The sequence below is a fragment of the Pelophylax lessonae genome (assembly GCF_965119305.1).
Source record: "Pelophylax lessonae genome assembly, chromosome: 1".
NCBI lineage: Eukaryota > Metazoa > Chordata > Amphibia > Anura > Ranidae > Pelophylax > Pelophylax lessonae.
In genome coordinates, this window is record NC_138768.1 from 451,424,161 (window position 1) to 451,568,339 (window position 144,179).

Below are 144,179 nucleotides of genomic sequence, written 5' to 3' on the forward strand. Positions count from 1 at the left end.
ACGCTTGGTTTTGGGAACACTATACTAAACTATTGGGGATGCTAGGATAGTTCTGATCAGATCAAAGATATTGATCTGTTCAGACACTATACTAGTAATGGAGGTGTTTAGAGTGTGTGTCGCTTGCAATCAAAAGGTAAAACGTATTACTAAATATGCGGGGGACAATCTGACGCTATCCTGTATTGACGCTAACTAACGTTAACGCTAACTGATGTCAAATATGACACTAATACAATGATCAGAAAAAAGATCTGTACACTATAATAGTGACACTATGACAGGGCAATACAGGGGTTAACTGGGGGTGATCAGGGGGTTAAATCTTTATTAGGGGATGTATGGCGGGTACCCTAAACCTATCTGGGACTGCCTCTAACTACCACTAACTGAAGTCACAAGTGACACTAATACAGTGATCAGTAAATTATCTGTATAATGTATATAGTGTACACTGTGACAGGAAGTGAAAGGGTTAACTGGGGGTGATCAGGGGGTTAAATGTGTACTGGTGTTCAGTGTAGTGCTTGTGTACTCACTATCTGATACTCTCTCTCTCTCACGCTGGTACGGAAAAGGGCTCCAGGAGAGAAGATTGCATAATTTGTTGTCCCTGTGTTTACATTACACAGGTACAGGACACTCTGCAATTGGTCAGAACTGATCACCAGCACATCGTGAGAACAGCGAGCGCACATGCTCCCTAACCCCATGCACGACCGACGTACAGTTACGTCGGTTCGCGCAGCCAATCTACCTTGCAGCAGTGAATCTGCCGCAGGGTGGTCGGCAACTGGTTAAACCAGCCAAGGCTGGTTCCATGACTACTTCTACATCTGTTGGCCTTCTGGTCCAGGAAATCTCAGATGTAGCCCCTGGAAATCATGCAATGGACCAAGACAACTAGTTCACCACACTTCATGGTTTCAAACCTTCCTATCTCCATTATTGCGAGCAGATTTTCTTGCTGCTTTCCAGCACCTCCCATCTCAATTCAATATTATCCTGGTACCAAAGGAGGACTGCAAACCAAATGGAGGAGTCTGACCCATTCTGAATCTAAAGACCCCCAACTTGTTCCTATTGGTTCAGAAGTACTTAATGGAAACTGCTATATTGGTTAATGCCTCCTTCCTGCCAGGGGATTTTCTGGCTTCAATGGACATTTCAGATGACTACTTTCACATTATCACCTTTCCTCATTAATGCTACTTGTGTTTTGCAGTGGCGATCAGCATTACCAATTTGTTGCCCTTCTTTCTGGCCTTTCTACAGCCCCCAGGTTTTTAAGTAGTTGCTTGTCTACATTTTGGCTTTGGTCCATGCTAAAATTCAGAGGACTGTGCAGACTTTTCTAAAGTGTTGGTTGGATACTCAACTTAAATAAGTTATGGCTGGACTCTTCTCATAAATTAGAATGCCTAGGCCAGACATTGGACATGGCCCTATCCAGGATCTTTCTGTTTCAGGACAAACTTCTGTTTTTTCGCTTTCATGCCCAGGCCTAAAGGAAACCTGTACTTTAGGCCTTCAGGGGGGTCTTGGGCTTAAATATAAAAAAAAAAAGAGAAAAAGTTGGGACTTTGAGTGAGGAGTAATGAATGAATTGGGTCACAAGTAGCAAAGAAACCTATAAGAATTTTGACAAAAATGTATTCCGGCTAACACAGCATATAACGTCTTGGATAATGAGTAATGCAAGAACATGTTGAAAATGATTGTCAATAGGAAGGTCACAAATCATTCACATGCAATACATGGTTACATATAAATAGCATAGAAACTAATACATGTGAAGGTAATTAAATCATAATGTTTTTGTTAGCTAGGAGATATTCTTTCATCAATATTTGTTTCTACAACAATTTGCATTTTTTGTTCTTTAGGTAGGGCTGTATGCTTCGGGTTATCACATCCACCGTTCACCTTGGGAACTGCAATGCGTTCCGGATGCCCTCCCCTTTCTTCTCTTGGAGGAGGAGGTAGGCTGTACCCGCAGCGCATCGGCGCCACGTCTCCCACGCCTAGGTGTGACGTCATACCCTGGCGTCCTTAGATCGGCATGTGGTTTTCCAGCTGGCGTCTCAACCTACGCGGGGTTTGGCGCCATCTACTTGAGCGGCGTTGGCTCCGCCACTCTCTTGGTGATGCCTTCCTTTTGTGCAGAGCGCCTTACGTGACGCTGGGAGCAATCAGGACTTGATCTGTGAGGGGGTGTGTATACATATACTCCCATTACTTTATTCATGGACATTTTGGACTATAGACACATATAGCGGTGATGGGTAATCCTGGCGGTTATGCAGTCACTTCACTGTTCTATCTTCCAGCATCCATCCTTTTTGGTAATCCACTTGTGGTTTGGGTACGTTCTGTCTACATTGGTGTACACCTTTTTCACTATGCACTCCTATTTCATATTATTTTTTGAGGTGTTTCATTGGTATACCTTTGCTCCAATCATTTTTACTTTAATTTGAATGCACATTGGGGTGGCACACCCGTGCTCCACCTTTTATTTAAAATTTTTTTTTCTTTTTTTCATTTTCCTTCTTTCCATCACTCCTGGGTTTGCTCACCAATAGTCACTTCCTTATACCTTGTGGCACACTACAATGTATATACACCCTAATTACGTGTACCCCTTCTTATTACTTGTTTTTTTACCCTCAGGATTCGCACTGCCATGTCCATTTACTATCTCAATCATCTCCATGGATATCTGTACTCCCTTCGGTTCTTATTCATGTTTCTTGGTTTTCAGCATTCACATACCACTCCGTGTTGGTTTTAAGGTAATTCCTAGAGTGGATTACATACTCCATACAGATTGAGTTTCACATACCTTTCTGTAAACTATTTAATCACTTGATTATTTATACTCCTTTTAGATATTCCCTTGTGCATTTGTTCTACGAAACGCATTGAGCAATTTCTGATGCCATTTGTATGTTGAATGTTTCCAGATTCATTTAGACAGGATTTACCATTTATGATTTAATTACCTTCACATGTATTCGTTTCTATGCTATTTATATGTAACCATGTATTGCATGTGAATGATTTGTGACCTTCCTATTGACAATCATTTTTACCATGTTCTTGCATTACTCATTATCCAAGATGTTATATGCTGTGTTAGCTGGAATACATTTTTGTCAAAATTCTTATATGTTTCTTTGCTGCTTGTGGCCCGATTCATTCATTACTCCTCACTCAAAGTCCCAACTGCTTCTCTTTTTTTATTTAATTAGGGATGGAGACACTATATATGTCTCATTCAAAGTCCCATGCCCCTGCTCCGGCACCTCCCCCTCTTATTGGGCTTCAATATTTGCCCCCTTTCAAGTCAGTGCTGTACACCCAGTTTCACTCCAGTTAATTGCAACTCAACATTTTGGCAGTGTAGGACAAAAAGACTCAGTCCTTGTATTGCTCCATCCATCTGACCCCCAAGACTAGACTATCCCTAATATGGTGGACTTCCAACCCAGCCCTGGAGTCAGGGAAGTCTTTTCCCCCAAAAATGTGGAAAGTTCTCACTGCAGTTGCAAGCTTGTTGGACTGGAAAGCAATCCTGGATGCCCTCTTGGTGCAGGGGGGGGACATGGTGGTCAGAGGAAGCCTGTCTTCCCATTAACATTGTAGAGCTTAGAGCAAGGGCATCCAACAAGAATCCAGTCAGATAATGCCATGATCATGGCCTACATCAATCATGAGAGAAGCACCAGAAGATATGCTGCTGAATGGGAAGTCAACTGCACGATGATTGGGCCGTTCATCTAAAGGTGTTTCCATCCTTTTGCCACAGATAGGGGGAGGCCAGACGTGGATCCCTTGGCATCCAGATTCATCACCAAACTTTGAAGGTTTGTCACAAAGTCCAGTGAAACTCGACGATTTGCAGTGGATGCTTTGATGATGCCATGGGATTGGTTAAATCTGATCTATGCCTTTATGCCCATGGGTGGGCGACATTCCAGTGATTCTCATGTTTTGAAAAGTCTACCACCACACCTGGAAGGCCTATTTTGCTTGGACTAAGTTATGGAAGTTTCATCCTAATAAATACTCCATTGGATGTTTGTATTGTCCTTTCTCCAGTCTGGATTAGCATCTGGCTTTACCACCAAAGGGCATTTATTTCTTGCATAATCCTGGCCCTAAAACCCAGAGGAGTGAAACCAGGTGAGGAGGAATCTAACCTGCACCCCACTAGGAGCGGCACAGGGAACCCCTTATCACTGGCCTGGAAGGCCTTCAAGCGTGTCTGGTCTTAGTGCTATACAGCACATAAGACCCACTACCTCTGGTAAGTGACCCACTTTTTACCATACGCCACTGGAAAAAGGAACCCACGCCACAAAAGTCACGAACTGTTGGAATATTGAGCACGAAGCACCCGCACTTTGATTTAGATCCTGGCAAAGACTGTTTTACTTGTCACATTTTTGGACTATTTTTTGCACCATTAATTGCTCTATTTGTCATATATTATATATTATTATTTACCACCATTACAAGTTATTTATTTATTTAATATTTACTATTTATTATTTTTATCATATATGCAAAATATATGCAATTGTATTCACTGATTCTTATCTATATTTATCTATATCTATCTATATTTAATATTTATACACTCATATATTATATTAGGCTATTGGCAAGCGCTGCAGATAGTCTTTGGCTATTTTCTGATATACCTTTTACTGTCATTTTTTTTTTTTTTAATTGAGTGTAATGTATTTTTTCCAAACAAATTGCGTTTGAAAGACCACTGCGCAAATACAGCGTGGCAAAAAATATTGCAACGACTGCCATTTTATTCTCCAGAGTCTTTGCTAAAAAAATATTTATAATGTTTAGGGTAAGTAATTTTCTAGCACAAAATACTGATTTTAACTCGTAAACAACGTGTCAGAAATAGGCTTGTTTTTTTTTTTTTTTTCTCTTCATTAAATACCTTTTGCTTTCTTTCTGGTCTTTTAATATTTTACCTTTACTGCTAAATCTGTTTCTTTTCTATCTGTTCCTTTTCTGAAGGACAAGGGCCCTACTGAATTCTAGTTATGAGATATTATCCCTTTATTTTTGTAGTTAGAATGTTTCCTTCAATTGAGCAATGTAACTAAGGCGCCTTGACATATTGATATGGTAAAATTTGCTCTCCCATATATATTGGGCCGAGCATTAGGTCTTTGGACCATATCTATGGTATGAGCTCGCCTTACTATTGATATATTAATGATATGCAATTTGAAACTATTCCATACTATGCAGTTAAAATGTTGTTTGCCTGATATTTGAATGTTTGGTGCCTATATTCCCGTCACAGTATGTTTTGTATTATTTAGGATGTTTTTTGGAGAAGTCTTTGTCTCTTTTGGTATACCTTTTATTTCTCTCAATAAAATAAGATTGTAAAGAAATAGGCTTGGTCCTTAGGTGGTTAAAGAATTTGAAGGAACATAATGAATTTACTCCATTTTAGAATGAGGCTGTAACATAACAAAATGTGGAAATAGTAAAGTGCTGTGAATACTTTCTAGATGCACTGTACAGTTTTTGTAGCTGCTGACTTTTAACTTTCATGCCAGAGACTGGAGCTTCGCTTTCATCACCTCCCACACAGCCACTGCACATATACGGCCTGGTGGGAGCTTCCTGCTGAGTGGATGTTCCTGAACGTCCTTCAAAAGGAAGGAGATTTTTTTGCGGCCGCGTGCCCGCACAGCTGAGTGATCCCGGTGTGCCTGTGTCCCCCAGACACAGCGCAACACCGCTTGGCAGTACTTTCCAGATGCACTGTACAGTTTTTTTAGCTGCTGACTTTTAACTTTAATGCCAGAGACTGGAGCTTTGCTTTCATCACCTCCCACCCAGCCACTGCACATATACGGCTGGGTGGGAGCTTCCTGCTGAGTGGATGTTCCTGAACGTCCTTCAAAAGGAGGAGATTGTGTGACTGTGCGCCCGCGCAGCTGCGTGATCCCCGTGTGCCTGTGTCCCCCAGGCACAGCACAACACCGTTTGGCAGGAGGGCTCTGTGATTGGCACTCCTGATCACATGATGGCTGTGTTCAATCACTGTTGTCATGTAATGTAAACACAGCCATTGTCACGGCGATCGGCTCTGCTTTTCCTCACACAGAGCCTGTCAGTGAGGAGAAGGAGAGTGGATCTGTGCTGCCAGCTGGGGATCAGTGAGTTTACAGCACTTTTACTGCTTTTTACTCACTGATCATCCAGCTAGTGTCCCCAATACAGTAAAAACACCTGTCACACATCTGTCCCAGTAATCTGGCACATCTGTGAAAAAATGGTGTCGCGCTAATCACAGCATAAGCATAATTCAGCTGACAGCCTGAGTCCAATGAGCAATGAAAGTCCAAGTCTATCCAAAAGAGTGCAGAGAGAAGAGGGTCCACCACCAAATAGAGCCACTAAACACTCTTACCAGCTGCTTAGACCCAACAGGGTCACACAACGCCCAATATGCTGATGTATTCACAACAAGTGGGATCCAATAACCTCAAAGACACTTCTGCTGCTACGGACTGGAATCACTTCCAATAGACTTTAGCTGCACTTAGAGGACACAAACAAAGAATCCCCTCATGGTGTAGTAACTCATAACAGTTTATTTGAATAAAAAGAGAGCAGCTTACATTAAGGAGGTCAGTTGTCAGCGTTCAGTGTTACAGCAAGATGCGATCGTTGGTTTGCGACCAACAAGATGGCTGCCGTGTCCCTCGTCTGCGCATGCGTCAGCCAATCCCGACGCGTTTTGTCATACAGTTACGTCATCAGGGGTGTGGCTAGACGGGGACGCCATACCAATATATAGCCGAGGAAGGCGGGGCAGTCAAACGAAACCCGGAAGTGAACGCTCATCACAAGCATTCCACCAACCGGAAGCCCCCAATGTCTTACGCAGGAAATCATTGCGAGGCAACAAATAAATAATATACTAAAACCCAATTCATATTCAAATGAGCAGTGGGCCGCAATACATATATATTAAGCTCATCTTAATAATATCATTATAACATAGCTCAGACCGGGAAGCGGCTCCATCTGGTGGCGGGAAAACAGTACTGCACAACCAATTGATAAAATGACAATGCATATACACATAAAAGATGCTGAAACCATCAACAACAAAAATACATAAAAGTACATATATAAAAAGCTAATAATAATACTGCTATATTATACTAAAAATTAATTAAAACATATTTAAAAGGTGCTACTAGTAAGTCTAAAAAGCTGGATAATCAAAACAGAGAGATTTCAGGAGGAAATAAATAGTAAAATACTCTGAGGGAATACAGGATCTGGGAGGGAGCAAGGCGTTTAAGAATTGCTAATGAATGCATTTATGTCCCAGTCGATATTCAAGCTGAAAGGGGCATAAGATTTTATTTTATATATCCAGGATGTCTCCAACCTGGATACGCCTCTGGCACATCTGTCTGCGATCATTTGGCACACATCATCTGCTACGTCTGTCTGTGATCATCTGCCACATCTGTCTGTAATCATCTGGCGCACATTATCTGCCACATCTGTCTGTGATCTGCCACATCTGTCCCAGTGAAAATCTGCCACATCCCAGTGATCAACATTTTTCACATCTGTCCCAGGAATCATCTGCGCATATTTGTCCACATGGCTAAAAAATTATCCAAGGCCTTGTGATAGGTACTCAAGAAATTAAATGTGTAATTCATGCTTCTAGAACTCTTGACGGTGCTACTTGGATGTTGGGCCTCTGTATGTGGCCAGGCTGTGGAAAAGTCTCACACATGTGGTATCGCCATACTCCGGACGAGTAGCAGAATGTATTTTGGGGTGTAATTTCTAACACATGCTATGTGTTAGAAATATCTTATAAATTACCAACTTTGTGTAAAAAAAAAAAACGCTTTCATTTTCTTTCCACATTTTCGAAAAACTTGTGGAAAAAACTACATGTTCAAAAGACTCATTATGCCTCCAAGAATGTACATTGGGATGTTTTCTTTCCAAAATGGGGTCGTTTTGTGGATAATTCTATTGTCCTGGTGCTCCAAGGCCTTAAAAAATGTGATAGCTACTCAGGAATCGAAATGTGCAATTTATGCCTTCAGAAAGCCTGACGGTGCTACATGGATGTTGAGCCTCTGTATGTGGCCAGGCTGGGGAAACACGTGATATTTCCATACTCAGGAGGAGTAGCAGAATATATTTTGGGGTGTAATTGCAAGTTTATCTATGTCATGTGTAAGAAATAACTTGTTAATATGACAATTTTGTTGAAAAAAAAATTCTTCATTACCCAAACTATTGTGGGCAAAAAATTGCAACTTCAAAAAACTCACTATGCCTCTTACTAAATACCTTGGACTGTCATCTTTAAAAAAGGAGTCATTTGGGGGGTATTTATACTGTCCTGACAGTTTAGGGCCTCAAGAAATTAGATAGGTACTCAGTACATCAGGATTAATAGTTCTTTTTTTTTTTTCAAAATTTTCACTCTTTTATGGCTTACAGTGGGTACGGAAAGTATTCAGACCCCCTTAAATTTTTCACTCTTTGTTATATTGCAGCCATTTGCTAAAATCATTTAAGTTCATTCTTCTTTCTCATGAATGTACACACAGCTCCTCATATTGATGGAAAAACACAGAATTGTTGACATTGTTGCAGATTTATTAAAAAAGAAAAACTGAAATATCACATGGTCCTAAGCATTCAGACCCTTTGCTGTGACACTCATATATTTAACTCAGGTGCTTTCCATTTCTTCTGATCATCCTTGAGATGGTTCTACACCTTCATTTGAGTCCAGCTGTGTTTGATTATACTGATTGGACTTGATTAGGAAAGCCACACACCTGTCTATATAAGACCTTCCAGATCACCATGCATGTCAGAGCAAATGAGAATCATGAGGTCAAAGGAACTGCCTGAAGAGCTCAGAGACAGAACTGTGGCAAGGCACAGATCTGGCCAAGGTTACAAAAAGATTTCTGCTGCACTTAAGGTTCCTAAGAGCACAGTGGCCTCCATAATCCTCAAATGGAAGACGTTTGGGACGACCATAACCCTTCCTAGAGCTGGCCGTCCAGCCAAACTGAGCAATCGGGGTAGAAGAGCCTTGGTGAGAGAGGTAAAGAAGAACCCAAAGATCACTGTGGCTGAGCTCCAGAGATGCAGTCAGGAGATGGGAGAAAGTTGTAGAAAGTCAACCATCACTGCAGCCCTCCACCAGTCGGGGCTTTATGGCAGAGTGGCCCGACGGAAGCCTCTCCTCAGTGTAAGACACATGAAAGCCCGCATGGAGTTTGCTAAAAAACACCTGAAGGACTCCAAGATGGTGAGAAATAAGATTCTCTGGTCTGATGAGACCAAAATAGAACTTTTTGGCCTTAATTATAAGCGGTATGTGTGGAGAAAACCAGGCACTGCTCATCACCTGTCCAATACAGTCCCAACAGTGAAGCATGGTGGTGGCAGCATCATGCTGTGGGGGTGTTTTTCAGCTGCAGGGACAGGACGACTGGTTGCAATCGAGGGAAAGATGAATGCAGCCAAGTACAGGGATATCCTTGGCAAAAACCTTCTCCAGAGTGCTCTGGACCTCAGACTGGGCCGAAGGTTTACCTTCCAACAAGACAATGACCCTAAGCACACAGCTAAAATAACGAAGGAGTGGCTTCACAACAACTCCGTGACTGTTCTTGAATGGCCCAGCCAGAGCCCTGACTTAAACCCAATTGAGCATCTCTGGAGAGACCTAAAAATGGCTGTCCACCATCGTTTACCATCCAACCTGACAGAACTGGAGAGGATCTGCAAGGAGGAATGGCAGAGGATCCCCAAATCCAGGTGTGAAAGACTTGTTGCATCTTTCCCAAAAAGACTCCTGGCTGTATTAGATCAAAAGGGGGCTTCTACTAAATACTGAGCAAAGGGTCTGAATACTTAGGACCATGTGATATTTCAGTTTTTCTTTTTTAATAAAGCTGCAACAATGTCAACAATTCTGTGTTTTTCTGTCAGTATGGAGTGCTATGTGTACATTCATGAGGAAGAAGAATGAACTTAAATGATTTTAGCAAATGGCTGCAATATAACAAAGAGTGAAAAATTTAAGGGGGTCTGAATACTTTCCGTACCCACTGTATATCGAAAAAAAAAAATAAAAAACTCAGGGGTGAATAAATACCACCAAATGAAACATCTATTTGTGTGAACAAAATGATTAAAATTTAATTTGGGTACAGTGAAGCATGACTGAGTAATTGTTATTCAAAGTGTGAGATCACTGAAAGCTGAAAATTGGTCTGGGAAGGAAGGGGTGAAAGTGGCCAGTATTGAGGTGGTTAAAGTGCTACAAGTTGCTCTCTGAGTTCTGTTGAGCCTTTCCTGACCCATTGAGTGGGCCTGTTAGATTTTGTTTCCCTTATGCCTCGTACACACGTGCAGATTGTCGGCCGAAAAGATTCGGCCGATTGTAGGCTTGTTAGTATGATACTTCCGACAGCCGACAGCGCACTTTCGGCCGAACAGAATCAATCTGTCGTGCAAGCATTAAAATTTTTGTATGCCGACACCAGAACGGCCGATTGTTCGCCAGTCAGTACAGATTTTGGCCGACAGACAGCAGGTTTGCAAGACTGGGCATGCTCAGAAAAGAAAAAACACAGGGAAAGTTAACCATCACATGACATCACTTCTGCAGTCGGATGTTGTTGGCCGACAAAATTCGTGTGCAGTCTTTTGCAGTTTTCAACAGACACGACAGACCTTGGACAAAAGACGGCCGATCGTTCGGCCGACGATCGGTATGTGTGTACGAGGCTTTAGTAATGACTTGGAAAACAGGATTTTTGATTTAGCAGTATAATCAATTTCCAGGAAACACAGGTCCATCCCCTCTGTTCTTGTGATTTCCTTAATGCTTGCTACAAAACTGAAGTTAACTAAGAGTGGGAGCGGTATCCCTAAGGCCTTCCCTCTTTTACAGTGTCCAATTACCTTAAGACAGCTGCATTTATCCATGGTAAAGACTAAAATTCCCGCACTCTAAGAAATGGATTTTACTGGTATCCTATTTTTGCTTTTTTTTATAGAATTTAAGTGATGCAAATAGCAATAAATGCTTGTCAGAGGTTTTCTGTCCCTTACTCATTCTTTTGGAGAAATAAAAAAAAATAATTGCTGTCTGTTTCCATGGGGAGGATTTCTTCTCACCTCTTTAAGTCTGACAGCTGTCAAATCGGAATTGAGCAGAACTCTTCCCAAACAGACAAATTGTCAGTGGCTCCAACTTTCCTCTGTATATCCATAACCTAAAAAAAAAAAAAAAATAGAAATTAAGAGCTGCCTGTATTTACTTTTCTTCCTGTCACTACAGAACACATTGGGAGCTCACAAACTCAGAATATGAAAATGCAAACAGCCGCTTTAGCTTGAGCTATGTTTAGTAGGCTATTTTGTGTATTCAGCCAATCGGATATGAGAGACAAGAATGTGTTCATAAATCCACTAAATGTTTGCAAGGATGAAGGAAGCTAAAGAGCTAAATCTCCAAGGCAGGATCTGGCCAGGTCAAGAGTCCTGTGTATGTGTGTGTCTGCAGTATATGTGATAAGGAAAAGGCCATAGTCCATGCACAACTCATCATTCGCTGGTCTGTAGTAACACGTCTCACAACAGGATGCTCTAACAGCAGAGGGTTACATTGCCTTTAATTACTTTTCTTACTCAGCGTGCTGGATGACATCATTCAAATTTCTTTGCAAGGTCTTACTTTGCCCTTTCCCTTTTCAACAGATATTTTATCTATGTATCCTAAAATGCCTGTCATTGCTTGTTCTGCTTGTTTGTCGTTTTGATTTACCCAGGATTCCATTATGAAAAAGTTACAAACACGTACAAAACATCTATAATTTTACAGAACTAAGCAGAAGCAAACTCCTTTGTGATTGGTGGAGGTTTTGGCATTCTGCTAAACACGCATTTATACTGTCCAGTGCAGGCATTTCTGATCCTAATAACCAAACATGCATTAAAGCTGAACACTAGGCAGATTTATTAAATAATTAAAGAGAAATTTCGGGAATTATTTTTGGAAAGGAGAGTGGAAGTGTAATGTATTTAAAGCATATTGAAACCCAAGGGCAAAAATAGAATATGTTGTAGCTGATTAGGCCTTCGATAGGGAGGCAGCTGTCCTGTGACTGTAGGGAAGCAGCCTTGTCACCATTGGGCAGGACAACAGAAGACCTCTCCACCAACAGAAAATTGTCAGCTCACAAGATTTCTGGCTAGATCAATGGGTATTTTATTTTATTTTTCGCACCTACTGAACAGATATACCTAAATGTTTTCCATGATATATTTAACAGACCAAGACTGAACACATAAGAGAAGGTAATTATTAAGGTTTATATACGCTTTAATCTATACACTTACCTCAATGCTGTCCTTTCCGAGTTATGGCTCTCTGAAAACTGTACCTAAAGTGAAACAGTGCTGTTATCCCAATGCTTCTGATCTGTATGCTTTTTATTGTATGTAGCACTGCCCCCTAGAGGGCTGCTGAGAATTGCAGTTTCTGGATTCCCCTGGGTTACCCGTAGCAACAGTCTGTAGAAACTGATCACTTTAGACACTTGGCTCAAACAATGAACAGTTCAGGGGATTTGGTTTTTGTCTTTTATTTTATAACTGGGGTGGGAGAAGGGATGAGTGGGATACTCCAACTATGAACTATGCACAAATCTTGAGGACAACTGACTAGTGGGTGCGGCAAGGCCGCTGCTTTACCTTGCCACTGAATTGAAGTAAAAGAATATGATCCTGATTTAGTTCCTCTTCAGGGTCCTAACTTGGCACCCCCTTTCTCACTTGCTTTGTGTTCTAGCCCCTGTCCACTGACTCTCCACCGGAGTGGTCCCCTTCCAGGGTAGACCCCTGGCAAGCTTCCCGGTACTCACGGACACTGTTTTTCCCAAGGTTGCTCTGCCTTCAGCTTCACTTGTCAGTATCCACTGGACCTCCTGGCTCAGCACCACACTTCTGGCTCACTAGGCTGACCGCCTGTGACCACCTTCCATACAGACAGGAGAGACAGCCGTCACCCTCCTCCTGGGACCTGGCTTCCCACCCAAAGACACCTTGTCACATGTGCCCTTGGCTTTTATAACATATCCCAGGATGCACCACTGGAGTTCCAACCCACTGGGATAGTCATAAAAGCCTGTGTGTCACTGGCTGGGTTTCCTCCACTGTCCAACAGGCTCCCCTATTGGATACAGTGGGGACACTCCCTCAGACCAGATGAATCGCACATGGACACATGCAACAGGTCTAACTACTGATCAGGCTCCCCTGATAAGCAGATGGAGCAGACTATGGTTAAGGATGCGGCTGACAGGAAGGCAGAGGCTGTGGCCCGCAATATGTACACCATAGCTGGTTCGGCACTGAGGCCGATATTCACCATTGCCCTTGTGTCGCAGACTCTGACCGAATGGACTAGGCTTTTGCACTGTGCCCTGGAGAGGGAGCAGCTCCCCCCTGCCTCTGCTGAGCTGGTGGACCAGCTGGTCAAGGGGCTGCAGTGTATCTGTGATGTCTCTTTGGATGCAGCTCCTCTAGTGGCTCTGCTCTCTGTTTCGTCAGTGGTTCTTCGGCGTGTCTTTTGGCTCAAATGTTGGTCTGCCATGACTGATCTTTCCATTCAAGGAGATCGCCTGTTTAGTGCTACCCTGGATTACTTCATAAAACATCATTAAAGTTCTTACAGGGGGGAAGAGTACATTTCTTCCGCAGGCTAAGGGCAAGGACCCTCGTCATAGATGTGGGCCCTCCTCGGCTCATAAGAAGTTTTTTCATCCCTCAGGGTCCACTGACAAGGGATCGAAGCCCTTCAGGGCCTCCTCTGGAGGATCCAAGCGAACTGGCAAGTCAAGAGCAGGCTTTTCCAGACCCACGGACAAAGCCCTTTCAGCATGAAGGTGCCACCCTCACTCGTATCTGATTTGGGGGGATGTCTTCGCTGGTTCCTGGACCCGTGGACTCCCCTGGTACGCAGTGGCTTTTTGATCATTGGCAGATTTTTGTGTAGCTGTAGAGAACGCTGGAAAAGATCAGCATAAAAAGCAAGACCCATGTACTATTTAGTTGCCATCAGAGTGTCAAGTGGCCTGCATCAGCTTTTCTTTCACTTAGAGATACATTGGTATGCATTCATTTTTATCAAATACTTTTGTCAGGTAGATGTGGTGTTTTGGGCAAGAATCAGCTTTGCAGTGGGCAAATCGGGTACAATATCTGTGGGCAATTTTAGTTACGTATTCTCTTGGATTTGCTGGTTTTACAGTTTTGGGCATACTGCATTCTTTAGAGTGATTGTAAACCCTTACACATACCCATCGAAGTGACTAATTTCAGGCGATACATTGAGATTAAACAAATCCTACTAAGTGAGTTCTATCTGTCTGTCTTCATCCCTCTCCTCTCTACATCCATTCAAAGTCCAGAATTTATAAGTTTGTCTGATAGTTCAGGAAAAAAAGGGGGTGGAGAGCGGAAGTTACACTCTACAGAGCTCAGGAGAGATCTAAGTGTTGATTGGAGGGAAGGGACACACCCTCTTCACAACAACACACAAGAACAGAGCTGAGACTGTCAATCTGCTGGAGGTCCCTCCCCTTTACCTCTTGGTGCCAGGTAAAATTGTCAGAAGTAAATCATGTTCATAGCAGAGGAATGAATGTGATATAGCTGTGAATATCTGTAGGTGGGAAGTCTAATTCAAAGCAATAGGAGGCTGATAGCGCCTGCTGTCCTGTTTGCATGTAAATGTTCATACAACAATTTCCTGTGAATGTCCAGGGCCGATCATTCGCAGGTAATCGTTTCATGACAAATTACTTGGGACACCAGCAAATAGCTGCAGGCGCTGTCAGCCTCTCATTGCTTTGAGTGGGGCTTCCCACTCCCAGCTATTCAGAATTGTGAATGGGGCCCTATTTGGCACTATATCATCGTCTTGACAAAATAAGCAAAATTCTATCCAGAGGGGAAGAAACAATGAGCAAAGTGGGAGAAAGTGAGAGATGTACAAGGAAACTAAAGATTGTCACATGGGGAAAAAGTGTCCCCTTTCCAATGTACACATTTAATATTTTATGCTTCAATAAATAAATGTCGCATGGCCATTCAATAATTTGTTGTGTGATAGTGATTTGCTGTCCATCCACACATTCAGCTGTCCTCTCCCTCCTGCAGTGCTGCTCCTGTGCCTCCTCACTACAGTATTTACGCCACTGCAGTAACTATGTCAATTTTAGAAAATTAACGTACAGCATTGCTGCAAGTGTTTATTTTGATGCATTACTGACTCGAAAGCTGATCCCTAGCTTTTAATGAAATGTAAATAGTTTGTTTGGACCAAGCTGGTTCAAACCAGCTATTTCCTTCTCTAACAGATACAGTGGCTGGGAGCACTATATAAACTGTATGTAGCCTCAGATACATACAAAATACAGCTCTGTGTGTTGGCAGTGGGATGGGAACTTACCTTGCAGCTCGTGCAACAAAATTGACTGCTGCTTAGCCAATCACATGGAGCTTTGTATTGTAAGAATGAATACAAAGCTTCATCTGCATCGCTTAGGTAATAGTTCATTTGGACCAGCTCGGTCCAAACACACAAATTAAACTTCACAAAAAGCTGGAGATCAGCTTTAAGGGGTTCTTTACACTGGAGGCAGGCTTCAGTGTGATTTTATTGTCAAATGATCGGGAGCCAGGAAAATTTTAAGGTGAACCCCACGCCAACATTTTTCTAAAAACGGTGTGGGTTTTCCCCTGGGATCCTTACCAGATTCTTGTCCAAGCATGAAGCCCGGGAAGGCCAGGAAATGGAGGGTATGAGCGGGCGCCCCCTCTCTTGAACCATAACAGGTCACATGGCCTCAATATGGCGGATGCTCAGGACAAGGGTCTCTTCCCCACAAACCTTTGCACGGTGGTCATGGGGGTCTAAGGGCAGAGGGCATATCAGAATCTGGAAGCCCCCTTTAACAAGGGGGCCCCCAGATCCTGCACACCCCCCCATGTGAATGTGTGTGAATTCACCAAAAAAGTGTCAAAAGAAAAACAACTGCACACAGCTTTTGACAAGTCCTTTAAAAAAAAAAAAAAACTCAAAAAGTCAATGTCCCTTGAAGTAGATCCAATGTAAATCACGATGAGCGCCGGCCACTGACCGGCACAGAAAAAAAAAAGCCTGCCGAACGCGTCTGCTCACGTGACTCGTCACACGCCAAATGACAAATAAATATGGGGTGGGGGTCATTCGTTGATGTTACTGGATGACCCTGCCCCCATATTTACCTGTCATGCGGTGTGTGACAGGACACTCCCCAAATAACAGGTAATTTGGGGGGGGGGGGGGGCTTTCCTGGCCTGCATGCTTGGATAAGGGTCTGGTATGGATTTTGGGGATGACCCTAAGCCTTTTTTTTTTGCATAGGGTTCCTGTCCCAAAGGGCCTGGTATGAATTGATGGGGACCCCATGCTGTTTTTTTTTAAACTGCCATTTGTTTTGTTTAAATTCTGCTGATAGAAGGGAATCCTGCTGTGAGGAGATGAGTCATGGTTGTTAGGGACATGGCAGCTGGCCAACCACTCCCTAACAACCAGCACTATTCCGAATAAAACAAAATGAATGTCAAAAATAAGAAACAAATTCTAAAAAAGAATCGGTCCATTAACTAATACATCTGAAAACAAATTCTTCACCTAACGAATGGATCTGAAAACTACTCAAAACTTTCTGGCTTGCACAAGTCTGCTATCAACCAACCAACCAACCAACCAACCAACAAACAACTCTGTGTAGTGTGAGCCACCAGTGTCCTAGCAACCGATAATGCTGTGCATCCTGGATGATGCAGGTATGTTGTAAAAAGTGGCTGCCTCAGATGACATCTGCCCCTGCATATGGCTGATGGCAACAGGTAAAAAAACATTTAAATTTGGATAGAGTGGAGAGGGATTAGAACACCTGTCATTTTTAATTAATATCTGTGCCCCCGTTAGGGGGATTCACCTTCTTTATTTGTCCTGTTTACTGTATTTACTGAGAGTGAAAGTAAATTCCAAATTTTGGGTTGTCACCAGAACAGTAATAGAGGGTAAAACTGCCCAATTCTAGTGCAAGTGACATCCAGAGATTCCCTCTCACTTTCTGTTTAGGCTATGGAACAGAAAGTGAAGGGAAATCTCCCCAACAGCACACAGATGGCAAAAACCTTACAGTGGTTATTATTCCCCCATCCTTAATCTATTTGACATTTTTTTAAAACAGTTATGCCTGTAGTTCTGTTAAAGCGTTTGTTACCCTAAAAAAAAAAAATTATCCTGTTCCCTTAAAGCATGTTATACAGCACAGTGAGTGCTTGTGCTGTGTCATTTGGCCCCCTATATCACCTAAAAAACCTGGCTGACCCTGTCAGTTTCTACCCTCCCCTCTGTAAACTGACCACAGTGTATTATGGCTGCTGAGCCCTGACACTGTGGTCAGTTTACGTGCCTCCACACAGTCTCCTGTGTCCTCCTCCCCCCTCCCTTTCCTGCCTTTCAGCTCTATGTCATGGCCCGCCCACCCCTCCTGCTGCTGAAATAACTGTTAATGTATTCTATAATCCTCTTTGTTTCCTAGTCCTGTGTGCCTCTGTCTGTGTTTTATTAAAAAAAATGCTGTGAATACCTGATTTCAGTGTGTTGCTCAGTGATCACGTGACCGGCCAGCTCTTTCTCTCTCTCTCTCTCTCTCTCTCTTTCTCCCCTCCTCTCCTCCCGAGTGACATCAGCAGGGGAATCTCGGCCCCGCCCACTGCAGCTGTCAGACGTGGAGATGAGAGAGCCGGCCGGTCACGTAATTGCCGAGCAGCACACTGAAATCAGGTATTCACAGCATTATTTTTAATAAAACACAGAGACAGAGGCACACAGGCTCAGGAAACAAAGAAGATTATAAAAAATCATGCACATGGCTTAACAGCCACTTTAAGCACTTGCTGACTGCCCTCTAGCAGTTTTACTACTACAGGACGGCCGCTGTGCACAGAATCACAAATATATACGTGATCCTGCATTTCTAACTAGGGGTGGGAATGAACGCCGCCGGTTGCTTGTAATTATACACAGTGGGAGCCGATCAGCAAGTACAGTGGACTCTCTGTCTGCCGGCACCTGCCGTTCATCCTACAGAGAGGTAGAACTGAACTCTGCCTATGTAAACAAGGCAGATTGCCTATCCGGACAGGAGGGAAGGCTTGGGTCATGTGTCTCTGCAAAGCAGGGAATAAATTCCATGTCTTCCCCTAGTAAAAGCACCTCCCACACTGTACTTAAACACAGGCTAGACACACAGTTAACACTTTGATTGCCCCTGATGTTTACCCCTTCTCAGCCAGTGTCAGTACAGTGACTGCATATTTATGGCACAGATCACTGTATTAGTGTCACTGGTTCCCAAAAAAAGTGCCAGGCCCCTTTAACACTTGTGCGACTTGTCCTGTGACTTGGGACTGCAAAGTCGCATGACAAGTTGTACCCCATGATTTCCAATCAGTACAATTAATATCTGTGCGACTTCAAGTGGCAGCAAGTTCAAAGTCCCTGCACTACTTTGGTCCGACTTTGATGTGACTTGAGGTCCATAGACCTCAAGATTACACAGGCATTGCTTCACGTCTAAGTCGTCCTACTTTCAGGTCCTACAAGTGTGAAAGGGGCCCTAGTGTCAGTGACCAATTTTTCGCCGCAATATAGCAGTCCCGCTATAAGTCGCTGATCGCCACCATTACTATTAAAAATAAATAATTAAATAAAAATTCTATAAATACAGTATATCCCACAGTTTTAGATGCTAAATTTTGCACAAAATCAATCAATATAAGCCTATTGGGATTTTTTATTTTACCGAAAATAAGTAGCAGAGTACTTATTGGCCTAAATTGATGAAGAAATTAGATTTTTACATTTTTTTTTTTATTATTGGATATGTTTTATAGCAGAAAGTAAAAAATGTTTTTTGTTTCAGAATTGCCGGTCTCTTTTTGTTTAGAGTGCAAAAAATAAAGAATGCAGAGATGATCAAATACCACCATCTATTTGTTGGGAAAAAATGACATAAATATTATCTGGGTACAGTGTCACATGACTGCGCAATTGTCAGTTAAAATAACACAGCGCTGTATGGCAAAAAATAGGCTGGTCATGAAACTGTTGCAAAACTGTGTTTTAGCATGTTGGACGCAGCAACGCATAGCACTTGGGTACTGGCATTGTTGCTGATATTTACATTACATATTTCCCTTGGTTACTGCTCTCCATAGAAGGGAGTTTATGGAGCAGACAGAACTGGAGTGTCTGTGCAGCAGGGCCGTGTAGAGACCTTTGAAGGGGCAGGTGCTCAAAGTGCGGGGGGTGATCAGTGGCTGTGGACATGGCGTGGGGGGTGATCAGTGGCTGCGGACATGGTGCGGGGGGGGGTGATCAGTGGCTGCGGACATGGTGCGGGGGTGATCAGTGGCTGCGGACATGGTGCGGGGGGTGATCAGTGGCTGCGGACATGGTGCAGGGGGTGATCTGTGACTGCAGACATGGCGAGGGGGGTGTTGTTCAGTGGCTGCGGACATTGTGCTGAGGGTGATCAGCGGCTGCGGACATTGTGCAGGCTGTGATCAGCGGCTGAAGACATGTTTCGGGTAGTGGTCAGCGGCTGCGGATATAATGCAGGTGGTGGTCAGTGGCTGCGGACATGGTGCAGGGGGTGATCTGTGACTGCAGACATGGCGAGGGGGGTGTTGTTCAGTGGCTGCGGACATTGTGCTGAGGGTGATCAGCGGCTGCGGACATTGTGCAGGCTGTGATCAGCGGCTGCAGACATGTTTCGGGTAGTGGTCAGCGGCTGCGGATATAATGCAGGTGGTGGTCAGTGGCTGCGGACATGGTGCCGGTGGTGGTCTGGTCAGAGGCTGTGGACATGGTGCGGGGGGGGGGGGGTCAGAGGCTGCGGACATGGTGCAGGGGGTGGTAAGAGACTGCGAACATGGTGCAGGTGGTGGTCAGGTCAGAGGCTGTGGACATGGTGCAGGGGGTGGTCTGATCAGAGGCTGTGGACATGGCGCAGGGGGTAGTCAGAGGCTGTGGAGTCAAGTACATGGAACATAGGGCGCTTCTGTTAGGGAGATCAATCCTCAATGATATAGGGGTAGGGTTACTTGGCCTCCATGGTCGTGCAGGGAGTGCCACGCTGACACTGGGGCAGCTCTTTTGGAAAGTAGTAGCAACTCCAACTGATAGGACAAGAAAGGGACGGAAAGCACTTCCATCCAAGGCCGCGGTGGAACGCACGCCTCGCTCGTGGACCGCATGGGTCGAAGTGACATAGTGCGGTCCACAAGCGAGGCGTGCATTCCACTGCGGCCTCAGACAGAAGTACTGTCTCTGGCCTGACTCCCCTATTCTACCACCCTCCTTGCTTCTGGACAGCTGAGGAGGACCAAGCCACAGGTTCAGAAATGGACCACAAGTGATGCTGTCATATGCCTGTTTAGTCGTCTATCCTGTAAGTTTTAATTCTTTGTGTGCCAATAAAGGTAGTCTATGCTGCACTTAGAGGCGCCTTCCCCTTTTCTTGTCCTATTAGAGGCTGTGGACATGGTGCGGGGGGGTAGTCAGAGTCTGTGAAGTCAAGTACATGGAACATAGGGTGCTTCTGTTAGGGAGATCAATCCTCAATGATGGAAGGGGAGGGGGGAGGGTTACTTGGCCTCCATGGTCATGCAGGGAGTGCCACGCTGACACTGTGGCAGCTCTTCTGGAAAGTAGAAGCAACTCCAACTGATAGGACAAGAAAGGGACAGAAAGCACTTCCATCCAAGGCCGTGGTGGAATGCACGCCTCGCTCGTGGACCGCATGGGGCGTAGTGACATAGTGCGGTCCACGAGCGAAGACGTGCGTTCCACTGCAGCCTCAGGCGGAAGTACTGTCTCTTGCCTTACTCCCCTATTCTACCACCCCCCCTTGCTTCTGGACAGCTGAGGAGGACCAAGCCACAGGGTCATGAATGGACCACAAGTGATGCTGTCATATGCCTGTTTAGTCGTCTATCCTGTAAGTTTTAATTCTTTGTGTGCCAATAAAGGTAATCTATGCTGCACTTAGAGGCGCCTTCTCCCTTTCTTGTCCTATCAGAGGCTGTGGACATGGTGCGGGGGGTAGTCAGAGTCTGTGAAGTCAAGTACATGGAACATAGGGTGCTTCTGTTAGGGAGATCAATCCTCAATGATGGCCTCCATGGTCATGCAGGGAGTGCCACGCTGACACTGGGGCAGCTCTTCTGGAAAGTAGAAGCAACTCCAACTGATAGGACAACTAAGGGACAGAAAGCACTTCCATCCAAGGCCGTGGTGGAACGCACGCCTCGCTCGTGGACCGCATGGGGCATAGTGCGGTCCATGAGCAAGGCGTGCTTTCCACTGCGGCCTCAGACAGGAAGTACTGTCCCTGGCCGGGCTCCCCTATTCTACCACCCCCCTTGCTTCTGGACAGCTGAGGAGGACCAAGCCACAGGGTCATGAATGGACCACAAGTGATGCTGTCATATGCCTGTTTAGTCGTCTATCCTGTAAGTTTTAATTCTTCGTGTGCCAATAAAGGTAGTCTATGCTGCACTTAGAGGCGCCTTCTCCCTTTCTTGTCCTATCAGAGGCTGTGGAGTGCTCCGGGGTCTGGTCTTACCTGCTGATGTGGCAACAAGGCGCCTTCGCTGCGCCGAGACCAAGTGCTTCACTTATGTCACTGCGCCCACTATGCTGAGCATGTATGAGCTTTTTGAGCCCAGCAGGCTTCGGGAATGGCACATGGGCAGTTGCACTGTCGGCCCGCAGCCATACTGTTTATGAGCGCCGCTGCGGAAATTTTGCCTTGACAAAAGGGCACTTTGGGCATCAAGGGACAGGTGCCAGCCTCCGCCCCTCCCCCTCTGCATGTGCCTGCTGTGCAGGCCAACTAATCATCTTCTATCTTTCATTTTCAAAGTTTAACTGTACAAGTTGATTGATTGCAATGCACATTTAAAGTCCAATTTTGATACATTCCCCCCACCCCACAGTGTTGCTACTTCTGGGCTATATGTTCGCTCCAGTCATGCTATGGTTAACATTCCTATTATCAGTACTCAGCTATGTCGCAATTCCAGTCAGCAGTGAAGACAGAGAGTGAACTTTGAATAGATAGAGAAAACGTGCTGAGTGCTGGTCTCCCCCACCCTGCCCGAGACACAACTCCTCACACCGGCTCCTGTACACTTGTCTGCCGGAAGACAGTGTGAGCCATGGGTCTCCCGGAGGCAGCTGGGCCCTTCCTGCTCTCCCTCACAGCTATCCCCGTGTCCTATGTGGTGAACTCCATGAGTGCGGCCTCTGAGTGAGTACAGAGCTTCTATCACCTTGTCTGCAACAAAGCTGACTGACCTGTGCTACAGGCATACACCTACACCTGTGTGCTGTGTGCAGCTCTGACCTTCTACCTGGATTAATACACTCTATGGGCTGCGTTTAGGAGAACTAGTAAGGGCTTATTCACACCACAACACATCTAATAATGCATGTATGAAAATGTGTTACTATGCATTTTACACACGTTACTTTTATTTTGCGGTGTTGCACCTTTATGCGCTTTTGCGTGCACTTTAACGGGTTGCGCTGAAAAAAAGTAATGCATGCCGTACTTTTTTTTTTTTTTCAGTGAAGAACAAATACAACGCAATGCGCTAGTGTTCAGTGCATTCATAGGGAACCATTATATTTGGTTGTCGTGCATTGGGAATGTGTCTACAAACACAGTGCATCTGGTGTGGATATACCCCAAACTAATGCCCCATACACACATGCAGATTATCTGCAGACTTACCAAAACCATATAATATGAGGTCAAACCTAAACACTTTCAATTTGTATGCAATCCGGCAGGCCCTTGCACTACATAGAAAAGGTAAGTCTGCAGACAAAAGTCTGCAGATAATCTGCACGTGTGTATGGGACATAATGCTGGCCATACACTATACAAAAAATCATTCAAACTCATTTTCGAAACGCGAACACTCGGGCGTGAGAGCAGACGATCGTGCCATCATGTAATGACTGATAAATCGTTCAATGGACGTAAATGAATCCAGTTTTGTCACATATGCCTAGTGCAAACAGTTTGGACGAGAAACACATTAACCTTTCAATTTATCGTTCGGCAGAAAATTTCCAAACTTGTCCTTCGTTTTCTTTGGCTCAAAAACGTCACAGCCGTTTACCGATTTGTGCCCATTAACTGGCTGAAAAACAAACGAACTGTCCAAGTAACCTAATTTTGGCTAGCATAAGACCGGGATGCCATTAAAGTTCACGTACGTCTAAAGGCAGGTGCCCCAATACTTATGTATATAAAAGTATATAGTACTGTGCAGACTACTGTCGAGAGTACTACTAAGGTCTCTACTCCATTGATTTACATAGTACTCCATGGGCTACTATCAGAAGCAATAGTGAGAGCTTCTCCATTGATTTAAATAGTACTATGCAGACTACTGTCCATTAATAGTAAGATCTACTCCATTGATTTACACCGTACTCTATGGGATACTATCAAGGAGAACTAGTCAGAGCTGCTCCATTGATTTAGATAGTACAGTATGGACTACTATCAGGGTACTAGCAATTTTGCTATATATATATATATATATATATATATATATATAGCAAAATTGCTAGTGCATAGTATTGTATGGACTTCTTTCAGGAGTACTTTAAGGTCTACTCTATTGCTATGTGCAATACATTATGGGCAACTGGCAGGAGTACTAGTACGATCTACTTTATTGCTATTCATAGTACAATATGGACTACTGTTAGGAGTACTAGTAAGATCTGCTCCATTGCTATGTATGGTATTGTATGGACTACTGTCAGAAGTACTAGTAATATCTACTCCACTGATTTATATACTGTATTACTGTATGGAGTACTAGTAAGATCTGACCGCTTGCTGTTTATAGTACTATATGAACTACTGTCAGGGGTACAAGTAAGATCAGCTCCATTGCTGTGTATTGTACTATATGGACTGCTGCAAAGAGTACTACTAAGATGTGTGCAATTGATTTATAAAATACTGTGTGGACTACTGTCAGGAGTAATGAGATCTGATCTGGTGAATTATATAGTACAGTATGGGCTACTGTCAGGAGTATAAGATCTGCTGCATTTATTTATATAGTAGCGTATGGGCTACTGTCAGGAGTACTAATAGGATCTGCTCCATTGCCATGTATATTATTGTTTGGACTACTGTAAGAAGTACTAGTAAGTTCTACTCCATTGCTATGTATAGTACAGTATGGGCTACTGTCAGAAGTACTAGTAGGATCTGTTCCACTCACTGCTGTATTTAGGCCTAGGCCGACACTTTGCGGGGGGGGGCAAAAAAGCCGCCCCCCGCATGAAAAAAAAAAAAACCCTAGATCCGTTGCACTGGCTAATACTTGAAAAAAAAAAAACACGTTCTGTTATTCCCGGGCAGGCGGCGCATGCGCAGTGACGTAATGGTGCCGGTTGGCGCCATTTTTTAAATGTAAGTCGCCTCAAGGCAAGTGAGACTCCTCCGCAGCAGATGCAGGTGCTGCGGGCATGGTACAGGAGATTCTCCTGTACCATGCCCGCAGCACTGCATCTCCTGTACCATGCTGTCCACAGCCCTGCATCTCCTGTACCATGCTGTCCACAGCCCTGCATCTCCTGTACCATGCTGTCCGCAGCCCTGCATCTCCTGTACCATGCTGTCCACAGCCCTGCATCTCCTGTACCATGCTGTCCACAGCCCTGCATCTCCTGTACCATGCTGTCCACAGCCCTGCATCTCCTGTACCATGCTGTCCACAGCCCTGCATCTCCTGTACCATGCTGTCCACAGCACTGCATCTCCTGTACCATGTCCGCAGCACTGCATCTCCTGTACCATGTCCGCAGCACTGCATCTCCTGTACCATGCCCACAGCCCTGCATCTCCTGTACCATGTCCGCAGCCCCTGCACCATTCCTGCAACCACTGCATCTCCTGTACTATGTCCGCATCCCTGCATCTTCTGCACCATGCCCGCAGCCCCTGCATCTCCTGCACCATGCCCGCAGCCCCTGCATCTTCTGCACCATGCCCGCAGCCCCTGCACCATGCCCGCAGCCCCTGCATCTCCTGCACCATGCCCGCAGCCCCTGCATCTCCTGCACCATGCCCGCAGCCCCTGCATCTTCTGCACCATGCCCGCGGCCCCTGCATCTTCTGCACCATGCCCGCAGCCCCTGCATCTTCTGCACCATGCCCGCAGCTCCTGCATCTCCTGCACCATGCCCGCAGCCCTGGAAGATTTTCCCCCAGGCCATTTTTCCCTAAAACGTCTTTCAGGACAGCACCTTAGAGAGATGGCTCCTCCCTCTCCTCATCAGGAAACACCCCATCCACCAGATTTTAAAAGGAGGCTTCTCCCACCATTCATCAGTTTTTGTGTTTCCTCCGGCCGAGGAACACCTCTGTGGGGAGCTGGGCTCTTAAGGTGCTATCCTGAGAGACCGGGCTTCCTACGTCCACCTACCCTTTTTTGGAGACGATTGCTTCTCCCATTCACGCGACCGACTGCAGTGCATGGGCTCCTTCTTCCTCTTCAGTGCTCTAGGCCAGGACCCCGCAGAGCACAGCCCTGGGAAGGCATCTTGGAGGAGCGGAACAATTTTCCTTAGACTTCCGCCGCTTTTTTTTTTTTTCAAATTTGCCGCCATTTCTCCGGATCGAGTGACGCTCGTCCGGACCGGAAGTGAGGTTCCGGAAAGGGCAGCGTTCTGCAGGGGGCATATGTCGTCATTTCCGCCAGACGCAGAGGAAGAAGGGAGGAGCAAGCTGGTGCCTTATTCCGGATCCGGTCCAGTGCAGGTGCGCTTTGGTCTCCGGAACCGGTACCGAAGCCACGGGTGATACCGCTGCCAAGCGATGGAAGCTTCTTCAGCGAGTGGGACAGGCACAGGCACCAGTAAGGCCCAGGTAAGGGGTATCTTTATATGGCCTATCTTACTGTGGGGTCTCTCTCCAACCCTTTTATCTTTCCCCCCGGTGGCTGGGGGCCTGTCAGGGCACATGGGACTTCCCTTAAAATGTCTTTCTGTGCACCTTGGTGACCCTGAGAATCAGGCTGACTCTTAAGAAGCATGTGTATGTTTTCCCATTCATGTCTTCCAGGCTAAAAGCTCGGAAATTGTTTCCAAGAGAAAGTGTCCTTCATGCAAAGCAAAGTTGTCGGAAAGCTGGAAAAAGACACTTTGCCAGGGATGTATTGATGCACTAGTAAAGGAAGAAGCATCTGCAGTTTGTGGCGATCTAGTCGCATCTGTGAGGAAGGAATTGGATGCTACCATCCAATCTTTTCGGTCATCCCTACAGGATCCTGCCCTGAGTCAGCCATCAGCCTCACTGTCCTCTCAGGGTTCACAAATGGTTCCTTCGGTGGGGACAGAAGGGGTTCCTTCCACCCAAGGAGATAATTCCCCCTCACATTCCAAAGAGGATTCAGAAGAAGAAGAGGAGGGAGGGGCACAAAGTAGGCCCACTAAATACAAACTATCCTTAGAGCAAGTGGATGGTCTCCTGAGGGCAGTTTACATCACCCTGGGTCTAGAGGAGGAAAAGAAGGAACTGTCCCTACATGACAAAATGTATGCAGGCTTGGAAGAGCCTAAGGGCCGTATCTTCCCAGTGCATCAGACCATCTCAAGTTCAATAAAACATGAGTGGGCTGATCCGGAAAAGAAAACCTTCTTCCCTAAAGCCTTTAAAAGGCGATTTCCTTTTGATGAGGACCCAGGAGCTCCCTGGAATAAGATGCCAAAGATTGACGCAGCCTTCTCCCAGGTTTCTAGGTCAACAGACCTAGCATTTGAAGACATGGGAGTCCTGAGGGATCCCATGGATAAGAAGATGGACCAGCAACTTAAGAGATCCTGGCAATCCATCATGGGGAGTCTAAAGCCTGCCATGGCAGTAACCTGTGTGTCCAGGAATCTGGAATACTGGCTTAGCCAGCTAAAAGCACACATCACAGCAGACTCACCTAAACAGGAAATTTTGGATTCCTTTTCCACGCTCTCCACAGCCATAGCCTTCATTGCTGACGCTTCAGCAGAGTCAGTGAAGATGACAGCAAGATCTGCAGCTTTATCCAACTCAGCCAGAAGGGCTCTTTGGTTAAAGACATGGCCTGGAGATACAGCTTCTAAAAATAAGCTGTGTGGACTTCCTTTTCAAGGGGATCTACTATTCGGGCCTGGGCTAGACTCTGTTCTAGATAGAACAGCAGACAAAAAGAAGTCTTTTCCTGTGAAGAAGAAACAGGCAGCAAAGAAGCTTTTTCGACCTCAAAAAGCTCAGCAAAATAGCAGACCCCAGGAGAAGAGAAGAAACTGGTCGACACAAAAACCCAAAGGGAAAGGAGGTGTTCTCTTCCATCCTCCTGTGTCAACCAACATAACACAATGACAAGACATTGCCGGTGGGAGGAAGATTGAGGGAATTCCTCCCCTATTGGGCAGCCATAACAGAAAATCAATACATTCTGGATATGCTGTTCCAAGGCTACAACATAGAGTTTTCAGAGACGCCACCCGAAAGGTTCTTTGTCACAAACCTCCCAAGAGATGCAGAAAAAGCCCTGGCTATGATGGACCTGAGGCGACAGGGAGTTGTCTGTCCAGTTCCAGTGGAGGAACAACATCAGGGATTCTATTCCCACATATTTTTGATAAAGAAACCATCGGGGGATTTTCGTCTTATACTGAATCTGAAACCATTAAACAGGTCAGTTCTGTACAAAAAGTTTCGAATGGACTCAATTCTTACAGTCAGAACCCTGTTAACAAAAGGATGCTTCATGGCATCAATCGACTTACCTGCATATCCCTATTGCCCCTCGCTCACAGAGATTCCTAAGGTTGGCAGTAAATCTGGGAAAGGAAATGCTCCATATCCAATTCAAAGCACTCCCTTTCGGGCTATCATCCTCCCCTCGTATTTTTACGAAGGTAATGGCAGAGTGTTTAGCTCCCCTCCGCCTTCAGGGAATCTCTGTGGTGCCTTACCTGGACGACCTGCTTTTCTTTGCCCCGTCAAAGGAAAAACTTCAAGAGGACCTGCACAAGGCAAGAGGTCATCTAGAAGCTCTGGGATGGATAGTGAACATCAAGAAATCGAATCTCACACCGGCTCAGCGGGTTCAGTTCCTAGGGTTTCAGTTATGCTCTGTGGAACAAAGAATCTTCCTACCAGAAGACAAACAGGTCAAAATACAGAATTTGGTAGCAAGGCTACAAACAAATCAGTGGTGGTCGATCAGAGAGATCATGTCAGTCCTGGGAAACCTGACTGCATCAATTCCAGCTGTCCAATGGGCAAGGCTGCATTTTCGGCCACTCAAATATTTCCTCCTCAGAATCTGGGATCACAATCCAGAGACTTTGGACTTAAAGGTAAAAATCCCCACCAAGGTCAAGAGGTCCCTTTGGTGATGGAGAAATCAGATAACCTTGTCCCAGGGTTTGGCCTGGTCCTTCCCAGCAGACCAGAGGTTAACAACGGATGCCAGCAGTTGGGGGTGGGGAGCCCACTGGAACCAAAACCTGGCACAGGGGGTTTGGTCTCAGACCGAGACAAGGAAATCCTCAAATTGGAAGGAGTTAAAGGCAGTCGGCCTAGCCCTAGCTGCCTTCTCTCAAAATCTTCAGAGGACTCATGTTCAAGTCCTTTCAGACAATGCCACTACGGTGGCATATCTAAACAAGCAAGGGGGTACAAGAAGCAAAACCCTACAGCTGTTGGCAACGGAAATTCTGCAATGGGCGGAAAGGCAGTTACTTTCCTTGTCAGCAATCCACCTAAAAGGTACACTAAACAGTGTGGCGGATTATTTAAGCAGGCAGAAGATCCGAGAAGCAGAATGGAGCTTGAACCCAGAAGCCTTTATGTTGATAACCAAGACTTGGGGAAAGCCAGAGGTGGATCTGTTTGCAACGAAAGAAAACGCAAAACTTCCACTTTACTTCTCACTCCACAGAAACGACAACTCTCTGGGAGTAGATTCCCTGGCACATCCCTGGAGGTTCAGGTTGGGGTATGCCTTCCCCCCCTTCCAGCTCATTCCGTTGGTATTGAGAAAAATCCAAATGGAAAGAGCCTCAGTGATCCTGATCACTCCTTATTGGCCCAAAAGGGTTTGGTTTTCGACTGTCCTTCAACTATCAGTCAAACCTGCTTTTCAGCTCCCTCTTCGTCAAGACCTACTGCTTCAAGGTCCAGTCTATCATCCAGAAGTGGAAAAGCTAAAGCTCACCGCCTGGTATCTAAGGAGCAACTGCTGAAAAGGAAAGGATTTTCAGACGCATTAATTGCTACTCTACTTTCCAGTAGGAAAAAAGTCACAAGGAATATATATGCAAAAGTTTGGAAGACATATAATACCTGGTGTGAATCGAAAGATCAAAAATTGGACAGTATTACTTCAATTTTGGAGTTCCTACAGGAGGGCGCAGGAAAAGGTTTGGCAGTAAGTACCCTCAAGGTACAAGTTACACCCCAGGGGGTATTCTTGGAAAGGCCCATTTCTTCAGAATCTTTAATCATCAGATTCTTCAGGGCCCTTACCCGCTCCAGACCAGTGCCTATCAGAAGCTTCCCCAAATGGGACTTGTCGGTGGTCCTTCAGGCCTTCACAAAGGAACCTTTTGAACCACTAGAAACGGTTACACTAAAAAACCTTACCCTCAAGACGGTCTTCTTGGTGGCAATAACATCAGCAAGAAGAATCCGTGAATTACATGCTTTATCAGCTATCGAACCTTTCTTGTCCATATATCCAGATAGGATAATTCTCAAGACGGATCCAGGGTTTCTCCCAAAAGTAGCTTCAACGAGAAACCGCTCACAAGAAATTGTGTTACCTACCTTCTGTCCTAATCCATCAGGAGATAAGGAAAAAAGCTTTCACTACCTAGATGTAAGAAGGGTCCTTATACATTACTTGGAGGTTACTAAAGAGTTTAGATCATCAAACTCTTTTTGTTCTTTTCTCTGGCAACAAAAAAGGTCACCAGGCATCAAAAGGATCAATAGCCAGATGGCTCAGATCCGCTATTTCAGAGGCTTACTCCCAAATTAAATTGTCTCCCCCACAGGGGATCAGAGCTCACTCTACTAGAGCGTTAGCCACTACATGGGCAGAGAAAGCTGGTGCCACTCCAGATCATATCTGCAAAGCGGCTATGTGGTCAAGCTACTTTACATTTGCAAGACACTATAGGTTGGACCTTTTGGCAGCTGAAGATCAGGCTTTTGGCAGAAAGGTCCTGCAAGCTGTGGTCCCTCCCTAAATTGAGTAAGTCTCGATAATCCTCTCTAAGGTGCTGTCCTGAAAGACGTTTTAGGGAAAATTCAAGTTAGACTTACCTGTAACTTGTTTTCCAATAGTCTTTCAGGACAGCAGGAGGATCCCGCCCTATTGTATGAAATGTATTGCTGTAATTAACCATATCTGTTTATGTGTTCCAGCATGGGCCGGAGGTACTCTTCTACAAATTGATGAATGGTGGGAGAAGCCTCCTTTTAAAATCTGGTTGATGGGGTGTTTCCTGATGAGGAGAGGGAGGAGCCATCTCTCTAAGGTGCTGTCCTGAAAGACTATTGGAAAACAAGTTACATTTGGAAATACAAGGGTTTGTTGGTGGACGCGGGCCCCTCTCTGGGATGGTCGGACACTCGGTTTTCTGGGTCTCCCCTCTATCCTATAACAGGTCACAGATCCCCCAATTTGAGTGTGATTTTTGTGAATAGAAACCAGGAGGCTTGGTTTGGGAGCTGACTATCTAAAGTCACTATATGACTGTAAGGGTGACTGAAGTCAGTGGCAGACTACTAAAAGGCATTACTATTGAGGTATAGAGGTATCCAACCTGTCTAGTGTGTACACAGGCCGATGCCTATGCCTGAGTTACTGCAGCCACAGATCGCCATCCCTCCAGAAAGCCGGTCACTTCCACAGGCCACACAGCCTCCCGCAGACCGAGGACACCTCCCGCAGGCCGCACAGGCCGAATGCACACATCCCGCAGGCCGCTGCTAGCTTGCAAGCAGCCGCTATCCTACACAGGCCGCCGCCATTTTCCTGCAGATCGCATGAGGCCGCCATATTGGCGTAGCCTCGTGTCTCCAGCATGGGGGCGGCCATGTTTGAGGTGACCAAACACCCAGGGAAAGCAAGCCAAAGACTTCCTGTCTGTAATAGACAGTGCTGGAAGCAGGTTGATAAGAAACTTCTGTGCATCAGGTGAGCCTTTGGGTCTCTCTCTTTCTGAGGGGTCCAAGCAGGTAGACTGAGGGGCGCTACTGCGCTGGGGGACTAAGTTTAAAAAAAAAAAAAAAAAAAATGTTTTTTTCTTGCAATTAATTTTTTTGTGTTTGCTGGCAAGTGTCTTGTTACATGAACCCTGCCACACATGTATCCCCACCTGATCCCCTCAGGGTGGCCGCAGGACCCTCCAGTACCCCACTTGTGAGGATGCATTATCAGCAGTTTTGGAGTCTTTGGTATCCCGGGTGGAGGTAGCCTGTCAGGGATGGGGGTCAAGAAGAGCGACCCCCGCCTACCCCTATGTCATCTGATACTTCAGATACGGATTCTGAGCTTGTCATTGCCGGGAAACTTTGAATCTTGAGGTTACACCGGCAGAGGTAGCTGAGACTCCTATTCCTTTTTTGGTACTAGCAAGCCTACCAAAATGGTGAAGGGTTTCCCTTGCCCAAATGGGGTCTTCCGTAAACGAGCCCCTGCTATTTCCAAACGCATTGCTAGGCGCTATCATTTTGAGGAATCCCTCATTACAAAGATGGACGGTCCACCAATAGTTGACTCACCGATTTCCAGACTAAATAAAGCCACTGTTATCTCGTTGGATTGACAGAATGGGCCCCACCCATCTCTAGGGTGGGGGGACGTCTTCACCGGTTTCCGGATCCAGGGCTTTCCAGAATCCCGGATAAAGGGGTTCGCAAGGTCATATGGTCGGGATACAAGATCGAGTTTCGATCACTTCCACCGGTGCGATTCTTCCCTTCCAATATTCGACATCCCCGGGTCGCTTAAAAAGCTTTGCGGGGAACAGCTTGATGCAACAAGCAGTGGTAGTTCCCATTCCTTGGAAGAGTTCTAGTCGTCGAACCTGTTCACAATGCCCAGGAAAAAGGGCTAGGTGCGTCCAATTCTGGTCTTGGAAGCGATGGAGTCCATCCATACAGTGGTGGCCTCCCTGCATCAGGGGGATTTCCTGGCGTCCATAGACATTTAGGATGCCTATCGTCATATCCCCATCTTCGCAGGACATCAGCGTTTTCTTTGCTTTTCCCAAAGATCATCCCTGGTTCCCACCAGGAGACTGAACTATCTGGGCCTAATTTTGGATACATCCTTGGCAAGAGTGTTTCTCCAGGCGGAGAAACTCCAGAAGATTCAGTCAATGATTCGGATGTTGCTGTCCGTCAACTGGCTGGGATTGATGGTCGCCTCCATAGAGGCAGTACCGTTTGCCCAGTCTCATACCCAAATCCTCCAAAGAGGAGATTCTTCTCATATGAAATTGGAATCCCAATTCCCTGGACAATTGGATCCGATTGAGCGAGCAGACCAGGGAGGCTCTGGTCTGGTGGCTTCGGTCTCCAATGCTCAGCCAGGGGAAGTAATTTCTTCTGATAAATTCCAGGTTACCGATAAAGGTGTTGGAACAGAGAGCGATCAGACTTTGTCTGATTTACTGGACCGAGCAGCTCCAGGGCAGTCCGGTTCGGATCCAATCGGACTATGCCACGGTCATGACTTATGTCAATCACCAAGGGGCACCAAGAGTGCCCTGGCGGCCGTAGAAGTGGCCAACATTCTTTATTGGGGGAACAGTTGTTCCAGTTCTCTCCGCGATATTTATCACGGGGGTGGACATACAGATTATTTTAGCCGTCAGATTCTGGATCAAGAGGAATAGTCTCTTCATCCAGAGGTATTTCACCAGCTGTCCCTTCATTGGGGCACCCCGGATATGGATCTGTTGGCAGGTTGGCTCAACAGGGCTCGCGCCCGCGATCCTCTAGCGGACGCAGCAGACGCGCTGAGTGCCCCGTAGGGGAAGTATCAGCTACTGTATGTCTTCCCCCCTCTCAAGTTACTGCTGAGATTTCTCCGCAGGATAGAGGTGGAGGGAACTCCAGTTATCCTGGTAATTCTGGGCTGGCCTCGTCAAGCCGGGTACGCCGACCTGGGCAGGCTAGTCGCAGACGCTCTTTGAAGACTTCTTCTCAGGGAGGATCTGCGGTCTCAAGGACCGATCTTCCATCGTGCTTGACAGTCGCTGGTTTTAACGGCCTGGCCATTGAGACCCAGGTTCTGAAGGACAGGGGATTGTCAGCTTCAGTTATTCCCACTCTAATTAAAGCAAGGAAAGCGACTTCTAGCAAATTCTATTATTGCACATGGAAGACTTATATTGCGTGGTGTGAATCGTTGGGATTTCCCCCACGTACCTATTTGGTGACCCGAATTTTGGCTTTTCTGCAAAAGGGGGTTGAGCAGAAACTATCCTTGAGCACTATCAAGGGTCAGGTTTTCAGCATTAGCAATCTTCTTTCAGAAGCCGCTGGCTACTCATTCCTTGGTGCGGAATTTCATCCAGGGGGTGCGGCACTTAGCTCTGCCAGTGCGCGCGCCCTTACCGCCCTGGGACCTTAAATTGGTTTTGTCGGTTCTGCAGAAACCTCCCTTTTAAAATATCAGGGAGATTCCCTTGCTTACATTATCCCAGAAGGTGGCCTTCTTGGTGGCTATCACTTCTGCACGCAGGGTGTCAGAACTGGCTGCATTATCATGCCATTCTCCATATCTAGTGGTTCATAGGGATAAGGTAGTTCTTCATCCGAAGCCATCCTTTCTTCCAAGGGTGGTTTCAGATTTTCATCTGAATGAAGATATTGTGCTACCTTCCTTGTGTCCTAAGCCCAATCATCCTCAGGAATGTGCGTTGCATTCCTTGGATGTAGTTCGGGCAATCAGGGTATACCTGAAGACTACGGAATCGTTCCGTAAAACGGATTCACTTTTTGGGATCACGGATGGCCCCAGAAAGGGGTTGCCTGCGTCTGCCGCGACTATCTCTAAATGGATTAGACAGACGGTGGTACAGGCTTATTCTATGTAAGGGTCGGAATCCTCCGTTCCCTGTTAAGGCGCACTCTATTCGGGCGCTTAGTGTTTCCTGGGCCTTCCACCATCAGGCGTCAGGGGTCCAGGTTTTCAAGGCGATTACTTGATCGTCGGTTCATACCTTTACAAAAATTTTATAAAGTTGATGTGATGGCATCGTCGGATGCCTCATTTGGCCGCAAGGTTTTGCAGGCCGCAATTTGAGGAGACCGTTGGTCTACCTCGAGGGTTTGTTGGGTTTTTTCACTTAGGTCTCATCTTTTTGCTCGATGAGTCCTTGATGCTTCTGGTTGGCTCTGGTTGGGCCTTCTGGATTTTAATTTCTGTTATCCCACCCCTCATTTGTGGCACTGCTTTGGGACGTCCCGAGTTGATATTAATCAAGGAGGACTACGTCTGTCAATGAGTGACAGAGAAAAATGGATTTTTGTAAAATCTTACCGTAAAATCCTTTTCTCTTAAGCTCATTGACAGACGTAGTACCCGCCCCTCTGTTTTTGAGTTGGGTTGGGTTAAATTCTCTAAACACTGCTTTGTGACATAACTGATTTGCTGTAGCAGGAAGTGAGAGCATATACCCTCTGGGACTGCCCCTAGGGTGTGGCCAGAACGTTTTCTTTCCTGTCTAGTCCTACTCCTGTAGAGGGCAGTATAACCCGAGTTGATATTAATCAAGGAGGACTACATCTGTCAATGAGCTTAAGAGAAAAGGATTTTACGGTAAGATTTTACAAAAATCCATTTTTTTCACATTCTGATATATAACATTCCCCAAAAAAATTGAAAAATCAAAAATTTTAGGCCAATTTGTTTTCTGCTACATATGTTTGGTAAAAAAAAAAAAAAATCACAATAAGCATATTTTGATTGGTTTGTGCAAAAGTTATCGTGTCTACAAACTAGGGCGGACAGATCGGACCCCCTAACTGACATTTTTGACACTTTGGGGGGACCAGTGACATTACTACAGTAATCAGTGCTACAAATATGCACTGTTACTGTAATAATGACACTGGCAGGGAAGGGGTTAACCCGGGGGTTAAGTGTGAGCCTAGTGGGTGTTTTCTAACTGTATGGTGGAGGGGTTTGTGAAATGAACACAGAGACCTGTGATTCTAAATAGGAGGATCACAGGCCCTCTTTGTTCATTTCAAAGAGAACCACGGTCTGCTGTGTTTACAACAGCAGACCGTCATTCTCCGGGGAATGATCGCGAGTGCCCGACGGCAATTGCGGCCGCTGGCCCCGTGGATTGGCATTCCCGCTGCCTAGTGGGGGCCTCCAGGAGCGCGCGCTCGCCCCCAGGAGTGCTCTCACAAACCGACGTACCCATACAAAACACTAAAATATACAAGTAGGCACTTTGTACCCACTTTTAATGTACAGAGAGGAAAAGGTGGAGCCTAAAGAGGAAGGGGTGTGGTTTACAGATGAAAGGGAGGGTCTGAAACAAGAAGGGGTGTGGTCTTAACAGGAAGGGGTGGGCCATATTTAAATTAGGGGGTGCACAAGTTTAGTCCAGCCTAGGGCAGCACAAAACCTAAATACACCACTGGTTCCATTGCTTTGTATAGTACAGTATGGGCTACTGTCAGAAGTACTAGTAAGATCTGTTCCACTGCTTTGTATAGTACAGTACAGGCTTCTGTCAGGAGTACTAGTAAGATCTACTCCATTGCTATGTATAGTACAGTACGGGCTACAGTCAGGAGTACTAGTAAGATCTACTCCATCGCTATGTATAGTACAGTATGGGCTACTGTCAGGAGTACTAGTAAGATCTACTCCATCGCTATGTATAGTACAGTATGGGCTACTGTCGAGAGTACGAGTAAGATCTACTCCATCGCTATGTATAGTACAGTATGGGCTACTGTCAGGAGTACTAGTAAGATCTACTCCATCGCTATGTATAGTACAGTATGGGCTACTGTCGAGAGTACTAGTAAGATCTACTCCATCGCTATGTATAGTACAGTACGGGCTACTGTCAGGATTACTAGTAAGATCTACTCCATTCCTATGTATAGTACAGTATGGGCTACTGTCGAGAGTACGAGTAAGATCTACTCCATCGCTATGTATAGTACAGTATGGGCTACTGTCGAGAGTACTAGTAAGATCTACTCCATTGCTATGTATATTACAGTATGGGCTACTGTAAGGAGTACTAGTAAGATCTACTCCATTGCTATGTATAGTACAGTACGGGCTACAGTCAGGAGTACCAGTAAGATTTATTCTATTGCTATGTATAGTACAGTACGGGCTACTGTCGGGAGTTCTAGTAAGATCTACTCCCTTGCTATATACAGTATAGTACAGTATGGGCTACTGTCAGGAGTACTAGTAAGATCTACTCCATCACTGTGTATAGTATAGTATGGGCTACTGTCAGGAGTACTAGTAAGATCTACTCCATCACTGTGTATAGTACAGTATGGGCTACTGTACTAGTAGGATGTGAACTTTACATAGCAATAGAGCAGATGTTACCTGTTTTCCTGACAGTAGCCCATAAAATACTATACAAAATAATAGAGTACTGTGGACTACTGTCGAGAGTACTAGTAAGATCTGCTTCATATAGTACAGTATGGACTACTGCTAGTAAGATTTGCTACATTGCTTAATATAATACTGTATGAACTATTCTGAGGAGTAGTATTAAGATCTACTCAATTGCTACAGTATCTCACAAAAGTGAGTACACCCCTCACATTTATGTAAATATTTTTTTGTATCTTTTCATGTGACAACACTGAAGAAATGACACTTGGTTACAATGTAAAGTAGTGAGTGTACAGCTTGTATAACAGTGTAACTTTGCTGCCCCCTAAAAATAACTCAACAGACAGCCAATAATGTCTAAACCGTGAGTACACCCCTAAGTGAAAAAGTCCAAAATGGGCCCAATTAGCCATTTTTTCCTCCGCTGTGTCATGTGACTCGTTAGTGTTACAAGGTCTTAGGTGTGAATAGGGAGCAGGTGTGTTAAATTTGGTATTATCGCTTTCACTCTCTCTTACTGGTCACTGGAAGTTACACATAGCACCTCATGGCAAAGAACTCTCTAAGGATCTGAAAAACGAATTATTGCTCTACATAAAGATGGCCTAGGCTATAAAAAGATTGCCAAGACCCTGAAACTGAACTGCAGCATGGTGGCCAAGACCATAAAGCGCATTAACAGGACAGGTTCCACTCAGAACAGGTCTTGCTATAGTCAATCAAAGAAGTTGAGTGCACGTACTCAGCGTCATATCCAGAGGTTGTCTTTGGGAAATTGACGTATGAGTGCTGCCAGCATTGCTGCAGAGGTTGAAGGGGTGGGGGGTCAGCCTGTCGGTGCTCAGACCATACGCCGCACATTGCATCAAATCGGTCTGCATGACTGTTGTCCCAGAAGAAAGCCTCTTCTAAAGATGATGCACAAGAAACAGTTTGCTGAAGACAGGCTAAGGACATGCATTACTTGAACCATGTCCTGTGGTCTGATGGGATTAAGATAAACTTATTTGGTTCAGATGGTGTCAAACATGTGTGGCGGCAACCAGCTGAGTTCAAAGACAAGTGTGTCTTGCCTACAGTCAAGCATGGTGGTGGGAGTGTCATGGTCTGGGGCTGCATGAGTGAAAAGATATATTAAAATATTTATAAAAATGTGAGGAGTGTACTCACTTTTGTGAGATACTGTATGTATAGTACAACATAAGCTACTGTCAGGAGTACTATTAAGATGTGCTCTTAATTAGTACCATATATATACATTTCTACTTGTAAGTGTGTGAATAAACTCCTCTCTAAATGCAACTTTGTGTAACTTTTTATATCCCTGCTTTAAAGCACAAATACAAGCACCATAATATGCCTGCACACATTGGCTAAAATAGAGCTGTGTTCAGAGGCATAAAAAAGAGAAGAAAAGAAAAATGCCTTGAAAAATGGCATATTTCTTTTGTTCATTGACGGACACAGCTCCTGGTATTCATAACCATTGGGTTACACTACCCCTACAGGAGTAGGACACTAGGCAGAAAAAAAATTCTGGCTACACCCATGGGCAGTCCCTCTCTCTGTCCCTATACTCCCTCTCTCTGCTGTAGCCACTCAGTTTTTTTCTGCCTAGTCAGGAGTAAGGACCTAGTTCCTTGCTGGGATCTTTGGTCCTGGCAAAATTTTTTAGAACATTTTTTTTCTTCCTGGATTTTTCCTGCGGGTTCTACAATCAACTGCTGGACTGGGCGACGGGCTGGATAATCTAGATCCAGTGGTAACCCCAGTCTGGCCAGCGACCGCGGGCAGACCTCCGCTCCGCTCTAGGTCTATGTCTGCGACATAGCCTCACTGGGGGCTGGCCTGCAAGTTAAATGCTTCGGGAGGTGGCATACAACCGGGTCTCGGCCCAAGTTGCAGCGTTCCCCCTGGCCGACAGACCCCCGACAGAACCCCATTTTGATGGAGCGGTGCCCGTCTGGTTCCTTGTATGGTGAGTATCTGTCCCCCCTCTCCACCTGGAGGGTTTTGGGGTGGATGTGGGCCCCTACTTGGGATGGTCAGACCCCCGGGTTCCCCTCCTTCCCGCAAGCACCCTCCCTTGCCAAGTCCCTCATCCTCCCCCCTACCTCCATGTTGGGGCTATTTGGGTGGTCTTACCACTTTCTTGGGATTGGGGCAGGGTGCTAACTGTCGCTGGGGGCTGGGGATGCGCCGTCAGTGACCAGACGATTAATTGTGCGGGGGGGGGGAGGGTTCCTGCCAGGCCCCCCCCCCCATACTGCCTGGATCTGTATTTGAGACCTGGTCTCCCTTCTGGGTCCCTGTAAGCCTCGTGGTGCAACGTGGAGCCCCCATTTTGTTGTAACCTGTGTGTATCTATACATGGCCATGTTTGTGTAGTTTGGCGACCATTTTCTTGTGATTTGCCATTGGAAAAAGCGGCGGCCATGACAGTGGAACCCTGTGGGCGGCAATTTTGTGCGAAAAATTGTATATTCTATGGCTAGCCTTAGTATAGGCTTCCTGTCTGTGGCTTATCAGAAACACCTGGGCATGCCTGTTACAGAAATATGGTGTGGTCCTAACGCCATGTGCATAAGCCCTTAATATTACAAGGGATCTAATGAGCCCTCATGTGCTAGTTCATTGTTAGTGACAGGTTCTCTTTACAGAAGCATTAGGAGTATATTTTAGACTATTTTTTCTCCTCTGCCTTTAGTCCATGCAGACCAGGAAATGAGAGGCCAATACCCCCAGTGCACTGAAAGTTTGAACTAGGAAGTGCTCAGAATTTTCAGTAGCCCTACAGTAGTCCCAGGCATCCTAAGAGAGGTGCAGCACCAGCTGACTGTGTAGTAAACGGGTTAGCTACTCAGATGAGGGGAACCAAGTCATTGTAGAACCTGTTCAGGTCTGATATTGCAGCTGTTTGTTGGAAAAGATGTCCCCAAGCCAGAGACTTTGAAGGTATTGAAACCAGAGCATTAGCAAAACAGCCAGGCAACTAGCAGAAGGAACAGTAATTCTCTTGTGACAGGTGTCCTTAAAAAAAGAATTCCAGCTTTAAGTCGAGAAGTGGCCCATTTAGTGTTTTTGAACAGTGGCATAAGGTCTCTTGAATAAAACATTTAGAGATATGATGTAGTGATCTAAAGTACAGGTTCCTGGTAAAGGGATGGTTTCCCAGCAGCAAGTTTCTAATAACTGACATATAGAGAAAAATTATATTATATAGTAGCTGTAAAGATGGGTATTAGTCAGAGCCAATTATACATAAATTGTTATTCACATCTGTTTCAGGTGGGGTTCCGGGTCATGTTCAATACTTACCATCCATTTACCCGCTGCCTGCATTATAACTTGTACAAATAGGTAGAATTTTTGAATACAGGCATTAGCGTTCTAGCTTTAAATTTAATCTGACATCTGATTCTCCACAGGACCAGTTTAACAAAGTACAGGGCCAAAGGTGAATCTGAATATGAGGCCCCAGTGCAGCCTTTATTACTCAAAATGTTGATACCTAAGGGTTGCCAACTGTTCTTTATTATTAAGAATGTTTTTTTTTTTTAAATCCAGTAAAATGTTTGTCCCGGTCTGCGTTCCTCAAATAATGTACAGAAATCCTATTCAGGCTGCTGAGTTGAGTTTTCTTATGAGCTGATGAACTAAATCAGGTTAGCGATAACGACAGTCCTCTCTCAGCTCCTGGGGTCTGCCAAACAGCAGAATACAATTTTTTGGTGTCAAGAAGTAAAAAAATGTCAAATTTTGATGTTAAGAAAATATAATGTGATACAAAGAAAATTTAATGCCGCGCTATAGTAATGGGTAAAATAAAATATGACCAAAAGTGCTGCTGTGCATAAATCAAATGATTTAGTGAATGGTAGTGCAAAGTAGAAACAGCGCAAAAATGGTGTAGCCTACCTCAAAAGGTGGTCAACGTGCCAATAATTAAATGTGTAATACAAAAAACATTGAATAATTATATATGCATAAAATGTCAAAGTATATACTCTAATAGTGAAATTCCAACACCCTGTGAAGTGAATATTCGATTCCAGTACATCAAATAGAACAATACTAACTGCTAGTCCAAAATAATAATAATAATAATAATAATAATAGTCCCAAATGTTGTGTTCAGCAAGTAGCCAGTGAAGGTTGTTTGGAAAAAAACAGCCGAATAAAGTGCTGAAAAGCAAACACATGCTGCAATGGTGCGGTGATAGTGGTTGGTTCCTCTCCCCAAAAGTGATTCCACTTACCGGACAACGTGGACCCCCAGACCGTATGGTGTAAGGGTCTCACAGGCAGAGTCCGGTATGTAATCCGGGCAATGTATCTTTAAACCGGGATGGTAGCCAGTAAGGGTCCCCTAAGATCTCTCAGCGGGTATTAGCCATATAGAAAGGAAGAAAGGGATTCCAATAGCGTGATACTGCTACAATATGTTTATTTAATAAATCCAAAGAATAAAACTCACATTTGGTATGACAAAATCAGGCAAAACTGGGTACAAGTTGGTAGATCCATAGGATGACGGTGCGCAGCGGGGCTTGGCTCCGGCGTGCATTCCACCGCTACCGGAAGTGACGTTGCAAAGGGCGTGTAGCCGGAAATTGCGTCAACGCGTTTCGCCTTCCACTAGGCGTTCTCACAGACGTATACGTCTGTAATGCCTGCAAGGGGGTCCCATGTCTGTCAAGTTTTACTTTAGCCGCATGTGTTTGCTAAGTGTAAATGCATTTTTACAACAAATTACAAACAAACTTTTTAAGTAAGTTAACCATTAAGTGTTAAGCCTCGTACACACGATCAGATTATCAAACAATCTTTCGTCCCTTTTTTGGTGCATGCTAGTCTCATATTGAAAATGAAGAGGCTATGAAAATTCCCGTACAACAGAATACAACTTCAGAAGTGATGTCATGTGTTGAATTGTTTTGTATGTGTTCTTTCGTTTCTGAGCATGCGTAGTCTTGCTCTTATGATTTTGAAGAAAACTGTACTAATTAAACGAAAATCTGACGTTGTGTTGATGTACGATAAAAACTTTATAGACTGCACATCCAGTTTTTGTCGTCCGAAAATTCATAACCTGTTGTCGAAAGCACTGTATTAACAATCCGCAAATCGGCAGATCGTTCGTCGGACGAAATTTTACTTCCGATTTTTATATTATGTGTACGGGCCTTTAGGCTGCATTCATAGCCATCTTGCACTGTGGGTTGGGCACCCCCGATATAAGTATTTAACCACTTTACCGCTGAGTACCGTAGTACTACTGCGGCAAAGTGGCTCTTGTAGGTCTGACGACGTAGACCTACGTCGCCAGACTCCTCCCCCTGTAGGCGGCGCTCCCGCTGTTTTCATTCACAGCGGGAGTCGGGCCAGGGGAGGAGCAGCAGCGATCTCCGCTGCTCTGCCCCGATCGTCGGGGAATCCAGTTTGGAGATCCGCCCGCTTGTGTAAACAGAGCGAGCGGATCTCCTAAGTGACAGGGAGTGACAGATCGGAGTGTTCAGCATAGCTGAACATCCGATCTGTCCCTGGCTCACTCAGTCACCTCCCCCCCCACACGTTAGTAAGCACCAGGCATACATTAACCCCTCCCTCTCCAATAAAATTAACCCCTTCCCTGCCAGTGTCATTTTTACAGTAACAGTGCATATTTATAGCACTGATTACTGCAGTAATGTCACTGGTACCCCCAAAAGTGTCAAAAATGTCAGTCAAGGGTCCGATCTGTCCGCCGCAATGTCGCAGTCCCGCAAAAAAAATTGCAGATCGCCGCCATTACTCGTTAAAAAAAAAAAACACCAAAAATGACATAAATCTTTCCCTTAGTTAGTAAACGCAATAACTTTTGCGCAAACCAATCAAAATAAGCTTATTGTGATTTTTTTTTTTTACCAAACATATGTAGCAGAAAACAAATTGGCCAAAAATTTAAAAAAAAATTGTTTTTTAGATCTTTTTTGGGGGGAATTTCATATAAAAAAATGTTTAAAATATTGTTATTTTTTCAAAATAAACGCTCTTTTTTTGTTTATAGCGCAAAAAGTAAAAATCTCACAGGTGATCAAATACCACCAAAAGAAAGCTCTGTTTGTGGGAAAAAAAGGACCTAAATTTCGTTTTGGTACTGCGTCGCATGACCGCGCAATTGTCAGTTAAAGTCGCACAGCGCCGAATCGCAAAAAGTGGCCCAGACATAAGACAGCAAAATGCTCTAGTGGTAAAGTGGTTAAAAAAGATTTACTGCTCAGTAACACCCATTTCAAAATGACAATGCTGTGCTCCAAATTCTTCAGGAAATGGCTCACAAACCCATGTGAAAAGGTAAATATACAGTGGGTACGAAAAGTATTCAGACCCCCTTAAATTTTTCACTCTTTGTTATATTGCAGCCATTTGCTAAAATCATTTAAGTTCATTCTTCTTCCTCATGAATGTACACACAGCTCCCCATATTGACGGAAAAACACAGAATTGTTGACATTGTTGCAGATTTATTAAAAAAGAAAAACTGAAATATCACATGGTCCTAAGTATTCAGACCCTTTTCTGTGACACTCATATATTTAACTCAGGTGCTTTCCATTTCTTCTGATCATCCTTGAGATGGTTCTACACCTTCATTTGAGTCCAGCTGTGTTTGATTATACTGATTGGACTTGATTAGGAAAGCCACACACCTGTCTATATAAGACCTTCCAGATCACAATGCATGTCAGAGCAAATGAGAATCATGAGGTCAAAGGAACTGCCTGAAGAGCTCAGAGACAGAATTGTGGCAAGGCACAGATCTGGCCAAGGTTACAAAAAGATTTCTGCTGCACTTAAGGTTCCTAAGAGCACAGTGGCCTCCATAATCCTCAAATGGAAGAAGTTTGGGACGACCAGAACCCTTCCTAGAGCTGGCCGTCCGGCCAAACTGAGCTATCGGGGGAGAAGAGCCTTGGTGAGAGAGGTAAAGAAGAACCCAAAGATCACTGTGGCTGAGCTCCAGAGATGCAGTCAGGAGATGGGAGAAAGTTGTAGAAAGTCAACCATCACTGCAGCCCTCCACCAGTCGGGGCTTTATGGCATAGTGGCCCGACGGAAGCCTCTCCTCAGTGTAAGACACATGAAAGCCCGCATGGAGATTGCTAAAAAACACCTGAAGGACTCCAAGATGGTGAGAAATAAGATTCTCTGGTCTGATGAGACCAAAATAGAACTTTTTTGGCCTTAATTCTAAGCGGTATGTGTGGAGAAAACCAGGCACTGCTCATCACCTGTCCAATACAGTCCCAACAGTGAAGCATGGTGGTGGCAGCATCATGCTGTGGGGGTGTTTTTCAGCTGCAGGGACAGGACGACTGGTTGCAATAGAGGGAAAGATGAATGCGGCCAAGTACAGGGATATCCTGGACAAAAACCTTCTCCAGAGTGCTCTGGACCTCAGACTGGGCCGAAGGTTTACCTTCCAACAAGACAACCCTAAGCACACAGCTAAAATAACGAAGGAGTGGTTTCACAACAACTCCGTGACTGTTCTTGAATGGCCCAGCCAGAGCCCTGACTTAAACCCAATTGAGCATCTCTGGAGAGACCTAAAAATGGCTGTCCACCAACGTTTACCATCCAACCTGACAGAACTGGAGAGGATCTGCAAGGAGGAATGGCAGAGGATCCCCAAATCCAGGTGTGAAAGACTTGTTGCATCTTTCCCAAAAAGACTCCTGGCTGTATTAGATCAAAAGGGGGCTTCTACTAAATACTGAGCAAAGGGTCTGAATACTTAGGACCATGTGATATTTCAGTTTTTTCTTTTTTAATAAATCTGCAACAATGTCAACAATTCTGTGTTTTTCTGTCAGTATGGGGTGCTATGTGTACATTCATGAGGAAGAAGAATGAACCTAAATGATTTTAGCAAATGGCTGCAATATAACAAAGAGTGAAAAATTTAAGGGGGTCTGAATACTTTTCGTACCCACTGTAAAGGCATAATCCAGTTGAAATGGTGGGGGAAGGGGGCATAAATTTATTACACCAGGTTCCACAAAATAATTAATCCACCTCTGTAGCTTCTGGAACATGTGTGCAGTGTCTCTGATATTACCTGTATAAGTATAATGCCAAACCCTGGTTCCAGTGAACATGAGATCCGAGATTTGATACATGGAAAAATAATCCTAGCTTCTGTTGAAAAATGTCAGTAAATACATCGGTCTGTATTTTCTTACAAATTTCTGACACCTGTACAGTACATATTTCCATATGGTGATTAAAACTCAACTGCAGACAAATTAATTTTGAATAGAGTGGGAAGGATTTGAATCATATGCCATCCTTCTATTGCCAATTGTGTCCGTATTTAGGAATCTAGGGAGGAAATCTCCCCAATGAGGACACGGGCAAAACATTTTTAGTAGATGGGTTAGAATGGTTAGATGCTCTGGCAATATTTTCAATGCAGTCCATGCCTTACTGTTTCGTTGACTGCCTCAAACCCAATTTCTTGTAAGGGTGTAGCAGGGACAGAAAGTGAGAGAAAATTTCCCAAACAGGGTTTCACAGACAGAAATAAAAACCTACAATGTTATTATGAGTATAACTTGAGGCTATCCTACGTGCCAACAACCCATATTGTTAATAGCCAAAACATATTCCTTTCCCCTTTTTGGGACTGATCACAATAGGATTGCACTGATTGGTTTGCCTTCTCCAAGCAGTAGGTGGGAAGCCCTAATGGACAAAAAGAAACAGTTGTTACTGATCACGGATGCTTTATTTGATAAAATAATTATTTATCCAGTGCATTTTAGAACATTAAAATATCCATTTATTTGGTTTTAGTTTTCGACAATTCGTTTCTACAGATTTATTTACGGTAATTTAGCATTCATTCTTTATTTCTTATCTCCATATTTTCCCTATCTGACTATGTCCCTTTTCCTGATGCCAGCCAACTTTCTTATTCTAGATGCTCCCTTCCCTTTAGTTAGCCATATATGTTAAGATTTCCCTCGTTGAGCCCCGTGGGCTAAATTAGAGTAATTACTTTTTATCAGCACAGTTGGACAAATCTCCTCTGCTGGCTATTGTATTCAGACAGCCAACACCTGCATGCATTTGACTGGATGCAGGTGCTGTTTGGCTGAGGAATTTCCACCAGGTTCCCTTAACAAATGTCAATTGAAAATCGACTTTTGTCAAGCTGGGTTGTGCCGACAGGGCCACCCATGGAAAGAATTTTTGCCTTAATTTGATCTGCATATGACCATCTTTAGTCTCCTATTGCATCCCATTTCCCAATTGGTGAAAAGATGTTAGAAAGTTTTTTTACCACAAACATCTAAAAGAAGCATGTGGTTGACTATCAGAGTGACAGATGAAGTGAGAAAATCAAGAGTATGACCTCAAACGGCCTTGACATGACCGCAGATCTATTGATAGGAACGTCCTGTTCTACAGGCCACCAAACCCTCTGGAATGAACCATTGTGGGGTATTTAATTCAGGCCAATGGTAAGATGTTATCTACCAGTATGTTTTAAATTGTGGGAGGGAACCTTAAAGTCCCCAACATAAAGGGGTATACAATGTACGGATAACAGCAGACACACAGACACACACACACACACACACACATATCATGTGTTGAACTGGATGGACTGATGTCTTTTTTCAACCTCACAAACTATGTAAGTGAGTAGGAACAAAAAAACAAACTGTTTGCAGATGGCATCCTGATGGTAATCTATTCTAGTACACCATAGCAGCAAGATAGGAGTGCTAACCATTTAGCCACCGTACTGTGCATTCTATCTTTAGAAAACGTATTCATGCACATGAAAGAAATAAGCTTCTGATATCAATAGCACCGTTTCCTATACAGTAGACTTTATAGTTTTATCAAAGATTTTATAGCCCCTGTTTTTTCTGCTGCTTATCACACATATTTTTTTGTGACCTGTCCAGGAAAAATGTGATATATTATGATAAAAGTAGTTCATGAGTAAATGTTAGCTCCCCTTTAAAAATATGTTTACTTTAAATCGAATTGACACAAATTACTTTGCATTTCAGTTGCAAGGGAATGACTAATTACTGCCATATGTATACTTTGATCTCAGACACAGTCTGAAATATGTCCTTGTCTTTATTGTAACTGTATCTTAGGAGACTGTCAGATAACACCTTCCTGTTTGGCTTTTATCAGAGGTAATAGGGTCCAAATTAGGACTTTCATTATCTGGATGATCCCAGGAGCTGTGGCAGTTTTACAGAATGTGAATCCAATTTGCCTTCTGTTTGGATATCACAGAAATTTCAAAAGCTGCTGTTTTTACTGACTAATTGGTTTTGCTGCACATGTTAAAAACTTGCTATGAGGGACTGCCTGGTATCTTAGTTGCTAACATGGCCGCCTTTCTGCACTATTGTGTATCAGTCAGTACCAATAAGTAACACCATCTGCTGAGCTTTTGCACATTACCTTTAGGCACCTCGGCTCCCTTCCCACCGACAAAAATCTACTTCTTGGTTTATTTGGTATCCTCTCACCTTCAGTCTAGTATGTGTAATTGCAGTTAGCACAGTAGATTGTAAATTGGAAGTATTGATGCTTGGGTAGTTTTTATACATTGCAAGTAGCGCTTAGTTTGGGGTTTACTTTTAGACCTTTTATTTTACCAGCTTCAGCATGTGAAAGAGCAATATGTAGAACAAACTTTTAAAAAGTATTTGCAAGTTTTAGTCAAGATTTAAGCAGCTTTGATAAAGACTTTAAAGCCTAAGTTTAAAATAAATGAAAAATCAGCACAAGGAATATTACTTACCTTCAATATGATTTGTCCCTATTGCTGTTGTGTCCTGGTTTAGTAAAAAATGTTCCCCCTCCAACCTCGCTGCCGTAATGTTTTGGTGCAGAGACAGCTGTGACAGACATTCATCAAGAGAGCCCAACTAGGCCCACCTTTTCCACTCAGCTTCGCTATTCATAGAAACCAGTACTACAGCTTCTATAAATGGAGAATGGATGGATGATGGATGAATAAGGGCTCTTTCACACAGGCGGACCATTCAGATCCGCCCGTACATTTTTTTGGTGGATCTGAACGGTCCCCCCATGCATCCCTATGGGGCATCGGATGTCAGCGGAGACATCTCCGCTGACATCCGATTTGATCCGTCAAATCTGGACGGATGGAAACCCTATTTTCCATCCGTGCAGCGGATTGGATGGGAACTGACCGACGGTCCGTTCCCATCTGATTCCCCCATAGAGATGCATGGGGAACTGACAGCTGTATCTCCGAACACAGCACGGAGACACAGCTGTCATCCTCCTGCTGGGAAAAACAGACTCAGTCCGACGGAGTGTGTGAAAGGGGCCTAAAAGTTCTGCCGCCTACATTCATAGATCTTTTTTCATTCACAGAAGCTGTATTACTGGCTTGAATAGCACCTATTGTTTCTACCGCCTATAAGCACAAACGTATATGGCTGTTAATTATAATTCAGGCGCTTGGTTACAAAGATGTTAAAGGGGTATTTCTTTAGAGCATGTTAATTGTAAAGGCAATTCATTTAAGTTGGATGAAGACATTCTTTCTAAGTGGAAGCTATCTGAATCCCCCTACCCTACAGCGTTGGAGATCCATGATCAATGCAATACTACCATTTTAAAAACTCACCTACCTGGGATGAAACTGTCCCAAAAAGTTTGTGACAATCTAGGCAGCAGGGGTTTGGGGCCAGAGATCTGAAGTTGTAAATGAGGGCAATTTGGTATATCACTGCTACTACTGCCTTGTAGCCATTGCACTGTGTTCGATTTACTGGGTTTCAAAAGGGAAACTGGGATTTTATACTCTACCCCTTGCCCTATTCTCCCCCCCCTCCCCCCTATCCACCTATACTTCTCTTCCTTCTCCCTCTTGGATCAGTATCTAGTCCTTTCCTCGGTTTCAGGGATAAATCAGGCCCACATTTTTGCCTGAATTCGGACCTGAAACAGAGCCATAGATGCACAGGACCCTTGTGCAATGCACTCCGCGGCCGCCTTGGAAATGTGTGCATCGGAGAGCCAGTCAGTCTCCTGTCATGCGAATTGGATGCAGGGAAACCTGCATCCAATTCGCATCAGTGTGAACCAAGCCTGAGAGGACTGTCAGAAACTGCAGACCTAATAGAGGAAATTAGATAGTGTGGATATGCTACATTTTTGGCTGGGGTATGCTGCAGAAGATAATACGAAACTGGAAACATGTTACATGGTGCTGGTAGAGATGAATGCTATTACCCTTATCAATGCTCCCACTACAGACTGCTAAGGTCCGAGGGCTGCACATCATTCACCGAAGGGCTGCAGGTTGGGCGCCAGGGATATAAATGAAGATGGCTTGATGACTTTTTTACAGGGACGCAGTGTTTTCTGGCAGTATTAGCAATTTGTAGAGCAGCTTTATAGCTGAAAATACCCTTTAACGGTTACCCTCTATGATGTAATGCATTTTACAAGACTGTATGTTATGAATGGTTGTTAAAAAAGAAAAGAGAAAAAAATGTACTAAAACTGTATAACTCTCAAATAGTTTTTGTTTTAGGGGGGCCATAGATGGAGTATATTTCGACCAATGTGTGGTCACTGCAGTTGAAAAGAAGTAGATTTACCGATTGACATCTGTTTAACCACCCTGTCAGATAAAAGCTGATCGCTCAGTGGCTGCAGCACTGATCTGTGTATTCTGACACACGGTTGTAGCAAAGCGGGGAGGATTCCTCCATCAACCTCAGATATGTGGATGTGGGAATCAGTTCAGTTTTTTTCCTTCAGCCCACTGGCTGAACAAAAAAAAAAAAAAAAAAAACACCCATGTATGGCCAGCTTTATAGTGGTTTTCAGTACATTGATGTTTAAGTAAATATTGAGTTAAGTTTATCTAGTCTGAATATAGTAATTTAAGTAGTCTTGTGTCTTTAAGCTAAAGAGATTCCTCTGTGTGACCTGTTGTTTTATCATTTTAGCCCAGTTGCTATAGCTGCTCTCGGAATTCTAGTACTTCTCTCTTTGCTGGTTGTGTTATATTACTTTGCACAAGGAAACCCTCCCCAGGATCCTCTATTTTATGGTAAGTGGAAGATTACTGCTATAAAATCCAGTAGCAATTACTCTAAGTTCTGTACAAACTTGTTCCCAACTGCATTTCCTGTCTAATTGTTTTTAATCATCAACCGATTCCCTCTCCTCCTGATTTGCACTGTCGTTGCCGGTCTCTCTCAGCTATTCGCGTTCTCTACCGTCAATCATTTTGTTCTCAAGCAATATATGAAGGAACAAGTCCCTGGCTCCCTTTAGACATGCATGCTCCCTGGGTGGTGCAGACTTTAGTGTCCAGCAGGGAGGAGCATGAATGCTCTGAAGGGATGCCAGGAATTTGTTTTTTTTCATACAATGCTCTTGAAATAAGATCTGAGGCAGGTTGCTGTGAAGTTTTTAGGAACCTGCCTGCCCCTCCCAGCAAAGTTGGTGGTTGGTATTTCTTGAAAACAAAATTTGTTTGTTTTTTCAAATTTTATTTGATTGCTGTAAAGGGGGGAGCAAAGGAAGATAATAAATGCATACACGACACTTTAGCTTTAACTTGTCAGATTTTTCTACATTCTAGTTTGTCACAGTTTTATTGGTTGATTTCATTTTTGCATTTATGGTAAATGCTTGGGTGCGTAAAATAAGGCTGATGGCTTTACCTTTACACATATTACTATATTAATTGATCCTGAATGGAGTATAATGCCGATGAATAACTGATACATCAATGATTTTCCAGTAATTATCTGGCCTTACATGTTTCATACAATGTAAAACCCAGCTTTGAGCATACGGCATGAAGCAGCATGTATGCCATAGTGCTCCCTCTCTGAAGCATGTGCATACACTACCTTTCCTTTGCCACCCTGCTGTTTTTTTCTGCCACCATGATCAAAGAAAAGACCTGCTAATTTTGGGTATGCAGGAGCATCTAACTCACTCCCTTTCCTCTGTGACAGTTCTGGAGCTTTTTGATTGACCCAGCGCTGTCACATAGAGGCAGGGAGACAGTCCTTAGCCCTGTGTAAGCTCTGACTAGATTGACTTGGCACTTACACAAGTATTCTTTGTTCACTTTTGCCTGCCAAAGGAGCTGTACTAGGGTACTAAAAGGGTGGGGACACTAAAGCAAGGCCATTGCTTTACCCTGCATGAAGGGAATAAGCATTTTTTATGAAAATGATGAGCAAGGTTTGTTAAAGTGGAATTTCAGACTATTCCAAACTAAATTAAAGTTGAAGTAAACTCCCATCTCTGACTTGTAGCTATAATAAGGTTTACCTATAGGTACTGTAAAAATCTCCTAAACATGCATAGTTTAGGAGATATTTACTGTATATGCAGCCAACGACCTCACCGGCGCATATGCTCTGAAGGAGTGGCCACCGGGGCTGTTCCTTCAGAGCCTTGTGCTGTAAACTGCGGCTCTCCTGCACATGCATAGAAGTGACGTCATTGTGGCTCCCACTAGTCATACAGACGGAAGTCTGTGGACCTGGAAGGAGGACAGGTGACAATGGAAGCAGCCTCCAGCAGTGACAGCGCATGGCTGGAAGGCTTTGTTTTCAGGTAAGCTTCACATAATGTGCTAGTATGCTATGCATACTAGCACATTATGACTTTACCTTGCAGGTCAGGAAAACAAATCGCCTATCGGTTTACTACCGATTTTAAATAATGCTTAAATCTGCTCCCCCCCCCCCCCCTTCTAAATCATATTCTAACTACCCTGTGAAAGAAAGATGCTTATACTTACCTATTCTTAGAGCACTCCGGCCCAGTCATGGGATCTCCCAAGAAACTGACATCAGGGGAAAGGAGAGATCACTGACATGCCTATACAATGGGGCTTCCAATGTCGGCTGTCCCTCCTCTACCTTGAAGCTACCACTGGGAACTGATCATGTGACTGGGCTGGGGCACCCTGAGGTAAGTATAAGCATCTTCCTTTCACAAGGAAGTTGGCATAGGTATTAGGAGGGAGATGGGAGCAGGTTTAACCGTAGTTAGGAATAGCATGAAATTCCACTTTAGCACTTTGTATTTGGGTAATTATTTTAAATTGCATTTTGTTGCCAGAAAAATGCTTTCAAATCCTTAAAATGTATATATTTTCTGTTACAAAAGTTTTATTGTATAGCAAACATAGTGTACACAGTGATTCCATATGAATGAATACAGCGAAAATGGAACATATGAACAAGAAGCTTGAGGAAAGACAAATAAGGAAATATAGCAATACACAATCTTCATTGGGTGGGTGCGCAATTATAGAGAGAACCATCAATGTGGAGATGGAGAGTCTCCCATACTCGGACAACATAAATGAGCACAATACTTTCTATGGATTTGACAAATTAAAAAAAAAAAAAAAAAAAAAAAAAAACAGAAATAAGTTCCATTGAGAGAACACAGTAGTTAGGCATATTCATTCGATGAAGAACACAAAGGCGTGTCAGCACAGGTGGGTCACAAGGAAGAAGAAAGGGAAAGCGAAAAGAAAGGGCAGAAAAGGGAGGAAGGGGAAAGGGTAGGTCCTGCTGGGCGAGCGCCAGGGGATCATCTAAATTGAGAGAAGTGTAGCGTGGAACCTGGACGATGTCCATGGGTGCCACACTTTAAGAACTTTATCATGAGAGTATGTAGCTATAGCAGTCAGTTTTTCGTTCGTAAAAATGTCATTGATATGGTTTTTGACTGCTTTGAAACTGAGCAGCAGGGTATTCCAAGCCTTCGCAATAGTCAATTTTGTAGCAGTAAACAGATGCTGGGCCAGTTGGCGCTGTTGACGGGGGACAGTTTAATTATTGGCTTACATAAAAGGGCTTCATAGTGGTCTCTTTTTAGGTTAGTATGAAAAATAGTGCGAAGCAGGGTGTAAACCCTAATCCATAGTCTGCATACCTTTTGGACATGTCCACCAAATGTGAGCCATACTTCCTTCCTGGGAGCATCCCTGGAAGCATAAGGGAGAGTATGTTGTTATAAACCTGGCCAACCTAGCTGGAGTGTAATACCATCTATAGAACACCTTATATGCATTCTCCAAAATCGGTAGATTTCAAGAGCATTTCGAGAGAGCAGCTGTCATATGTTGCCATTCTTCCCCATCCAACTGCCTCCCCAAGTCCTTTTTCCATTGTGAATGATAAGTTAGAAGCAGAGGTTTAGCAAGGGAGATGATAGAGGCATAAAGAAGCGCTATGAGCCCTGGCGAATGAGGTCTTGCCCTGCAAAGGCTCTCAAAGGGTGTTAAGGTGTAGGGTAAAGGCTTGGATTTGATAAGTTGTTGGAGAAAATGTCGGAGTTGGAGATATCTGTAGTGCTCACGTAGAGGGATATCATAGGAGGATCTAAGAGATTCAAAGGGGAGTATTTTAGTAGGGGTAAATAGCGAGTGAATATCCACAAAACCATGATCAGTCCACCAAGAAAATTGTTGAGGATTTGCAAATCCAGGCTGAAACATAGGGCAGGGTATATATAAGACGTAGCAGTGGCAGCAAATGTATATATTTTCTGAAAGCACAGGCCTTGTATAACAAAAAAAAATGGTAGCAGTGGCAATTTTTTATGTCACACTTTATTTGCGCAAATATTTATCAAATGCATATTTTCAGGAAAAAATACAGTAAATTGAATTTTAGTACATTCAAATGCAATAAAAAGTCAATTTTTAGCAAAATATAAAATAAAGAGTTGCGACGAGTACATAGATACCAATCATCTCATGCACATAATATGCCGAAAAACGACTAACCCAAAATTGTCCACAAGGTACACTTTGAAAGCTTTTACAGGTTATCAGTTTAATGTGAACCATGAATAATGGCCCTAAAATTATTGCTTTTACTCTGACGTTAACAGTGATACCTCACATTTGTGGCTCAATTACGATTTACATACACGTGCACACCCAATATTTCTTTCTTTTCATTTTTATTACAAGGGGGCTAACAAACCAAACTCTTTATGGATTAATGTCACCTTTGCCTTCAGCTGCAGCTAATGAAACACAGATTGTGCTTATCTGCTTACCTTCCACAGTAGCTGGGCAATGACAGCTCTGAGCCCAGAAAAGATGAAATGCTCTTATTTTTCAGGTTGTTTCATTGCAGAGGACATACAGGAAGGGACATTCCCCTGAGCTCCTCCCACTTAGCATCCTGAAGCAGTTTATTGCTGTCCCTGCTTCCCCAGAAGAATGGGAGAGCCCAGGAACTCAAGAAGGGGGTGGGGTGGCACCTTCTCTGTACCATAATAGTGATCAGGCAGCTCTATAGCCACCAGGGTCATTTTTACATTAAAGCTGATCGCAGGGTGCAAAAAATGATATCAAGCTCTCAGCTGTAGTAGGGCTTGTTTTAAACCCTTGAATTCCATGGTGTTTAGAAGTGTACATTGATAGACAAATAGTCAATGAAACATTTGTTGATATGTGCATTTGAAAGTTTGATTGAGCCCCTAAACCCCTATGACCAATTCTTTTGATTTACCGCCTACAGTATGTAAGCATGCTGGACATCTAAACATGGGTAGTAATATGGAATTGGGGCTCCCTTGATTGCATTTCTAACAGCCTCGGCTTCTCTTGGAAGTTGTTTTTGTAGTGTTTCTGTGGAAATTTGTGGCCATTTAGCCAAAAGCACATTTGTGAGGTTAGGTACTGATGTTGGACAAAAATATCTGGCTCACAGGCTTTATTACAGTTCATCCCAAAAGTGTTTAGTGGGATTGAGGCCAGGGCTCTGTACAAGCCTCTTGAGTTCCCCTGCACCAAACTCTTCCAAACCATGTCTTTTATTGAGCTTCCTTTCTGCACAGGGGTTGTAACAGAAAAGGACCTTCTCCCAACTACGGCCATAAGGTTGGAAGAGCACAAATATCTAAAATGTCTTTGTACAATATGCTGTTAACATTAACAGTACCCTTCAATAGAAGCATTGGAACTCAATTATTTGGAGGTATCTACATACTTTTGACTTTAGTGTAGTTAAAAACCTAGATATCTTTTTTGGGCTCATAGTAAATCATAAAATGAATGACTTTGAAACTGTCCCTGGACCACATTTTTAGGTGCTGACACATTCTAAAGGGTCGACACTGCTTCTTCTAAGCCTTTTCTTTTGACAGCAACACGGTGCATGGCTGCTGCATCATTGGATTACATAAGCTAGAGATACAATACTCCTGGTTTTCCTTGTTATGGCAAACAGAAGTCAGTAATACAGGTTTTTTTCCCCCACTAAAGGCACAAAACTTTGAGGGCATTTCTTCCAAAGGATAGATCTATAAAGGGATTGCATTGTTTAAAGATTTTTTAAAGAGTAACTCCACTTCTGTTAAGAAGAAAAACATTTCCCTTTTGGGTGATGTGTGTACATTGCAAGGATTTTAACAAACTTTGTTGCAGAGTTCTACCTTTTTGTTTTTCCTGAAGAAATAGCTGTTTGACTGTATCCATGTGCAGAGTGAATCTGTATGGGAGTAATCTTTTAATTGGCAATCAGTTGCTGAACTTGCAGGGATCTTAAGCAGGAAAGGGGGAAGGTCGTATTTCCCTTCGGGAGTATCCTGCTAAAAATGACATTTTTGTTGTAGGGGATGCCCAAAGTCTGACTTGTATCTTGGTGCAGACTTTTGGGAAATTCCGTAATCATCTGTGTACAGAACTTCTCCAGGTAGCCATATTGCATTGCAATTTACCAAAAATAAGAGTGCTGTAGTGTCAGGGATAACACATGCAGGCATCCAGCAAGGGATCAGATCAATTGGCTGCACTAAGTAATCAGGACACAAACGAATAAGCTGCAAATACATTTAATAAGCAAGTGACATGTTCCAAATAGCAACACCAGTGGACAAAAACAAGTAACAAAATATAAATGTAACAGCAACCCCAATAGAACCTAACAAACTATATACAAAGGGATGGAGCAAACAATAGCAGGACAGGACAGGGACAGAAGACAAGGAAAGCAAGGAGCCAGGTACAGGAAGCAGGATGCAGGGAACAGGACTCAGGATCAGAATACAGGTTTCAGGATGCAGGTTACAGGATCAGGCTCAGACAGGGACACAGCTAGCAGAGAAAATACTGAAGCGGTGAGCCTCAGTGAAGGGCGGGCTTATATTCCCTCAGCAGTCCTCCTCAGGTGCAGCTTAATTAAAAGTACAGTCCAGCTGCTGGGAGACACCCGCTGGTGGGCCCTGGAACTGCGCCCCTCAGTTCCAGGAACAACAGTGCCACCAGCAGGTGACCCACGTAATGACACTGATCCTGACAGTTCCCCCCCCCCTTTAAGGAGTGGCCTCCAGACGCTCCATTGAGCTTCTACTCCGAAAGTCCAAAAAGGTCTCCCCTCCATGTCTGTGGGTCTTCTAGCACTCTCTAGGCCAAAGTCCTTAAACTTGCCGGAAGGCGTGCAACCAGAGTCCAGCAATTGATCATGCGCCCCACCACCAGGGTCTGGAGGCCATCTAGGCACCCCACAGGTCAAGTTCCTCATTGCAGCACACGTCCCAACACTGGAAGGATTTCTTCAAGTTATATTTAAACAAAGATTCAGAAACCTTCTGTGGGGAAAATAATTATTTGATCCCCTGCAGATTTTGTAAGTTTGCCCACTTGCAAAGAAATTAAGGGTCTATAATTGTTATCATAGGTGTATTCTAAATGATAGAGACAGAATATCAACCAAAAACCCAGGAAAAAAACACAATACAAATGTTATAAATTGAGATGCAGTTCAGTGAGTAAAATAAGTATTTGATCCCCCAGCAAAACATGACTTAATACTTGATGGAGAAACCCCTTGTTGGCAAGCACAGAGAGAAGACGTTTGTAGTTGGTTACCAGGTTTGCACACATCTCAGGAGGGGTTTTGGTCCACTCTTTTTTTACAGATCTTCTCTAAATCCTTAAGGTTTCTTTGCTGTCACTTGGCAACTCAAAGTTTCAGCTCCCTCCATAAATTTTCTATAGGATTAAGGTCTGGAGAAAGCATGGTGCTCGATCATTTTTTTTTTTCTTCAATATTTGTAATTGTCTGTTTTTTTATTTACTTTTTTTTACATTTAGCTGTCAGCGGGGAATCTGCTGACAGCTGATGAGTCATCAGTTGTTAAGGACACAGCGGCACAGCTTCCTGGACCGCTCCTTAACAACCAGCTATTTGTCAAAAAACAGCCCAGGGGTTCTCTGACCCTCAGGCTGTTTTTGACAAATACTGCATGTGATACCGCCAGCTAAACCCTGTTAGTAATTATCGCGTGCTTTTTTACTCTTGGCCCGTTTGTGAATTGGACTTAAGAGCTTTTTATGCAACATTTTTTTTAATATTTCAATAAATTTTTATTGAGAAAACAAGATTACAAAACAGAGTAATGCATTTGGAATCAACAGTGTAACAACAAACAATAAATCAGAACAATCGGTAACATTCATAAGACATTTGTCCCCTAGTACAAGAACTGAATGGGATACCATGTCAGAACATAGCTTAGTATACCCAACCACAACCAATGTGGAAGCAGATATTCAACCTGGACCAAGGTAAGGCCCTCCTGCGCACCCCTATCGGGAACCAGCTGTGCGCAGGGAGGGGAACCCCCAGGCCGGAGGCCGGAGCGAGGATGAGGTCAGGCAGGGCCCATATGGCTTCTCACTACCCGTTGAAGGTATTTTTTTTTTTTTTTTTTTTTTGAGAATTGGTCTTAATTTACCTCATGCGATAATGTATGCAAATAAGTAACATGATACCCTTATGGCGTGCGGTAAAGCTTAGTGAATTGATCCCTATATCCCTAACAGTCCTGTGGTTCCAATCATTCATAGACAAAGCAATATTACCCGGAATACCTGGAATTCTTCATTAAATTTAGTATTAATACACAGTGGTGCTGGCATATAACAGTGACTGTTCCTATTCATGTGCCACAATTTCTAACATATTCTCAGATTTTTTTCACCTGCCTTTTTCCTTGCAATATTAGAATGTATTGTCTAGAGATGGGAAGGTCTAGAAAAAAAAACGAAAAATTGGGGAAAAACTGTGCTTTTTTCTGTTTTTTTATTTTATTTAATTTTTATTTAATTTTTCTTAAGCTTTTTTTTTTTTTTTTTACATTGATGAGTAATATATCTATGATATGGTATTCAAACTATATAACATGAAGACCTTAATGAAAGATTACTGAGACTTTATGCAAAGTCTTAAATTATTGCAAGTTCTCTCAGCTGAAGACAAGCAAATTCTGTAATACAGTTCAAGTAACAATGAAATTCTCAATGCTACTAAGGGGCACTGCAGGGAAAAAGCACCAGTTTAGTTTTCTTGTGGGCTCCTTTTTGTATGTCCTACAGTTGGATGATTGTTGGGATACAGTAGATGAGAAATTTTTATGCGGGAAAGGGGTGGTTACCTGTTCTCATGTATAGTTGAAATGTTCTTAACCTATACAGTTCTTGTTATTCCATTTGTAATAAAAAAATAGAATTGTAAAAAGCGAGTTTAGTTTATTTACTGATTAAGCTGTACTTTTTTTTTTCAAGCATAATACTTTTATGTTTCACTGCATTTCACCTTTCCATTGTAACAAAATGACTTCAGTTTGTAAAACTACTCCACTTTTTAAATTTTTCAGAAAATTTCCACGTTTTCAAGAAAAATAAAACGGGGGAAAAAAACTTTTTTTCCCCATGGCTTCAAAATTTCTGGAAATTTTACATCTTTAGTATTTCCACATACCAGCACTGTGAAAACATGACCAAAACTGAAGAACGTAATGATGTTAAACAGCAATCTTTTATATGCAAAGTCAATTGTGCATGGACCCTAGTAATAACGATATGCATTCTTTTCACTTGCCTTAGCCATATTTTATGGATATATATTTACTTCAAATTATCAAAAAAATTTCAGTCTGATGCCTTGATTTTTTTTTCCCTTTTTTTTCTTTTCTTCAACTGTTTTTAGTTTTCGCGATTTTCTCCTTTTCAAGTGTTATTGACTTAATAATATGGCTAGAAGAAGATGGGCACATAAGTGGATTTATGGAGTTTTACATGAAAGAGGTAGGAATAACTGGTTTGAAAATGTCCACAGCCATTACATTTTTCTAAGGTTTCAATTTCTAAGTTTCATATTATTTTAACTGTAAAGTGTGTTATCTTTTACTTTTTTACATTTCCAAGACATCAGACAAGATGTAATGCTTTTGAAAATATTGATTTCACAAACTCTTATTTTCATTTGATTGATATCTGATTGTCAGGCCAATTGTGGTTAGGTGTAAATTAGCAATGAAAAACTGTAATTTAGTAAACAGTTACCCAGTTCTTTGTATCCTGCAATTTTATTCCAGGGGAAAGCACATTAAAACTCCCTGGACAATTTTTAGTTTTTGCCACACAAGAGGAAAAAAAAGTTTTTCCTTTTTGGTCCTCTCCTGTTATGGACAGTCGGATGAACTCACTGGATCAAAATGTTGTCCTATTAGCCTCTGGTAATTGTAACGTTGGATGTAATTAGTAGCACAAACACAGTTTAGTAGTTATTTATTGTTTTAACTATTACTACATAATGTGGTAAAACTATTTCTTGCTTAATGTGGTACTCCAGGAAAGCCACTATATTCACAGTTTAAATATATATACTTTTACTCTTTTACCTTCCAAACGCTCTGTTATTTTGGCCAGCCATTGCTTTGATTCTCACACCTTTGCGGTCAGGATGATCACTTCCCCTGCATTGGACATGGGTGATGATGCTGCCTCGTTGCCTAATGATCAAACTGGAGATAAAGAGGACATAGTAAGCCCCAGAGATGATGAGTGCAGTCTTAAGAGGTGCATGCATGACAAGACAGACTAACCAAAATTTAAATTTATTATCAAAACAGAAAACATATGCTTTTTAAAAAACTAAATATAAATGTATATGTATATTTAGCAGTTTTACACCAGTTTAATCTTTATCAAATCTTACAACAAAGAACCTAATCCTAAACTAATGGAAAAATCTTCTCCTACATGCAGCTGGTGTCCCCTTGTCCTTTGTACAGATCTTCTGTTAAAGTTAATCTACCATATGTCCATACTGGCCTTGAAATTATTAAAGCAAACTTGTCATATAAATTAAAACTCCAAGCCACACTCCCCATCATGTGAATAATTGGTACTAGAGAAAGAATAATAATCAAAATATCACCTTCTTTCTTTTTATTTATTATATTTTTTTCCTTCGAGAAGTTTCAATGGTTGAAACTTTATTTAATTGAAATGCAACGTTTCTAGGTATGGCAGATCCTTGTCTGTTTAAGCCCGTAGCTGCTATTCCTCCTTTTCCCCACTGCAAAGTCACAAGGCTGAGTGAATGGCTTCTAGCACAGCCTACAATTAACATGTAATACACCTTTTTAAACTCCGAATAATCTAAAATATTACATTCTAAAATGTTATATTCTTATTTGTGGCCACCAGATGAAGCTTTAGGTTTTTTTTTCTCCGGATTACCTGTTAAAAAAAAAAAAAACACATTGAGATTTATGCATATAAGTGAATGTGCAAAAGAGACTCCGACTCTCCCTCTGTTCATGCATATGACCTATCTCTGATTAAAGCCTTTTTTCTTTAGAAAATCTATTGTGCTCTGGAAACATTGAAAATCTGCATTAAATATTTGTAAAATAAAGATTGCATACACTACACATGGTAAAAACACCATACAAACATGGTTTTCAGCCATATCAGATTAAAATTGTTTGCCTTTAATTTAATGGTAAAATGCTTGCTATTCTAATATAGATGTACATTTCTCTTTCGTTCATTGACGGACACAGCTCCTTACCTTCTTGACCATTGGGTTATACTGCTCCCTACAGGAGTAGGACACTAGGCAGGAAAAAGCCTGACTACGCCTATGGGGCAGTCACTTGCAGTGGGGTATACTCCCATTCTCAGCTATAGGCACTCAGTTTTTTTTCTGCCTAGTCAGGAGTAAGGACCTAGTTCCTTGCTGGGATCTTCGGTCCCGGCAATTTCTTTCCTAAGAAATTTAACTTTTTCCTATCTTTTGCTATTTTGTTCCTGTGAGAATCTACAATCAACTGCCGGAATGGGCGATGGACTCGATAAACTAGATCCAGAGGGTCCCCCAAGTCTGCCCAGCAAGCGTGCGCAGGCCTCAGCTCCACGCTAGGTCAGCAGCGAAAATAGCCACACAGGACGGGGGCTGGCCTGCAGATGAAATGTCATGCGAGGTCGAGGCCTGAGTTGCAGTGTTCCTCCTGGCCGACAGCCCCCCATTCCGATGGAGCGGTGGTCTGTCAGGAAAGCTGCCCGCCCTGTACCTGGTATGGTAGGTAGCTGTCTCCCCTCTACCCCTGAAGGATTTTGAGTGGATGTGGGCCCCTCCCTGGGACGCTGGCATCCCCTGGTTTCCCCCCCCCCCCCATCCCCACAGCCCCTCTAAAATTTGGCGGTCACTGTGGGTCTTCTGCCCCCTGGCTTTTGCCACATGCTCTTAAGGGGGGCTTGTTGGGGTAGCTGCTGACCAGGTTTTTTCCTGGTGCGCAACGGGGGGTTGAGCAGGATTCCTTGCCACCCTGGGGGTTAATGACTAGGGCAGGGATGTCCTATGGGCTCCCTGCTGCTGTTGTTGGGCTGGGGGAGCGGATAGTCTAGCCTCCAAAGGCCTGCGACTCACGTGGCCGGATCCGGCCAAAAATTTAGGCCGCAGCTTTGCAGCCTACTGGTCGGGAGCTATGTGGGGCAGCCTTGGTGAGGGTGGCTGAAGCCACTACCCTCCGTTTGGGCATCCGTCCTCCCCTCCGCTGCCGCTGGGTGGTCGGCTCCGCCGGGGCTTGCACTTGGCGTCCATAAAAATTTACTACTACTATGCGGCTAAGTCAGGCGCCTCTGTGGGGGGGGGGGGGAGAGGGGGCAGTGGGGTTAGCTGAAGCCCCTGTTCTTCCTTTGGATAGAATCTGTGCAGCTTGGCCTCCACAAAAAAATTCAGTCCGCGGCTTGCGGCCTACTACGCCATACGGCCAGCTTGGCACCTCCCATGGAAGGGGTGGCGCTGTGGGGGCGGTTTATTTTTTGATGGCAACCTTGCGCATCTGTGTCACAGTGTGTGGCCCCCTTTTTAAGGGGGCTATTTCCTGTTATGTGGGCCTCTGTGGATGGACTCGGAGGGTGACCTCCTTGTTTTTTTTGGGGGGTCCAGTAGGTGGTCCATTCGTGGGCCCTTGGTCGGCGTTCCCTTTGCGGTATCGCAGTCGGCGGCCCTCCCCTGATTGTTTGTTTTGTATATGTGCATGAAACCTTGAACCTGAAGGATGCGGCTGATTCTGCATTGGAGGCGTCGGTCCCTTTTGGCACCCACATGCCCTCGACAAGACAAGGGATGAAAGCCCTTCAGGGCCTTCACCGGAGGTTCCAAGTAGACCTGGTCTGGCAAGCCACGAACGGCCTCTTCCAGACCTGCAGACAAGACTTCCTCTGCATGAAGGGGCACCCTCTCCCGTATCTGGGGTGGGGGGACGTCTGCGCTGGTTTCTGGACCCGTGGACCTCCCTGGTTTAGGATTAGTGGGTCCACAAAGTAATTCGGTCTGGCTATAGATTGAGTTTCGGTCTTATCCTCCGGAAAGGTTCTTTCCCTCCCACCTGCACTTGTCCCCAGACCGCTTACAGGGTCTCTTTAGGGCTGTGCAAGACTTGTTACTTCAAGGGGTGATTGTCCCGGGCCCGACTTCGGAACATTTTCGGGGGTTTTACTCAAACCTCTTTACAGTTTCTAGGAAGGAAGGCAAGGCACGTCCAATCCTGGACCTCAATGTGCTAAACTGCTTTGTGCGGGTAGAGAAGTTCAGAATGGGGTCCATTCGCACGGTAGTGGTGTCCCTACATCAGGGGATTTTCTCGCTTCTCTCGACCTCAAGGACGCTTACCTTCTTATTCCAATACCAATATGTGCCAGACACCAGAGCTTCCTCCGCCTTGCCGTGGACGAGGAACATTATCAGTTTGTTGCGTTAACCTTTGGTCTTGCCTCCGCTCCTTGGGTCTTCACAAACGTGTTGGCCCAGTGCTAGCATTGTTGTGTCAGCGGGGGGATGGCAGTACTGGGGTACCTGGACGATCTTTTGTGAGGGGAGTCTTCCAACTGCTTTGATGGACAACTTGGAGATCACTCGGCAAAATCTGCTCTGGTTCCGTCCACCAAGTTGGACTATACGGGTCTGAATCTGGACTCGGCCTCAACCAGAGTGTTCCTTCCTCTGGACATAACTCCAGGAACTTCAGGATGCAATTCAGCTTCTGTTGTACAGCAGACAGTCATATCTCAGGACCTGCATGTGGGTGCTGGGCCTGATGGTTTCTACCTTCGGGGGTGGTTACGTTTGCACAGTTCCACATAAGATCACTGGGGAAAAAAATAGATATTTTGTCAAATGGGACAAGGATCCACAGTCTCTAGACAATCCTGATCCTGTTGAGCTGGGTATGAGAGGGTCCCTGAGATGGTGGCTTCGTTCTCGGGTACTTTGACAGTGCAAATCTTTCCTTCCCCTGTACTGGACAGTGGTCACCATGAATGTCAGCCTGTCCGGGTGGGGAGGCGTCCTGGGCACAGATTGTGCTCAGGGGGTCTGGACTCTGGAAGAGTTCGAACTGCCGATCAACGTACTGGAACTCTGAGCGATCAGACCTTGTTTGGATCATTGGACAAATCCTCTTCAGGGGTGTCTTACTGATTCAATCGGACAATGCCACAGCTGTGGCCTATGTCAATCACCAAGGAGGCACAAGAAGTGTCCTGGCAGCTCGGGAAGTAGCCGTAATTCAAAGGTGGGCAGAATGCTTCGTTCCAGCCCTCTCTGCTGTACACATTCCAGGGGTGGAAAATTGGCAGGTGGATTACCTCAGTCGACAGGCTTTGAACCAAGGGGAAGGGTCACTTCTTCATCCGGAGGAGTTTCATCAGTTGTCTCTGGTGGGGTACTACAGAGATGGACCTGTTGGCCTGTCCCCTCAACAGGAAGGTACAGAGGTTTGTGGCATGGTCTCTGGATCCTCTGGCCGTCGCCACAGTCGCACTATTGGCTCCTTGTGGTCAGTATCGTCTGATTTACGCCTCCCCCCCTCAACCTCTGCCAGGACTCCTATGCAGGATAGAGGCACAAGGTATTCCAGTCTTTCTAGTGACTTCAGACTGGCCTCGCCGGTCTTGGTCTGCTGATCTGGTACGGCTGGTCGCCGATGTTTCTTGGAGACTTCCGCTCAGGGAAGATCTGCTGTCCCAAGGACCAATCTTCCATCCTGCTTTACAGTCGCTGGCTTTAATGGCTTGGCTGTTGAAAGCCAGCTGCTGAAGGATGAAGGCTTGTCTGAATTGGTGATTCCTACGATGTTAAAGGCTAGAAAATCTACCTCCTAGGAAGATCTAACATAATGTAATTGGAAGATGTACATTGCGTGGTGTGAGTCTCTTGGGGTTCATCCTTGCTCCTTTTCACTGGTTTGGATCTTGGTTTTCCTCCAACAGGGGTTGAGCAGCACCTGGCCTTGAGTACCCTTTTTAAGGTCCAGGTTTATACCTTAGCGGTTTTCTTTCAACGTCCATTGGCCACACATTCCTTGGTGCATACTTTTCTCCAGGGAGTTTGACACTTGGTTCCTCCAGTGCAGTCTCCGTTGCCGCTGTGGGACCTCAGTTTGGTACAGTCAGTTCTCAGGAAACCTCCCTTGGAAAATATTCGGGAGGTTCCCCTGCCTCCCTTGCCTCAGAAGGTGGCATTTTGGGTGGCTATTACTTCTGTGCGCAGGGTGTCGGAACTGGCAGCCTTGTCTTGTCATGCACCTTACTTGGTTCACAGAGATAAGGTGGTTCTTCGCCCCTGTCCGTCGTTCCTTCCAAAGGTCGTCACTGCTTTCAATTTGAATGAAGACATCGTGTTGCCTTCCCTTTTGTGCTAGACCTGAACATCCTAAGGAAATTGCCTTGCATTTCCTGGATGGGGTTCAGGCACTTAGTGTACCTGGCAGCTACGGAGTCTTTTAGGAAGTCAGACTCACTAATTGTACTCACGGACGGACCTTGGAAACAGTTGTCCCTTCTGCTGCAACCATTTCCAGATGGTTAGGACAGACAGTAATTCAGGCCTATTCAATTAATGGTCAGATTCCTCCTTTCCTTGTTAAAGTGCACTCTACTAGGGTGCTTAGTGCTTCCTGGGCCTTCCGTCATGAAGCGTCACTGATGCAGGTTGGCAAGGCGGCCACCTGGAAGTGGATGTGTTGGCATCTGCGGATACTTCTTTTACCTGCAAGGTTTTACAGGCTGCTGTTTAGAGGACCTGGTCCACTTTTAAGGGTGTATTGTTTTTTTTCAGGTGAGATCCAGTTATTATTGTTGAGCTCCATGTTACCTGGTTGGCTACGATTAGCCTTGGGAATTTTTTCTTGCTGTTCCCACCCCTCATGTTTGACACTGCTTTGGGACGTCCAATAGGTGAAGAAGATAAGGAGCTGTGTCTGCCAATGAATGAAAGAGGAAATGTGATTTTTGACCTACCGTAATATCCACTTCTCTGATGTTCATTGACGAACACAGCACCGACCCCCTATGTGGAGTTGGCTTTCTTCTGACACTGCTTGTAGCAAAACTGAGTGCCTAAAGCTGAGAGTAGGAGTATGCCCCCTGGGACTGGCCCATAGGTGTAGTCAAGCTTTTTCCTGCCTAGTGTCCTACTCCTGTAGGGGGCAGTATAACCCAGTGGTCAAGACGAAAAGGAGCTGTCCCCGTCAGTGAACATCAGAGTAATGGATTTTACAGTAAGTCAAAAATCCCATTTTTTTGCATTGCAAAACTACCTTTCCAACGCCGAAAAGCCACCTCACAAAAAAATGAATAATGTCCTTGTGATGGACATGTTGGTAGCAAGGTCCCATTCTCTCCTTTTGCATTTTAATGTATTATGTTTTGACACATTTTAAAATGCATGTGTTTTAAAGGTCTTAGAGTATATTTATTTTATTCCTGCAGGGGGAGCCATACCTACGCACTGCACATGGAATGCTCATCTGTCTGTGGGATGGGACAGTACATTACCTGCTCTACTTGTTTATGCTAGCTGCAATCTCTCGTGGGTAAGAAAATATTGCTATGCTTTTGAATGACTCAAACAGCAGTACTGATAAGGATACAATCTTTGTTGAATTCCAGGCATTGAAAATTTTTGCATAGTTACGTTGATCCATCTTGGATCAGTGCAACTATATATTTACTATACCTGGCCAATGCCCCTGGAAGCTAAAAACCACTGTAGTAAACTCAGTCACCTCCACTTGCCTCCGGGTCCTGTCTGGAGTGGCCGGTCTAATGCATTGTGAACACAAAAGGTCTGCTGCTCAGCATTGGTGCCATTCAGTGAATTCTTTGCATGTACTGAATGAATGCAAAGCGTTCTTCATTGGGCAAGGTGGAGAGCGTGACCTCACCACCCAATGTAACTATGTAAAAATATACCATACCTAAAGTTCTTCTTTAAAACAAAACTTTCCTCCCATAGTAGTGTTTTTTTTGTTTTTTTTTTTAGTAGCAAGCCTGACTTTAGTTGTGGCTGCAAAAATATAGGGCTCACTAACCCCCATCCTGCCTCCTGAATCTCTGTATTTGTCACCCAAGGTTATGGGTAGGGTTGAGCTTTGGATTCAGATGGAACATGAGTAGATTGAGATGAACCTAACTCGTATGTGTTTTGGGAAATCAATGAATTAATGCGGCCATTCTTCACTATAGCAACTAGTTACCAATAATGCACTTCCTGGCCTTTGAACTGTGTTCAAGTGGCTTAGAACAGCCAATAATGATGTCCAATCCCCTCACTATAGTCCAGGTTATCCACATCCTTTTGTCAGAATGTATTGAAGACCTGGAGTGCTAAATTACACTTAATTTCAGTGTGATATGCTACATATATTCGTGTGTATCGTGTGTACCCCCCATATTCACTGTGTTTTACTGGTATAGATTAGCTTGAATTGCACTATGGTGCACTTCATACTTTTATGTACCCCCCTCTGTTTTTACAATGCTCTAACAGCCCTTTCTGGGACTACTTTAAATGTTTCAACAACTACTTCAGTTGCTCTTTAGCTGCTGTGCTTCAGTGTGTATGTGTGTATTACATTTAAGTTACATTTTATTACAATTAAAGCTGCCTGCCAACTGTGTGATATGTGATACTGCCAAACACTTGAACTCGACATTGTCAATGCTGCAGCCGCTGAACCAGCAGTAGTGTGCCATCAACAATGTTCTGTGTGAGTTGAGGATGAGAGCAGGCTCTAGAAAGCTGGGGTTCTTTTCACAACGTAAGTGGCTCCTGTCTCTGGACACATGTACCATCTTGTCACCACTTGTAGACACGACCAGAATGCTGCAGTGAAAATAATAAAAAAACATGACCCTTCTGGTGTTCCTGTTGGAGAACACACTGCATGATGTCATGGACTGGGTAATGGATGCACCACACCAGGAGGAAGGGGCGGACTTCTGCTGTCCCAGGGCCAGTAACATGCTTTGCTTACTGCCTCCAAGAGGAATCCGTTGATAATGTTTCATTTCTTCCAAAACCCTGGGAATTGTTATTTGATGGAATGAGATAGTTGAGGATACTGTTGTCCCCAGCAACATCGAGAAATCGAGGTCTTCCGTTGCAGGCAATTTGTAGAATATAGATTCATTCATGCTGAAATACCTGCCAAGAACCCCAGGATTGAGACAATGAAACAGATGGAGTATTACTGAGTGGCCACCCTTTTGGATACCCTATTCAAGGGGAAAAAATCAGATCTCATGATACAGTCCCAGATGGAGAAAATACACCATTTAGCTAAAGTCCTGCTGAAGAACCTCTTGGCAGCATTTTCCCCCGTCATGCCGAACGTGCCTCCAATTCTCAGATCATTATGAAAGAGTAGTAGTGGCTGCCTAAACTATGCTTTTTTTTTTTTTTTTCCAACCACAGAGGACAGGCTTGGTAGCCAGGTGTAATGCTTAAACCATATGATTGCAAGCTAATTGAATTCCAGGGTGGATATGAACACTATTCGAAGTGATGACCCTATGAACTATTGGGTGCTTATGCTGGATCACTGTCCTGCGCTTTCATAAGATGTTCTAGAGCTTCTGGCTTGCCATGCAGCCAGTGTGCTTTTTAAGTATGCTTTCTGCTCAGCAGGTAGTTTTCAAAAAGAAGATGAATTGCCCTGTGCCTTGACACTATGGACCAGCTCATTTTATAAAAATAAACCAGTGCTAGGCCAGAAATGATTACAAAACAGTTAAGTAAAAGGCAATCCTGGTGGATTTATGAAACTACGGTGTTGACCCCAGGTGGTTTGAATATTGAATTTGATCTTAACTTTTTGGTAGCTTATATTAAGATATTGTTTAGAAAATCACTGCACTATTAAATTAGAGATTGACTGTACAATACTTGTGGATATTGTCTGTGAAATAATACTCTTTTTAGTTTAACCACTTGACGACCGCCCACCGCAGATTTACTGCGGTAGGCGGCCGCTCCTGGGCAAACTGACGTCGCTCGCTCAGGAGACTCTAGGGGGCGAGCTCGCGCCACCAGTGCTCGTCAGCCGGGGAGCCAGTGCATGTGACAGGCGGCTCTGATGGCCACAGAGCCGCCTGTCATTTTCCCTGAAGACAGGTCAATTTCCCTGAACACAGCCGCCTGTCATTTTCCCTGAAGTGATCCGAGGCTAAGTGATCCTGCTATATAGGATCACATGTCTCTGTGATGATCTCACAAGCCCAACTCCCCCACAGTTACAATCACTCCCCTAGGCTTACATTTAATCCCTTGATCACTAATACAATTAACCCCTTCTCTGCCAATGGCATTATTATAGTAACAGTGCATATTTTTAGCACTGATTACTGTAGTAATGTCACTGGTACCCCCAAAAGTTTCAAAAATGTCAGTTAGGGGTCCGATCTGTCCGCCGCAATGTCGCAGTCCCACAAAAAATTGCAGATCGCCGCCATTACTAGTAAAAAAAAAAAAAAACAATAAAAATGACATAAATCTTTCCCGTTAGCAGATGCAATAACTTTTGTGTAAACCAATCAAAATACGCTTATTGGGATTTATTTTACCAAAAATATGTAGCAGAAAACAAATTGGCCTAAAATGTTAAATTTGGATTTTTACATTTTTTTTTTTTTTAGGAATGTTATATAGCAGAATGTGAAAAAATGTTTTTTTTTTTTTTTTCAAATGTCGCTCTTTTTTTGTTTATAGCGCAAAAAATAATCGCACAGTGTCGCAATTGTCCGTTAAAATAACACAGTTCCGAATCGCAAAATAGGGCCTGGTCATTAAGCAGTAAAATCCTCCGGGGCTAAAGTGGTTAAATTGCTTAATTAAACATGCCTCATCTTTCCCTCTTAACCACTTTAAAACCGGAAGGATTTGCCCCCTTAATGACAAGGCCACTTTTTTCAACTTGGCACTGCGTGACTTTAACTGATTTTAACTGACAATTGCACGGTCGTGCGACGCTCTACCCAAACAAAAATTTACATCCTTTTTTCCCATAAATAGAGCTTTCTTTTAGTGGTATTTGATCACCTGTGCAAATTTTTTATTTTTTGCGCTATACACAAAAAAGAACGACAATTCTGAAAAAAACATCAATATTTTTCACATTCTGCTATATAACATTCCCCAAAAAAAAAATTTAAAAATCAAATTTTTTTAACATTTTAGGCCAATTTTGTTTTCTGCTACATATTTTTGGGAAAAAAAATTGCATTTTGATTGGTTTGCGCAAAAGTTATTGCGTCTATTAACTACGGGAAAGATTTATATGTCATTTTTATTGTGTTTTTTTTTTTTTTTTTTTACTAGTAACGGCGGCGATCTGCGTTTTTTTTTTTGCAGGACTGCGACATTGCGGTGGACAGATCGGACCCCTGACTGACATTTTTGACACTTTTGGGGGGGGGGGGACCAGCGACATTACTACAGTAATCAGTGCTAAAAATAGGCACTGTTACTGTAATAATGACACTGGCAGGGAAGGGGTTAACATTGTGGGTGATCAAGGGGTTAAATGTGAGCCTAGGGGAGTGATTCTAACTGTGGGGGGGCGTGGCTTGTGAAATGATCATAGAGACCAGTTTTCCTATATAGAAAGATCACAGGGGCTCTATGATCATTCCAGGGAGAAGCTGACCGTTCTTCTCTCTCGGCAGGGAACGATCGCGGGTGTCGGGCAGCAATTGGAGCCGCCTGCCCGCTGCATCGGCTCCCCCGCTGACAAGCCCACTAGCCTCCTGCTCGCGACCGGCGTACAGTTACGGCGGTATGCGCAGGTGCGGCTGCCTGCCGCAGTACATCTGCAGTGGGCGGTCGTAAAGTGGGTAAATTGCAATCTAATACGGCTGCTTATTTACTGTCAATCAACTGTACAATGTTTTTGGTTATTGTCTATGAAATAGTACACTCTATTTTTTTTTTCTTGGTTCAGAAAGGATTGGTGTGTTTCCCATGTCACCATTGAAATTTAACAAATGGGAGGGCCCTCTCCCCACTGTATTTTTATTTTTTTTGTCATTGATACATATTCACCATTTCAATGCCCAGCTTATCATGCCCTTTGTTTAACAATTTCTCACTTATTAGCCTTGAAAATGGCCTTAATTGATTATCCAGATTCGCCCCCTTAAATAAACTTCAGTGGGATACAGATTTCCCAATATTCAGACTTAACAATGGGTTTGACGAATGCCCTGCAAATTGAATTTACTCACATTTGCTGATCCCTAGGTATGGATAGCCTAATTATGCAAAAAAGATATAGGAGTGGTGAGCAAGCTCTCAGCTTTTGTCAAAAAATCAAGAGTTGCATAGTGGAGCTTTCCCTTGGTACAGAGGACCATTTTACAGTGTAAACCCTAACAATTAACTCATCTGCTCCCTTTTGTCTGCTAAATAAAACATTGTTATATCTGTTCAATAAGTGCAAAACAAAACAAAATAAAAAAATATTTCATTCTGTCAGAAATCTTGTAATCTGATAATGTCCTTCATTCTTATTAGTCTGAGGACTACAGAACCCTTTCTCCTTATAATATGGAGAACAGGAGAGGGGAAGGTGTTTGTAGTCCAAATCGGAGCAGCTTAGGGTTTCTTCATAGATACAGATTGGACTCTTCCTTTATAGGATTTGCACAAAATAAGGGTATGTTTTGTGGTCTTGCAGTGTCTACCTGCCAGAAATGAAAAAAATAGGCACAACATACAAAACTTCTCTGTAAACATCTGCACACAAATTAAGTTAGAAAATTGACCTGCTTTGATGGTTCTTTAGCATCAGTAAGCATACATATGGACATCATACTAAAATGTATTACTACAATTTGACAGTCTTTAAACAGTCAGACGCATTGATTGTCATATTTCTAATGTGATGATTCAGCTAAATGAAGAAGATATTTCTGGTTTTCCCTTTTGTAGGACAAACTACAAAGCCGTTGGCCTTTTTTGGTTGGGTTCTCTACTCATGAGCATGCTGGTGTTTCTGCCTGGGAATGTAATTGGTAAGACACCTCTATCACTTGTCAGACCTTTCTACAATAATGGGTTAAGCATCCAGGGGATGTATCAGTTAAATAATATATACATGCCTATGCGAAAATATCTGTTTAGCTGTCTCTCTCCTGTTGGTTAATGATTGAAAAAAATAATGCACATTCATCTTAACATTTATTATATTCACGCTGTGCAGGGATTACATTAAATAATTTAAGTACCTGTAGAAATATTACATGTTCCTTCTAGGTTGAGATTCTGATCTGTTTGATGCCATATGCAGTGCACATGTGATAAGGCATGGATGTAGCACACACATGATCCTTTTGCAGTGCCGTTTGCTCTTGCAGGCCCTGTCTTGCAATTGGCCATATCCACCTTATCTCTTGCCCAGATTATGGCTAACTGGACTAGAGAAATTAATAGGAAGCTTTCTACTGATATAGATAATACTAACCTTTTTTCGAGATTACAGCGATTGTGGTCGATAAATTAATGATGGATAACCTGAGTATGGAAAAGGTTGGTGTGGTGTGCCAGAACCGACGTAAGGGTGTAGGCCTGTAAATAAAGAGGGCAAAAAAGGAAGCAAAAGAACACACTTTATTCAACAAACAATTCATGTCACAAGCCTACTGAAAGCCAATCTCAACTCCTTCTCCGGGTGAGGAATGTATATTTGAAAAGCGTCAGATTCCCACCGACCAAGCCTTTTGATGATGTGGCCTGGCGTGTTGTTGCCGGAGGCAGCTGACGCTGCGCCTATCCTAAAGGAGTGACCTGAGTGAGAGGCGGGGTCCCAACCTAGTCTGATACACAGAGTGTGGATGTAAAACACAAACTTAGGCGTGGTAAGGGGTTGCCCAGCAACGAGAATAGTGGTGTGTGGCTGGGAGAGCTCCTGGATTGAGCCACGTAAATGTCCAGGACCTTGACAGGGCACCAATTATTCCCCCTGGCGATGGCTACAAGGGGATGGACAAAGGGTGTCTCACCTGCCTGTTTTTTGAACACCGAAGTGTCAGGACATATTGATCCCCAAGTTTCACCAAATCCCGTTTGAGGAGGCAAGAGCGACCCTCTGATAGAGAAGCCACCGTGAACTCTCCGGGTCTGAGAAAACCATAAAAGGCCAGGTACATGGCGGCTTTGATGACTAAATTAGTGATGGGTTCAAAAGGGACGGTGTCTAATAAATCGGAGAGAGCCCGGAATTTTTCCCCTTCTATTGGCAGCCGCTTAACCGGGGTGTGGCGATCCATTTTGCCAATACCCTTTAAAAGGTTTTTTATCGGATAAGCTCCGAGAAAGGGAGACAAGTTTGGCTGGTACGTCAGGACATGATGTTGTACGCCAGACAGATACAGCTTGATGGTACTGGCAGACAGTTTGAGCTGGAGGTGGCAAAAAGCTGCGAAGGCGACCATCGTCTGGACTGAGTGGTCGTGCATACCAAACTCTGCTGAGAACCTCCGGAAGATGGACATGGCTCTGTCATAAGCCCTCCTGGTGTTCGACGACAGGGCCATCCGGGCCAATTCACGACCATGTGCCAAAATCCGGGCTAGTCCAGGACTAATTCTTTGAACTCCGGGGTCCGAGTGGGGCATCTGTCGGCTGTCGGGTGGAGGCTGAAGAACACCTGTAATTTAGACCGGGAAAGAGCATCAGCAGCTGAGTTGGAGTGGCCTGGGATGTGCTCACAGAAAAGAAAAAACCGGAAGGTGGCTGCCAACAATGTCAGCCTGCGAACCAGCCTCATGATAGTCAGGGATGAAGACCGGCCCTTGTTAATGATGTCGCAGGCTGCCCTATTGTCACTGAAACACTTGACTGCCATCCCTGACCAGCACTTACCCCAAGTGAAAGCTGCCGCCACTATAGGATAGATCTCAAACAAAGCCGAGGTCTCGCAGAAAGCGGGTAAGGAAAGTGACTCAGCCGGCCAATGATCCCTGAACCACGAGTTCCCATAGATGGCTGCGAACCCAGTATTAGCGGCTGCATCCGTCCAGAAAACAGGGGATTGGGTGGAGATAGGTGGAATAAACATGGATATGCCATTCCAATTCTCCAGGAATTCCACCCACATGGCCAGGTCCGCCCTGACTAGGGGAAGTGAGTGACAACGCCCTCCGGAAGACCTGGCAATAAACACAGCAACCGGGAAATAAAGGATCTGCCCTGGGGAATGATGCGCATGGCAAAATTCAAAGACCCTATTAATGACTGCAGATCTTTCCTCGAGAAGGTCCCCAATTCAAGGAACCTGCCTACCACCTTGCGAATGCGCCTAAGCTTGTCCTCGGGAAGGCTGGATTGCATTGAGACAGAATCCAAGGTGATACCCAAAAAATCTAACCTGGTGACAGGACCAATCGTCTTGCCTGGTGACAGAGGGACCCCTAGGGTTGAAAACAAGGCCATGGTGCTCCTCAAACTGACGGGGCTGCAGTTGCCATGTTCAACCAATAAAAAGTCATCCAAGTAATGCAAAGCCGTGGGGCACCTGGTGATGTTAAGAAGAAGCCAGCAGAGCGTCTCTGCGAAGGTATCAAAAATCCTTGGACTACTGTTGGACCCAAACGTGAGTCTAATGGCAAAATAATATTCCCCTCTCCACTTAACACCGTGAACATGCCATAAAGAGGGGTGAATGGGCAACAGCTTGAAGGCGTTGGCTATGTCTGTCTTACTGAGCCATGCAGCCCTACCTGCCCCCAAAATGGCTTGGATGGCGTTGTCCACCGTGGTATAGTGGAGAGAGAACTCAGCTGAAGGGATAAGGGAATTCAGGCTAGGGTTAGCAAAAGAATGAGGAGCCGACATGTCAATGATTAAATGCTTTTTATTTGAGTATTTACTGATGGCGATACCAATGGGGTTTGTACGCCAGGAGGTGAAGGGGGGGGGGGTAGTTTAAGGGGCCTAACATGAAACCTTCCTGAACTTCCTTCCTGAGCAGAAGATCCACAGACTGCGGATCCTCCCTGGCAGACAGCAGGTTGGGACATTCCAGTGACCCTACGAGTAGAGACACCAACCCCGTGTGGAACCCCCCCCGAGAACCCCTGAACCAAATACTCAACCAGGTGCGGAGATGGGTGAGACTGTAAGTAAAAGACCAGCACATCAATCTTGACTCCGGTTAGTCATTGCTTCGGATTAAGCCTTGACGGACACATGGACTTAGTATGAGCCCTGAAGCAAATCGAGCATACGTGGAGCAACCTGCAAGCACTAAAACTGCAGGCCCCCCCGTTGAAATTATTGCAGACCTGGGCCTTGCCTAAATAAACGATCGGGCGACCCAGTTCATCTCTGAGGCCACTCTGTTCTGGTCTGCCAGCCCCCCCCCCAAGACCCCGGACGTGGAGGGCTCGACCTCCATGGGGCAAAGGTTGGCAGAGTGCAAGGTGGAGGATCATGTGGTGCAAGAGGGTGGCACCAAGCCTGCAAAGTGCCTACAGAAAAGCTCAGTGTCCAAGAGGCTCCAATCGGACCGCACATTAAATTGTGCCAAGGTTGCCGCTGCTTTGGCTGAAACCGATTTATGGAAATCAAAAAACGTAAACCCCCGTACTTGTGGCCCAGATCAACAACCTTATGGAGATAGAGATCCAACTCCTCCTGTCGATGTGAGTATACAGAACATAACACATCCCTGTAAATCCCGAAGGCCAGGACAAACTCCGGAATGGTCAGTTTTTTATTGAGCCTAGGGTCTCTGGCCTTCATCACTACGGACAAATCCCCGTAGTTATAAACCTTGTTCTCTATAACATCTTGGGAGGCAATAAGGAGAGCCACCAGGTTTACGTCCTTTCCCTCCAGGATATCCTTGCGGAGGGCTGGGGGGACCATGTGCGCCGGGGTAATGATGGGAGATGCTGCCGAAGAGGGGAACTGGGGGCCTACCCTGTCCACTAACAGGAGTGGGAGCCTGCAACGGTAAAGGAGGAGGAGGAACCCCGTGGGCTGGACTGGCGTCCTCCAGTTTGGTCAGTCTATCACCGATGGACTGCAGGGAAGACAAGATAGAGTCCAGAGTCCCTTGCATAACTGATCCACTACTCTGAGAGCTGGTACCCAGTCCAGGATTTTCCGGATGCTCCGGCAGGATTTTAAATAGTTCGGCCTTCCTAGCCGTGGCCGGGAAAGGGATTCCCCTGTGGCGTAGGACCGCCGAGATTTTAGGGATGGTCCAGGACCCATAGGAGTCTAGCGGGGATGGATTCCGTTGACCCCTGGGGGTACCAGATCTGATGGGGGTGCCAGGCCTGGCTGGTGTGGAAGGGGGAGAAGGTCCTTCGTCCAGGATGGCTCCTTGAGGCACGCTGTAGAAAGAAACAAATAGAACACCAAAGTCCAATTAACAAACCGTGAGAGCCCCAAGAACAAAACTGGCTGGCTAGCTAGTGCCTGAGGCGAAAAACGTAACAACCCCGTGACAGGTGAGGCCCTGCTAGATGCCAAGCGGCAGGTGAGAGGCTCTACCTATGATTTGGATGTGGGGCATGAGCCACTAGCGTGGTGGCGGGAAGGTTGGCCTCTCGGTGACCGTAAAGAATCAAAAGCATGTGGCCGTGACAGGTGAGGCCCTAACTATAAACCCATGAGAAGGGTGAAGCGAGGCACTAACTATGGTTTGGCCCGAGGGGCGAAGAATCTCCGTGTTGAGATTGGGAAGTTGGCCTCGCGGGACCAGCTATGATGGAGAGGTATAAGGCCAGCACCTAACCCTAACAGCCAGTTCACTCACCCTACGGGGAGGGGGCTTGACAAAGGGAACGAAACACATGACGACAGTACAACACAGTTGACAGAGCAAACAGCGATTAACAGTACCCATGAGGAAGATCAAGAAATGATATGCAAGTGTCATAATGTACGGAGGTGGTGAAAGCAGTGATGACTGAAGCAACTGGAACCGGGTGGTACCTGATGGTGACATACTGAAAAGGTGTGATGCGTGCATGATGATGCGTGATAGAAAGGGACCAAGACAAACCGGTACATAGCACACCGAGGTGACTTTAGGACGTATGTGGAGGGCCAGTGGTGATAAATGTAAAGACTGGCCAATAGTGCCTATGGGCAACGCCGGAGGGGCGTCTGTGATGACTACATGAAAGGCGGAGCCGTGGAGTAAAACAAATGGAAGAACCTGCAACCTGGCAGTAGTACCTGATACCGGCATTGAAGGACATGTCGTGATCCTGGAGAAATAAGGCAATCAGTAAATGGGGGAAAAAAAAAAAAAAAAACAGAGGCAGCAACAATGACCCCCTAAGTATAAAAACAGCATGCCATGGGTGCCAGGGAGCAGGAAATATATACCAGAGTGATATGCTAGTGAGGCCCCCCCCCACCCCAGACACCAACCTCCCCCCCCCCCCCACCCCTCCTGACAGAGGGGGTAGATTTTTTTTTTTTTCCAGAACCCAATGAAGATAATGCCTGTGATGAGAGCCGTGGCCTGAATGAAAGGCAGGCTGGTAGGAAGGCAGACCCCCCCCCCGAAGGAGACCATGCCCAGTTACTGGTGTCCCCAGTGAGGGAGAGAGCCGTGGCCTAAATGAGAGGCAGGCAGGTGAGTAGGCAGACAGGATTACTACAGGAGTATGAAATGGTGGGTTTTGCAAATTGTCACAGGGTATTTGCTCAGCAGTTTTTCTTTCACTTGAATTTTATTAGAAATAATAAGAAAAATTTACATTTACCAAGGAAAAAATACTATGCGGAAATGTAAACAAGAAGTTTTTCTCTGCAGATATTGAACTTTAAACAATGATGGAGACATGAAAAACTATTGATCAATAAAGATTTGAATTGTTCGGTAATTAGTTATCAGAGCCCTCCTTTTAAATGCGATGCACTTTGTTTCTGAAGAAGGCCCTTCACCTGGGGGTCTTAGAGTTAGCAAAAACAATATTGTCGTCCATGAGACCCCCCCCAAAAAAAGGGGGGTACCACTCTTACTCATAGGCGTAAGGACAATACCAAGGTGGAGAGGATCAGAGGAGAAAGATGGAAAGGTAAGCGACTAAGACGAGAAAAGGGAAAGGGGGAAGAAAAGAAAGGTAGAGGGGTTTTTGAAGGGAAGAGGAAGCCTTTTCTGCTCCGGAGGCTCACTATGGATATGTCAACACATCATGTAGATTACGGTTCCTTGGAAGCATGTAGGCGGTTGCCTCAACGAGTAGTAATCTAGCAAAGGCTGCCAAATATGTAAGAATTTCTCATGTGTGTCAGTTAGTATTGCTGTCAATTTCTCGTTCACCAGTGTACCGTGCACCCGATTTTACACATTGTCAAAACTGAGAATCGGACCACGCTTTTGCAAATGTCTGTTTCGTGGCGGAAAACATGAGAGACACAAGAGTATGCTCTCGCTTGGTAGCACCTCTTATTCGTTTGTGTAGAAGTGCCTCCCTGGGGTCTTTTCATACATTTTGACCATGTTACAGACCCACGCTTTTTTGACCTTAGGGCATGTCCACTATATATGTTTCATATCTCTTAGATCTGAGCATCCCTTAAAGCACGTAGAAGGGTAAGTAGGGAGGCATTTCTCAATTCTGGCCGGAGTAAAGTACCACCGGGACAAAACTTTGAAGGAGTTTTCTAAAGTGGTTACATTACGGGAGGAGCGGAATAATGCGTCCCACATTTTTTTTTTTTAAGTGTCAGGGGTTGGCGTGGCATCAAACTCCCTTTCCCAGTTGGAATAGTAAGTTGGGACACGCGAGTAAGAGTTGTTTAGTATGGAGTATAATAAAGAGATAAGGTCTTGGGTTATGGGAGATGTCCGACATCTGGTTTCAAATGCCGTCACGATTGTTGACCAATCATGGATTTTTGTCAAGGATTTCAATAAATGACAAAATTGGAGCTAGTGGAATTTCTCAGAGTCTGGAATGTCATACGTATCCCTGAGATATTGGAAGGTGACGATGCTCTGAGTAGACTATATAGACCAGACTGTCGTTGAACCTATGCTACGCCACCAGTGGTAGCTCTGAGTACTTTCCAGAGGGAATAAAGGACAATATATTCAAGAAGAGGGAGGAGCAGTGATATCAATTGGGCTGAGTATTTTATAGAATCCCATACAGCGACACTGTGGGACAGGACAGGATTTAAAGGCTTAGGGCGTAGTTGAGCCAAGGTGAAGAAGAGAGTGAGACTGGGTCGGTATCTGCTACCTTAATAAAGGTCCAGAGTGATGCAGCTTTACCTACAAAAGGTTGAGCAAGAGAAGCTATCTGCGCTGCTTTGCAATAATAAATTATGTTCGGCTTCCCTAGCCCTCCCAGAGTCTTAGGTTTGTAAACTAGACCTCTGTTCAGTCTCAGTTTGACTGAGCCCCATATAAACTTAAAGAGAAGGCCCTGCAGGGAGCGTAAGCTATGTGGGGGGAGCGGAACAGACAGAACTATGAAGGGGTAGAGCAGTTTTGGCAAAAGAGTCCTCTTTAAATCCGACCCAGCCAGGAAATGTGTGATTTGTTCCACGACTCCATTAAGCAAGTCAATGTTTTAATGGGGGGGGGGGGGGGGGGGTAGTTGACACCATATAAAGCTGAATATGTAGAGGTAAGCATAATCCCAAGGTATGGAATGGAGTCTGACCATTGGAAGGAAAAATGGTCCTGCACCATCTGAGGAGTGTCGTCCTTTAGGGCAACATTCAGCGTGCGGGACTTGTCCTGGCTAACATGGAGACCAGAGAGGTAGGAAAAGTCATTCAACAGAGATACTAAGTTAGGAAGCGTAATGCGCGGGATGTAATATATACATCAAGATGTCATCGGGAAAAATAGCAAGCTTAAGGTGCGCACTCATCTAAAATTGTAACTGGATTAGATGTACATGTTTGAAATATGGGGGCAAAGGATTTCAGTTTGTTTGCCAACATGATATCAGGCTTGTTGCTGTTGGCTTCAAATTTTTGTTTGGCCCATTGCAAAGGGCGTTCCACCCTCTGTCAGTCACAGATTAAGATCTCCCGGGAGCCAGTCCACCTCAGCTCTGTTTCGCTTACTGGGTTACTTACTTGGTTTCAGCAGGGTAGTAGTAGCATCTTGTAAAGGGAAATATATCGGCGCAAACAATTGGCTGTATGCAATCAACTAAAGGTGCTAAAATAAGCTGCTATAACAACTGAGTTTACCACTACAAAGCAATTCAATAATCCAAAACAACGGTACAGCGCTAATCAGGTGCATTCAGTGATAATATGTAAAAATAAAAGAACATATATCTATGCAATATTAAGGTGCTATAATACATAAATCTGTGCAGTATTAAAATGCCATAGTACAAATAACTGCGCAATATTAAAGCGGAGTTCCACCCTGGTTATACATTTTTTTACAAAAATACCCCCGGGACAGTCAGGGCTAGCACATTCCACAATGGCTAGCCTCTGATCTGTCCCGGGTTGCACTTACCTTTCAGGAGAAATACTTACCTTGAAATTGTCTTCTCCAGCGCTGCCATCTCAGGTGTGGGCAGCTTGAAGCCAGCACGATCCTCTTCCGCGTCCTCTTCGGTCCTCTTCCTCCTTCTTCGGTCCCACGATGCACTGCACCGGCCCCGACGTCACTTCCGGGTCGCGCGCGTCATCCCTCCACAGCTTCTGGGCATGCCCAGAAGCTGTTTAGAAGGGAATGACGCGCGCGCCCCGGAAATGACGTCGGGGCCGGTGCAGGCGCAATGATTCCTGGGAGCGATGACGTTCAGCTCCCAGGAATCATTGCAAAAGCCAGGAAGTGACGAATCGCCGTGGCCGCCGAGGGGAGGAAGAAGGAAGTAAGGTGAGTATATTTTCTCTAAAAGGTAAGTGAAAAAAAAAAAAAAAATTGCGATTATCCATTTGTTTTTCAGGTGACCGGGAGCGAGAAGATGGAGGTAAGTATAAATTTCGGGTGGAACTCCGCTTTAAGGTGCTATAATAGAATAATATTTATATATTATATGAATTTATATATTTTTATATATATATTTATATTATTTGAATTTGATTTATTACAAGCACTTTATTTCTATTATAATAATATTATTTTTCTATTATATTGAAAAATTGGGCTAAATTTACTGTTTTCTTATATTTTAATAAAAAAAAGTGAATATTTTTCAAAAAAATTGCATTTGGAAGACTGCTGCGCAAATATGGTGTGATAAAAAATATTGCAACGATCTCCATTTTATTCTCTAGGGTCTCTGCTAAAAAAAAAAATATATAATGTTTGGGGGTTCTAAGTAGTTTTCTAGCAAAAAAAATTATTTTAGCTTGTAAACACCAAGTGTCAAAAATAGGCCCAGTCTTAAAAGTGGATAAATGGACAACTTTGTGTAAAGTGTAAAAGTGTTACACATGTGGTATCGCCATACTCAGGAGGAATAGCAGAATGTATTTTGGGGTGCAATTTTTGCTATGTACATGCTATGTGTTGGAAATATTTCATAAATGGACAACTTTGTGTAAAAAAAATGCATTTTCATTTTCTTTCCACAGTTTCCAAAAATTTGTGGAAAAAAGTGACACGTTCAAAAGAGACTCATTATGCCTCAAAAATTATACGTTGGGGTGTTTGCTTTCCAAAATGGGGTCATTTTATGGGGGTTTCCATTGTCCTGTTGCTCCAGGGCCTTCAAAAGTGCTACAGGTTGTCAGGAAATTATATGTGCAATTTATGCTCCTAGAATGCCGGACGGTGCTACTTGGATGTTGGGCCTCTGTATGTGGCCAGGCTGTGAAAAAGTCTCACACATGTGGTATCGCCATACTCAGGAGGAGTAGTAGAATGTGTTTTGGGGTGTAGTTGCAAGTATACATATGCTGTGTGAGAGAAATAACCTGTTAATACGTCAATTTGTGTAAAAAAAAAAAATCTTCATTTTGCAAAGAATTGTGGGAAAAAATTACAACTTCAAAAAACTCACCATGCCCCTTATTAGATACCTTGGAATGTCTACTTTCCAAAAAGGGGTGATTTGGGGGGTATTTGTACTTTCCTGACTTTTTAGTGTCTCAAGAAATGAAATTTCAGTACATCAGGTGTGATCAGGTGTGATCAATTTTCAATGAATAGCACCATAGATTGTGGACTCTATAACTTTCACAAAGACCAAATAATATACACTTATTTGGGTTATTTTTTACCAAAGATAAGTAGCAGTATAAATTTTGGCCAAAATTTGTGAAGAAAAATTACTAATTTACAAAATTTTATGACAGAAACAAAGAAAAATGCGTTTTTTCACAATATTTTCAGTCTTTTTTTTATTTATAGCACAAAAAATAAAAAACCCAGTAGTCATTAAATACCATCAAAAGAAAGCTCTATTTGTGTGAAGAAAAGGACACAATTTTTTATGGGTACAGTGTTGCATGACTGAGTAATTGTAATTCAAAGTGTGAGAGCTCTGAAAGCTGAAAATCGGTCTGGGCAGGAAGGGGGTGAAAGTGCACTGTAGGCAAGTGGTTAAGGTTTATGATATTTCTACAATATTTCTAGCTTGGACTGTGCTTTGTCAAATGTATCACCTTTGACTGCCTAGCTTTAAATGGAGATTTTTTATAGGACCGTCTTGTTCACCTTCTTGTGAATCTTGTGAGAAAATGAGGGTAGCATTGTGCTCAGTACCATTCCTCCATTCTCTCCACCTCATACCTCGAGTATGAGATATGTCAGACGTCACTACAGGCACACTGTGGTCTGCCTCTAATTAAAGAATTATGAGCTACATTTTATTTCAATCTTGTTTACAACCTCTTCTGCAAGCATATGAGCTATTATTATATTAATGCTCTCAATGGACAATTTTCTGTCCATTTTCAATGATCTAAATCCCTCTGCCAAACCCCCGAATCAGTGAATAAAATGTATTTATTTTCAAAATATATCCAATAAATAAACTGCCAGGGAAAAAGTAATTGTTCATTACAGACTACTTTATTACTGTAAAATTGCTCTCTATTCAGTTGGTACTAATGGTGTTGGAACATATACCGATATCATTGTTGATGAATTAAAGCACTTACCATTTTTCTGTTTTAATAGAATTTACTATATCATCCCCGTCACTAAATACATGTTCTGGTAAATCTTGCACAGCTAATTTTGATTGCAAGGATCATTGAAAATAGTCAGAGCTTATCTCAGATGCAGTTGTTTCTGATTTGTGGGAGAACTGTCACAATGGTTGGACAGGTATATGGCTGTCACTTATATGATGGATGATGGAGAGTATTTTTTAGTACTTTAATGAAAACTTTCCATAGTGTCATTTCAGTTGTACAAAGACAGCAAGATCTTTTTGCCTGTGGCATGTAAAATAGGTAATCCTTCTTTTTTTTATTTTTCCCTACTGCAACAAATTTAGACATTTGTTTTTGTTTCAGGAAAATATGGCACTGAAATTCGCCCTGCCTTTATTCTTAATGTTCCATATCTATTTCTCCCTGTATGGGCTGGAATAAGGATATTCAGAGCCAGTCATGCATTTCCAAAGTTCTCTACTGAAAAGGTAAGCAGTTCTTCTTGACCAATGTGGTATACTGTATACAAATTTAGTGTTGGAAAGTTACCAATAGTAGACAATGCCTGGCTGTCTTCAATATGAATGTTTTTGTCTCCTTATTAGGTGGTGGCTGCACAGAGTAAAGGAATCCTTCAGCGACCTGTAGATATGGCTCTTGTTCTGTATCTATTAGGTGCAATCGTATTCACTCTTTTCAGGGGCCTAGTAAGTATGTCACACTAGCCCTTTTAGGGCATCTCTTAACTATAGTATACTGTATACAAATTTAGGGTTGGAAAGTTACCAATAGTAGCCAATCCTATCTAGGTGTACCTTTTTTTTTTTTTTTTGTTCTTAAAAAAAAAAGTCTGGTTGGCTACTATGGGTATAGAAATTCTTATTTTCTAAATTGTTGTTCAATTTCCTGGAGAGAGTAGAAGTGGTACATTACGGATGCCATGTTTGTAATATTACTTTGATTTTTTTATTAAATATTTATTTTAAGGTATTTTAATGTTCGATGTTATATAACAGGAAAATTAAAATTTTACACTTTCACCTTGTCCCAAGCCCAACATTTCTCTTTAAATATTACCAAAATGGATAAATCAAGATATGTTACATACAGTAATTCCTTATCCATTTAAAAAATGTTATTGGAACTGCATGTTTGATTTAGTTACACTTCTATTGTAAACCCATGAAGTTAAAGACCCACTCCTCAAAACCTTGAGCCAGGCTTGTGCATGCCATATGTGCGTTCTGATTAATTGTATAGTGAGTTTGTACTGTGCTGTGGCCATGGGAGCTGTATTTCACTGGAATGGATACAGGCAACTATAGGACTGGCAGGAGGGGTCAGGACAGCCTGCAGTAAAAGTGCAGCTAAACGTAAAAGAAGTACTAGAATGCACAGAGAAAACGGTTGACTAATCCCTTCATTTTTCAGTGCCAAGGACAATTTCAAATACAGTATTTGGAAAATTTTTTACAACTCCAATTCCAAAGAAGTTGGGAGACTGTAAAATCTACATAAAAACAGAACACAAGGATTTGCAAATCTCATAAATCCAATATTTTATTCACAATAGAAAATATAAAACATATTAAATGTTCAAACTGAGAAAATGTATAATTAAAAAAAAAAAAATTGGATAATTTGAAATTGATGGCAGCAACACATCTCAAAAAAATGGGGTCAGGGCAACATAAAGCTGGCAAAGTAAGTGGCATCAACAAGGAAGAGCTGGAAGAACATTTTGTAACTAATTAGGTTAATTGGCATCAGGTCTGTTACATGCCTGGGGAAAAAAAGAGAATCCTAGAGAGTTATAGCTGTCAGCTGTCATAGTCTACATGTGAACTGTTGGTAGAAGATAGTCAATCCCTGGGTACTATAAGGCTAACTTCACGCAATTGCGTATCAAGAAAGCTTGAACGTTCGTGCCTTGTCCAGACGTGATAGAAACATGCTACTGTTTAGCAGACACACAGTGATGTGTGTATTAATTGCAAACCCATGCATCTGCAAAATGACAGCGGTTTTGCATGTGTGACGTGGCATAATGCTGCAGAACCATGCGATTTCTATGCAGTGTGAATTTTTCAAAAAGGGTCCAGGACTTCTCGTCCTTTGTTTCTGCAAGTAGAGAAGCCCATTGAAATGAATGGGCTGCCAAACCAACAGAACACAGCTCACACAAGTGTGAACGGGGCCTAACCGGTCCCATGACATCTGACAGCCGTAATGACACAGGTATTTTGTATAGGTACAATGATTAGCTTGTTTTCTTGAATATGTAGGTAGTCTTAACACTTATCTGTGTAAACAGACGAGCCTTTGCAAAAAACAGGACCCAGAAGCATGAAGTGTTCTTTATAGCTGCTAATAGTGTTATTGTTGCAATGCCTGCTACCTTAAGAAAAAAAGAAATTCCTAGGTCACCGCACCAGTAAATACATATTGTTTATATCCACGGTGGAAGGCTGTTCTTGGAGTATCCAGATATAGCAAGCCAGACCAGGCATATTCCAGTGGAGGAGACCTAAGTATTAGTAACCCATTTGCTTTATTTTTCCGTGTACAAAAAATCTGTGCAAATTATTGGGTTGCTTTTCTGAACCCTGGCGCTGTTTGCACAAAATATTGCGAATTAGTGATAGTGGCAGTTTAATTTGGTGAATGGAGATGGTATATGTATTGTATTTTAAAATATATAAATAATAGAATTGTGTTTGATTTTTAAAATTGACATCAAAGTCATTATTTGTAACTTAGACCCGTAGCAGAAAAGGGTTTTCTAACTGCCTTCTTTTATCTTCATAGCTGGTCTTAGATTGCCCCACAGACTCTTGTTTCAATTACATCTACCAGTATGAGCCATACCTTAGGGACCCATCTGCCTATGCTAAGGTCCAGGTAAGCCTTCTGTCTTTTTTTATTTTTTATTTAAACAAAGTATAGATGTGGCAAACTCATCAGGGTAGTATGCACATAGGAAAAGATTAAAGGAGGCATCGCACCGAGTGGAAAAACACAAATAAGCACTTTAACCTCTTGCTGACTGCTCCATGTGCATTTTACTCCGGGGCAGCGGCTCTTGTGCGCAGAATCATGTACAGGGATATCATTCTGCACTTCCGGGTCTGGGGTCACCGGGGACCCGCTCCTGCTGTGATTGGACACAGCAGGAGCCAATCAGCTGGTCCGGTGGACGTGATGCCCGACGGGACCCACCGATCACTCAAGTTATAGGCAGAATGACGATCTGCCTATGTAAACAAGGCAGATCGCCATTCTGTGACAAGGGGAGGCAGTGATCTTGTGTTTCTGCTAAGCAGAAACATGGATCTCTGCCTTCCCATACTACAAGCACTCCCCACGCAGTTAGCAAGCACTCCCTAGGAACACATTTAACCCTTTGCTCGCCCCTGATGTTAACCCCTTCCCAACCAGTGTCATTAGTACAGCGACAGTGCATATTATTAGCACCGATCACTGTATTAATGTCACTGGTTCAAAAAAAAAAGTGTCAGTTTGGTGTCCGATTCATCCGCCACAATATCGCAGTCCCGCTATCAGTCGCTGATTGCCGCAATTACTAGTAAAAAAATAAATAAATAAAAACTACATAAATATTTCCCATTGTTTGTAGACGCTTTAACTTTTGCTCAACCCAATCAATATACGCTTATTTGGATTTTTTTTACCAAAAATATGTAGCAGAATACTAAATTGATGAAGAAATTAGATTTTTTTCCTTTTTTTTTTTTTTGTATTTGGTATGTTCTATAGCAGAAAGTAAAAAATATTGTTTCTTTTTGTCTGCCTTTTTTTTGTTTATAGCGCAAAAATAAAAAATGGTGATCAAATACCACCAAAACAAAGCTTTATTTGTGGGGAAAAAAGGACATACATTTTATTTTATTTGGGTACAGCACTACTGCACAATTGTCAGTTAAATGAACACAGTGGCGTATCGCAAAAAATGGCCTGGTCATGAAGGGTGTAAACCTTTCAGAGCTGAAGCGGTTAACTGCTTAAGGACCGGAAGGTTTTACCCCCTTAATGACCAGGCCATTTTTGGCGCTATGGCACTATGACTTTATAAATGACAATTGCGCGGCTGTGCGACGCCGTACCCAAATAGAATTGATGTTCTTTTTTTCCCCCACAAATAGAGCTTTCTTTTGGTGGTATTTGATGACCTCTGCAGTTTTTATTTTTTTGTGCTATAAACAAAAAAATAGCTACAATTCTAAAAAAAACAAACTATTTTTTACTTTCTGCTATAAAACATTCCCAATAAAAAAATCCAATTTCTCTTTTGTTCATCGACGGGCACAGCGCTCCATAAATCCTAACTAGTGGGTTATATTGCCTCCTCCAGGAGTAGGACTAGGCAGAACAGAAAACACCTGGCTACTCCTATAGGCTGTTCTCAGCTGGTATATAGCCCCCCTCTCTACTCTAGGCAATTGATTTTAATCTGTCTAGTTGGTCCATAGGCTGCTATTTATTTGTGACGCAGCTTTGGATACAGCTCCTGCGCTGTCCAAACTTTCTGTTTCAGCGGTGGTGATTAGGCGCATGCTGTGGCTTAAGAATTGGTCCGCAGACCAAGCCTCTAATGCCTCGTACACATGCAACGAATTTCCGCCGACCGCTCGTCCGTCTTTTGTCCAGAGTGGTGTCTGTTGGTTGGAATGTGCTCTAGACTGCACACGAATTTTTCCACACGACAGAATTCTACTTCAGAAGTGATGTCATGTGTTGGATTGCTTTGTATGTGTTCTTTCATCTCTGAGCATGCCTAGTCTTGCTCATAAGATTTTTCCCCATCGAAATCTGTACTGACTGCATGAAAATTGGACGTGTTTTGACGGAGGACAAAAATTTTATAGCCTGCACACCAGGATTTTTTCGGCCGAAAAGTCGGAGTCGGTTGTCGAGAGCACCATACTAGCAAGCCGAAAATCGGCAGATCGGTCGTCGGACGAAAATTCCCAGCCGAATTTCCTGTCGTGTGTACGGGCCTTAAGAAAGCTCTCATTGATCTGCCCTTTCAAGGCGATTGCTTGTTTGGGGCTACCCTGGATGACATCATTAAAGGGTATCTCGAGGGGGAAGAGTACCTTCCTACCACAATCAAAGAAAGGGAAGGAGCCTCGCTGCAGATGGGGGCCCTCCTTCTCAGCCCATAGAAAATGATTTTGTGCTTCTGGGACAGAGATTAAGGGAAATTGATCTTTTTAATCTTCCCCAGGTGGTTCCAAGCAACCTTGGTCGGGTAAGCCTAGAGCTAGCTTCCCTGGACCAACAGACAAGACTCCTTCAGCACGAAGGTCAGCCCTCACACAATTTGGGGTGGGGGGACATCTTCGCTGGTTTCCAGGCCCGTGGAACTCTTTGGTGAGCGTGAAGGAGATCTGCAAAATTTTTCTTTTGGGGGTACCCAGAAAGGGGGACAAAGCTGGTCCTTTTCAGGTTTTTTAGGTCCTGAGTCTCCTTATGCGGATTTAATTCCTACAAAGGTTCAGGTGATGTCTGAACTACCTAAAGTCCCCCCTATCCCTGTCCAGGGAATTGATATACCTAGGTATGATTCTATTTCTGACCAGGGTGGTCCTTCCTCTGCACAAACTTCAGGGACCATAGGCCGTGATTCACCGGCTGCTGTCACACAAATAGTTCTTGCTGCCGATTTGCATACAGGTTTTGAGTCTGGTAGTATCCACCTTCAAGACAGTTCTGTTTGCACAGTCTTACATGCAGCTCCTTTAGCAGGTTTGGCTCCACAGGAAGATACTGAAGTTCATGACGAGGTCACAGGGTCCTCTGACAGATGCCGCAGGCATCCAAGGGCCACAGTAAGGCCAGTATCATCCTCGGCTAAGGCTTCTTCCGCAGTTCCTGCGGGGAATCAAGAGCGAGGATCTTCCAATCATCCTGGTGTCTGTTAATGTTCCTTGGGGGCTTACTCTCAGAGAAGACCAGCTGTCCCAAGGGCTGATCTACCATCCTGCTTTACAGCCGCTGGTTTTAATGGCTTAGCTATTGAAAGCCAGGTACTGAGGGATAGATGTCTGTCTAGATCAGTGATCCCTACTATGGTGAAGGCGAGGAAGTAGTCTTCCAGCAAGATAATACCATTGTACGTGGAAAGCATACATTTCTTGGTGTGAGTCGATTGGCGCTCATTCTCAATCCTTTTCTGTGGCTCGGCTGTTAACCTTTTTTCAACAGGGCGTTGATCAGAAGTTGGCCTTAAGTACCATCAAGGGCCAGCTGCCCTGGCAATCTTCTTTCAGTGACCCCCTAGTCACACACTCTTCCGTTCCTAGTTTCATTCAGGGGGTTCGACATGTGGCTCCACCTGTATGGTCTCTTTTGACACCATGGGATTTAAATTTAGTACTTTCAGTTTTCCAAAAACCTCCATTTGAGAATATTCGGGAGATTGCTTACATTATCCCAGAAGGTGACATTCTTGGTGGCTTTTGCCTTGGGCCACAGGGTATTGGAATTGGCAGCATTATCCTGTCAAAGTGATATGCAAACTGCAAAAAGTAACACAAATGACCAATGTGCTCAAACATAAATTAGATATGCATATACATATATATATAATTAAATGTCCGTATCATTAATAGTGAATAAACTTAAAAGTCCCAAAACGTCAAAAATCGTAGTATTGAGTGAAGTATGACAATATTTTAAATAAATAAACAAATGCTGTGTTATCCTCCACCACTTGTGCATCGATCCACCACCGCATGCAAATCTGCTTACCAGATAGCACAGGTAATGGAGCCAAACAGCCACTAGGGTGGTATGCCGATGTTTAATGGGCTCAGCAGGACTGCCGACAAGATGGAGATATAGGGAATATCCCAGAGGAGTATGCACTACCAAAGGAGGGAAGGCAGTATGTATCACCAATAGACCAGCGCTCGTACCACGCTTACGGATCCAGAGGGCTCTAGACATCCGCCATAAATTACAGATCAGTAAGTGCTAAAAGAAAGTGTTGGCCGCTTCTTTGGCTACCATCTCCAGATGGATCAGGCAGACAGTGACTCAGGCCTATTCCATTAAAGGTCAGGTTCCACCTTTCCCTGTCACCGTGCATTTTTACTCTGGCGCTGAGTGCTTCTTGGATCTTTCGTCATCATGCTCGCATATCGAAAGTTTGCAAGGGGGCCATTTGGTCGTCCATGCATACCTTTACAAAATTCTATAAGGTAGCTACTTTGGCATCTGCGGATGCTTTATTGGCTGCAAAGTTTTGCAGGCTGCTGTTTTACGGGCTGTTCCCTCTTGAGAGGTGTTTTTCTTTAAACTTTTATTTTTCAGATGGGGCTCCTGTGACCCGGTTAAGGCTCCTGTGTCCTGGTTAAGGGCTCTTATGTTTAGCCTTGGGTTATTTTCCCCACCCCTCATTTTCTTTTTTTTGTACTGCTTTTGGACGTCCCACTAGTTATGATTTATGGAGCGCTGTGTCTGTCAATGAACGAAAGAGAAAATGGGATTTTTGTACTTACTATAAATCAATTTCTCTGAGTTCATCGACGAACACAGCACCCACCCTTTTATAGAGTTCTGATACTTCTAATACTGCTTGCTACTAAACTGATTACCTAGAGCAGGGAGGGGGGGGTTATATACCAGCTGAGGATGGCTCATTGGGTAGCCAGGTGTTTTTTGTTCTGCCTAGTCCTACTCCTGCTGCTGTTTTAGACAGACAGATCAGACACCTGACACTTTTGAGGGGACCAGTGACGTTACTACAGTAATCAGTGCTAAAAATATGCACTGTTACTGTACTAATGACACTGGCAGGTAAGAGGTTAACACCAGGGGGCGATGGAAGGGTTAAATGTGTGCCCAGGGGATGCTTTCTAACCCTGTGGGGGATTTACTGCCTGCATGAACACACATACCTGTGTTTCTAAATAGGCGGAAGACAGGATGCCTGTGTTCATCACTGACAGAACAGTGGTCTGCCTTGTTTACATCGGCAGGCCGCCATTCTGTCTCCATGGGGAGTGATCACGGGTGCCCGGCAGACATAGCGTTCGCTGTACCCGCTGACTGGCTCACTCTCTAGCCAATTGGCGCGTGCGCGCGCCCCCACTATCTGCTACACAAAGCGACGTACAGGTACGTTGTTTCGCATAACAGAGCAGATCTGCCGCCGTAAAACTACGGCGGCTGGTCGGCAACTGGTAGAGATACTGTATAGTACTCATCAATGTTTGTTGTCTTCAGTGTGAATACGCATTGTGAGTTTGGCTTTATGCACACACCCCTTTGGTGACATCTGTGACTGCTATTCAGGTTGTTCAGAGGTCCAGTCCTTACTCTGCCAGGGTGGTGCAGGTGTCTTGTAGGCTTCTGTAAGTATTACTATTACAAATGCAGCACTACTGTAGAGGCATGAAAGTGTGTTTTTTTTTTTTTAATTCTTTTTATTTAAATTTTCACAATAAGTTACACACACAGAGACAAATTGAACACTACATCAAAGTGTGTGTTTGACAGATATTAAAAATGTTGCTTTATATGGATTATTGTGAACAAAAAACAAGCTGCTGTGAAGTAACAGTTATTTATCCTTATTAGATGTTGGTCAATATGTTCTACCTTCTTCCATTTCTGTGTGTGGCCATCTATGGTCTTCTAATTCCTGGCTGCTCATGGATGCTGGATTGGACACTGGTGTTTGCTGGTGCAGTAGCACAGGTAAGTGAGACCTAGACTGTACTGCAGATAAATGATTCACTATTCACCTCAAAAAGGACCTGTTGCTTATTACTTTTTTGAAAACTGCCAATTTTATTGATTTTTAAGAATAAATACAAAGCAAATAGAAGAAAAAGAACAACCAAAAGGAAGATGCATATAGATCGACAAAAAACACAAGTGGTATCAACTTGCACGACATATAACAATGAGGCCCAGTTGAAGGAAACAAAACCTGAGTAAAAAGCATATATCATTCGCCAACTTCAAACTTAATGCGTATAACTCCAGGCCATTGCATGTCAGCCAGATTACGGCTATGACGCCATGCGTAAAAGGTGCAAGTGATGTTGGGACCGGCGCTACCACATAAATATTGTGTTTGTGCAATTCCATACACTGTATAATTCATATAAAACATATAAAAGTGCATATAGTGCTTAAACCAAAGTGCTGCGTGCTGTAAACCTTTTATATATTCGCATGGGCTGTGCTCAGTGTACCATATAAACACATGTATACATATAAAGTGCTGAGTGCTATTGATAACCACGTGTGTGATTACGTGCTAAACAAAGTTTGGCGCCAGTGGGTGTACCACCAATTGCACCGTTGCTTACCGCACTCTTAGGATGGTGGCTCAGCACTCCCTGGTCACTAGAACAGAAAACAAGCCTCCATTGCGTAGTATATCCTTGTTAGGGTAAAACAACGTAGCATCCACTCACATTTAGGGAGTTCACTATCAGCTTGAGGTGTTCGCCGGGTCGCTTCCGCGTTCCACCAGCTCAAACCACCGTTCCCGGAAGTGACGTACTGACGTACGCAAACCACGCCCTACGCGTTTCGTCATACGACGTCATCTGGAGATGCCATCCATATAAAGGACAAGGGTCTCCTGCTAAGAGTAAATCATTATTAGCCCCGAGTCGAGTCCATGCCTGTGCGCTGCGGCCACACTGGTTGCTAGTATGCCTCTTGGCGTCTAGCAACCACTGATGTCACGTGACGTCAGCGTCGTCACATGACAGCGGGAGAGCGAGGGCAATGGTCAAATTCCTCCTCCGCTCCTAAATTTACTCCACCGGCCACCTTCATCTTCTCCAGGCGGCAGCGCGGGCTCAGCATAGAGCTGAGGGAGGTCCTGAAGCGACAGGTCAGTCAGACTCGTCAGTGTAAATATTTTGCGTTCTGTGCTTCCCCTGTCTCAAGTAATTGCAAATACTCTTTCAGAAAGAGTATTTGCAATTACTAAGTTGAGACAGGAAAGCACAGAAAGCAAAAAATGATAGGCTAACCTGCACCTTCTTTTTTATCTTTTATTCATAGTTTACAGAGGCTCCCAATACCCTCACTGAAGAAGTGCTGCAGGCCTGCAGCCATATATGCAGTGGAATTTTTTAATAACATTTTCCCAGACATTGACATTTTGGCACATATGGGCTACACATCCACTTTCTGTTTGCGCTAAGGTTATTTCTCCTTTCCATTGTCGTGCCCTGCAAATCGCACTAGTGTGAACAGGGGAAGTCAACTTTAATATTTCAGCTCCTTTAACCACTTCAGCCCTGGAAGGTTTTACCCCCTTAATGACCAGGCCATTTTTCGCAATTCGTCACTGCGTTACTTAAATAAAGGTTCCCGACCCCTGAAATATAGTGTATGGCTCTCACGGAATTACATTTGAAAATATGTGGTGTTCGTGGCTCTCTCAGCCAAAAAGGTTCCTGACCCCTGTTTTAAAGTCTCTATCATGCACTGGTATACCTTGTATATTTGGGTTTTGTCTTATATGGGCTGCTAAGGGTTCTATACACAGGGCACAAAGAAGGGGTGACAGAGGGTATCCTTGACGCGTCCCGTTGGTGATGGGGAAGGAGGGGGAGGTGGCAAACAGAGCTCTAACTAAGGCAGAGGGGGATGAGTACAAATGGCGTATTGCTTGCAGAAAAGTGCCCCGAATCACCCGATGAAGGGTGGCAAACAGGAAGGGCAAGCTAAGCCTGTCGCAGGCCTTCTCTGCATCCAAACTGAGGAGCAACACCTCAGAATTATTCAGTTTCGCCTCCTCTTTTAGATCGATAACTTTCCTAGTGTTCTCTCCCGCCTGGCGAAGGGGGACAAACCCTACCTGATCTTTATGGATCAGAGATGGTAGGAGGACATTCAGTCTATTTACCAAAAGTTTGGTGAAGATTTTCAGGTTGGAGTTGAGAAGTGATATCGGCCTATAGTTGGAGCACACTGTGTGGTCCTTTCCCGGTTTGGGAATCAGTGTGAGAAAAGACGTTTGCATGTCTCTTGGGATAGGGGAATCAGCTAAAAGAGTTAAACAAAGGGAGTGATATGTGGAAGGAGAAGGGGAAGGAAAGTCCTATAGTATAGATAGGGTAGGCCCTCAGGTTCCGGAGGCTCATTGGCCCGTAGTGACTTGAACGTATCGGATATTTCCTCTTCTGAAATGGGAGAGTTGAGACTAGCCAAGTCTGAGGAAGAGATAGTGGGAAGGTCGCAATCTGAGAGATAGGAGCGGATAGATTGAAGAAGGTCAGGAGGTGGGGGGTTGTGTGGCATGGACAGATCGCTATAGAGAGTCGAGTAGTAGTCGTGGAACAATTGTGCTATTTTGGTGGGGTAAGAGTGAAAAGTACCCATCGCGTCTTTGAGAAACGTGGGTGAGGCAGTTGTGCGTTCGCTGAGCTGCCTAGCCTGCAGCGTGTAGTTTGTTGTCTCATAAGAGGTTTGTCGAAGGAGGGCCTTCCCAACTTTCCCAAGGGCAATGTCCCGCAGGCCCGCTCTAGTGCTAATTATGTCCCTGAGAATGGATAGTGAGGGGGCGGACAACAGGCGTGCTTCCAACAGTTGGAGTTTAGCCTCTAGCAGCCAACGAGTCGCTACAGCATTTAGCTTTAGGGAGGTAGAAAGTGATATTCAATGACCACGAAAGGCCACTTTATGACCCTCCCACAAGGAGGTGCGGGAGACATCCGAGGTGAACAATAGAATTTCAAAGTGTTTTCCAATTCTGCCCTGGATGGTGTATGTTTGAGCAGAAACTCGTTTATCCACCAGTGACAGGCTCTAAGGGATCCAGCTAGGGAGAGTGTGATGCTTATTACTTTATATAGCTGTGTATAGCAAGAGGGCAGGCAAGTGAGGAAACCAAACTCAATGTTTTCTGTGTTATCCCAGTGTGATGTTCAGTGACAGATCTGGTTAAAGGATTGCTAGGAGTTGCTTGGCACAGAAAATTTAGAAGGAAAGACATAGGAAAATGAATTGTAATTTACCCTTATCCCACAGCAGCGTGGATGCATCTTGTATTTAGCACATCAATCTTAAATAGCAAATACATTTCAGGAATTGGAGTAAAAGATACTTAATAGATGGTATCCAATATGTATTACACAAAATGAGTTGCCAAATATCAGATTTACAGGGGCTGTGAAGCTGCATCAGGTACATTATCAGATATCCCCTGCTTCTGTCCTAAATTGCAACCATTCTGCAATACTGTGATAGATCTGGTCAGGAAGTTGACCATGATAGACCTGATGAAATTGGTTGTATGTTTGGGGTCGTTGTCCTCCTGCAAAATAAATTTGGGGCCAATCGCATGCCTGATGGTATGGCATGATGGACAAGTACCTGCCTGTATTTCTCTGCATCGAGGACACCATTGATCCTGACCAAATTTACAACTCCATTTGCAGAAATGCAACCCCAAACTTGCAAGGAACCTCTACCATGCTTCACTGTTGCCTCCAAACATTGATTATTGTAGTGCTCTCCAGCCCTTCGGCGAACAAACTGCCTCCTGCTGCAGGCAAATATTTAAAATTTTGACCCATTATTCCAGAGCACCTTCTGCCATTTTTCTGCACCCCAGTTCCTATGTTTTTGTGCATAGTTGAGTCACTTGGCTTTTTTCCACGTTGAAGGTATGGCTTTTTGGACACAGTTCTTCTGGACAGTGGATGGGTGTACCTGGGTCCCGCTGGTTTCTGCCACTTCTGTGCTGATGGCACTGCTGAACATCTTCTGATGTCGAAGGGAAGAAAGCATGGTGTGTTTTTCATCTGCTGCATTGTTTCCTTGGCCGACCACTGCATTTACAGTCCTCAACATTGCCTGTTTGTGTTTTTTCAAAAGAGCTGTAACAGCACATCTTGAAACCTCAGTCTGCTTTGAAATTTTTGCCTGGGTGAGACCTTGCTGATGCAGTATAACCACCTTTTGTCTTGCTGTGCACAGTCTTGCCATGGTGTATGACCTGTGACATGAAACTGTCTTCTACAACCTCACCTTAGTTGCAGAATTTGGCTGTTTCATACTCCGCGTCAAGCCTCCTACACAGCTGTGTCTGTTTCAGTTAATGACTGTGTTTCATGATCGATTAACTTGGGTATTGATAGTTTGGTGTGTCGATGGAAGGAGATGTATAGCAAGAGCCCACATCCCTAGAAACTCAACAATGGACAAAAGTAACCCTCTAGTGGGATTTTTTTAGGGCATAAACATCAACATGAGTAAAAAGTAGCAAATTTTTATTTGAAATAGTTAAAAGGATGTGACAACAAAAAAGTCATAAAAAATGATGCGATTGGTGGCAACAATGGATCAAACAATGCACGGATAACCATATAATGACTGTCAGAGATCATCTGGCAGAGAGTGGTCCGATTTGTTTTGTAAACAAACATTTCTCTATCGTTCATCTACAGACGCAGCTCCATCATCTTTAGACCAATGGTTTATGCTCCTCCTATCAGGAATAGGCACTAGGCAGGAAAAAAGCTTAACCACGCCTATGGGGCTGTCCCTGCAGGCATAACGCCACACACTCTGCTATCAGCAATCAGTTCGTTTCTGTCTAGTTTTAGGAATAGGACCTAGCTCCCTGCTGGGACTTCGGTCTTAGCTTTTAATAGGGAAATTTAAGTGTTTGTATTTTTTATTTTCACAAGTTAATTCCTGAATGACTAAGATCCAGAGGAACTACAAGCAACAGCCGGCTGTGTTTTCGCACTGGATAATCTAGATCCTTAAGGTCTCCCAGCCTGGCCAGCGAGCGTGAGCAGGTTATAGTTAAGAACTAGGCCTCGCCATGACAGTGCCCCGACGGAGGGGGACGAGCCTGCTAGTGGACAAGTCTCACTGGGACGCGATCGAACCTGGAACGCCCTTAGTTGCAGCATACCCCCTGGCTGGCAGCACCCCCACCCAGGGTGTGAGATGGACTGTTTGGAGCGCCCACCTGGTACCATGGTATGGTGAGTAATACTGTCCCCTAATCCTCTGGCGGTCTCAGGGTGGACGTAGGCTCCTCCTTGGGATGGTTGGAGCCCCGGGTTCCCTTCCATTCCCCTAGCCCCTTTAACAGTCATGGTGGTCCTTTGGCCTCATCCTACCCACACGCCCCCCCCCCGGGGTTAGATAGGAGCTGGCCTTGCCACTTGCTCCAGTAAGGGGGGAAGGATGTGGTTGTTGCTGTCCGGATTACACCAGGAGTCTTTGAGCAAGTTCCTGGCCTGTGGCTGTTACTTCATCCGAGGGTCTGCGCCTCACGTGGCTGAATCGGGCCAAAAATTGAGGCCGCGGCTTGCAGCCTACTCGCAGCTGTCCAGGTACCATGTCAGGCTGTCTGAATACCATGCCAGTTTGTCCGTGTACCATGTCAAGCTGTCCGAAGTGCCTGACTGAGCTGATCGGCGGATGCCGATGGATCGCCTCACATGACCGGATCAGGCCGAAAATGAAGGCAGCGGCTTGCGGCCTACCCTTGGCTATCTGGGTACCATGTCAGGCTGTCCGAAGTGCCTGACTGAGCTGACCGGCTGATGCCAACAGATTGCCTCACATGGCCAGATGGGGCCTACTCATGGCTGTCCGGGTACCATGTCAAGCTGTCTGAGCTCCAAACTGCTGATCCAGCTGATAGGGCTGACGGCGGACCCCGCGACCCAGATAGGCCCCAAATTTAGGCAACGGCTTTGGGGCCTACTCAAGGCTGGCTGACCAAGCTGTTGACCACTTGGATAGAGCGGCAGATGGGCATCTGCCCTTCCCCTGCCCCTCCTCAGGGGGGTGGACATATGGACTGCCTGGTGCCCCCTTGAACCGGGGGGGAACTGTGGGGACATTGTTGTGTGGGGGTACCCTGCCTGCGCGTCTGCGTCACGGCTGGCCCTCTCTTCCCTTTTATAGGGGGCTATGTCCTCTTATGTCATTTATGGTCTTTAGCCGGCGTCTCCTTGCGGGACTGCGGTCAAGGACCTCCCCTGCTTGTTATGCTCCCAGGGTGAGCTTAGCATATAGCGACTCTAATAGGTCTGCTGCCATGCACTACAGGTGCTCTGCAGTGAGGATGATTCCTTTTTTACTGCACATGCGTATGCAAGGGCTCTGGTGGATGCACTGATTGTATTGGTGGCTCGTAGATCTCCTAAAGGCAGCAAGGGTACTCTTTTCCCGCCTACTGTGACAAAATTGTCACGCGTCAGTGGAATTGTTCTAAACGCAATAATGGTAACCACCCTTGGTGTGGCTAAAAAGCTGGTCTGCGGATCAGGCTTCTTAAAAGGCTCTAAAGATATCCCCTTTATGGGGGACCGCCTATTTAGGTCTTTGGAATCCGCTAAGGGCGAGTCACCGCGTAATAGACGGAGCCATTATTTTTCAGCACACAGGCAGCCCCTTCGTGCCTTAGTCATGCAGGTGCAAGAGGTGATTGTGACGGTTCCCTCTCAGGAACGCTTTCAGGGATTCTATTCAAATCTGTTTACTGTGCCCAGAAAAGAAGGCAAAGTACACCCAATTCTGGTACAGAAGGTACAGAAGTTTTGAATGGAATCCATTCAAATGGTAGTGGCGTCTCTACACCAAGGAGACTTTTTTGCCTCTATAGATATCAAGGACGCATATCTACACATCCCTATCTATGCTGGACACCAGCATTTTCTTCGCTTTGCTGTAGGAGAGGAGCATTATCAATTTGTAGCGTTACCCTTTGGTCTCGCCTCCGCCCCCAGGGTCTTTACCATGGTGCTGGCTTTGGTGTTGGCATTACTGCGCCAACGGGGGATTTCAGTACAGGGATTCCTGGATGATCTTCTATTGAGGGTGGACTCTCAATCAGCCCTGTTGGGCGACTTGACGATCACTTTACGGACTCTGCAAGAGTTCGGTTGGAACATCAATTTTAAAAAATCTGCCCTGATACCTTCATTAAGACTGGATTATCTGGGCCTGACTCTGGATTCCGCTTTGGCGAGGGTCTTTCTTCCTCTGGACAAGCTGCACAAGTTGCAGGAGGCGATCCATTTGCTGTTGGCAATCAATCTGTCCTCTCTGTGGACAAGCATGCTAGCCTTGAGTCTGATGGTGTCTTCCATCAGACTCAGGCGGTTCCCTTTGCTCAGTTCCACACGAGACCTTTTACAAAGGGAGATTCTCATCAAATGGAACAAAGATCCAAAGTCCTAGGATGCTTTGATTCGGTTGAGTCACAACACAAAGACTGCTTGCTATTCTATGGTGGCTTCACTCGTTAGCACTACGCCAGGGCAATTCCTTCCTTCCATTGTATTGGACGGTGGTAACCACTGTCGCCAGCCTGTGAGGCTGGGGAGAAGTGCTGGAGAAGTTCTGCGCCCAGGGGTCCTGGACAGTAGAAGAGTCCAAAACTTCCGATAAAATATTTTGGAGGTCAGAGCGATAAAGCTTTGCCTGAGCCACTGGACAAATCGTCTGCAAGATTTTCCGGTCCGGATTTAATCGGACAATGCCACAGCTGTGACTTACATCAATCATCATGGGGGCACCAAGAGTGTCTTGGCGGCCTGGGAGGTGGCTGAGATCTTGGATTGGGCGGAAAAGTTTGTTCAAGCCCTCTCTGCTGTGCACATCCCAGGTGTGGAGAACTGGCAGGCAGGTTACCTGAGTCGTCAGGTGTTGGATCAGGAGGATTGGTCCCTACACCTGGAGGTGTTTTTCATCTCCTGTGTGTCCGGTGGGGGACACCCGACGTCGACCTGTTTGCTTCTCGACTCAGCAAGCCAGTTCAGAGGTTCGTAGCCAGGTCTCAGGATCCTCTGGCTGACGCCACAGATGCACTGGTGGCTCCTTGGAGTCAGTGTCGGCTGATTTATGCATTCCCTCCGCTAAAACTTCTGCCCAGGCTTCTTCGCAGGAAAGAAGTAGAAGGGGTTTCCAGTCATTCCGGTGGCCCCAGACTGGCCTCGCCGGTTATGGTACGCAGACCTGATAAGGTTGGTCGCCGATGCTCCCTGGAGACTTCCTCTCATGGAAGATGTACTGTCTCAAGGACCGTTCTTCCATCCTGCTTTACAGTCGCTGGCTTTAACGGCGTGGCTGTTAAAATCCAGGTATTCAAGGATAGAGGTCTTTCTGTTTCAGTGTTTCCTACACTACTGAAGGCCAGGAAGTCTACTTCCAGGAAGATCTATCATCATACGTGAAAATCGTACATTTCATGGTGTGAATCATTGAAGGTGCACCCTCGCTTGTGCTTGGTGGCTAGGGTTTTGACTTTTCTTCAAAAAAGGTGTTAACAGCGATGGGCTTTGGTCACTATCAAAGGCCAAGTGTTGGCTCTGGCTGTGATTTTACAACACCCTTTAGCTATGCATGCCCTGATTCACACTTTTATTGAGGGGGTTCGCCAAATGGCTCCCCCGAGGTGATTTCCCGCTACCTCCGTGGGATCTGAATTTGGTATTATCTGTTCTTCAAAAATCTCCCTTTGAGAACATTAGGGAGATTCCTCTGCTTGCCTTGTCTCAGAAGGTTGCCTTTTTGGTGGCTAATACTTCTGCCCGCAGAGTATCTGAATTGGCGGCGTTGTCCTGCCGCTCACCTTATCTAGTGGTCCACAGAGATAGTGGTACTCCGACCTGATCAGTCTTCCTAAGGTGGTTTCTGAGTTTCATCTGAATGAAGACATTGTGCTACCTTTAACCACTTAAGTATTTTGCGATTCGGCACTGCGTGACTTTAACGGACAATTGCGCGGTCGTGCGATGCTGTACCTAAACGAATTTGGCGTCCTTTTTTTCCCACAAACAGAGCTTTCTTTTGGTGGTATTTGATCACCTGTGCGATTTTTTGATCATGCGCTATAAACAAAAAAAGAGCGTAAATTTTGCAAAAATAGCAATATTTTTCACATTTTTTTTATATGAAATTCCCCCCCCAAAAAAATGTAAAAATCAAAATTTTTTACCGTTTTTGGCCAATTTGTTTTATGCTACCTATGTTTGGTAAAAAAAATCGCAAAAAGCGTATTTTGATTGGTTTGCGCAAAAGTTATCGCGTTTACTAACAAAGGGAAAGATTTTTGTCATTTTTGTTGTTTTTGTTACCAGTGACATTTCTACAGTAATCAGTGCTATATATATGCACTGTTACTGTAAAAATACACTGGTAGTGAAGGGGTTAACTTTATTTGAGAGGGAGGGGCTGTGTGTGTCCCTAGGGGCGTGCTTTCTACTGTGATTGGCTGTGGCTTCAGCTGTATGAACGGTGATCAACGGTTCTACATAGTAGAACCGTATGATCATCTCTCATACACAGGGGAGAATGACAGGCAGCTTGTTTACACAAGCCGCCTGACTTTCTCCCTCTCCCCCGCCGATCGCAGAGTAGCCGGCGGACATCGGGTCCGCCGGTCACACGCGCGGGGGGGGGGTCCGTGACCACGCGGCAGCGGGAGCGCGCCTCCGGGGGCGCGCGCTCGCTCCCTAGACCCTCACAAGCAAGCGACGTAGACCTACGTCAGTTTGCCTGTGAGGGGCTGACCGCCGACGTAGATAGTCGTGCGTCGGTCGGCAAGTGGTTAATCTGTTCCAAGCCCAATTATCCCAAGGAATTTGCATTGCATTCTTTGGATATGGTTCAGGTAATCAGGGTTTACCTGGAGGCCACTGAGTCTTTTAGAAAATCAGACGCTCTTTTCGTCCTTACGGAAGGACCTCGTAAAGCTTTGGCTGCGTCTGCTGTGACCATATCCAGATGGATCAGGCAGACGTTAGTTCAGGCTTATTCACTGAAGGGTCAGGTCCTCCTTTCCCAGTGAAGGTGCATTCTACTAGAGCGCTGAGTGCCTCTTGGGCTTTTCGCCATTAGGCGTCAGTGCTGCAAGTTTGCAAGGCGGCAACTTGGTCGTCTGTGCACACTTTCACAAAATTCTACAAAGTAGATGTGTTGGCATCTTCGGATGCTTGCTTTGGCCTCAAGGTTTTGCAGGCTGCTGTTTAAATATAATCTTTTTTTTGTTTCTCTTTGAAGGGTGTATGTTTGTTTTTTCTAGGTGAGCTCCAGTTGTTCCATGTTGAGCTCCATGTTACCTGGTTGGCTAGGTTTAGCCTTTTGGGAATTACGTCTTCTTGTGGTGTTTTCCCACCCCTCATGATTATACTGCTTTGGGACATCCTATTGGTCTAAAGATGGAGTTGCGTCTGTCGATGAACAATATAAAAAACTGGATTTTCGTAAGAACTTGCAGTAATATCCTTTTCTCTGAAGTTTTATCGACAGACGCAGCACCCTCCCCTCTACTTCTGAGGGAATGGGGTTTTTTTGTCTTCTAAACACTGCTTGCAACTAAACTGTTTGCTGATAGCAGAGTGTGTGGGGTTATGCCTGCAGGGACAGCCCCATAGGCTTGGTTAAGCTTTTTTCATGCCTAGTGCCTATTCCTGATAGGAGCATAGCCCCTTGATCTAAAGATGATGGAGCTGCGTCTGTCGAACTTCAGAGAAAAGGATTTTACGGTGTGTTCTTACAAAAATCCATTTTTTTCTTCTTCAGGGGCGAATAGTTAAAGTGCAGATGCTTTCTATAAATATAGAACATCAAAAAACATCAAAAACAAAAGGTCATATGTTGATACGCATAAAAGAAACTTTGTATTCTTTATATAAGCAAATGTACTTACCAATGCATGAGTATATCACATGTGCCACATAATTAAAAATATAGGGATTTGTTTGCCATTGGATGCCGTCCAGTGTTCACTTGTCCCTAGTGTCTCCAACCGAGGGGGCAAATGGGGAGAACCAAGGTATGACTACTCTTTCTCTGAACAGAAAAATCTGCCAAGAATGAACAGATTTGTCAAAATGCAAAATTATCCTATTTATAGATCATATAAGGGGTTCAGCGGCCTGCTATGCCTACCTGGTACACCACCTTAGAGTTCTAACCTGGGGTATGAGAAAAGGGGAGCGCCACAGGAGTAAAGGGCCCGATATCCATGTGTCATAAGTCTAAAAAAGAAGAAATGAATGAGTAATAACTAAAAGAGAAATACTTTGAATAGAGGGACCTAGATTGGTTCATATCAATAAATTTATATTGCGGCCTCCAATAATCTAGTGGCTTGAGCAATAAACAAATATTTCTATGAATTGTGGCCCATTGCGGAGTATTTTCTTAGCCCAAGTTTCTCATAGCAATTCCACAGCCGATCAGCATGACATCCATGGCTGAGGCCTCCATTTGGAATGAGCCTTTTATATAGGAGGGTTCTGGGGGAGGCTTAACCCTGTGCACCTGGTTTCTCCTATGTAGTTATACTCCCTGGACGGTCGGCGCACAGCGCCATCCCCATCCCCCGTTCCCGGAGGCGGTGTTGTGATGGTCTGTGTCACCGTGCACTGCACGTGCAGTGTCGTCACCCGCAATCAGGTGCATGCACCCGCTAGCCAGGGGATTGGTGTCATGTGTCAGCCGCCCACCGATGCAGTCATGTGACATTTGGGAAGTGACCCGATCATCTAGACCGGAAGGGAGGCCAACAAAGACATTGAAGGAGCATCCCAGACGGCCTCCGTGCGTCGGGAGAACAAGAGACAGTTTCTGACGACTGCCATCTAGTGGGTAAACTGGAAGATATGCATCGGCACTTTTTACAAAAATATTGCAGTTTACAAAAACAGCATATACAATAGGAGTGTCATGGAAAGAACATTTATCTATATATACATTTCTAAATATAGATATAATTTTGATCTTATGATGTACATAAAAGAAAAAGATGACAAAAAGAAAAAAGGAAGGACTGCATCCAAAAACAATTGTTTATATATATATTTTCGATATCTGAGCACAAGCTGAATATATAGAACCCACTCTGAAGAAAGGGTAAAGATGAAATGAGGAGAAATTCTAAATGGAATTTGAGCTCCTTCTAAAAAACTGATGGCATAGGAGGTGTATATAGATTAGTGTAGATAACCTCCCACATGGCTGGTTCATTTCAGGGTGCTTGAAAGGAAACATTGTGAAAAAAGGTTTGTGTAGTAAAGATGGAAAAAGATTTTGAAGGAAATTAAGCTTCTTCAAATTGGCTGATAATATAAGGGATTTTTATAAATGAACTACCACAAAATGAGTATTTCAGGGCTCCCTGAAACAAAACCTTGCAGGAAGGGTTTGTATGATATGAATTCATTTAGTCCATGTGTAGAAGTGGCCTTAGGCCTAAAAACCTCTGTTCGCGTTGTAAAATAATTTTGTTGCAATCTCCCCCTCATCCCGAGACCTGGGCCTACCCTATCTAAGATTATAAATGATATTTTAAGGAAATTACCATTATGAACAGTGGCAACATATCTACCCAGGGGAAGATCATGATTGCAGGATTTCATGCTTAGTATGTGGCGATATGCTTGTTGCCAAAATTTAAATTTTTAAACATGAACAGTCGCATTGGAGAAGATATACAACTCCCTTAGTTTTGATGTTGAAATGTTGAGGTATGTATTTGTCACCATTGGGTAATGTAATGGATTTTGACACTTCTATATACCTGCAGTATTTGCAACCTTCACATTTGAAGGTACCTACTCGTTTACATGGGTCTCTCTAGGAGCCCCCCCTGTATTCACTATAGACTGGTTTGTCTCTTAATGACCGATCTCTCCTAAATGTAAATGCTGGAACTTCAGGTATCAAAGGGCCCACCATGGGGTCCATAGTTAGCATGTGCCAGTATTTTTGAACGATGTGTGTAATAGTGGAGTGTTGGTTTGAGAAACGAGTAATAATTCATAACGGGGTGCTTTTGGTTTGTGGAGTAGGTGGCTTGTATAGCAGGTCATGATGTGTATTTCTCACTGCCCTTTTGTATGCCTTCTTTAAAGAGGTAGAAGAATATGCTCGAAGGAGGAGTCTTTATTTAAGTTTATCTGCCTCTTTTTAAAAAATTTAATTATCGGAAAAATTGCGACATATTCTGAGGTATTGACTAAATGGTATCGATTTTATCAAGGGTAATGAATGGAAACTACTAGCATGTAGGATTGAATTTCCTGCTGTGGGTTTCCTAAAGAGGCCACTGGACAGTGAACCATCCAAATCTGTGTGAATCTGCACATCATGTTAAGTGATGGTATTGGCATCATGTGTCATGGTGAAACTTGAATTAAACGTATTGTTGTTGAGTGTCATAAACTTAAATAGGTGGTCAGCCGAACCATCCCAAATCAAAAAGATGTCTTCAATATGTCTGAACCAGATAACCACAGATTCCATGAAGGGAGCCAGATTCTCTGATGTATTGATGAAGCGTTCCCATTCCCCCAGGTTGGCGTACGATGGGGCACAGCATGTCCCCCATCTCAGCACCCTGTACCTGGAGGAAATGGGAACTGTTGAAAGTAATATAATTGTGGTTCAGAATGAAGTCCAATGTCTCAATTAGAAAGGCATTGAATTTCCATTCGTGGTGACTTTTCTGAGATAATACATGTCTTATACATGCTAGGCCTTTGTCATGCGGTATATAGAGCTACACAGCACCTGAACGTCAGTGGCCATCGGAAGCCCACCTGGAGGTATGCAAATACCATCAATGTTTTGTAGCAGATTATTATTATCTCAAATATTACTGGGTAGACTTTGAACATGAGGGCAAGCCATCAATGAACTTGCTTATCTTTTCAGTCAGGGAACCATTTCTTAAAATGATTGGTCTTCCAGAGGGGTGTTGTAGACTCTTGTGTAGTTTCGGCAAGAACTAAAATGTTGGTGTGCGAGGAAATTTAGTACGTACAAAGTCCCAGTCAGATTTAGATATTGTTGTTAGAGAGTGCCGAATCCATTTTTAAGCACATATTGGTCATTTTCTATGATCATGATGTTGCAACCTTTGATCAGGGAGTTTTGTGATAATTCCCGTACGACTTGTTTTGCCCACGTGAGACATATTTTTTGTTTGTTATGTTTAATCCTAATGTTCCTAATTTCTTCACTAGTGAGTTTTATAAAAGCAAGGATATTAGGGTTGAGATTTAGGGCAGGAAACTTGTCCAATTTCTTTTTATTTTTAGATGATGATGTTTCATTTTTTTGCTTATCTGATTGATCGGGTTGATGGAGGAGTTCCTCCAAATCAACTCTATCAAATAGATCGGACGAGTCCTTCGCATCCAAAAGTGAAATGAGATTGTCTAAGGCTTCTGACTCCTGAGGGCTAAGATTAGAATCCCTGGATTGATTTTTTGTGTACAGTTGTTGAATTATATTTTTTCTATCAAACAGTTGGAGGTCTTTAATGACCTCAAACTTCTCTAAGTCCTCATTGGGGCAAAAGCTCAATCCTCTAGCTTACACCTGTTTCTCTATCGTCCATTGACAGACGCAGCCTCATCTTCATGAGCAGTGTGGGTTATGCTGCCACCTGCAGGAGTAGTCTAGGCAGTACGTTAGCACAAAGTTTTTACATATACATGCCCAAGGGGCTGTCCCTCCAGACATAACCCTCACAGACACAGCCCAGCACATCAGTTTGTTTCTGCCTAGAGAAGGAGTAGGACCTAGGTTTCCTGCTGGGACTCTGGTCTCAGTTTTTTGTATTCTTTTCACAATATTTATTTCTCTTTACTCACTAGTGTTCAGGGAAGAATTTCCCGGTGATCTACAAGCAACAATGCCAGCTGGGGCTTTGCACTGGATAATCTAGATCCTTATGGTCCCCCCAGCCTGGCCTAAGGGCGTGAGCAGGTTATAGTCCTGCACTAGGCCTAATCATGACGGTTCCACTTTTCCAGTTTGGCACGAGCCTGCGAGCAGATGCCTCGCCGGGACGCAATGACCTGGAACGCCCTGAGTTGCAGTGTACCCCTCGGCTGGCAACACCCCCACTTTGGTTTGGAGGCAGTCTGCCTGGAGCGGAGCCCACTCGGTCCGTGGTATGGTGAGTAGATGTGCCCCCTTGCCCCTGCTGCCCTTGGGGGATGTGGGCCCTCTCCTGGGGATAATGGGATTTGTGCCTCCTAAATGATCCCCCTGACCTGCCCAGGGCCCAGAGGGGCTATGTGGGGGCACCTGGTGCCCTCGGGGGGGGGGGAGGGGGTGGCAGGGTACCTTTTTGGGATTGTTGAATCCTGTTGTGGATCCTTAAGGCCTTCATAGTGTCGGTCCCTGGCCTCATGGCAAGCCGTGGGCGCCGGCATCTTAAGTGTGGGCAGTGTAGTTTTTTCCCCATAGACTTGTATGGGGCAGCCATTTTCCCTGAGATTCCTATTGTAACTGTATGGGCAACCATGTTTGTGTAGCCTTTGTGCTGCACTGAGCAGCGTGACCTTTCATTCAGGCGAGATCACTTCCTGTGCTCTGTTTCCTGCTGCTAGCCGAGGTAATTTCCTGTTTCTTTCTGCATTCTCCTGGAACGATCATGAGGACGTTTTCTCTGAGGTGGTACAGTATTGGGGTCCCTGTGGACATATTCCTGCACGCTCTCCTGTTAGTATAGTTTAAAGGGGATCTCTGCAGACCTCTGCGATCGGTGGTGAGAACCGCGATCTGCGCTTTTTAAAGCGACAGTACTCCGTTTTTTGCAACTTGGCACTATGGAGTCCCAAACTGTGAAATCACCCTCAAACCCACTTTGTGCGACTCCCGGACAGTCCAGATCACAGTAGCTGGCCGCGATTTCAGCAGCTCTGGAACAAAAGTTGATTTTGGCATGAAAAAGGTTGATAGCTGAAAACAGCCGCTGCCCTCTCCATCTATGGAGGTGTCCTCTGATTCAGAGGCTGATGAGGTTGCCCCAGATGCTCCCCTTCCTGAGGAGTCACTGTCCTCACAGTCAGATGGTGAATAGGACCTGTTCTCTTCAGCTGCAGCGCAGGAACGTGTTATAGTAGAAGCCCTGATTATTTCAGTACGGGACATTTTAAAATTGGCTGATGAGCCTACGCCGGCAGGGACGCGGGTGGCTTTTGGCTACCAGAAGTCTCAGACAGCTAGCAAGGTTTTCCCTTATCCCGACACTTTTCACAATATTGTGAATGACCAATGGCGGTGCGTTAAGCACATGTTAGAGGTGCCAAAACGCTTTAAACGCTGCTATCCTTTTGCTGAAAAGGTCTCCAACCATTGGACGGTGCCTCCTAAAGTGGACCACCCTGTCTCCAGATTAAATAAATCTACCCTTGTGCCTCTGAAATATTCCCCGGTCTTTACTGATCTGGTGGACAGGCGGGTGGAATCCCTTTCCCGCCATCCTTACGTGTTGGCGGGTTCCATTTTGAAACCAGTTTTTGTGTCTGTTTTAGTCCCACAGACGGTGACGGAATGGATTAGGTGATTGCGGGAGTCTTTGGACCCCAAGACTGTCCCTCCTGAACAGCTGGAACTGTTTGACCAGGTGATCCAGGCTCTGGTGTTCCTGTGTGATGCGTCTATGGATGCGGCTCTCCTGGTGGCCAGGGTTTCGACCGCGGGCATTGCCTTGAGACTCATGGTTTGGCTGAAGTGCTGGTCGGCTGACCAAGCTTCTAAGAAAGCCCTAGCTGATCTCCCTTTTCTGGGAGAACGTTTGTTTGGCGACTCATTGGATGAGTTGATCAGACTCCTCAGCAGGAATGCCCCCAAGGTTTCTATTCAAACCTGTTCATGGTGCCCAGATCGGAGGGCAAGGTGCGTCCAATCCTGGACCTCAAGCCTCTGAACCACTTTGTGTGGGTGCAGGAGTTTCGAATGGAGTCCATTCGGTCAGTGGTGGCATCACTAAATCAGGGGGATTTTCTGGCCTCCATTGATCTCAAAGATGCATATCTCCACGTCCCCATTTTCAAGGGACACCAGCGATTCCTCTGCTTTGCGGTGACAGAGGAGCACTTTCAATTTGTGGTGTTACCCTTTGTTCTCGACTCGGCTCCCAGGGTATTTACCAAGGTCCTGGCCCCTGTGCAGTCTCCCAATCGGATCTGTTGGGCAAAGTCTCTATCACGATTCAGACCCTTCATGAAATCAAGTGGACAATCAATTTTTACAAATCTGCTCTGAAGCCGTCAGTACGGGTCACTTATCTAGGGCTGACCCTCGACTCTGCGTTGTCCAGGGGGAGAAAGACCCTCGCCAAACTTCAGAAGCTGCAAAGGGCAGTCAGGTTGCTGAGGGAGACCTCCTTGTGGGCTTGCATGAGGGCCCTGGGTCTGATGGTTTCGACCTTCAAAGCTGTCCCGTTTGCTCAGTCTTACTCGAGACCTTTGCAAAAGGAGATTTTGGAGAAATGGAACAGAGGTCCTCGGTCCTTGGACCAGAAGATTTGCTTGAGCCATCTTACAAAGTCTGCTCTTTCTTGGTGGCTCTGGTCACCTGCCTTGCCAGGGCAAGTCCTTCCTGCCGGTGTTTTGGACGGTGGTCACCACGGACGCCAGCCTGTCAGGCTGGGGTGGAGTGCTAGGCAAGCTCTGTGCCCAGGGAACTTGGGTGACGGAAAAGTCTTCCTTGCCGATTAATATTCTGGAGCTGAGAGCAATCAAGCTTTGCCTGCTTCACTGGACGAGTCGGCTACACGTCTCTCTGGTTCGGATGCAGTCGGACAATTCTGTGGCTTACATCAGTCATCAAAGGGGCACCAAAAGTGTCCTGGCAGTTGGCCAAGATCTGGTTTGGGCAGAAGACAATGTTCCGGCTCTTTCCGCAGTCCACATTCCGGGTGTGGAGAATTGACAAGCCGATTACCTGAGTTGTCTCGTCAGGTGTTGGATCAAGGGGAATGATCCCTTCATCCAGAGGTGTTTCATCTCCTCTGTGCCCGGTGGGGGACTCCGGAGTTGGATCTGTTTTGCGTCTTGTCTCAACAGGAATTCAGTGGTTTGTGGCCAGGTCTCGGGATCCTCTGGCCGCCACCACATATGCTTTGGTAGCTCCTTGGAGCCAGTATCGCCTGATCTATGCCTTCCCTTTGCTCGTACTCCTGCCGAGGTTTCTTCGCCGGATGGCGATTGGAAGGCATTCCGGTCATTCTGGTGGCACCAGACTGGCCTCGGCAGTCTTGGTATGCAGACCTGGTAAAAATGGTCGTAGACCCTCCATGGAGACTTTCTCTGTGGGAAGATCTACTGTCTCAAGGACAGATCTTCCATCTTCGTTTACGGTCACTGGCTTTAATGGCTTGCCTGTTGAAAGCAAGGTTTTGAGGGATAGAGGTCTATCTGACTCATGATTTCTACCTTTTGAAGGCTAGGAAGTTGACTTCCAGGAAGATCTATCATCCCACGTGTGAATCGCTGCAGCTGCACCCTCGCTTGTTTTCTATAGCTAGGGTTTTGGCCTTTTTATAAAAAGGGGTTGAGCAGTGGTTGGCGTTGGGTACTATCAAGGGCCAGGTGTCGGCCTTGGCTATTTATTTCCAACGTCCTTTGGCTACTAATGCCTTAATTCATATTTTTATTCAGGGGGGCGCGTCATCTGGCTCCCCCAAGGAGATCCCCGTTGCAACCGTGGGACCTCAATTTGGTTTTGTCTGTTCTTCAAAAGCCTCCTTTTGAGAATATTAGGGAGATTTCTATGCTTTCTAGGGAGATTTCTATGCTTTCTTTGTCACAGAAGGTTGCATTCCTAGTGGCTATTACTTCTGCTCGCAGAGTCTCTGAGTTGGCAGCACTGTCCTGTTGCTCACCTTATTTGGTGGTTCACAGGGATAAAGTTTTCCTCCAACCTCCCTAAGGTGGTGTAAGATTTTCATCTTAATGAAGACATCGTGTTGCCTTCCTTATGTCCTAAGCATTCCAAGGAATTTGCCTTGCACTCTTTGGATGTGGTTTGGGCAATAAGAGTTTATCGGATGGTCGCTAAGTCCTTTTTCGGAAGTCAGACTCTCTCTTTGTCCTTCCGCACGGTTCTCGCAAACGTTTGGCTGCGTCCGCTGCGACTATTTCAAGATTGCTGTTCAGGCTTATTCACTCAGGGGTCAGGTTCCTCCTTTCCCTGTGAAGGCGCATTCTACTCGAGCGCTAAGTGCCTCTTGGGCTTTTCGCCATCAGACCTCGGTTATACAAGTTTGTAAGGCAGTGACTTGGTCGTCTGTGCACACCTTTACAAAATTTTACAAGGTTGATTTGTTGGCTTCTTCAGATGCCTCTTTTGGCCACAAAGTTTTGCAGGCTGCTTTTTCATAAGAGAATGTTTTTTTCTTTTTCTCTTAGGGATCTTTTACCTGGGTGAGCTCATGTTGTTTTGGTTGAGCTTCATGTTACCCAGTTGGCTAGGTTTAGCCTTTGGAGTTTGCATTACTTTCTGGTTACATTTTTCCCACCCTTCATGCCGATACTGCTTTGGGACGTCCCACACAGCTCATGAAGATGAGGCTGCTTCTGTCAATGGACGATAGAGAAAATACAATTTTTGTAAGATGTTACCGTAAAAAAAAATGTTCTCTGATGTCCATTGGCAGCACCGCCCCTCTGATGGGGATGGTTTTTTTTTTTCTTCACTGCTTGCAACTAAATTGATGTGCTGGGTCGTGTCTGCGAGGGTAATGTCTGGAGGGACAGCCCCGTTGTGTATATGTAAAAACTTCATACTAACGTACTGCCTAGACTACTCCTGCAGGTGGCAGCATAACCCACACAGCTCATGAAGATGAGGCTGCGTCTGTCAATGGACATCAGAGAAAAAGATTTTACAGTAAGATCTTACAAAAATCTTATTTTTCCAATACTTGTGAGTGTATGTTGTGATAAGTTAACAACATTGAGGGTTTCTTCCTCATGTTGAGTGGTGGTGATGAGGCTAGAACCACTGATCATGTATTGGCTATCGTGTGGTGAGATGGATTGTCAGAAGTCGGGTCTAAAAAAATACCTTTTGAGAGAGATTTCCTCCCTGTGCAGAAACGGGAGAAGGATAGCCCCTATCACCAAAGAGGATACCTGACACCACATGAGAAACTATTCCAGAACCCGTGATGGGTGCTTGATCAGTGAGGCGTTTATTTTGTTGGATCTTTCCTGTGACCCACCACCCTGTGAGTTCCTTTTGGATTTCCGTGCCTTCCTGGGTTTGAAAGATCCTTTTGAGGAGATAGACGTAGAGGAGTTAGACAAAACATCTGACAGAAATATTCTATATTTCTATGGCCCTTTCTCTGATTGTTTTGTATTGAGTTAAATTCCAATTATAGGCTATTCCTTCCTGGAAAGCCCCTTTATCCCTACGTATTTTTTTTTCTCCTTTTTAATCAGGATTTCCCGATTAAATGTTCCAAATGCTCACCTAACTCCTTGTCAAATTGTGCAAAACATGAATGGTTTGTATGATCCGATAAACAGGTGTAGATGGAGTCCATAAGTAAGGCCATTATTCTAGTTGAGCAAGCTTGTAAATTTTTTTCCCATTCGTTTTTTAACAAAAACTCTGTATTTTTTATTGTTGGGAAGATCTGTATTTGTAGCCCAAACGGGGCAATGTTATTTTTCATATATTGCTCAAATGAATAGATATGCCAGTAATATGAGGATTTTCTTTCCAATACTCTCCTAAGATTGAAAAAAGAGAACTCCATATCCCTTGTGCAATATGTGCAAAATCTTTATAGAAGTTGGCCATAAGAGAGTCCCACTTTGTACCTACAAAATTGGTCATAATGTACTTATTAATAGATTAAATCTCCAAACCTCAAACAACTGGAGCGAGGGGTGGGTATCAATTACCCTAAAGTAAATTGAAAGTTTGGTGTGTCGATGGAAGGGAATATATAGCAAGAGCTCAAATCCCTAGAAACTCATGTTGATTTTTATGCCCTAAAATTCCCACTAGCGGGTTACTTTTCTCCATTGTTGTGTTTCTAAGAATGTGCACCTCTCTCACCGCCCATGAAAGTGATCCCGCGGTGAATCTGCCACTGGGACCACTTTTATGTGAAAAAGGACCGCCCGCCCTGTAAGAAAATATCGAGGTTATGGCAGCTATCCGCTGCAATAACACCGGTATTAACGTCAAAGTAGCAACATAAAACTGCGGCGGGCAGTCCGGGTAAACATAACAAACAAGAAAATATGGATATTCAAAAAATCAACAAATCCATATCCTTCTTCATATGAAACTCCAAGAGAACTAGGATCTCCATGAAAAAGCTGCACCTTCTGAAGGGCGATGGGGAGCTGGTTTACCTGACTTAAGACTTTGTAATTTAGCATGCCTTCTCAGATATAGTCTGGACTGGGTCTAGGGCTCCTCTTCCTACACCAATTATACTCTTGAATCAAACTTGGTTCACCCATACCCGCTTTCAGGGATACTGCATAGAAAAATCAATTCCCTCTCGAAGAGCATGAGCCAACACATTCTAATCCGGGTCGCTTTAATCGCATGGAGAGAAATCCTCTGTTTTTTTACTGAGAGAAATGAATCACGGTTCAGCAGAATCTTTCCACCACAAACAAATTCTTCAAGCGATGTCGTAAATATATTGAGTACACCTTCTCTCCAAAGGAATTTTCGATAATAATGTACATTGTCTGGTATTAAAAGACGTCCATAACTCAAACACTGGGCAAACTGAAAATTCAGCCCCCACAGGGCTGATTATCCTAACATGCGGCACTCGATTGAGACGCTATACTTTTCCCTGTCTGAGCAATGGTTTTAAAGAAACTATAATTCTACTTCAGTTCAATTATTTTCAGTAATTCACTGTTACATAGACCAGTAAAGTCATCCGAACCATAGGGTGGTATTCTCTTCCTGTACAATGCTAGACAACCAACCCCAATAAACGACTGCATAATATACATTATTCTTTATCTAGCTAAAGTGATATTTTTTATTTTATGTCCTACCTAGATAATAAAAACAAAGAAAAATATGTACAAAACCATTATTTATTCCCTTTAACATACTAACTTTCTAAGTCTGTTATAATTACATACATAGTAGTTGGGGTTGTTTAAAAACAACACTGACACTTTGGGGCATATTTGCAAAGTAGTGAATGTCACGTTAACCATATATTCAGTGCATATGAATCTTCTGATGATAGTGTTTTAATATACAGCTAATGTTAGATTCACTGCTTCCTAATACCTTATTTTAAAGGAGTTGTAAAGTCAGGAGTTTTTTTTTTATCTTAATGCATTCTATGCAATAAGATAAAAAGCCTTCTGTGTGAAGCAGCCTCCTCAGCACCCCCTATTACTTACCTGAGCCCCAGAGATGTCCATGAGTCCCTTGGCTGTTCGGGACTCTCCCTCCTGATTGGCTGAGACAGAGCTGCAGCGCCAGTGGCTCCTGCGGCTGTCACTCAGTCAGTTAGGCAATCAGGAGAAAGAGGGGGTGGGGCCGAACCATAGCTCCATGTCTGAATGGACACATGGAGCTGCAGCTTGGCTCAGGTGACCCCATAGCAAGCTGCTTGCTGTGGGGGGCACTCGACAGGAGGGAGGGGCTAGGAGCAGCAAAGAAGACCCGTGAAGAGGAGGATCCAGGCTGCCCTGTGCAAAACCATTGCACAGAGGAGTAAGTATAATATGTTGTTTGGAAAAAAAAAAAGAGGATTTACAATCACTTTTAAAGATTTGTATATTTCATCAGTGTTTAAATAAACTTGGTTATGACTGTCTTTTGCATACTGTTTCCACAGGCCCAGTTTGCTCACATGGGATCTTCAGTATACCATAGAACACCATATACTTATCGTGTCCCTCAAGAATCTTGGTGGGATTTTATGATTCTTAATGCTATCTACACTTTGGGAATGCAGATTTTGGCCTACCGCTGTTTCCAGAATCCAGCTTTCTTCATAAAAGGAACAACAGAGACTGTAGAGGATGGCAAGAAAGAGAAATGAGGGGGGTGCTGAGCATGCCTTGAGATGTCAAAGGAGAATGGTCTCTATATAGTTTACAAGACGCCAGAATTTGACCTGGACTAATTTAAATGTTTCTGACTAAACAAAAGAGTACGTTACCTTTGGAAGAATTCCATTTGGATATATCAGGAGAAAGGGGAATGTTTTTAGCACTGGGTTCCATGCATATTTTCTTTCCATATATAGATACATACATATCTTCTTTTTTCTAGACTCACAAACACAATCTTACACTACATTTATTGTTTTAAAAGACCAGTCCTGCCAAAACGCTGCCTACCATGAAGTCTAAAACAGGCATTTTCCCCAAATAAGAAATATTTTCATCCCTGTTATTTTATTATGATTTTACTAGAGTTTCCACAATTTAATCTCAGGTCTAATCTAGATACATGTGTCACCGGCTAACAGCGCATTTCTAAACATGCAAATTAGCAAATATTTTCCAATTCGGTACCCAACAGATTTACTGCTGTGCTGAGCACATATGGTGGAACATTTAGCTTTGGTTTGAATATTACTTAACAAATGAATAAATGCAAAAATAGAAAGCAGGTTCATGTTCTGGTAAATATTAAACTAGTTGTAAAAAAGTTTTCTCTTTTTTAAACCCAAAATGTTAATTCTAAATATGCTATTTTTTATGTTTTTGTAATTAGGACAATGAGACTGAGTTTTAAAATGCTTGGTTTTGCATTTATTTTAGAACCTGACATAGCTAATCTTTCGTCAGGAATCTTATGATGTTACTTTTTTCTATAAAATACAGTAATTCAATTTGGAAATCTGTATTGGAATGAAAATCTGTACAGTCTACTTAAATGTTTTGTTTCCAAAGTTGCTCCCTTGTTGCATACACTTTTTTGCTTAAAGAAGATGTATCACTATAATTAAAGTGCTTGTAAAGCAGAAGCTGTATGCGGGGCCCCGCTTATACTTACCTGAGCCCAATCTCTATCCAGCGCTGCGTTCAAGAGCAGTGGCTTCCTCCCTCCTTACAGGACAGAGGGACAGCAGCGGGCTCCTGCTGTGGACAATCACAGCCTGTGATTAGAGAGCGGCGGAGCCACAATCTGTGTGTCAATAGACATACAGAGCAGGGCTTGAGATCAAGTCTGCACAAGTTCTCCCATAGCCACCAAGTCCTGTTCTGATCTGTGCTATGTTTGCTATGCTAGCATGGTCAACAGCGCATCCCCTCCATCACCACTGTTATATCATGCTGCTGAGAAAGAGAAAAATCTTTAATGAGGTCTAAAGGGACATTGCACACAGAGGAGAGGGGGTAATGACAGAAACACACAGAAGAGAGGGGGCTAAAAGCATCTGCAGCTCTGCCATCTTCCTTGTACAGTGGTGGACTTACACAGGGCTGCATTTACAAATTATGGGGCCCAGTATAGACTAACTGGCAGGAGTCCCTACCTCTGTCACAAAGCTCTACCAACCATATGGCGAGGCATTTCCTGTTCCACAGCCATACATATACAAGAGGCGTGTATGTGTTGCTCTGGGGCGGGGAATGTGTTAGCCACCTATTGTTGTCTATGCGCAATGCTTCCAAGCAGGATAGCTTAGCGTATTCTAGCTAGGATCCGATCATACCAGAGTTTATCCTTGCTAATGTGAAGGCTGCAACTGACTTTAAGGCTGGCCATACTTTATAAAATGTTCTTGTACAATTTTCCTTAAGATTTACCAAAATCATAGCGTATGAGGTCAAACCTAAACACTTTCAATTCGTATGCCATCAGGCAGGCCTTTGCACTACATACCTGAAGGTAGATCTAATGGAAATTAAATAAGAAAATTGGATGCAAAATTTTAGTAAAAAATACACTAAAGTTAATTTTAGGGCACATAAATGCAACAGGTTACCAAAAAAGTGAGGTTGTGGTGAGTAAATAGTTACCCAATATGCCAAAGCTTAACATTGAATGCACCCCTGAAACTGCAAATTTTATAAATAATGGCGACAAACTATAACTAATGGGACTATGGTGTGTGTTGCAAATTGTAACGTGCAATCTGTTTTTGTGCATAGGTAACCCTGACATGTTTATTTGCGTGTGTATGTAGGGGTAGGGGGGACTCAAAGTTTTTTTTTTTTAAGGGGGTTTTAGGTGCTTGGGTGTAACTTTAATTATTATTATTTTTTTTCTATATTTTTTTTTTTTAATAAACTTTTTTTCATCATATAAGGGACAAAAAAGTACTCTAATGTGATGCAGTTTTTCGTGACTCTTAAAGACCCCTGATGTCTCACCTGATCTGCAATGAAGATAACAGAGCGCAGAACACACTCCATTAGTTTTTCTCAGTCATGCTGGCTGGGAAAAGTGACACCAGGACCCAGATGTGACATTTTACACATAATTTCTGGGTCATTAGGAAGAAGTGGAGATCAGTAAACTGACATTTGCTGATCCCCCTTCCTTCTACTGGGTGGCACCTGCAATGCCAGTCCCAGGTCCACCCATGGGTGCACAAAACCTGAGAAACATGTTAGAGGCAGGACCAGCATTCACAGGGCGTTTGTGGAAGTGATCAGGCAGCTGCCCAGCTGCCAGGGCATTTCCATCTGACAACCAACAGTCGCTTTGCCATATTTACACACACTCAGTGTGATGCTGCTTATTTTCTTTGTTAATACTTGCGTTTGGTGGGCAGTAAAAACGTACATTTTTATCGCCCCCCAAACACTCCCCTTATGCTGCAACGGCGCTTGCACTGCCACCATAGTACGTTTTATGGCGGTGGTGGTGAGGGGTTTTACACACACTCCTGGTGGCTGCAGCAAAGAAACTGAGTGTAAAACTAGCTATCACCACCGTCATATGTACTATGGTGGCAGTGCAAGCTCCTTTGCAGCATAAGGGGAGTGTTTGGGCGGGGTGATAAAAATGCACATAAAAAGGTAGCATCTCACTGTTCTGTGATCATTATCGTGATGATTACAGCACAGCAGTCGCATGGCAAGACTGCTTGCACTGACTTCCCACTTGCAGTACTAGCAGTCTGTGCTGTATATCTGTCTGTTTAAACTTTCCATGAAGTGTTACAATACATATGTTCTGCCACCTGCCTGTTCACTGCCATTGCTGTACTGCACACTCCGCAACATCTCTGCTGTGTCCCCTCCTGCCACCTGGCTATAGCCTCAAACTCCTCCCTCCTTAGCACTGCAGGGAGCTGTAAAAAAATCACTCCCCCAGGGAAAGGCTAGCTGAGGGGACATTAGTTGCGGCACCATTATTGCGACGCAGGTTTTATCTGCCTGATCGCCCCCCAAAAAAGTGCTCTGTCTGCTCCTGCCTCCTGAGCCCCTATGCTGGACTGATGGGGCCCAAGGAATCTAATTTAGGTACTATATGAATAAAAATCAGGTGCGCTAACCAAATAACAAATAAATCAATCCTATACGTCAGAACATAAATGGTAAGGTATGTGATAAAACAATCAATAGATGCTGGTGTTATAGTATGAAATGCACAATGACAAAACATATGTGAATCAATAAAATTGAACAATCAAAACATTGAAAAAAACACCAGTGAATATCAGGCAATAGTGTCCATCCAAATAAGGTGTCAAAAACAGTCCCAATGGAATGTGCACAGTGAATCAAAAGTCCAAATCCAAAACTATCCGGTAAAAAAACAATAAAACTGAGAATGTGTAGACCACGTGAATGAGAGTTCAGCGTCCCACCACCAGCTTTACTTCTTACCAAAAGGTTGGAGTATAAGGGCGTGTAGAAAAAACTCTGCTCCAGAGATCATGCAGTAAAAGAGAAAGCCCCAAACGGATTAAGCTACCAATGTTTCCCCAAAAAGAGTAGCTAACCTCTTACCGGAAAAAATATTAGCTTGGGCCGTTAGCAATCTTATAATCCTGTCCTGCATAGGGTCAATGTGGGATGGATCTCTGGTAGGTTCTCATGTATCTTGTTCTCACTCGCTTTGGGAAATGTCCACTTTCTTCATGTTGTACCTCTGGAATGGGAAGTAAAAGGAAGTTCTCCCAATAGTACGATTGTACTATTTCTTCCTTTCTCATTAGATCCTGAATCTGTTTTGGCCGCCACGGATGCGAGCCACCCTACTGGGTCTGCATCCACGCACCCTGAGTGCTCAGATAGTATGGATGATTCCTCTGCTCCTCTATGGCACATAAAAAGGTGCTAGTGGATGCACTAATTGTGTCAGTGTGTGAACCTTTAAAAATGGAGGCTGCGGCTGATGCTGTGTCGGAGGCGCTGGTCCCTTTTGGAACCCACATGGCCTCCAAAGCGGCAAAGGTTTTTTCCTTTTTCCGCTTACTTTGACAACATTGTCACAAAACAGTTAGGTTGTCCAACATGCACTCTAAGCGTTTTGCTATGCGGTATCCTTCTGAGGATTCCCTGCTTAAAAAGTGTACGGTCCCACCTGTAGTGGACTCACCGGTTTCCAGGTTAAATAAAGCTACCTTAATTCCAGTTGAGGAGTCCCTGGCCCTTAAAGTGCCGGCTGATAGGAGGGCGGAGGCTCTGGACCGCCATATGTTCAGTGTGGCTGGTTCAGCACTTAGTCTGGTATTTACTATTGCCCTGGTGTCGCAAATTCTGATCTAGTGGGCTAAACTTATATGCCGGGGCCTGGAGGGGAAACAACTTCCCCTGCCTTTGTGGAGCTGGCGGATCAGCTGGTCCAGGGGCTACAGTTTATCCGTGAATACGGCTCCTTTGATTCTAGGCGGTCTGTATCAGCAGTGGTCCTTCGGTGTATTATCTGGCTGGTCTGCGGACCAGACTTCTAAGAAGGCCTTATCTGATCTCCCCCTTGTAGGGGATCGCCTGTTTGTAGCTCCCTTGGATGACATCATTAAGGGTTTCACAAGGGGGAAGAGTACTCTGGTTACCAAGGGCAAGGAGCCCTGTTGTAGACGTGGGCCATTCTTCTCAGCTCATAAGTCCTTTTTGTCTCTCAGGGTCTCAAGACAAGGGATCAAACCTCTGGCAAGCCATGAGTGGCTTTTCCAGACCTGTGGACAAGGCTTCCTCTGCATGAAGTGGCGCCCTCACCCGTATCGGGTTGGGGGGATGTCTTCACTGGCTCAGGATCCGTGGACCTCCCTGGTACAACCAAAGTCATTTGGTCTGACTACAAGATTGAATTCCAGGCTTATCCTCCGGAAAGGTTCTTCCCTTCCAGTCTTCACTTACGGGGTCTCTTTGGGGCAGTGCAAGCCTTGTTACTTCAAGGGGTGATTGTTTCGGGTCCGACTTCGGGACATTTTCAGGGGTTTCACTCAAACCTCTTTACAGTTCCCAGGAAGGAAGGCAAGGTACATCCAATTCTGGACCTCAAGGTGCTAAACTGCTTTGTACGAGTACAGACATTACGAATGGAGTCCATTCGCGCGGTAGTGGTGTCCCTACACCAATATGCGGCGGTCACCAGCGCTTCCTCTGATTTGCCGTGGGTGAGGAGCATTATCAATTTGTGGCGTTACCCTTTGATCTCGCCTCCGCTCCTCGGGTCTCACAAAAATGTTGGCCCCGGTGCTTGCATTGTTGCATCAGCGGGGGATCATGGTACTGGGGTACATGGATGATCGTCTTCTGCGAGCAGAGCCTCAGACTGCTCTGATAGACAACTTGGAGATTACTTTGCGATCTCTGAGGGAGTTTTGGTTGGATCCGTCCACAAAACTGGACTATCTGGGTCTGACTCTGGATTCGGCCTCAGCCAGAGTGTTTCTTCCTCTGGAAAAATTACAGACTTTGCAGGAGATAATTCAGCTTCTGTTGTCCAGCAGACAGTCATCCCTCCCAGGCTTGCATGTGGGTGCTGGGCCTGATGGTGTCTACCTTCGAGGCAGTTCCGTTTGCACAGTTCCACACGAGATCTCTGGAAAAAGAGATTCTGGTAAAATGGGACAAGAATCCACGGTTTCTAGAGGTGGCTTCAGTCTCGGGATCTTCTGGCCTCATTCTAGTGGCTTCAGACTGGCCTTGCCAGTCTTGGTACGCTGATCTGGTACAGCTGGTCACCGATGGTCCTTGGAGACTTCCTCTCAGAGAATGTCTGCTGTCCCAAGGGCCAATCTTCCACCCTGCTTTACAGTTGCTGGCTTTAATGGCTTGGCTGTTGAAAGCCAGGTGCTGCAGGTTAAAAGTTTGCCCAAATCTGTGATTTCTACGCAGTTAACCACTTAACGTCTAGCAACGTAGACCTACGTCGGCTGAATTTAAGTGGTTGTACCAGGATGATGCCTCCGGGGGCCGCTCGATCGTTACTCCGGCGAGCGGGAGGGGACGTGCCCCCCCCCCTTCCCGCCACCTTCCGCGGCTTTACCCGGGTCTTCCGTCCCACCGGGAGACCCGAGAACCCAGCCGGCACATCCGCGGGCTGGATGGAGTCCCGATCAAAGCCAGAAGCGGCTTTGATCAGGTCTCCGATGACGTAACCCGGAGGCGGCGTCCATGACGTCACGCCTGGGTTACTCTGCTGCTAAAGGCGGCAGATTCAAAAAGTGACAGTATTCAAAAATGGTGTTTTGAATACATGGAAGTGTAATGGAGGGGTCTAGGGTCTTTTAGACCCTCGATCCCTCCATAAAGAGTACCTGTCACTGCACATTGCTGTCACGAGGAATGTTTACATTGCTTGTGACAGCAATAAAAGTGATCAGATTTTTATTTATTTTTTTCAAAACCTGTGTTTGAATTAAAAAAAAAATAAATAAAATTTAGCCGCCCTTGTCGCCGTTGGCTCGCGCACGAAAAAAAAAATGTATATGGAAGTCGTGCTGCAAATGAAATCGCTGTTCAAACCACACATGTGAGGTATCGCTGCGATCGCCAGAGCGTGAGCAATAATTTAAAAAAAAAAGAGCTACACTCTAACTCTAAACTAGTAACCGTTAAAAAATTTTAAAGTGTCGCCTATGGAGATTTCTATTGATCGCAGTTTGTCACCATTCCGCGGGTGTGTGCAATTTTAAACCATAACACAGGGGAGTCCAAACTACGGCCCTCCAGATGTTCAGGAACTAAAATTCCCATGAGGCATTGTAAATCTCTGACATTTACAGACATAACTAGGCATGATGGGAATTGTAGTTCCTGAACAGCTGGAGGGCCATAGTTTGGACATAGCTGCGGCGTAACATGTTGTGTATTTATTTACTCAGCGTGACATCATCTTTCACAATATACATAAAAAATTGGCTAACTTTACAGTTTAGTTTTTTTTTTAAATGCAGTGAAATGTGATTTTTTGTACTTTTGCCAAAAAAATGGTGTTTGAAAGACCGCTGCGCAAATACCGTGTGACAAAAGATATGGCAATGACCGCCATTTTGTTCTCCAGAGTCTTTTCTAAAAAAATATATATAATGTTTGGGGGTTTTAAGTAGTTTTCTAGCAAAAAATACTGATTTAAATTTGTAAACAAAAAGTGTCAAAAATAGGCTTAGTGGTAAAGTGGTTAAAGGCTAGGAGATCAACCATCGTACTTGGGAGACGTACATTGAGTGGTGTGAGTCTCTTGGGCTTCCCCCTTTTTCCTCCAATGAGGGGTTGAGGATTGCCTGGCCATGGGTATCATTAAGGGCCAGGTTTCGGCCTTGGCGATTTTCTTTTAACGTCCATTGGCCACACATTCCTTGGTGCGTACCTTTTATCCAGGTAGTTCCAACACTTGGCTCCTCCAGTGCGGTCTCCATTGCTGCCGTGAGACCTCAATTTGGTTGTCAGTTCTCCAGAAATCTCCCTTCAAAAATGTTCGGAAGGTTCCCCTGCTTACGTTTTTCCAGAAGGTGGCCTTTTTGGTGGCTATTACTGCTGCGCAGGGTGTCGGAGCTGGCGGCCTTGTCTTGTCATTCACCTTACCTGGTGATTGACCGGGATAAGGTGGTTCTTCATTCCTTCCAAAGCTCTTCTCTGATTTCCATTTGAATGAAGACATTGTGTTGCCTTTCCTATGTCCCAGGCCTAAACATCCTAAGGAAATTGCCTTGCATTCCCTGGATGTGGTTCGGGCAATCAGGGTGTACCTGGCAGCTACGGAGTCTTTTAGGAAGTCAGACTCACTATTTTTACTCATGGATGGCCCTCGGAAAGGGTTGGCTGCTTCTGCTCTGACTATTTCCAGATGGATCAGACAGACGGTGATCAGGCCTATTTGTAACGCTCCTGCGTTTCTTATATGGTGTGGATTTTCAGCTTCAGAAATAGTTCCACGTCAGTTGTCATGTAAGAGATATGCTGAGATACCATTCCCAACCTCAATGACTCATCATGTGTGGAAGGTCTTATTTCAGCCAGTAAATACACACAATTAGCAAGCTGGTTCCTAGAGTGACTTTATATATGTGGTAACACAATGATGAAGGTTTGAGGGATAGGTTGAGTGGAGGTGGTAGGTGATAGACACTTGAAGGTGAGACAGTAGCAGATGGATGCAGGAAGGTTTAACAATGTTGTATGATAGCAGATGATAGAATAGCAGGTGGACATACAAAAGAGATCAACCCAGTGCAGAAAAGTAGCAGTAGTCTCAAGAGCTAGCAATCTAGTTTATGCAGATGTGATAAACAGTCTGTACTATGCAGAGCTAGATAGTGTAAGCTTAGTATAAGTTTATAGAGAATTCCCCTGCGGGGTACTTAGCACTATTAGCGATACAGCCGAAGGGTGGTTCAGGAGAGGCGGATGATCCAGTAGCGGGATACAGGGATCAGCGCAGCGAGGTTCCGTCAGCGAAGTAAGCTTGCAAGCATGGAAGCTTCAAGCAAGGTTAGCATCCAGATAAGGGTGTTTGAACGAACACATGTGAGTGAGAGCCGACGCCTTAAATAGCCATCTAGTCCGGCGCTGAGTGATGACAGCTCCAGTCTTAAAGGTGTATGCGCACCTTTCCAAAAGTAAATGGTAGGGCGCATACACTTGTGGAAAGTGTAATTTAGGGTATCAAAGGTACCGGAACATTACAATACCCCCCCTTTAAGGCCTGCTCCTGAAGGCCTCTGGAGCTGGTTTGTCTGGGTATCTCGCATGAAAATTGCGGATTAATCTAGGGGCATGTATGTCAGAGGTGTTTAGCCAGGTGTCGTCTTGGGGCCCATAGTTCTTCCATCTAACCAAGTACTGAAGTCTTCTTCTGTAGATACGAGAATCCAGAATCTCTTTTATCTCGTATTCTTCTCCACCTTCAACTTGTACAGGAGGGGGAGGTGGAATATTAGGCCTTATTCCTTGGTCCGGAACATGGGGTTTTAGTAGCGACACATGGAAAATGGGATGGATTTTTAGGTCCATTGGCAATGTAAGCTGCACTGCAGCTTTTCCAATAAGTTTCTTGATTGGGAAAGGTCCCAAGAACAGAGGTCCAAGCTTTTTGCTAGGGATCTTCCGTCTCAAGTTTTTTGTTGAGAGCCAAACGAGGTCCCCGATAGTATACTGTGGAGAAGGACTTCTACGAAGATCATAGTATTTCTTTTGTTGACTGTGAGCGTGTGCAATGGTAGTATTTAGTAAACCCAGAGAATCCTTTATTTGGGAAAGATAGTCTGAGGCTACTGGGTTATTTGAAGGAAGGATGCGTGGAGGGAGAATAGAGGGATGGAACCCATAGTTCAAGTAGAACGGACTCTGCTTGGTTGTACTGTGAGTTGCGTTGTTGTAGGCAAATTCTGCCAGGGGGAGAAGATCCAACCAATCATCCTGTTGGTAAGAAGTGTAACAACGTAAATACTGCTCGATGCATTGGTTGACTCTTTCAGTCTGTCCGTTGGTCTGCGGATGGTAAGGAGAAGTGAGCTTCCGCTCAATCCGTAGTATGTGACATAGTTCTTGCCAGAATTTAGAAATAAATTGGGATCCACGGTCAGACAGAAGTGTTTTTGGGATACCATGTAATCTGAAGACATGTTTCATCAGGAGTTCTGCCGTTTGTTTGGACGAAGGTAGTCTGCGAATAGCAATGAAATGTGCCATCTTTGTCAGATGGTCCACTGACACCAAGATGGTATTAAATCCTTTGGAAGGAGGCAATTCTACGATGAAGTCCAATGACAGAACCTCCCATGGAGTTTGGGGTATTGGTAGACGGCATAGTAGGCCGGATGGTCTCGTAGTGTCAATTTTGGACCTGGCACAGACATTGCATGAAGAGACGAATTTTTGTATAGATGTTTTCATGTCAGGCCACCAGAATTGCCGAGAAATCAAATTGAAAGTCTTTGTCATACCCATATGTCCTGCCATAGGCACATCATGCAATAATTCCAAGATCTTGGTGCGTAGGGTAGGTGGTATGTAAAGTTTGTCGTTGTAGTAGAGGAAGCCTTCTGCATCGGTATTTAGTTGTGATGGGGGTGAATCCAACCTTATACCATGCAGAACCTCTTCCTTCAAGGAACGGACAACTCCAATAATGCGTTTGTGAGGTATTATAGGAACGGAAGGAATTTCAAAGTAATTTTCTTCAGTTAGTCGTGATAGTGCATCCGCCTTTTTGTTCTTATCTGCAGGTGTGTAGGTCACTAGGAAGTTAAACCTTAGAAAGAATAGTGACCATCGTACCTGTCGATGCGAGAGAGTTTTGCTAGTCTGAAGCTATTGGAGGTTTTTATGGTCCGTGTATATAATTATTGGTAATTGGGTGCCTTCGAGTAAATGTCGCCAATTCTCCAGAGCCAATTTTATAGCAAGCAGTTCCTTCTCACCCACGGGGTAATTTATCTCGGGACTGCTCAGGGATTTAGAAAAAAAGGCGACTGGATGAAGTGGTGAAGTGGGGGTAGGTCATCATATAGGCTAGTGAGCTCTGCCAGGAACAAGGCATAGGAGTTGAGAAGCTGGTCGTTTTTCTCAAAAAGAGAATCTGCCCAGGCTCGAGGATCGCTTGATAGGTAAGAAATAATAGTACAAACCTTAATGTGATCAGTAAGGTAGGTACGAGGTTTTAGCAAAAAAAGTAACTCACATGCGTTTTTAAATTCGCGAAATTTTTTGCGATCGCCTGTAAATACCAAAGGGGGATTTATCTTGGGTTCAGGGGACTGAGCAGAGGTAAGTTGTGTCAGTCTAATTACCTGCTGCGACAGAGCCTGATTGTCTTCTTTTAATTCAGCAAGTGCGTGTATTAACGCAGATACTTGCTGTTTTAATTGTGTCACCTGAGTGGCTATTTCTGCTGAATCCATTTTTTAGGTTCGTTCAATCTGTAACGCTCCTGCGTTTCTTATATGGTGTGGATTTTCAGCTGCAGAAATAGTTCCACGTCAGTTGTCATGTAAGAGATATGCTGAGATACCATTCCCAACCTCAATGACTCATCATGTGTGGAAGGTCTTATTTCAGCCAGTAAATACACACAATTAGCAAGCTGGTTCCTAGAGTGACTTTATATATGTGGTAACACAATGATGAAGGTTTGAGGGATAGGTTGAGTGGAGGTGGTAGGTGATAGACACTTGAAGGTGAGACAGTAGCAGATGGATGCAGGAAGGTTTAACAATGTTGTATGATAGCAGATGATAGAATAGCAGGTGGACATACAAAAGAGATCAACCCAGTGCAGAAAAGTAGCAGTAGTCTCAAGAGCTAGCAATCTAGTTTATGCAGATGTGATAAACAGTCTCTACTATGCAGAGCTAGATAGTGTAAGCTTAGTATAAGTTTATAGAGAATTCCCCTGCGGGGTACTTAGCACTATTAGCGATACAGCCGAAGGGTGGTTCAGGAGAGGCGGATGATCCAGTAGCGGGATCAGCGCAGCGAGGTTCCGTCAGCGAAGTAAGCTTGCAAGCATGGAAGCTTCAAGCAAGGTTAGCATCCAGATAAGGGTGTTTGAACGAACACATGTGAGTGAGAGCCGACGCCTTAAATAGCCATCTAGTCCGGCGCTGAGTGATGACAGCTCCAGTCTTAAAGGTGTATGCGCACCTTTCCAAAAGTAAATGGTAGGGCGCATACACTTGTGGAAAGTGTAATTTAGGGTACCAAAGGTACCGGAACATTACACTATTCCATTAGGGGCCAGGTTCCTCCTTTCCCTGTTTAGGCGCACTCTACTCGGGCGCTTAGTGCCTCCTGGGCCTTCCGTAATCAGGCGTCAGTGCTGCAGGTTTGCCATGCGGCCACCTGGTTGTCTGTGCACACTTTCAAAAAGTTTTGTAAGGTGAATGTGTTGGCATCTGCGGAAGCTTCTTTTGGTCGCAAGGTTTTGCAGGCTGCTGTTTAGAGGACCTGGTCCTCTTTGAGGGTGTATTGTTTTTTCAGGTGAGCTCCAGTTGTTTATGGTTGAGCTCCATGTTACCTGGTTGGCTATGGTTAGCCTTGGGAATTTTTTCTTGTTGTTCCCACCCCTAATGTTTCATACTGCTTTGGGATGTCCCAATGGTCAAGAAGATAAGGAGCTGTGTCTGTCAATGAACAAAAGAGAAAATGGGATTTTTGACTTACCATAAAATCCATTTCTCTGATGTTCTTTGATAGATACAGCATCCACCCCTCTGTGGAGCTGGCTTTCTTCTGCCACTGCTTGTAACTGAGTGCCTATAGCTGAGAGTGGAAGTATACCCCCTGCGACTGCCCTATAGGCGTAGTCAAGCTTTTTCCTGTCTAGTGTCCTACTCCTTTAGGGGGCAGTATTAACCAAATGGTCAAGAAGATAAGGAGGTGTGTCCTTCAATGAACATCAGAGAAATGGATTTTAGGGTAAGTAAAAAAATCCCATTTTTCTCTGGGTGTGGGATACAAGTACAGTTATTCACAACAACACAAGCAGCCAGCTAATACTCATGCCTTGAAAAGAACGATCTCCTCCCTGGCCCACACTGAGTGGAGAGTTTGCCCATGGATGCAACTACTGTGTCTGCACTGACCTGAATCAAAGAAAATGGGCATCCAATCCGCTGTGTCTGATTAATGTCCCTCTTATTATAGTGAGACCAACCCTAGGCCAATACTTATGTGTACAATAATTTTATTTAAGTTGGAGCCAGTTTGATTAAAAGAGTATCACTTCACAGAGGACTACAGTGCTGTTTTGCAGCTTAAATATATTATTCAACCTGGGGTGGAGCTGACAGCCAACAGAAACATAAAACAAAAAAGTGCTCAATGCAGTCACAGGTGAGAATGGGACCAAGTGCTCCATGAATTTGGTCCCCTGTGGTTTTAAACAAGGATATAATAATGATACTTCATTAAGTATTCATACCCCTTATTCCATATTTTGTGGTTCTTCAAAAGCTAATGAAAACTGATTTAATTCAAATTTTAAGTTGACCTTCACCCATCAATTCTGCCAATGATTCCAATATGCTAAGGCATGGACAGGGCCTTAGTCTCCCCCCCCCCCTCTATTTGATTAGTGACAGATTCTCAGCTTGTCTGTAGCCTGGAATTTGCCTGCACTATTCTTGAGCCTCTTTCAGCCCCTGTTCACATCAAATTCGACTTTGAAGTCGTGCGACTTCACTTGAAATCACACATTTTTAAAAAAATTGCGGGTCAGTGCAACTTAGCTGACTTCTGCAAAAAACCGCACAGAATCCTTTTCTCAGATTGGTGCTGCACCGCAAAGTCTATGGCACCGATTTGAACAATGCCGACAATAGGGTGCAACTTGGTCGAGATTTGGACCTGTAAAAGCGCATAACAAATTATACCGGTGTGAACGGGGCTCAAACATAATTTGGTAAACCTGTCTGTTTTTCAGGTAGACCTGATCAGGATATTCATGGAGCCCTGTGGACAGGTGGATGTAAACAGACTTGTGTCTGTTTACACCAGCTTACTTCAGGGTCTCTCCGTGTTCCAAGAAAATAAACCTTTGCGTCCCTTTCTGTTTTTTGTGGACAGGATCAGATGTGCCCTGATCTAAATGAACAGGAGAGTCTGTTTACACCCAGCCGCTCATAGAGCTCAGTGGGTCCGCTGGCCAGAAATTGAACAAGCATGGATGTCAAAGCTTTGACATCCATCTTGTTCAGCTCCAATCAGCAGCTGATCTAAGCGTACTCTGCCCATGTAAAGCTTTTGCTGTGTTTAGGGTACAGCAGGAAGGTGAACTTCTGCCCTAATAGAACAAAGACATAAAAAGGGAAAGGAAAAGATATACAACATCTGTTAGTATTAAAAAGAGATGAACTAAATATGTTAAGGGAAAAAGAAACAAGGCGAATCTTTAATAAAGTAAGTAAAGAAAGACATCAATGGGGAAACAAACCGGAAAAATATCTGGCAAACGTACTAAAAAAGAAGTTGATAGGCTTCATAGAAAAAATTAAAAATAGCTCAGGGGGAATTAGTACATTCAACAGCACAAATACCAGAAGTATTCCAAATGTTTTATAAAACATATACATTAAGACCATCGAGTGAACCAATAAAAGAACTAGAAAGGAAGTAAAGGATACTAACTTACGTAAAAGAAGCCAAACTGCCTAAAGTGAGAAAGGAAAAAGTGTTAGAACTAGAAAGTCCCATAACACAGGAAGCCCTTTTCAAAGAGATACAGCTATGGGGAAAAGCCCAGGACCAGATGGTTTCTCTGCTATCTATTATAAAAATGTAAAGAACATTAGGTACCAAAATTATGTTCATATTGGAACTCTATGGGGGAAGGAAGTGAGATGAGAAAGGAATCATTGTTGGCCTATATTACAAAAAGAAGAGAAGGACAAAACAAAATGTTCTAGCTATAGACCTATATCACTATTCAATGTTGATACAAAATCATGTGCAAAAATCCTAGCTACCAGCCTGAAATGATTAATGCCGGAATGGATACATATACAGTCAGGTCCATAAATATTGGGACATCGACACAATTCTAATCTTTTTGGCTCTATACACCACCACAATGGATTTGAAATTAAACAAGCAAGATGTGCTTTAACTGCAGACTTTCGGCTTTAATTTGAGGGTATTTACATCCAAATCAAGTGAAAGGTGTAGGAATTACAACAGTTTGTATATGTGCCTCCCACTTTTTAAGGGACCAAAAGGAATGGGACAGATTAACAATCATAAATGGAACTTTCATTTTTTAATACTTGGTTGCAAATTCTTTGCAATCAATTACAGCCTGAAGTCTGGAACGCATAGACATCACCAGACGCTGGATTTCATCCCTGGTGATGCTCTGCCAGGCCTCTACTGCAACTGTCTTCAGTTCCTGCTTGTTCTTGGGGCATTTCCCCTTCAGTTTTGTCTTCTGCAAGTGAAATGCATGCTCAAACGGATTCAGGTCAGGTGATTGACTTGGCCATTGCATAACATTCAACTTCTTTCCCTTAAAAAAACTCTTTGCTTGCTTTCGCTGTATGCTTCGGGTCATTGTCCATCTGCACTGTGAAGCGCTGTCCAATGAGTTCTGAAGCATTTGGCTGAATATGAGCAGATAATATTGCCCGAAACACTTCAGAAATCATCCTGCTGCTTTTGTCAGCACACATCATCAATAAATACAAGAGAACCAGTTCCATTGGCAGCCGCCCATGTCATGACACTACCACCATGCTTCATTGATGAGGTGGCATGCTTTGCATAAGCAGTTCCTTTCCTTCTCCATACTCTTCTCTGCCCATCACTCTGGTACAAGTTGATCTTGGTCTCATCTGTCCATAGGATGTTGTTCCAGAACTGTGAAGGCTTTTTTTTTATGTTGTTTGGCAAACTCTAATCTGGCCTTCCTGTTTTTGAGGCTCACCAATGGTTTACATCTTGTGGTGAACCCTCTGTATTCACTCTGTTGAAGTCTTCTCTTGATTGTTGACTTTGACACACATACACCTACCTCCTGGAGAGTGTTCTTGATCTGGCCAACTGTTGTGAAGGGTGTTTTCTTCACCAGGGAAAGAATTCTTCAGTCATCCACCACAGTTGTTTTCTGTGGTCTTCCCGGTCTTTTGGTGTTGCTGAGCTCACCGGAGCGTTCTTTCTTTTTAAGGATGTTCCAAACAGTTGATTTGGCCACACCTAAGTTTTTGCTATCTCTCTGATGGGTTTGTTTTGTTTTTCAGCCTAATGATGGCTTGCTTCACTGACAGGTCTTTGGATCTCATATTGAGAGTTGACAGCAACAGATTCCAAATGCAAATAGCACACTTGAAATGAACTCTGGACCTTTTATCTGCTCCTTTTAAATGGGATAATGAGGGAATAACACACACCTGGCCATGGAACAGCTGAGCAGCCAATTGTCCCATTACTTTTGGTCCCTTAAAAAGTGGGAGGCACATATACAAACTGTTGTAATTCCTACACCTTTCACCTGATTTGGATGTAAATACCCTCAAATTAAAGCTGAAAGTATGCAGTTAAAGCACATCTTCTGTGTTTCATTTCAAATCCATTGTGGTGGTGTATAGAGCCAAAAAGATTAGAATTGTGTTGATGTCCCATTATTTATGGACCTGACTGTAGATCAAGTCGGATTCATCCTTGGGAGGGAAGGGAGAGACAATGGAGTGAGAACATTGTTACTCTTACAATAAGTACTTAAAGAGGGATCCCCAGTCCTGCTTCTGTCAGCAGACAGATGTTATGTTAGCGACACCTGAGGAAAAAAGGAAGGAGCCCATGAATGATCCGTGGAATTAAAAAAATATATAATTACTCAAAGGCAGAAGTTAAGATAAATGGAATTCTCTTTGAATTGAATAATAGAACGAGACAGGGGTCTCCCCTCTCTCCATTGTTCGAATTATCGCTGGAACCTCTACTTGCAACTATTAGAAACAGCATAGCTATGAAAGGAGAGACATTAGGAGAGGAAGAATATAAAGTGGCAGCATATGCGGATGCTATTTTGTTTTGTGTTTCAATTCCTATAACATCCCTTCCAAATATAATGAAATCATTGAAATATACTGCTCAAAAAAATTAAAGGAACAATTTAAAAACATGTCAGATCTCAAGGGGGGAAAAATCTCAAGCTGGATATCTATACTGCTATGGACTTGGTAATGTGTTAGGAACGAAAGGATGCCACATCGTTTAATGGAAATAAAAATGATCAACCTACAGAGGGCTGAATTCAAAGACACCCCAAAAATCTAAGTAAAAAAATGTTGCAGCAGGCTATTTCTGAACAGACTGAGGTGCAACCTGGTGGCATCGGATGGACCAAAACATAATGTCCCAGAGGTGTTCTATTGGATTTAGGTCAGCCAAGCATGGGGGCCATTCAATGATATAAATTCCTTCATCCTCTAGGAACTGGCTGCATACTCTTGCCACATGAGGCCAGGCATTGTCGTGCATGGGGAGGAACCCAGGACCTACTGCACCAATGTAGGATCTTCTAACAATGGGTCCAAAGATTTCATCCCAATACCTAATGGCCATCAGGGTGCTATTGTCTAGCCTGTAGAGGTCTGTGCGTCCCTCCATGGATATGCCTCCCCAGACCATCACTGACCCACCACCAAACTGGTCATGCTGAACAATGTTACAGGCAGCATATTGTTCTCCATGGCTTCTCTAGACTCTGACATCTGTCACTTTTGCTCAGGGTGAACCTGCTCTCATCTGTGAAAAGCACAGGGTGCCAGTGGCGCACCTGCCAATTCTGGTGTTCAGTGGCAAATGCAAATCGAGCTCCACAGTGCTGGTCAGTGAGCACAGGGCCCATTAGAGGATGTTGGGCCCTCAGGCCACCCTCGTGAAGTTTGTTTCTAAATGTTTGCTCAGACATTCACACCAGTGACCTGCTGGAGGTCATTCTGGCAGTGCTCATCCTGTTCTTCCTTGCACAAAGGAGCAGATACCAGTCCTGATGATGGGTTAAGGACCTCCTTTGGCCCTGTCCAGCTCTCCTAGAGTAACCTCCTGTCTCCTGGAATCTCCTCCATACTCTTGAGACAGTTTGGGGAGATACAGCAAACCTTCTGGCAATGACACACATTGATGTACCATCCTGGTGGAGTTGGAATGCCTGTGCAACCTCTATAGGGTCCAGGTATCCCCTCATGCTACCAGTAGTGACACTAACCCTAGCCAAATGCAAAACTTGTGAAAAACAGCCAGAAAAGATGAATATGGAAAAAAAAAAAAAACGTCAGTGGCCTCCACCTGTAAAACCATTCTGTTTTGGAGGTCGTCTCAATGTTGCCCATCTAGTGCCCCTGTTGTTAATTTCAATAACACCAAAGCAGCTGAAACTGATTAACAACCCCCTCTGATACTTAACTGACCAGATAAATATCCCAGGAGTTTAATTGACTTGATGCTATACTCTGATAAAAAGTGTTCCTTTAATTTTTTTGAGCAGTGTATTAAGGAGAATTATCAAATTTCAAAATAAACCTGATAAAATCAGAAATCTTAAATATAAACTTGGATAAAAAAGAGGAACAATGTTTGCAAGAAAATATCCTGTTTAAATGGCAGAAAACATTAAAATATTTAGGGCTAAATTTAACAGCTACTTGGAAGGAACTATATCAATTGAACTACATCCCACTATTAAATGAAATTAAGGAAGTATTTAAAAAAACCTCAATGAGGCCGCTCTCCTGGGTAGGGCGTATAAATATAATCAAAATGAGTATTTTACCAAAAGTGCTTTATAAGTTCCAGATGCTCCCAAGCCACGTGCCACAAAGTTATTTTAATATATTAAAAAAGATGATATTGGGATTTATATGGAAACACAAAAAAAACAAAAACAAGAATTCAATTGGCAACAATAATTAAAGATAAAACACAAGGGGGATTGGCTGTCTCAAATTTGAAAAGATACTACAACGTGCCCTTATTAACACAAGTTATGGATTGGAAATATAATTTGAAAGAAAAAAGTTGGGTTAAAATTGAAAATGTATTAAGCAAGACACCAAGGAATTAGGACATAAAAGAGAATTAATGCTGATTAATGAAATAAGGTATCCCCAATTAAAGCACTTTATAAATATACTACCTCACCCAATAAGACCAGGCGAAAATTTATTACCATTTGAAAAAAATGCTCAGCTCACAGTCTGCGCCAAGGCACTGCATTTCCCAGGTATATAATATTTTTGTCAGAATCGTGGAACCTGAAACTCCTCCCTATCTGGGGAAATGGGAGGCAGAGCTTGACGCAGACTGGAGAGAACAAGGAAAAGAGAAAATATTGAAATTAGCAAATGGGACAGAGATATATGTAAATATGAGAGAAATGAACTATAAATGTCTTTTAAGATGGTATATAACACCTGCCAAAGCACGTAAATGCCAATCAGAAAAATCACCGCTTTGTAGGAGAGGATGTGGGATAATTGGAACAATGGCACATATATGGTGGGAATGCCCAAAGATACCAGAATTCTGGATGAAATAGTACAACAGATCCAGGAAATAATAGGAGTAGAGATGCCTAAAAACCCTAAAACCTATCTATTCCATAATACTAAATTGACAATCAAGCAATATAAAAAGACGGTGATACCACATCTAATAAACACAGCAAAATCTCTAATACCAAAATTCTGGCTAATACCAGAGAGTCCAGAATTGAGAGATTGGGTTAAAAAGATAGAAATTATTAATATGGAAGAACTGTACTACTTTGGAAAAAATGAAATAGGAAAATTCATAAACATCTGGAAAGGTTGGATAGAATTTAAGAGTACAAATAAATATTTTGAATTAGGGGAATTGGAAACAAAATAGAGGAAAGGAATAGAGGAAGAAAAAACTTACAAGAGTTTAAGACGCAAGTGGGACAGGGGAAATGGGGGAGGAGAATAAAAATTGTATGTAAAGGTTTCTTTTTTTATTGAAGAAAATGTATGTATTTTGTATGTTGGAAAATTAATAAAATTTATATTAAGTTTTATTTCAAAAAGGTAACATTGTCTCATCACCATGGCAGCTGCTCATGCAACACACACACACACACGCACACACCACTTGAACCCCAGCCAAGGGGACACAGAAGACCCATCTCCGATACAAAAGGGTAGTATATAGTCTAGTCTCTGAAAAACCAGAGAGGTTGGTGATTAAATCAGTCAAGTGGACTTTTGGGCCAATCCAGTAAACTCAGCATTGATGAAAATGGAGCAAGTCTGCTGCAATATCCAGACTACAGGAAAGTTCATAGTGTCCAGCAAGGGTACAGCAGTAATTAAGAAGCAACACTTATAACCCAGCATATGAGACGGGGCATCAAGTAGGCAGTACACAGGAGAATTCCAGCCCAGCTTCTATACCCTTTTTGGACAAACCGATAGATTACTATTTCTGAGGGAGAGAACAGGTAGATTTCACCAAGTGTAACATTTGATGGAATATTTGTGTAGTTATAATATAGATATTGTGCAGATGTGCTGCAGAGAATCTCATCCATATTAATCGGAAAACTATATTGAGACAGAAATTAGGGCTATTTTAGCCTGAAATATTGCATGAAATCATTGTTATTTCAGATACAGGTTTTCAAAAACTGCACATTTTTGCAGAACAGAGTCTCCACCCTTTTTAACAAGAGGTGCATTTGGAGTCAGGAAGTGGGGCTTCTTTCAGCCAAAAAAATTATTAACAAATGTATTTTTTAGAAAGAAACCAAATGAAAGTCATAGGGACTAGCTAAAAAGAGTTGTGCTAAAATGCCATAACCCCACACAATATTTGTGCATAGTACATGTATTGGAACCGCGACCCACACTGTGTTTGTGGGCTTTCATCAGTATACGGCTTCCTCCAGTCTTGAACATAGGGATCAGATATTCTAGCCCCCCCCCCCATACAAAACTAGACCGAACTTAGCTTGTAGAGAACTGGAAACTTTATTTGAACAAACTCACACCGAATATATATACAGGATGGACAGCCCCTTCCTGATCAGATTACCCCACCAGGTCAGGTGCCTGATTACATTATCATATGCAGATGAAATTGTATACAGAAATATAAATAACCTGAACTAATTATCTAAAGAATAACCAACACAAACAGTATTCTACTTTTCTACCAGTAACTAATAGTAATAACTAATAACTAAATAGTAACAAAGATTCAATCAACCTGAGCCAATTAACTAGCAGACTGCCATCCTCGAGCTCATGAAGTACAATATACATTATCATAAGTGTAAACACAGAACCCACAGTAGATAACAGGTGAGTAAATCAGCATATTCAATGATGTGTGGAAGACAGGTGATTGAGCTGATGATATTAGCATCTGCTATAAGTCTGACTATGTGAAGCAGTCTTCATATGTTTCTTGAGATATATGGTTGATAAATATTACTGTCCCATTTGAAGTAATCCAAACCATATTCTCAGTGTCCATTAAGTACCTGTCTATCATTTCCTTTGTCACCCTGTGTCCCTAATAGACACAGGGTGACTTATACATAAGAGGGGCCTAGGGGGCTGAGAGAGGGGTTTTGCAACCTCTCTAAGGAAAGCTGTGTTCCACAGGCCCCCCAACCAAAGTGACTCCCGTCACATTTCTCCCCTTTCGGAAGGAGACCAACACAGGAGGAGACCCCAAACGGGTTGACTTTGAAGTTAGTCCTTAGTACCTGTCCCCCAATGTCTGCACCCACCTAGTACCCCAAACAAATTGTCCTGAACAGAGTGTTACTCACAAAGCCAACCTCGGCCTCTCTCGTATTACACACCCACCGCATATAGTGTCTGTCTGTCATTCCCAATGACGGTGAGTATCATCACAGTACAGAATGTTACCTGGCCAAAAAAAATAAATTCTTTGCAACTGTGATACAGCTGTGCAAAAAAAATAAAAAATTTGTGTGTGCCAAATTAAAACTGCTATGGCAATGAACAGCAGCAGTGGACACAGCATGAGAGGGTGATGGTGGCAGGCCTACAGCGGTAGAAGAAAATGTTAAAGATGATCTGCAGGAGATGGCAGGGGGTGGGAATTATTTCAGGTCTGCATCAATAAAAGGAGAGGCATAGGCTGTATGTAAAATATATACTTTGGGCGGTTATTCTGCACCTAAGTAGTTGCTGCTGATCCAAGACTGGTTCAATTCAACAAAAGTTATGTGCCTGGGGACAGATGGATTCTTTTGTCTGTCACAAAGCCCCCCATAGCACTAAATGTACATTTAAGGAGGAGGCTGGCTGCAGGTTCGATTGCCTACTGGACAAACTTTGGCTAGTGTGCTATCATTGTTACCCAATAATCAAGGGATTCTCCTGTTTGAAGTTTGTAAACAGCTGCCCTTGGCTCCTTGTACTCCCCCATGATATGATGCAGCTGTGTCAACAAAAAAATTTTAATGCCTCATTTAGGCACCCCACACACACTCCTTTCAAAAAATGCAGGCTCGAAACCATGATGACCATGAAACAGTATACTTCCAGTCTCGGGAAAGAAGGTTAATAGGCTCCTCTGCAGCACATTCTCCAGATGTTTCATTATTTGCTCCTTCAGTGGGGGCAGGACGAGCTCTATGACTTTCCCCTTGTAACGTGGATCCAGAAGGGTTGCCAATCAGTAATGGTCCTTCTCCTTTATGCCACAAATCCTAAGGTCCTTTGCCAGGTTCTGTAGAATAAATGAGCCCATGTACCACAAGTTACAGGAGGTAAAGGAACCCATTTACTCGGGGTAGCTGAGGATAACATTGTCTTCAGCTACAACCTCCCAGCCACATACAACTCCTCTGGTTTATGAGGGCTGAACCACACCCCTGGAAGCCTGCCGCATAACCTCCTCATGCTGAATGTTGGCACGACAACCATACTTTTCCTCATGCTCCTCCTGTACCTGCTGAAGTCTAACAGAGATGGTGTCTACATATAGTGGGCCTTTAGACGCCAGGAAGTTCTTCTCTTTCTTTTGCTGCAGTGCCTCCAGTGACATGTCTATATTGCCATGCATTGTCTGCTCCATTAGGAAGTCCACAGGAATTGTGACACTGATGTCCTCTTTTTCACCATTCTGGTTGCCTCCTCAAATTGTGCCAACACAGTGTATGCATCCTGTATAAAGAGCCCCTGATGTGGAGAGAAAAAGCCCAGTTCACCTGAGACTGTCCTTGTGCCATACTCATTTATGGCCCACTATTGAATTCCACTGGATAGGCATGTCACATATTAGTTCCACTGGCTGGGCATGGCCACCTTGCTGCAAACTCCTCTGGTTTACCTCCTGTATGTCAGGGTGCCTATCCAGGAAACTCTGCACCATCAGGTTGAATACATGTTTCCAAAAAGGCACATGTGTGAACTTTTTCTGCTGAAGTAGGGAAAGCAGGTTGGTGCATTTGTTACACATGACCTCTCCTGGTAGGTAAAGGCATTGGGTTAACCTACCTCTGGGCCTGCCCTGCAGAACTGATAGAATCTTTATCCTAGTTTGACATCCGTGTGTATATCCTTTGGGCACTCATCATACCCCTCTCCCAGCCTTGCTACTTACATTGGGTGACAGCTGAGCTCTCGGGCTACCCGATACCTTTCTCCACCTTCGGCAACATGTCCAAACTGGTATTCACCTCCTGCTCGATCTAGGACAGCATGGGGCAAGATGGCGCTGTCCCCCAGTGGCCAGCCAAGGAGAAATATAAAGAGGCAGCTCAAAAATTCTCTGCCAAACAGCAGCCACGGGAAGCTCCTTCACCGCCTAACACCCCAGGAGATTACAGTGGCAATCAATCGGAGGCTGATGACACTGTACTGTTAGACATTTCCTCTGCCTCCTTACCCTCATGGGACACAGTGAGTACATCTCATACTAATATGACAGGCCATGCAGGAAAGGCACATAGCCTGGATGGATCAGAAACCCACACTGAGGGACATTCTAGTGGCTGCCACCACGTGTAACTCCTCCATTACGGAGCTTTCATCAGAGGTTAAGGGGATGAAGGCAAAAATCACTTTCATCCGCCAAGACATGCAAAAGTTGTGGGATCCCACGACAGCTCTGGAGGGGAGCCTGAGTACATTAGAAGATAACTGGGTGCCTTTGCATGCGTGATGTACATTATCAGCAAGCCCTCTCATACATAACATCGGGCATTTCAAAAAAGACGTACTGGAAAAATAACTTGTTTTGGTTATCGTTATTCCCAGATCCTGACCCTGTACCAAAACTGTTGTACACCTTTATCAAAATTAACAAAGGCATGACATCCTCAGGGATGTTCTGGGATGCATTAAAGGCTTTTATATGGGGTCAATTTATAAAAATAATTTTCCTCCATTAAGACCGAGACCAGATCCTGGGAACAGTTGGTAATGCGGGAAGTAAAAAAAGCTGAAGCTGCATATGTGGATCTCCCATTCTCTCATACCGAGAGAACATGGGTAGAAGCCCAGAGACTAGCCAAATAAGTGGTAATGACCAAGGCCAAAAATAAACATTTTTTTTTGCAACAAAAGTTCTTTAAAGAAGGGGAAAACACAGGACATATGTTGGCGATGCTAGCAAAATTCCACAGAGGTTCATCCTCAATTCCTAGTCACCAACAGTTTAGGTCGAGTTCGAGTGGTTCACACTCATTCAGAAATACTTACAACTTTTTGGGATTTCTATATTGATGTGTACTCCTCTAAGGTCTCACCTACACGGGAAGCCATTCAGTCCTTTTTAAAAGAGAGTAGAATACCACAATTTTCATGATCCGATACAGACATGCTAAGCACGCCTTTGACTAGTGATGAACTACTTGACGCCTTGTCCCTCTCTCCACCCAGAAAATTCCCGGTTGCAGATGGGTTACCGGCAGAGGTGTAAAAAAAATACACTAAGACCCTCTTACCACAATTAAATTATGTTTTCTTAGAAGCTTTGGAGTTGGGACACCTTCCTCAGTCTTTGAATGAGGAAGTTATTATTCTTTTACCTAAACCTGGCAAAGATTGCCTGCTTACAGACTCATACAGACCTATTTCTCTGTTAACAACCAACGTCAAACTTTTGGGTTGAGCCCTGGCTACAAGTCTGGCGAGGGTTATATCTAAGCTCATCCATAGGGATCAATCCGGTTTCATCCCCGCTAGATCCACAGCAATGAATATTAGAAGACTATTCCTGAATCTTCAGATACCAGTAACCAACCTGGGCAATCGAGCAATCCTGTCCCTAGATGCAGCCAAAGCCTTCGATAGCGTAATGTGGCCTTATTTATGGAAAACATTGAGACACTTTGGCTTAGGTGAGCACTTTATCACATGGGTTCAGTTACTCTATTCAACCCCTACAACCAGGCTTCGCATTAACAGAGACTTGACTGATCTCTTTCCCCTTTATCGGGGTATGAGACAGGGGTGCCCATTATCATCCCTGCTATTTGCACTTGCCCTTGAACCATTGAGACAGTCAGATCTTCCCCAGATATTACAGGTTTTCTTAGAGGTAGCAGGGAGGACAAAATCTCGCTATATGCGGATGATACCCTCCTCTACCTGGGTGACAAAGATACCTCCCTTACAAGTGCAATGTCTTTTATAAAATGTTTTGGTTCTCTGGATTCTCCATTAACTGGAGCAAATTGGTCATTCTCCCCTTGGATGAGCTGCATGCCCCCCTCCCAGATTGTGCAAGATTCCTCAAACTGCTCACGTCATTTATATATTTGGGGGTCCTTATCACCCCTGATCCAACTAAATATCTGGAACTAAACTTGCTCCCTTTGTTCAAACAATTTCAAACCAAATGTAATTCCTGGTGCAAATTGACACTTTCAGTTGCAGGTAGAGTGAACTTAATTAAAATGGTTTGGGCTCCGCGATTATTGTATATCCTCGACAATTCCCCTTGGAGGTGGTCTACGCATATATAATCTTTATTTAGATCGCTTATTTTGGAGAAGAAAGTAGGCAGAATACACCTTTCCACTCTGCAGTATAGTAAGTGTAGCACTGTCCGCACAGGGCCTGCTGAATAATAACTTAATGGGCTCCCCTGATTACCAGCACACTTTTACCTTGAGATATAGTTCTTTGATCGCTCCTTGCTCCTGATGGCTCGTCACACAAATAAACAGTCTAGGGGTGTTGTTTTTTTTTTAATGTTTATTTGGAACTTGGATAGAAGAGAATAGGGGGATACTCCAGTTTGAACTATTCACATTAGCTGAGGACTTCTATCTCTAAGCCTTCTAGGTTTATTGGAAGCAGCTAGGCTGCTTAATCCCCACTGCCACAAGCGTAAAAAAGGTTAAATCCCTTAATCTTCACTTCCTAGCAAACCAACTCAGTGGATGATAACTTATCTTCAGGGCATTCTCACTAGCATCCCCTTTCAACCGTCAACCGTCCACTGACTATCCTAGGAGCAGGGGTGGCCCCTCAGGTCGGGCTCCTTGACACGAGATTCTGTACTCACTGTACTGCAAAGACAGATCCTCCAGTGTCTCCCCTCTCAGTCAGCTCCTCTGGACCTCCGGGTTCAGTTCATCACTGCTACTCTCCAGGCCCTCAGGACAACCGTCCACTGACTATCCTAGGAGCAGGGGTGGCTCCCTCAGGTCAGGCTCCTTGACACAAGATTCTGTACTCACTGTACTGCAAAGACAGATCCTCCAGTGTCTCCCCTCTCAGTCAGCTCCTCTGGATCTCCAGGTTCAGTTCATCACTGCTACTCTCCAAGCCCTCAGGACGACCCCCTGAGGCTGCATTCCACCTCTACAGAGGAGGAGGCAGCAGCCACCCACCTCCCTCTCGGACTTCGCTATCCAGAGGAAAGACCTTGAACACATGTGCTCCTGGCTTTTAATCAGTATCCCAATATGCACCAAGGCACTTTGCCTCTGTGCTAATCATCAGGACTGTATCAAAAGCCTATGCACCCATTCGTCAGGTTTCCTACCACTGTCCAACATGCCTCCCTATTGGACCAGTGTAAAACACTCTCCAGACAGAATGAGTTACATCCTGAACACAATGAGCAGACCTCACAAACAGATCCTGCTCTCTGGTAGGCAGAGAACAATATAGATTTACCTACAGCCCTGTGGTAAGCAGACAGAGCTCAAAACTATACTTTCTCACTAGCACCTACCTAGGAGGGTGCTACATAAGGATCAGGGGGGATTAGTAGTACCAAATCCCAGAATGTACTTTGTGGATTCTCATCTTCAACATCTAGGGGGATGGGGAATCCCAGATGCCTCTGATCTGAGGCGAGCGGTTCTGTTGTCTAATGAATTACATTATACAGCACTGTCCTACCTAGAGACTGGCTTTCCTGCCTTCTCAGGTTCTAAACCTACAATACTCCTCCTCAAAAAGCTTTGGGCATTCCTTAGGGAATGCTTAAAGCTATTGGTTTTCTTTTAGAAATCCACATATGACGCAATCCCACCTACGCAGAATGAAACAAATTGGAGTGGTTTCAAACTTGGGAGATGCTGAGTGTTCGGTACATGCATCAATTATTACGCCAAGATGTACTAAAATAGTTTTCAGAACTACAGTCAGAATTTGAGGTGCCATTACACTAGTTCTACAAATATTTTCAACTAGGACACGCACTACAGGCTCAACAACAGCACCCTCACCTAGCGTTGTCTAAACATCCACTCCCAAATACTGTATTCATTGAACCTAGCAAAAAAGGAACGATCTTACTAATTTACTCTACTCTGATAACAGCAATACAGGACTCGACCACCTTACCGAGTAGGCGAGGTTGGGAACGGGACTTGGGTGCTATCGATGATGAGACACATGGGAAACGTGTCTACAATCTACTCCACCTGTCTCCGTCTCACCTGCACATAAACTCTCCCAACTTTTTTTATTACATAGGGCGTATCAGACTTCATCGCAGCTTTATCATTGGGGAGAAGGGACTCCCCAATATGTCCGAAATGCTGCGGCGAAGAGGGAACGCTTATACACTTACTGTGGCGATGTCCTAAACTCTCCCGATACTGGAGGGGTGATTGATACTAAAGCTCTACCCAACACGCCCCCCCCCCCCCCGGGTGAATGTCCATGTGATACGACTGTTATACCTTGCCAGAAAACAAATAGCCAAACTATGGCTGTCCTCCAATACAGTATCCCCTCTGTGAAACATTGCATAGAACAGGTTAATCAAACACTTATCCGTGAAAAGTTAACTTACCAACATAGAAATGCTAATAGGAAATTTAGCTTGATATGGCAGGCATGGCTGAACACCCCTTGGATTAGCCCCGGCTCAGTTGATCATGCAAAGAATATTTCAAGTCTGAGTTTGTTGTACCTAATAGTCTTCCTACTTGGAGGAGGGTGTGGAGGAAGGTCTCCTAACAAATTATCCTATGTGAAGGAGCTAAAACTTAGTAAATTAGGTTTTTGTGTAAAATGTTTGGAGAATTCTCATCTTCATGGGAAAGTATAATCTTCCATTGTGCAAAAGCCTGTTGGTTGTTGGTATCCTTTTTTGTTTTTGTTTGTTATTAGGAAGGGAAAAAAAAAAGGAAAAAAGTTACCAAACCTGAATGCTGTTAGATTGTGGTGCTAAAATGTACTTTCAAGACGAGTATGTATTCCATTACTCTTATATACCCATTTATAGCAGAATTTTGATATAGCGGGCAAAATGTTCCTTCTGCTTCTGTAAGCATTGTGTCTTTTCTCTTTCTTTCTTTTTTTTTTTTTTTTTTTTTTTATGGCTGCTCTCTGTTATTGTGTAAGCATTTGTTGTATGTGTGTATGTATATACATATATATATATATATATATATATATATACTGTATATATACATATATTTTTTCTTTTTTTCGGCACAATAAAAAAACATTTCTGATTAAAAAAAAAAAAAGATTTATACTGTCCCTGCCCATATTTGCTGGATCGTGTGTCAGTGGTCGGGTGGACCCACCTGCTGAACCATAGTCCCGTGGCATGGAAACTTTGCTTTCTATATGATGGAGGACAGGGATGTCATTACAGGTGAAGGAATATTGGCCAAAAATCTGCCATTTCAAATTCAGGAAAGGGGGACAAATCCGCTACCTGGAAAGGCAGAAGTTGTAAAACCAGCATTTTTGTCAAGCTGGAACTGAACCACTGAGCATAGGGGTTACGTCTTCTGTTTCATCAGCAAAGAAATATGCCTGCTGATTGCTACAGCTGGTGATGATAAGGTGAAGTTGGCAGAATTGGAGAAAGGTTGTAACCTACGCTTGCCCCCACTCTGCATGGCACCATGCTGGCCCTCTTCCCCACTGGAAGAGCCATAAGGTAAACCTCTGACACCCCTTGAAAGCCTTTCAGCTCTCTCACTGGAGAATGCTGACGTAATTTCTTGTATTGTGGGGGTTGGGGTGGAAAGGGAGAAACTAGACAGAGGAGGAGTGCAGCCCTTTTCCTGCCTATTGCTGGCTTTCAGGTGCTGCTGGACATCCAAAAAGAGAAAGACCGCACTCAGAGATGTTAAATGAAAATCAATAGGACTCCTTTATTCTCCATAAATACAGCAGACAGACAGTGCAATACACGGACAGACGTGTCGGGTTGACGCGTTTAACGATAAAAATCGCTTATTCATAACCACACCCCTTAGGTGTGTGGTTATGAATAAGCGATTTTTATCGTGAAACGCGTCAACCCGACACGTCTGTCCGTGTATTGCACTGTCTGTCTGCTGTATTTATGGAGAATAAAGGAGTCCTATTGATTTTCATTTAACATCTCTGAGTGCGGTCTTTCTCTTTTTGGATGTCTACATGCTTGGATG

The 144,179-nt window shown here is 44.0% G+C and overlaps 1 protein-coding gene across 1 annotated transcript; it reads left to right on the top strand.

Annotated features, from left to right (window-relative positions):
• The first annotated feature begins 22,276 nt into the window (after positions 1-22,276).
• TM6SF2 (transmembrane 6 superfamily member 2) lies at positions 22,277-114,680 on the top strand. The gene is made up of 10 exons (XM_082268200.1): positions 22,277-22,514; positions 49,935-50,038; positions 58,977-59,074; positions 66,053-66,156; positions 71,553-71,635; positions 83,040-83,164; positions 83,282-83,383; positions 85,485-85,577; positions 91,284-91,403; positions 114,301-114,680. The coding sequence occupies exons 1-10, from the start codon at positions 22,423-22,425 to the stop codon at positions 114,505-114,507; spliced, it is 1,128 nt and encodes a 375-aa protein (XP_082124326.1). The 5' UTR covers positions 22,277-22,422; the 3' UTR covers positions 114,508-114,680.
• Positions 114,681-144,179: the final 29,499 nt, after the last annotated feature.

What these genes read in the sequence shown, in the direction of transcription:
- TM6SF2 (XM_082268200.1), top strand. Translation starts at nt 22,423, where the DNA reads ATGGGTCTCCCGGAGGCAGCTGGGCCCTTCCTGCTCTCCCTCACAGCT. An exon ending in TCTGCCTGGGAATGTAATTG is followed by an intron (nt 71,636 to 83,039) that starts GTAAGACACCTC and finishes TTTTTGTTTCAG; the next exon opens with GAAAATATGGCACTGAAATT. An exon ending in CTGCCTATGCTAAGGTCCAG is followed by an intron (nt 85,578 to 91,283) that starts GTAAGCCTTCTG and finishes TATCCTTATTAG; the next exon opens with ATGTTGGTCAATATGTTCTA.